Source organism: Vanellus vanellus, assembly GCF_965231255.1.
Source record: "Vanellus vanellus genome assembly, chromosome: 5".
Taxonomy (NCBI): domain Eukaryota; kingdom Metazoa; phylum Chordata; class Aves; order Charadriiformes; family Charadriidae; genus Vanellus; species Vanellus vanellus.
The window spans coordinates 74,842,564-74,959,664 of record NC_138910.1 but is presented as its reverse complement, the minus strand read 5'-3'; the positions used below and the strand labels follow the sequence as shown (position 1 = coordinate 74,959,664).

General features: G+C 41.3%; 2 protein-coding genes and 1 long non-coding RNA gene across 3 annotated transcripts; 2 read left to right on the top strand and 1 right to left on the bottom strand.

The window, feature by feature from the left end:
- Window positions 1-16,818: 16,818 nt before the first annotated feature.
- Window positions 16,819-58,934, top strand: TTC39A (tetratricopeptide repeat domain 39A; the record flags this gene model as incomplete). The annotated part of the gene is made up of 17 exons (XM_082484413.1): window positions 16,819-16,898; window positions 24,402-24,533; window positions 25,212-25,288; window positions 25,848-25,915; window positions 28,722-28,786; window positions 31,270-31,369; window positions 33,011-33,076; window positions 45,854-45,962; window positions 46,620-46,687; window positions 46,809-46,868; window positions 47,639-47,800; window positions 49,461-49,552; window positions 50,743-50,863; window positions 53,117-53,228; window positions 54,796-54,910; window positions 55,652-55,768; window positions 58,814-58,934. Exons 1-17 carry the CDS (start codon window positions 16,834-16,836, stop codon window positions 58,932-58,934), a joined length of 1,650 nt encoding a protein of 549 aa, XP_082340539.1. The 5' UTR covers window positions 16,819-16,833.
- Window positions 58,935-63,658: 4,724 nt separating this feature from the next.
- On the top strand, window positions 63,659-67,648 carry LOC309672948. Its single transcript, XR_014269273.1, has 3 exons — window positions 63,659-63,758; window positions 65,853-65,960; window positions 67,525-67,648. It is a non-coding gene; the product is annotated as an uncharacterized lncRNA (long non-coding RNA).
- RNF11 (ring finger protein 11) lies at window positions 67,496-101,786 on the bottom strand. Its single transcript, XM_082484618.1, has 3 exons — window positions 101,109-101,786; window positions 70,289-70,458; window positions 67,496-69,676 (listed from the first exon to the last, which is right to left on the bottom strand). Exons 1-3 carry the CDS (start codon window positions 101,229-101,231, stop codon window positions 69,505-69,507), a joined length of 465 nt encoding a protein of 154 aa, XP_082340744.1. The 5' UTR covers window positions 101,232-101,786; the 3' UTR covers window positions 67,496-69,504.
- Window positions 101,787-117,101: the final 15,315 nt, after the last annotated feature.

The following is a 117,101-nucleotide window of genomic DNA, read 5'->3' as shown; positions in this document are numbered from 1 at the left end:
ATATGTCTGTCAGCGTAATGTCTCCTTTATGTCAAGGCGTAGAGCACTTGGTCAGGGGTTTAGAAGTCCCAGCAACCATTTATATGTGTCTCTGATCTTTTTGTTACAGTAGTGCTAGGTTTTAATGCGTTCATCTAAGTGGAGCCAAATCTCTTTCCCTGTTTTCTTTTCATGAGACATCAGTTGGATTAGGCAGTGTAATGTCTTCATTAATTTTATCAGGTTCACACACATTCTTGAGACTATTTGAAACCTTCTGTGGGCTGTCTGGTTTTTTGTTTTTGTTTTTTTTTTTCCTTTTAAGTCCCCTGTCAAGTTTCTATCTTATGTGCACTTTGCCTCTGATTGTGCTGCTTTCAACCCCCTCCAAATTGTGCGCAGTCCACTTAACTTTTTATCATGAAACTGAAGATGGCTGCTAATCATCTTGAATAATTTGATACCATCTTTTCACTGGCTTTCTCTAATTTCTTATACTTTGAAGTTCTAACTGTCAAGTAAAGGTTTCTATTGCATTCACAGAATACCATTGCACTCAAAAGATTGACGAGATTATCTAATGTCTGGCAGATGAATTTGCCACTGGATGGTTACATTTCCAATGCAAGTTATCTGAACCAACTTAACCAGAAACTGTATTGGAAGAATGTACTGGGGATTAATGTTAAGTCTGTTACATCGCTGTGGAGTATTGACAAGGAACAAAATGGCAATAAAGGTGTTTAACAAAGGAACTGACGTACCGGGTTGACTTTAAGTGGACTTCTCTAGAAAGCTGTCTTCTTCACTAACACTAACCCTTCTGCTTAATACTTAAAAGCTGTTGTGTCAGACCTCAGTATTGGACTTATCAGTTTATTTGGTTTACGTGGACTTCTGTGCCATCCTCTGCCATCTGATCTACTGGCTGCGTGTCACCTCATCACAGAAATAGCATCCAGGTGTCAGAACCACATTGCCTCCTGTTGTTTCCCCACTAACTTCTCAGCAGTTTCATTTAGCTAGTTTAGATTTAAATTGACTGTTCCAGAATTAAAATATTTAGCAGAATTATAACTTCAGTATTGGGATGTTTTAGTCATGCTTTAGCCTGGATCTTCAAATTGATTGTGTGCATGGATGTGCAACCTCATGTTTTTGCAATACTGATAGAGTGGTATTTTTAGATGGTAATGTTTTTAGCTAATATAGAGCATACAGGTTTAATTTATAAAACCTGGAAAAGGAATGTATCTGTTCAAAACATGGGTAACTAAAGTCATATTGTTTCTCTTTATGGAATTCCATATCATGTCAGTGAGTACTTTTGAATTCAATTCATTGTTAATTAGAGTGAACATCAAGGTTGGCTTTCAGATGCATCCATTCTTTATCATAAGAGGGAAGAGGATTTCTTTGCCTTGTGCAATTATAAAACAGAAGACAATATCAAATTAAAAGCAGATAGTCAACAATTCGTACTGGGAGTAGACAGTAACTTTCCCAAAATGAAGATCTTTCTTGCTGCAACTTTGAAACTTACCCTTTTGGTAGGTAGAGTGAAGCTTTAGTTACCTATATACGTGTTATTGAACTCTTGAACTCTCTGCAGAATAACTTGTGTGTTTTCTTCCTTGTTGGCAGCAAGGTGTAGGTATTAAAATTTAAAGGCGGGAGAGGAGGGGGAAGTAAAACAAATCTCTGAAGTGGTGGCTAAGGGTGCAACTACCAGCTGGGGAGAGACAGGCTTTCCAAGCGTGTAGCACCTTAGCCTTAGTGCAACAACCAGAGAGTCTTCACATCTTTCCACCCTAACGATACCGCTGCTATTTGTAGTACTGGTAAAACTCATGCTACCAAAACAGCTAGAAAGCTTGTGTTTCCAGGGAGCTCTGAGGCTAAAATGAAGAAGGCTGCTGTCTGCACTCATTGCAGAACTGTAACTCGGTACCTGTACAGGGAGGGAATGTGGAGAAAAGTCGGGGAGGTGAGTGAGGGGTGGTGCATAAAAATATTTCCTTCTTGTGCTTATAGACTGAAGGATGAGTATCAGAATTCCCTTTTGTGGGAGGCTTCACAGTAAATTTTGGCCTGTCTGCTATCCCAGAAAAGATGGGAAGGAACTTTTTAATTTGTCAGGTGACAAGCTGACATGAATAACAGAAGATACATAAATAATACCAGCTGCGTTGGCATTCCTTGCTCAGAATACTTAATAATTTCTGTTGTGCTAAAATTGAGAGATCTAGAGCTGCTAGGACCTTAAATTTTAAACTGAAAACAAAAAGCATTAGTTTTTAAAGCATGTGATCAGGTAGCTAGCTGATAGAGGGGAAACATGCTGTGTTTTTTGGATGTATATTCAAGAGGTCAGGATGTTGTTTCTAGTTATCTCTTGCTGATTTATTACATGATTTTGGACAAACTGCTTCTTAATGCTAATCTGTTTCCTGTTTTGTAAATGACAATGGGTCTGATAGGGTATTACATAACTCTTGCAATTTAGAAGTACAATCTTGTGCAGAGTAAAAGGAATTTTATCCCATTTTACTTGTGTGTATCCTATAGGTCGGAGAGATATTATAGGGTGTTTTCTCTTCCCTGTTAGTATGAGCAGCCAGTTGCACTCCAGGACTGTATAAATAACTGGAAATAGATTAAGAATTTGACAGAAGTGCTGCTTTGAACAAGGTATTTTCTTGAGGATTTAGTTTGCTAAATAATATAGGGTGAAATTCTTACCTTTTGACCTCAAAGGTCTGTCCCAGCTGGCATTGGCCACCAAGAGATCCTAGTAACACTGCAGACTCTCAGCTGTCCCGGGTTTGTATCTGACAGTGCCCAAGTCAATAAAAGGATTCATCTTGATCCACTCACTCAGACTGATTTTCCTGTGTGAACAGATTCAGTATTTATTCTGTTGAGACTATGTAGCATTGACTTTCTATGAAAAGCCAAAAGGTCTTTAGGATTGTTTTCTGCGGAATGCAGTCCCTCTTGAGATGTTACATGAACGGGTGTGGTTACTCGTACAGAAAAAACTAATTTTGAAAGGCTCAATGGATTTTTAGGTAAAATCCTTCTTGTAGTTGTTTGTATGTTTGTGTTTTAAATACACATCTGAAGCTGTATTAATACGTCCTTATTCTTAAATGCTCCTCTGTAATGTAGACTAGGGTCTTTGAGTTGTAAACAGTTCTGAGGAGTTTGCAGTATGAATGCCATTTTGGGCCCAGATCCAGTATTAACTCTTACTGAGTAAATAACTCTGAGGTTCAAACCAGTGACCCAGAATCCTGAAAACTGTATGTAAAAGTACTAGTTGAATGTTAGTCGTAGATTTCAATTCTCTAATTTTCCTTTACATGTGATCAATTTACCTTAAAATATGTAATTTATTTTAATGTCAGATATTAAAAGCACAACTGTTCTGTTCATGAATATACAATAATACGCTCAGGAGAATAACTAACTTGAACTGCAGTTAAGCTAATGATGCAAATTAGTTCTTCTGTTTTAGCTTTTTCAGCTTTGTCCCTACAACGTAGAATTCCTGAAAGTTGTAAAAAGCAATTTAGAGTATATTCTGGGGTGGTTAGTAATAAAGATGTTCTTTGGGTTAAACGTGACCAGCTATTGAAAATGGGCTGTATCTAAAGTGCAGAACTACATGGGAAGTCTCTCTTCATTATGAAAGCTGTGAGCTGGAATGTACGAGCTGCACAATTCAAAAAATTAAATGTATGTAACAGGTCTTTTGTGCTGAAAATTGTGGTTTTGCATCTGCAGGTTGTGTGAAGGTGCTTGTCACCACTCCTTATGGTATCCCTCATTGATCTAAAATAATTTAGCTAAGACTATTATGAATTTTTGCCTGTTGTCAGACTAAAGAATCATGCTCAAATTGGCGAGGTGTGTTGTCTTAGCTTCTCTCTCGAAACAGCTGCACCCCGTGCACGCGAGCGTGAGGCAGGCCGGCCGCCTACCTCTCCTTCCACACATCACGAACCATATTGTCGGTGTTCAGCTAATAAATTCTTTCTTTTTTTAACCTTATACGCCCACTGTTCTCCTTAATGTGTCCATTGTTTCTTTGTGTCAACCAAGTCCTTCTGTTTGTCCTGCCACTCCCTCGGCCGGGTATACCTTTGCCTTCTTTCCCCCTGTTCCTTTCCTTCCACAAACACCTTTCTTTTGTTAATCTCTTCTCGGCTGTTAGCCCTGTAACCCTGCAGCTGCGTGATTGATCTAATATAGGTAATGGCCAAATTACAACATTTTTTTTCAGTATTGCATATGTATTTGTAATTTCAATGGATTTAGCTTTTTTTTTTTTTACTAATTTAAATAATTTGTTCACAAAGGGACAGAGGTGAAGTGTCAGCACTGTTGGGTGTCACTCCTCATGTGACAAAACTGACCGTTGCATTTTGGGGTGGAGGGCTCTCATCAGGCAAACGCTTTCTCCGGGAGCAGGCTCGCGGAGAGGGGGCAGCCTCATTTTTAAAACTCCGCTAAACGTGAATTAGATTTTCCTCCTGTCCCTGTGGGGGTCTTCTGTTTTGTTTTGGTTTGTTTGTTTGTTTTCTTTTTCCTCAAGAGGAATTAGCGCCCCTGACCGCGGCAGACACGAATACCACACGCTTTCCCGCCGGCTGCTGTGGGGGCCGGCGGCGGCCCTCCCCTCCCTTCTCTTCCCTTCCCTTCCCTGGCTGCCGCGAGCTCTTCGCCCCCCGCGGCAAAGGCCCCGAGCCCCGCACCAGCCCAGTGCCCGACCTTATCCTCGCAGCCCAATGGAGGGGACCGGGGCCCGGGGGCCGGGCCGGGCGCCGCGGCAGCCGCTCACCTGCGTGGGCGGCCCCTCCGCCCGGGCCCGGCCCTGCCCGAACATGCGCTGAGGCTCCTCTCCGCTTCACACCATGCGAGGTGGCTGCGGCTGCCGCCCGCGCCGGGGAACAGCAACAGCAGGAGCAGCAGCGCCGCCGCCAGCCCTCGGCTCCGGCCTCCCTTCACGCAGCTGCTGGAGGAGCCGGGGACGCCCCTCGCGACGCCTCCATGGAGTCGCGCCCGGCCAACAGCGGGAGCGGCGGTGCCCGGTACGGGGCGGGGGTGGGGGGGCCGCGGACGTTACCTCAGGCCGCGGAGTGGGGCGGTGGGGTCTCTCCCGCCACAGCCAGCGCCCGCAGCCTCCGGCGGGGCGGCTGGGGGTGTCCCCTGGGAGCAGCGCTGCCTCCCCCGAGGCTGTGGCAACGCTCCGTCCCGAATGGGATCGAGGGGGCGGCGGCGGGAACACCCGTCGCAGTGCCGGCCGAAACCGAGGGTCTGGTGGCCGGAGGCGCCGGTGCCGCGGTGGGGGCGGCTCGTTTCCCGGCTGAGCAGCCCGCCTCGGTGTGAAGCCTGTACACGGAGTTCGGTGTCTCCCCGAATTACTCCCCGCTGGCTGCGGGGAGTCGGTGCCCGCTCCGTCCCCAGGCTGAGGGCTTGGGGCCGGCCCTGCCCCGGCGCAGGCCGGGACCCGCGGGCAGCGGCTGACCGGGCCGGGACCCCGCCGGGACCCGGCCGCCCTTCGCTCCGCTTTTGCCGCCGGACCGCACACCAACGGCTCTGTGCGTCCCTCCACGGGCTGAAACTGGTTTTTGCACTTCCAGGGATATTTGGCGGTTGGTTTGTTTGGGTTTTTGGCTTCGACAACAGCATTAGCTTAAGCTAATGACATACCTGCGCTGCAGTCCTTCAGTAGGTATATATTGACTTCGCTCTTCAAAGGGTTGTTCAAGAGCAGTGTCGTGTCTCTGAAGTCTGGAAGACCAAGTCCTCTTCCTTGAGCTCCTGTTCTGCCTGGCTTGCAACACCCCTTGACACTGAAACATTGACGTTAATTAGTCTGTAACTTAATGCCTTTTTGCTCACCCTTAGGAACAAGCTGCAGGTGTGGATAACTTGCCTTTCTCCTTTCCACGTGTGCACTCCCACTGCCCCTAAAATACATAAGTTTCCATTGTGTGCATGTGAGGGAGTTGTTTCTTCAAAGGCTGAATCAGTGTGCAAATAACATTCTTTCCCGGTGATGACGGCATCTTAAATTTTAGACATGGCTGCAATAAAGGCCTGTTTGTAGATTCCCTATTTGACATAAGACTTTTGAAATAATCTGCTTTATAACCTGTGCAGAAGTAGAAACTTTTAAGAGTGTGGTTGTTTGAGAGGTCAGCAAACCATTTTTCTGCTTATAAGAGTGGTAAAGGGTCTGTTCACGGCTCTGTATAAAGTGCTGGAAGTGGAGGTTTGCTCTGTCTTTGCCTGCATGCTTTCCTTATATCCCTATATCTTAAAGTTGAAAACACCAAACATCAACCCAGGACTTAAATTCTTCTGCAGAAATCGTAATGGAAAACATTTCCTGAACTTCAGATTATATAAACTACATGATAGTGCTCATTTTTTGGTGGCATGTTTTTAACGTTAGAGTTATTACAGAGAGTGGAAGTAGGGGATCTAGTGGCACTTGAAGCAGTAAAGTCCTGTAGAGTTAAAAAATACAAAGTGTTAGACCTGCTGATGATCCAAATGACATGTGTATTAGTATTTCTAATAGCTTTACACAGTTTTGCTGCCATGTTCTGTCTTGGTAATTCTTTAATGGACCAACAATTTTTTTTTATTATTTTAAACTCTCTAAGGTGGGAAGGTGAGCCATATGTTTGCATTAACGATTTTAAATGACACCATTAAATGGCTTCCAGGTCTTGTGTTTGTACTGACAACAGTATCAGCGCAGGCTGAGAGATTGTGGTTGCATTGCACTACAGAAAGTTTTGAATGTGTGCAAAAACGTTCAGAAGGAGGAAGGAGTGCAGGAAGGAGTTTGCTAAGTATTGCTAGATGAGGCAGGTTGTCCCAAAAGTCAGACTGTGCTACTGAAGCTGCTGGAGAACTTGGTGCTGGGTCCTTGTCGCCTTTCTGCAGCTCCATCTACTGGAACCAGCTGTCACATTCCAGTGTGACATTGCACCCGGATGTACAGTGCTTCAGATGGTTTGGTTACTGTACTACAAAATTTTGAAAGCATATATATTAGGATTTGTGCTAATTTTGAAAAAATATTTCTATTTCCCTATTGTAGTTCACATTTTACTTAAAATGCTCTTTTAAAACCCTGACGAAGCCCTTAGGCAATGTTTTTGCAGGGCTGAGCTTGTGGTTTCTTAGGTTTCAGATATATTTTAGGAATAGATTGACATTATCTCATAGTTGGAAGACACGATGGTCTAGTAGACAGGTTGGAACTAAAAACTAAATGCCAGATTTTTTGAGTAGGGGTGATGGAAAATGACCTCCTATTTTGCAGATTTTCAGCTTTTGTCTTCACTTTGATAATAAAACTTTCAGTCACCTTTTGTGGAAAAAAACAACTATTAGAAGAGAGTCTAAATGGTCATTCAGGTGTACTTGACTTAATGGCTTGAATCTCAAATGCAAGTCAAATAGAATGCAATACTGAACTTGCATATAATTTTACTTTTCTTTCTCTTTGACTCCACCTAAAATTGTCATCCTGAGCTGATGAAATCTTCTCACTACGTTTGCATCAAAGTTTTGAATTTTGACCAATCCGTGTTTCCTATCAGAAAGGGAAAAAAATGCCAGAAAGATCCCAGACTGCTCTGATTCTGAGTTCTAAATCAGTGTTGCTTTTTTGTCTTTTTTTTTTTTATCCTTGGGTAGCTTACTTAGTTGTTTTTGCACTCTGAAATGGGGAGAATAATAACTGCTTCTTGAAGCTGTTGTGCTGAAGAATAACTCTTCAAAATGGCTTTAAACATTCTGAGTGCCAAGAAAACTTGCTACTAGTACTTTTTTTTCTAGTCTTGGGTATTGATTCAATAGGCAGGTTCAGGAGAGTTATAAAGGCTTATTGAAGTGCTATGCTTGAATTTTTATTTAATTGGAGAGAAAGTGGCATTGTTATTGGTCAAGGTACCATGAAGTGTGCTTTGCAGATGACTTCTGAAATATAACGTCAGTTTGTTGGAAGTGCTCAGGGAAACATATCCTGAAATTTCATGTAAAGCAAAGATTAAAGGCAAAGCAACGATCCCCTATTTGTTATAGTATTTTGTGTCACTCCTATATACTTTTTTATGAGACCCTAAAGTACTGTTCAGCAATGGAATTGAATCAAAAGCATGATTATTTTTTTTTAACTCGCAGTAAAACATATTACAAAGTAATTTCTTTTGAAAATGCCTTGCATAGATTTAATGAAAAAAGAACGAAACAAAATAAAACAAAACCAAACTAAGCAAATCCAATAACAAAATCAAGAAAAAATTCAGCTTAAATTAAAGTGCTCCAGGAAAATCCCTTCCATGTTTGGCACCACACTGAAGTCTCAAAGAAGTGAAGTGTAAGTCAGTGTAAAAAAGTATAAACCAGACTTTACAAAACACCGAAGAAAGATGCATAGGTAACTATTTTGTGGCCTACCAGTCGGTCTTTATTATTGCTAGATAATGCAGAATCCAACCAAAAGGCAAAACTGCATAACATCCCTCCCTAAATTCTCACAGAATTGTGTTTCGGAAATAATACAGACCTCTGCCCTGACCTTCCAGTCCTTACAAAAACAGATCTCACACATTTGTCTGGCTTCTTACCATGAGAATGTGGCAGACATGAGCTTGCGTTTTGCTTCATGCTTTTTTTGTTTGTTTGCTGGCTACATAAATGTGCTCCACACCGTTGCAAGGCAGTAGTCTGGTGCAGCTCATGTTGATTTCTGATTAGCTTTAATATGGACAGGATTAGACCTTTAAAAATCGAGAATAACTAGGTCAGAAGGGTAGGCTGACCAGAGGTGGTAAAACTGTGAGAAGTTAGAGGACTTGGAGAAAAGAGCAAATGAGTATTGTAAGGTTGTCTAAAGACCTTAAGACTCTTGAAAAACAAAGAGTCGTGATATGAATCACATCTGTCCTTCAAAGTGACAAAAACTGTAGAGCATTTGAATTGAAAAATAAGAGCTGTTTAAACTTGCTAAGTATCAATACAGACTGATTTATGATGAAAATTTACTCTTAATTGCAGTGATCCTGTAAATTTCTGTAATGATGGATATATTTGTTTTCTTTTAATTTTGACCCTGCGTGAGCTACTTCTTTGTACGTTCCAATAGGTTAGTGCAGTTCCAGGATACTTGCATTGATAATTTGTAATTTGCTAGACTATATTGTTTATATATTTTTTTTTTTCATTCTGTTTGATGCAGGCAGTGCTACTAACTGGGAAAAATCACCCACAATGGTGCATTTGGCCCTCTGTGAGCAGTCATGGCAATACAACACGGAAAGGGAACTGCAAAAATGACGCTAATACTTTTTATTTGTCCGAACAAACCTATCTTAATGAATTTATTGCGTTGTTTGCCCATTCAAATACAGGATGAGAACTGTGAATGTAATGCAACCTAGATCCTGCTTGGTGCAAACAGCGGTGAAACCAAGGGCAGAACACAAGTCTACTGACTCCCTGGACTTTGTTCTGCTCACTTGACTGCTTCGCCACATCCTTTTGTTTTGTCAGCCTTCACTGAAACAGACAGTCTGAAAGCCTGAGTATCTTTTTAACAAATGCCTTTGACATTGCTGAGCCATCAACAACTTGGTGGTTTGAGAGCTGAGTTAACCTCCAAAATAAACCGTGTCATACTCCATGGCCAACTTGAAATACTGACTAAGATCTGAATTCCAGAATTGCATCACTGTTGTGACTCTATGCATAATATTTGGAGAACATGAATACTGAAACCTTTCCAATTGCTTTGTTGTTATTTCTGCAGCACCGAGAAGTCTTAGTCACAGGCCAGAAACGTGTTCAAGAACACAAAAAGATAAACGCTGAGGTATTACTAGCTTGGCATATAGAACAGGAAAGGATACGGTAGAATTAATTTTCTTGCATTAACTTATTTGCTTTCGAATTATGAAGAAATTTCTGTATTGTCTGAAAACTGAATAGTACCAAATCGTTGTGGGAACTGCTTACTGGTATTCTCCTTTTCATGGTAATGAGAGCTGTTCACCCGAGATTATTTCTGATCTCATGTGGGTTTGGAAGTGTTTGCAAAAGAGGAAAAGGATTCTTCCCAAGTGATGTACTTTTTGTTTTCTTTGAATGCAGAGATTTTTTCAGGCTCAGACATTTGTAACAGTGTTGCTCAAAGCAGTCATCTATTTACAAAAGTAGTAGTCATTGATTTAGGAATGACCTGGCAAACTTGAAAAGGCTGAAGAAAGTAACCCCATGTGTATCCTGGTATCTCCTAATGTCTCTGATTATCCAGCGTTATGAGAACAGAAAGTGGTGTCATGGTGTGGTTTAACCCCAGCTAGCAACTAGGACCGGGCAGCCACTCGCTCACTCCCCCCAGTTGGGATGTGGGAGAGAAATGCAAGAGTAAAAGTGAGAAAACTTGTGGGTTGAGATAAAGATAGTTTAGATAAAGCAAAAGCCCCATGCACGAGCAAAGCAAAACAAGGAGTTCATTCACTGCTTCCCATGGGCAGGCAGGTGTTCAGCCATCTCCAAGAAAGCAGGGCTCCACCACGTGTAGTGGTTACTCAGCAAGGCAAATGGCGTCACTCCAAATGGCCTCCTTCTCCTTCTCCTTCTCCTTCTCCTTCTCCTTCTCCTTCTCCTTCTCCTTCTCCTTCTCCTTCTCCTTCTCCTTCTCCTTCTCCTTCTCCTTCTCCTTCTCCTTCTCCTTCTCCTTCTCCTTCTCCTTCTCCCAGTTTATACGCTGAGCGTGACGTCCTATGGTATGGAATATCCCTTTAGTCAGTTGGGGTCATCTGTCCCAGCTGTGTCTCCTCCCAGCTTCTTGTGCACCCTCGGTCTACTCATTGGTGGGGCGGTGTGAGGAGCAGAAAAGCCCTCGACTGCTTAGCAACAACTAAAAACACTGGTGTGCTATCAACACCATTCTCATCCAAAATCCAAAACGCAGCACTATAGCAGGTGCCAGCAAGAAACTCAACTGCATCCCAGCTGAAACAGTGACACATGGCAAGAATTTCTATATTCGGTGGTGATATTTTTGAAAACATGCAATCGCAAGGACACCCTGGTGTCAGTGACAGTGCTTACCACACGTGGTGGCCTGCATATCAGCAAGCCAGGTTGTGTTCATGTGTTGGAGGTGTCTTAGATGTTTTTTTTGTTAAGAACTGAAATGCAGACCTTTGAAATGTGCTTTGGGATGCTCCTCATATCTGTGAATGGTTGAAGTGTTAGCACTGACGAAGCTCGGGTAGCCGGAGTGGCACAGTGTTTGTAGGGAGTAGTATGGTTTTACTACTCCTTCATTTTTGGAAAAAATTAAGCTGCTTTGGGCATTCGAGACTAATCTCTTTTCGGTTCCATTTCATACTCTATAAATGAGTTGTTTAAGAATGTATAACTTTTTTTCTGACCATGTGGCTAGAAGTAACCCTCTCTAAATCTCTTTGTAAAGACAGAGAATATAATACTAATTGTTGTTTCTCTGTACTTACTGAGCTCTCCACCATTGTAGCAGTAAGGTGTGCTGCCAGTATATTCATTATTCATGCAGGTAGCTTGAAAGAACTGCAAACCCCAGTCCTTTCTACCAGTGATATGAGTGTTTGTACTGCCTTTTAATAGCATGATTAGCATTATCATGTAAAAATTGAAACCGTATGTCACACACAGAGCCCCTGGTAGAAAGGGAGTAAAGAGGGCCAAAACACTATATTGTCCAAATTGTTAAATAAAAAATCAAGAGCAAATACTTCAAAATTACTTAAGGGGAAACTTTTGAGCCGAAATTGTAACCCTTCAGATGAACAGCTATGTTCTCCTTGCCTTCCATGTAGTAAGGCTGGGTGCCGAACAGTTTCTGTTGTGTTGCAGGAGAAATGTTTCGGTGGGACAGCCGGAGCAGAAGTCATCTGTGTGGTATAGGTAGAATTATTGCAGCAATCAAGCCAGAACCCAGGTTGGTATTCACTAGAGTAGCTTTGTTGATATTCCTGAATAAGATGAAAGCAGTCACCATTAAGCCCAGTTGCACTAGTGCTATGCAAGCCCCTGAGACAGGAGGTCCCTAGTATGGTTACAGAGATTTTGCTGTGAAATTTCTTTGGGATAGGAATATAATCAGGTTTAGCTCAGTTTGCATTTTATTCTCTTCCTTCAAATGAATTTACCTGTGCACATTACCTCAGCTGATTTATGCAGATAATGTAGATTTGGCAGAGAAATGCATCCATATTTTAGGATATGAATGATTTAGCTTACTTTCAGTGTTTCACAATACTGAAGGAGCTTTTGCATTACTATTAAAAGTGTTATAAAGGCACAAACTTCAGACTTACTGTTTTTTTGCAAAGTTCTGATAAGTACTGAGATAAAATGAATCAGTAGTTCAGCATTTTGCAGAATACAAGGTTCGAGATCCTGTTTATTAATGAAATCCATAAAACCAATGACAAATAGTAAAGCATGTGTGCTGCAAACTTATAGTAAGAAACCACTCTGTATCATGCACACAGTGAAATAAAATTTATCCAGAAATATGGTAATTCCCATGCTCAAAAAAGCCGCCTTTGACCATGGAAAACATCATGATTCTTTATTTTTGAAAGTGCTTTACTTTTCAGTAATATTGAGATATTTCATTTTGCTTAGTTCTACTTATTTATTTTGTTTGATATTGCTGTTGGCATAAAAAGGATTTGAAGTTTAAGTAAAAAGGGCATTGCCTAGGATGTCCTTAGTAATTGCACTTCCGACTTGAGACAATGGGGATGCAGTGGAGAAAGGAGATCAGGTCTTACCTTAAGTCAGAGGACACACTGTAATTATGATTTGTGAAGCACCCGCCATCATGGTTCCCAGGACAGAGAACGATGATTTCATAAATAATAAAACCACAATGAGAACCATATGACTATCCTTGCAAGACCTGCTGCTAAAAAGCAAAAAAGGAAGGAAGCTTCTAAAACCACGGGGGAAATGGCCTAAATCTGGAAGTGTTTCAGATCTTGATTTTTTTATATATATATTTGGGGGTTTCTAGTTAAAAGAAAACATTGATGTATGTCAGGGAAGAGAGGTTGCATGCTGAAGGTTGTCTGAGCCTGTAACTGTTACCAGAGAAGTGATACCCAAATAAAAACCTGCCAACTCAAGTCTTGAAGAACTTGGCAGAAACAGACAGAGCCTTCACCATACGGTACTTTAAAGACCATTTGGAGAAATACAGTATCAGTTAGAAATTGTATAAACAACTAGTGAAAACGATGAATAATCTTTCAGAGTAGTTCATGATCCTGCCATGGAAGCACTCCAGTTAATTTTAAGTTGTAAGCAGTAGTTATTCCCAACTGGGGGGGGGGGGGGGCGGACGGGACGGGGACGGGACGGGACTGGGGACACCCCAGTAATGTCTTTTATCTCCTGCTGTGGTGCAGGTTCATAGTGCTGTTACAAACATGTAATGGAGTCATTAATGACAGCCTGTGGATCTATTACAATCATTTTTATACCAAATGCAGCACAAGCTTTTCCTGTACAGGATGTCATAAAACCAGCAAGAGATTTAATCAGGTATGCTAATGCCTTCGGAGTACCTTCCTGAAATTATCCTTCATTTGTCTATGGGTTTTGGGTCTTCCTTCAGCAGCTGATGTCTTCGGTATTAGTACTGCTTTGTGTAATCAAACAAATAAGACCATATATAGGAGAAAAGAAATGTATCATTTTTAACATTAGATGCTCTTGGAGAAACTAAGATAATTAAATGATAGCTGACCAACTTCTACAGTCCAGCTGTGACAATGAGAGAGATGACTGTTCTTGCTCTGGTAGCTGCCCTTCTTACGTACAGGACCAGTGCTGCTGATGTGCCAGCAAAGCAATTTGGGAGCATACACCATTTTATTTTGGGCAAAATCAGCCAAATGAGCTAACTCCACTGATTAATTTATTTATGCCAAACCATGTCATTTTGCATGGCATTAAAGAGAGATTTTTACAAAGAACGTGTAAAGTCTTGCTACCTCCCAAATTTATAGGAGCCAGCAATAAGCAGCAGTTTGGCTGGTGGATCGAAGCTTGTTTTGCGGAGAATCCTTGCTGGGGAGATGTCCTTTCTCGTCTCTTTTGCCTGTCTGCTTCTCACATTTGCAGCAATTAATGCCTCAGTTCTCCGGCGTATCAGCTGGCCTCATTTGGCTCTCCATTCTGGTTCACAGGTTTCCAATGTGGTCCACTGCCGCACACAGTAACTTTTGTTGTTTCAGAGCTCTAATTACAGGGGTATTTGACTTCTGCCTAGTTTGTACTGAGTGAATTGATGCTGCCACTGATGTCAGGCAGGTCTGTAGATCAAAGACGTGCTGGCAGCTGCCAGCACCTTCTACATTAGTAGTAAGTATCCAGTGATACATGAACTTCATGTGTCATGGACTGGCTTCCAAATTGCTCATTTGTAGTATGTTGTGAGTGAACTAGCGATGCTCGTAATTCTCATCGTATCATCCATAATGACCAATGGGAGAGTCGGGTATCGCAGGCAGGCAGGCGCTGCCCTGCCCTGCGCTCGCAGCGTGACTGTCACTCAGAGCTGGTTAAGTAGCACCGAGTGCTGCTGCCGCTGGATGTTCGTGCCTCGATGCTGAGTGGGCATACAAATGACTATGTCAGAAAACACAAGAGATTTAGCAGAAAGGTAAGTAGCAGTGCCCAGCATTTTCCATTTGGCTTAGAGGCAGTTCTGATTATGCTGTTGAAAACAGGAGAGAATCTGCAGCCCACTGAAGCATGACTAATCAGTTTGCTAAAATGCTTAGCACTCTCTGGTTTAAAGTATTTCTTCCCTCTTGTTAACAGCAACAAATTATGGTTTGTGGTATTTATGTAAGGTGTTCAAGTCTTAAGCCCTTTACTTGGGAACTACATCAAATGTCAGGTTTCCTTGGAGCATGAAGGAAGTGTGCAACTTGTATTTCTGCTGGGGGTGGCACTGTGTTACTAGTTCTTATTCCAGAAAAGATGCCAGGTAATTAATATATCTTATTTGTGCTTTGAGCTTCAACAGTGTTTTTTTCTTTGTCATCGTTCTGTTTCAAAGGAATATTTTGAAAAGGTTTATTTGTATTGAATGGGGTAATTCTCCTGCATGACAAGAAACAGGCAAACAAAAAACCCAGGTAAAATGTTGCTAGTCTAAATATTCTAAACCAGATGAGAATATGTGTTATGTATTGTTAAATACGCTGTTTGGTTCAGGGACACAGGTTTAAAAAAGGTGGGTAAGAACTGTAATACATGTAAACAATAATTGGCAAAGTTTTAATTATAAAAGTAAGTAAGGCTCAGAATAGTTAGGCAGACTTGATACTGCATATTGTATGAGATGGATGGCAAGACTTGGTTAATAAATGCTTGCAAAGCACTTGGAGATTCTCTTCGGAGCAGGATTTGCAGTGTATCTGAAGTGTGATGACAACAGCCACTATGAACAGTGTCATATAATGTTTCTCTCAAATTTATAATCCTGTTTTTCATATGTATAATTATGCTCTTTTTTGCTTTGCAGTCATTATTCTAAAACCAAAAACAAGCCACTGCTGCAGTCAGTGGTTATTACTGATTCTGTCTGTTTGTTCTGTGCTACCCTGTCTTTTCCTTGCGATGATACCAGGACTTTGCTTTCTGTTTTTCCTTTCAGCAGGCTGATTTGTGCCATTTTTTAAGGAAATAAACACTTAAAACATAGTTTCTAAGTCACAAGACAAATCACATCAGTTCGAGCTGTTCGGAGTCAGGAACATGTTGAGGATTTGTTTGTATTTTGTTGGGGGAGCTTTTTTTGTACAGACTTGCATACAACGTATTAGTGCAGTATAGTTCTTTGATCATTAGATGCAGATGTTTCAACTGTCCTAACATTGGCCAGGTGACCTTAATTTTGTTAGTGCAAGGCCTTACTGTTTCTTCTGTGTATTTTTTTTGTCCAGCAGTTCTGATGGTGATGAACTTGGGCCAAACTTATTCAGCTGGTCTGTATTATTCTGTTGCCAGTAACCCAAAGACCAGCTGAGAACCCTTGTGACAGGTCAGGCTGACATCCGAATGTTGTAAAGGAGAAAAGTACAGCCAGACTAAGCCACTGAGATAAATTTCTGACTTCAAGGTGCCGCAGCAGTTTTTTCGTTTGAGTGCAGTGGCACTTCTTAGGGACAGTGATGTTCCCAGAAGCAAGCATGAAATTTCAACCCACCTGCAAGTCTATAGTGATCTACTGAACATGAGCTGAAGTAAAGCAGATGTTCCAGCAGCAGTCGATATAATAATCTGATGCGGTTTGACAATGTCTCATCCTTAAAGTGGCAACATGATTGTAACGTCACTAGCCTGTAGTCTCTGTCAGCCTTATACACAGTCGGATATGCGTTGTCACCCAGTGCTTCTGTGTTGCTGATACCGGACCTGATCAAATTGCTGCAGTCCCACGTGGTAACTTCTGCATGTCCAGGTTCTTATTTACAGTACATGCAGTTTATCTTATTTTTCAGAAAGTGCAAAATTTGCTTTCCCCATGTCACGTAGTAAGGGCATAGTTTAAAAAAACAAAACAACCCCAAACATAATGGAAGACACTTTCATTTTTTGCAGTCACTAGAAATGGAATAGCAGATTGTACATGGGAGTAAGGCTGGAACTGTAGCAGTAATGCACCGGTAGAAAGAGAACAGATGTGCTGAGTTTATTGTCTCTTCTTCTGGCAGGTTACCTACATCAGACCTCAACGTGGCATTGCATGAGTGTATGGCAGCTCTGGATTTATTTCTTAACAACAAGTTCTCGGATGCTTTGGCATCTTTACAAGCAAAGTAAGTTGATTACTTTTACTAGTTTTCCTCTAATTATTTTTCTTTGCTTCACCATCTCTCAGGAGAATTGACTAGACAGCTAGTTCTCTGTTGATAGTTCATAAGACTGTATGGTGTTGGTTCAGAATGGGGTAGTAAGTTAATGTGTTACGTTTGGGGGAAGACAGACTAAATGCTTTACACTTGGGTGAGTAAATAACAAGACTGACAAGGTAACTACAAAAAGTACAGAATTGTTGTCCAAAGAAGTAACCCCTAGCTGTAGTACAGTATGTGAGATTCTTGCTCCTGAAAGAATAAAAATCATCTTCTGTCACTCCCCCCCCGCCCTTCCTGTATTTTTCTGCATACTGTTGAGAATTTATAGTTTTGGGTCTAAATGAGCAACTGACCATGAATTTCCAGGTTTGGGACACATTACTTTAGGTATGAATTCTTTTTTTGTTTGGTTGGTTTTTAATAACCACTCGCAGAAACTTTCTCACAGCTTATTTTGCGATTCAGCGTTGTGGTCATGCACTCTGTTTCCTAATTACATTGCAGCCCTGCATGTAATGAGTGGCCCAGCTGCAAGCAGTGAGGTCATAAAATAGCTCCTAAAAATTGTTGCGTTTTTACATGTCTGTGATTTTTCATACCCTGTCCTGAAGTTACCTGAGCTCTTGACTTGTTGAAGTCTGTGGTAAATTTGCATTTTTTCCCCCAGTACGCTCCATTTATTTTTGAGCCATCAGCAAGTTACATCATGCCTTCTTTCCGGCCACTGGAATATGAAACAAATAAAATTCGTAGGTAATGCTGTACTGTGTGTTTGATATGCATCAGGGGTAACTACAGTGAATACTACATATCTGCTTTGCTGAGGTATCAGCCTCAGTCTTTGATGCCAGAATCTGTAGCTTAACCATGTAAGTACACTCTGTGAAAGACATTCATGATAAATTGTAGGCTCAGATGTATTAATAATACTGGTTTTATTCACAGCAGTGTTGTTTTGTGGTTATATATCATCAGAAGACATCATAAAAATGATAAGAAGAATAACTGTGTCTTCATTAAATTCTGACAGTAAAGCCCCTGTGCCCATCTGGAAATGCTTACTCAGTGCTTAGCATAAAATAAGGAGATATTTTATTGAGGGGGGTTTCCAAAACACTGCAAAAGCTAGTGAGACTGTGGAGTGTTTTTTTCTGTACAGCCATTTTTCTTCTGTTGCATATGGTTTTAATTCAGCTTTTGTTGGGCCCTGCAGAATATATTTAATGAGGTGATACTCTGTTTTTGTACCTGACTATATTCCACACTGCAAAACCATTTTGAAACTGATTTTTCATGTTAGCCTGTTGTTATGACGAGGACCTTATTCCTGTTGCCTTTGGCAGTGAGGGAAATACAGACTTATGATCTTTGTGAGAGTATAATGCAGCAACAGGATGCTAAATTTCCCCACAGATGATATCCATTATGGACACACTCCATCTCTTTAGGGAATGACAAGAGCTGTAGAGTGGGCACATATGGTAATACTGAGTATTTTCTTTAGGAGTCACCAGTTCCTCACTGTTCCCTTTTAGCGTGCCGAGACTTGGTTTTCACAGTCCATAAACATACTATCTTTGTTTAAAGAAATACTTTTCAGTTTTTACATGTTTGTGAAGAATTTCATATCATAGATTTTGCAGCTTTACCACTTATGTTGCAGGACATACTCTGCTCTGTATTACATTATTGCAGATTCACTAAATAACTCACATTTGGCTTCCACAATAAGTGTATTTTCAACTGATTTGTACCATGTGTGACTGAGAGCAGATTTGGCAATGTATGAGAGTTAAAATCTGAAGAGCTTTCCTAGCAGCTTAAAAATAAATATCTGAGGATGGTGTCTAGACTCGTGTTGAGGCAAAGCTCTTTTTTTCCTGTTAGAAAAGCAAATCCATCATAAAGGAGACAACTAATTTCATAAAAAAATGCATTTGGCGTTTTTGCTTCATGCCACATAACTTTTCTTTTTTCCTCATCTACCTTTTTGGTTTTAGAGTCAGTTTTCTTTATTTTCATTAACAATCATTGTACAGTAGTAGGTTCCAATTATCTTGTGGTTTCTGCATTAAGTTTAATTAAATTAATCTTTTATATGGAGTATTCACATTAAGTCTAAGAACTCTTAAGAAATTCCTTAAATTCAGTCACCAACCACAGCAGTGATTTTCAATATGTAACCTGTTAACTGTGACAATGAGTAACGCTGAAACTGTGTAGTCACTGGAGCAGGGAAAAAAAAAATCTCATCTTCCTCCTCTACCCCAAGATACAGACAGTAAATCGATTAAAAGCTGAGTAGATTTTAGCCCTCATGTAATTGCAGACAGATAATCATAAATTAAAGAGTTGATTCTGGTGAGATGTCCCCTTCCCTTCCCCAAGACAAATGTTTGATTTTTTAATAATTATTCTGAAGGAAAGCATGACATAATCACCTGATAATTTGCTGATGTCAAATTGGGAGAATGGTAAATAATAAATTCATGATCATTGGATGAGCTGCAACACATCTGTGTTGCTGCTCGCAGTATTGTAAGAATGATTCGTTCTGGGCAGCTGACTTTATGCTGCAAATAGTCTCCAAAAAGCATTTGGTGTTGTTTGCTGTAATGTTAATTCCAGAATGGCTGTGTTTAAAGGTAAGTGCAATCCTTTGATGTGGGAGTATCTCAGGTAGGTGTGAGAAATTGTGTTGCTGCTCTGCTAGTTACTTGTAAAACTCTTATTGGAATAGTGTACTTCTGTGGTACCTATTTACTATCCCTGGAATTTTTACTATAAGCCCAACTTACAATATTAAATGTTATCTTGTGTATTCTGTTGTATAAAAAGTTTAAAGAGGTTACTAAGGAATGGAAGCCTTTTGTAATGGCTGTCTTCATGGTGTGGTGAAATGTTCTTGCCCTCGTAGAGCAAAAGTGAATGTGAGGCTCTTCATTGGGGTGGGGGAGATTTCTCTGGAACTGATCTGACAAAGAAGGTATGTGACTGTTAAACTGAGTGAGGTGGAAAAGTAAGGGCAAGCACATGGAGGTAGAGTGAAGCTCTAGACAGTGGGTAAAGATGGTGTACAGGTCTGCAGAAAGCTCGAGTTAGCTATTTATTGTAAAGAGTGTCAAGAACATGAAGATGGTCATTATTTCTAGGGGGGTTTTATCTTTTTATGTCTGGAGTCCAAAAAACAACAACTTTTATAGTCTTTGTAAATAAATAAATTGCTGCCAAAACCTCAATTAATTGTTGGTTTCACCTCCTAGCTGAAAGAACTTACTGGATTCCGAATTCTGGAGAATGGCTTAGATCAAAAAGGGTCAGGACTACTCATGTTGAATTGCAGATTTTTGGCTTAGACCAGACTTAGACCATTCCAGTGGCTTATGGTAACTAGGGAAGCGGGCTGGTGGTTGATTAGAATGGTCCTTTCTAGTTGTAAACTTAATGCTAGTGGGGAGTTTTCATAGGAAGCGGGTTCTTATTGGAAAATGTCCATTCATCAAAACAGAGACTTTCTATGGAAGCCCATGCAGTAGGTCTAGTGGGTTGTTTGGACATTGGGTGGAACTTCTGATCAAAGATGAGGAAAGCCTTCAGGCCTCGTGTGACCACATTCTCCTCATGCAGTTTCAGTTTGGGGCTTGATCTCTTACTCTTGGGTACACCTGGATGAACGGACTGTTGGCTGGTCTGTGGAGGGTTTTTTTCACTCTGTCCTGTTGGATTTGTTTCACTTTTTACAAGCATCTTGATACTAAATCAAGGCATGAACTTGAACCTGGTGTTTCTGTAACCTGGTGATGCATGTCCTGCCTGCTGGATTACTGTAAAAGGATCCACAAAATTATTTTGGGCACTGTGTTTTTCCCAAAAAATGCTAGCCCCTGGGTTAATTCTGAGGTCAAGCCAAGCTTTTTGATTTTCATACTTAAGCTGGAGGGGAGAGCTGTCACTGTCCTCATTTAGGTACTTGTTGTCAAGCAGGAATAAAAGTGTTCTCCAACAGCTCTCAAGAAAGAGCAGTGCTACAAGATGATAATGATTGCACCGTAGTTGGAGAACAGGCATGTGGCATAACTCCATAAGTGCCTAAAGATATTACTTATAATCCTCTTATTCAGCCATGTGATACCAACTACTGGGATAAGTCATTAATCAGAATATTAGTTGTATTTATGTCATAAAGTCTTGTTAACTCCAACAATGTCCTGGGGTAAGTGCTGCTGAGGAATCAAAAGAAGAAAAAAAAAAAAAAGCTATCAAGTTTCATTCTGTATCCATCCATATAAAATGCAGGCCTTAAAACTTCTGACAATACGCCAGCGTGTAACTGGCAACTTTAATTATACAGTTAGTATAAATAGTATAGATAACTGTTACATTTGGTTGCATTTCTACTTGCCTCCCAGACCCTGGAAAAAAAAAAGTCAATTTGAGTGTTGATAAATACCAGTTGACTAATGATAAACATTAATTATTATCTCCTTTAAAATACTAAAAGCAAAATTGATGAAACCATTGATTAGGGAAGGAGTGATTTTGCATCAGAAGCAAATTGCTGGAGAGGGAAATCCTGTGTATATGTGAAAAGTATCAATTTTCCTTTTAGTGCAGTGAATTTAATATTTATCTGCTTTGATTTTGAGAGCAAACTTCTAAAATTTTGGAAGAGTACTATTTTAGTACCTTCCTTGTGGTTTGAATTTGAACCTATGTTAAGGTTTTATTTTAATAAATATGAGATGAAGTGTGTTCCTCTGTGCCCGCTGAGGCTGATGAGTAATCAAATGAACAGGAACACTTCATCAGGCTGGCATTTTGTAGTATGTTTGGTTTTTTTCTACTTCACATTATCAGTCTACTGAAAGAATCATGATGCAAGAGGCCAAGACAGAGCTGTCCTGACTCCACTGGATTTTAAACTAATTTCTTCATTTTCTCTCTGTTCTCCTTACTCATGGTGGAGATGAGATGAATGTTAGCCTAGTATGGGCTCCTAGTGCTTATGGCAGTAGGTGATTTCCCCAAATGGCTTTTCTACTAGATTGGTTTAGGTGTTGGTTAACAGCTTGTTAGGTAACCTGTGGACATGGTGAAGGCAACTAGGAAGTAAGTACAGCCACAAAACACAAACCGCAGTGGGGTACACTGCAAATTTCTTCAATACAGCCACCCTGCTCTGTATGTGTGCCATATTAGAAAAAGTAGCCCTTCATTATCATTATGAAGATTGGCAAGGGAAGCACTATGTATCTGTGTAATGCTGTCTCTGCCAGCACTAGGTATTGCTTTAACCCCTGGATCTCAAAAAATATATGTGCAAAGAAAGTCAGGATTGTATAATCATTTGGATTTTTCTTTGGTGATTTTATGGCATGATGTCATTGAGAGGGGGTTACTTTAGGTGAAGACAAGGTTATATTTTGGCTCTGGAAAACACTAACCAAACATCAGGGACTCCTGAGGATACTTAGGGTGTTTTACTCCACCAAGCAAAAGAATGAACACATAATAATGTATGAATTCTTAGAAACCTTAAAGGGGTCCAGATCACCACAGAGAGTCGTTAGATAACTGATTAATGTGGGATTGTCTTAAGTTATCCTTAAATTTATCTTTCAATTCAATCCAGATATCAAAACCTGGGGAGGCAAGTGTATTCTGAAGGGTGAAATTAAATGGATTGAGGTGTCTTTAAAGTTTGGCTTTTGCTGTTAGACAAAACTAATGAATCTGCATGCTTGAGGTTGGAAGGGACTACTGGAGGCCACCTGCTCAAGCAGGGCCATCTAGATCCAGTTGACCAGGCCTGTGTCCAGATGGCTTTTGAATATCCCCAAGGATGGAGACTACAAGCTCTCTGGGCAACCTGTGCCAGTGCTTGGTCACTCTCACGGTTGAAAAGTGTTTTCTGATGTTCAGACAAAGCCTCCAGTGTTTTAATCTGCATCCCGTTGCCTCTGCTCCTGTCATGATGCACCATGGAAAAGAGCCTGGCTCCATCCTCTTGGCACCCTCCCTTCAGGTATATCTGTATGTTATAAGATCCCACTGAGCCGTCTCTTCTCCAGGCAGAACAGTCTCAGCTGTTTCAGCCTTTCCTCATAGGAGAGATGCTCCAGCCCCTTCATCATCATCATGGCCCTTCACTGGACTTTCTTGAGTATGTCCACATCTCTCTTGTACTGAGGAGCCCAGAACTGGACAGTACTTCAGGTGTGGCCTCAACAGCGCTGAGCAGATGGGCAGGATCACCTTGCTCGACCTACTGGCAGCAACACTCCTCTTAATGCAGCCCATTGGCCCTCTTTGCAGCAAGGGCACATTGCTGGCACACCGCTTTCTCCTTGAAAAGGAAAATGAAGTGGTTCGTTTTGAGAAACAAACACCTGAAGTACACGTATGTAGGTGTAGGTGTGCTGAGGGTGGAGATTTTGTCGGAAGGATATCCTTGTTTGACAAGTATTTTTTAATATTCCCTGCCATATAGAACTATCTGATTCATTCTAAAAGTGTAAACAATTGAAATAGCAATTGTTGCTCTTCAGCAGTATTTGTCTAAGTCGTGCTATTTGTCAGGAGTGGATTAGCAAGGTCTACAGAGAGTTTCTGTGGCAGGAATTCATCTGAGCTTTCCCTTCAATGTATTTCCCAAGTTGTCTTTATTGGACTTCTAGGCCTGAAGATATTTTGATTCATTTGCAAAGGGTTAGAACACATATGGGTACAGGCTGAATGCCGTAAACATGTGCAATATATAAACTTTTCTTCCGCCAGAGGAAAGGTGCTGGCAATGGCTGCAGGTAGGAGTTAATTCTTTTCCTTGCACTAATGCCAGAGTTTTTGGCTTTCTGAAAAAGAGGCACCATCTGAAATCCCACAGGAGAATATTTAAGTTGAACAAATTGGGGTGGAAGGTTGGCAGAAAGGAGGGGAGGAAAAAGCTGTAATGTTTGGCGTAGACTGGAATGCTTCTGGTGGGAAGATCTGTTTGAAGTAGATTCTACTTTGGCCATGGTTATAGTATTGTATTACTTATCTCCTTGAGTCTCTTCTGAGTAACTGTCCCAAAATAGAAGAATAGTATCTGGATTTCTGTCATGTGTTACAGTATTCATTAGATACTCCATTAAAAAACCCCATGATTCTATCATCCCTGAATGGTTAGCCACATGGTTAATTCCTGTGCTTTATGTGTGTTAAATACTTATCATTGGCTCAGAATTGCAACATTTTAGCACAGTTATTGAAACTGGAGCTGTCGACATAATTTCCTGTACAAATCTCAATCTAATAGTGTTTCTCAATTATTTTGCATGTCCTTGTGTCCATGTGTTTGATTTCTAGTTCATTTAGACCTTGTTCCCATCACACTGGTATGTTTCTGGAATTGGATTTGTATTTGTTTTTTAAAAGTAATAATATAATCAAGTCAGCTGTGCTTTACATCTTGTATTCTTTCAGAACTAAAGATAGTATGTATCATGCACTGACTTACGCCACCATATTGGAAATGCAAGCTATGATGACATTTGATCCTCAGGACATACTGAATGCAGGAAACACAATGAAGGAAGCTCAAGCCATCTGTCAAAAGTAAGTGTGGATCGATTCAGTCAATAAATAGTCCCATCATAGGAAAGTTTTGAAAGACATACAGGTTAAAAAAGGAATGTCACTTCGTAGAAATCATAGGAAAACTGAAATTGGAAAGGACATCAGGAGGTCATCTAGTCCAGCGTCCTGCTCAAAGGAGGGTCAGTTGTGAGGTGACACCACGTAACTTAGGGTTTTCAGCAGCCTAGTCTTAAAAACTTCAGTTTACTTCAATATCTGATTTTTCTTGTCAATTAGATTTTTATCCTGTCTGTACCCCCAGTTCTGCAGTGTCTGGAAGTTAGTTACCATTTATGGACATGGCAGAATCTTCCCATTTGTTGATAGTTGTACTGTAGCTAGCTGTCTTTGAGTCAACTGTGCTCCCAGTTCTGTACACACACACAAAATAAATCAAAAAGCCCCCTTATCCCCTTCCTTCATCAAGACAAATTTCCGCACATGAAAGGCAATAGATGGATCCCAGGAGGACCATGTTGACTAACTTCTTTATGGTATATGCTGAAGTTTGTATATGTGGTAGGATGACAGAGGGTTGTTGAGCACTAGAGGTATGCTAGTGACTGGGTATATGGACTGTACGGTGGCCAGCTGAAAGATATTGTTCTCTATTGTTAATGCTTTATGTTCAGAATAACCAAACTGACTTTTCTACAGATTTAGAAAGAAATCTACAGTAGCTGATTCTATCAACAACCTTGTGCATAGACAAAGCCTTGAACACTTTACTGAAGGTAACATTATCTCTAAATGCATAATGTTTCTGTCTTTTTTTTTTGCTACAATTTGAATTGTATAGAATTGTTCACCCAGTGTGTTTTTGTAGATTGTGAGTTCTCTGATAAAATTGCTGATTTGGCACTTCCAAAATTGCTGGATCAGTGTTTTGGCAATTGCTGGATCAGTGTTTTGGCAATTGCTGTGCCACCGCATTCAAAATAACTAATACTTTTTGTTGATTGCTGACTAAGCATTTCCAAAAATTGCTGGGTAAAGGAGTACCTAGAAAGAAGTATTGAAATGCCTAAAAAGGCTCTAGATCCAGGAATTCCTGGAAGGCATCAGAGAAATTCCTGCAAAGTTTCTGTAACTGTGTCATAGAATCATAGAATCAGTGAGTGTCATTCTGTTTGGAGTTACTTCAGTACTTTAGAACTGAAACACTACAGCAAATTTGGATAACATTTTTTCTGTTTGAGCTTTGTGATCTTATTCCTACATTAATAGGCTAAGTGTTTTTAATTACTTTTTGTCTGATTGATTTATTTTCTTCCCACCTCCATGTGACACTAGAGGAAATCCATGCAGAAATTTGCTATGCTGAATGTTTACTTCAGAGAGCAGCACTTACATTCCTCCAGGTATGGATTCCTGTGTGGCTCTTTGGGGGAAAAAAAAAAAGTACACACCATACAGGTTTATTTTCTTCAAATTAATTAAATGGTAGAAGACCCTTGTTTGACCTAATGATGCTCATGATTATCTGAAAATGCTTATCTCAATAGACATGGCACTGAGTCCCCTATGACGCCCTTCTCCAATCCCTTTTCGCTGTGTGAGATGTAACAGCAGTAAGCACCGATTTTCAAATGCTGTTTGTTGGGATATCAGATTAAAAGAAAGAAGAAAAAAAAAACAAAAACGAGATGGTCATTGAAGCAGTGCTATGATGGAATGAAAGCAAGATTTTTGTTTCAGTCAGGCTACTGGTTACTTTCCCATGACTGGTTTCTCACTTGTTTGTTCTTGAACGGCTATTACCGTCTGCATAGCTATTAGGCTCCACACATGCTTTGTGCTAAACAGCGCTGCCTGTCTTTAAAAGACGAGTTCTCCCTCTTCTTCAAATTTTGTCTGTCTGTACTAATGAAGCTTGATTTGTTTGATGGATGAGCATTAGCAATACTTACCAGCTTGCAATTTTAATAGTTAATCATAGTTGGAATAAGTGATTTTTCTTCTTGATTTGGCAGTATGACAGTTGGCCTCTTCATCTATGCAGAGGTGATAATAAAAGTCACATTCACAAAGGGCTTCTGCCTATTGGCTCGAAGATGCTGATAGAGAATGAAATGCAGGTGGTGATTTTATAGTGCTTGAGAGTTGCCAGGTGGGCTCTGATTTATGTTTCTTATAATCGTTTATCAACCGTGTAACCTTTTTCAGCTATCTGCCATGCCCCTCTGCTAGAAACTATTGCTTCATAGCAAAACCCGTAGTCAGAGTAGCTGCTTCTGAAGTTTTTTGGAGTGCTGATGATGGTGACTTTATGGTAAGGTGCTGGATTTTGAAATGCCCAAGATGCAGCTACCTACTTCCATATTCCTGCTGTTCTGGAATGACTAGTCTGTAGCACTGGGGACAGTTTGGGTGATATTTGAAGCTATGGAAGCGAGGCTTTTCAGAATGTCTCCATTATGCCCGTAAGAAAGGAGTGTTTAACGCATTGGTCTCTTGGTTTTAAGCACTATTTTTGCAGGTGTCTGTTTTTAAAAATGTTTATAGATACATGAGAAGTTTAAGAGTAAGAAAATAATTTCTTGTCCTCTTTTGCATCAAGAGTGCTTGTTCATTTGCTTCCTCTTCTATTCTGTGTTTAATTTTTCATGAATGCATTAACTGGTCTTAAAAATTAAACAAAGGCACTTGGTTCCAACAGCTATTGGGGTGGGTTAGTTTTGATGCTTAATGCAGGTGACCAAATCTACTTGAAAACACATAAAAATTAGTCTCAGGATTTTTCAGGGGCTGAACTATTCTCATATTAGTTATCTCTGTTGTTGGTATCATGAATATTCTGATTTTAAACACTTTTAAACCATCTTATTTCCTCTTTCCCTTTTCCATTCAAAGGAAAATATAACTGAACCTTTACATATGGTTAGGTATACTGTACCTGAATTTCCCCTCCCCCCCCAGTTACTAGTTAAAAACTGACTTTTTCTACAGAACAAAGAAAAACAGGATCACATTTTTCTGTGATTGTTTTGTTGCATGTGATTGACATTCGAGTCTCTGGGGATATATCATCAGGAATTACACAATCATTTATGGTGCATCCTCAATTATCACTCTTGATAATGTTGCTTAAGGACGACTGTAAAGGACGCAGGCTAGTGGTGGCATTGCAGGCTGCAGGAGTAAGCCCCTGCCCTTCAGTTCAGGCCATTGGGCTTCCTATACTAGTTCATAGAAAGCAAAATCTGGAAGAAGTTGAACTATAACTTTGATTGGATTATCTGCCTGATTTACAGGAGGATGGAAATCTTTTTGAGGCAGGTTCTGTCTCTTTGTTTACATATTGATGAGCACAGTTGGGCCCTTTTCCTTAACAATGGCAGCAAGACAACAAGTTCATTTAATCTATGCTATTTGGTCCGCAATGCTTCGTACAGCCTCTTAAAATACCATCACAGAAAAATTATCTGCTAAAACACGTGTAGTCTTCCTATCTCAAAGTAATAGCAGATATCAAACCAAACCAGAATGACAGATTACGTATGATGAGTGAGGCAGGAAACTGCCACCAGAAAGTTATGAGACTAAAGAGTTCTCTCTTTGGGATACAACTGTAAACTAATGGTCCTCCAGATACACTTTGCTGTAAGATCTTAGTTCATTATAGCTTGTAAAGTAACATGTTACCATACTAGTATGGATCTCATAGATACTTGAATATTCAGACCAGAAAGAACATATCTTGCATAACTTTACTTACCCTGCATCCTTTTTAGGATGTGAAACTATATTCTGTATACTCCTGAGGACCCACAGTTATTTGTATCAGGTGCTGAGCCAGGAAATGTTCAGATCTTAACTGTGATGAAGGACAAATGAGAGAAATCTGTTTTTTGAAACAGCCACAAATGCATGTTCCTTAGGAGCTATTCATTAGCTTAGTCCTGTGTTTATTAATGCAAATTCAGATGGTCCAAAGGTCACAAGGGCTAAACTAATCACAGAAAGCATCAAAATAAAGTGTCCGTGTCTGAACAGTAAAAATATTTTAATACAGAAAGGAAATCCTAGATCCACGTATTGTTTCTCAGAGACTTACATTGTCTGTGTCACGATAGTTGTGTTCAAAGCATGTGTTCATCTCAAAAAGAAAGAAGCTCTTTATAATGCTTATAAGGTCATATTGCTAATGTGTTTCCTTTCTAACAGGATGAGAATATGGTTAGCTTCATAAAAGGAGGCATCAAAGTCCGAAACAGTTACCAAACATACAGGTAAGTCAGAGTGATGATATGGTTAAGCATACTGTTACAGTAAAAAGTGCTGCTGCTTGAATCATCCAATTCACAAATTAATTACTGTTGTATTTATTGCAGCCTTTATTACAAGCCTCATGTCTGTAGCCTTTCTCAGCCCACACAAATTCTTTTGCATAAAAAAGGACATTGATATTATGATTTGGAATGTAAATATAGTGGACCCTAACCCTGTTAACTGCCAAGGTTTGCCTACTTCAAATACTATATCCTTGAAATTATGTCAAAAAATAACTGTTCTAAATGATGTAGTGTTCATTGTGTCTGCATAGCACAATTTGGAGGTCTTGAGATCATTAGGCGTATGAAATGGCATTTCTTTATAGTTCTAGCTGCAGCTTTTTGGAACATTCAAAACCAGTAGCTGAAGCACAAGTAATCCCATAATAAATGCATTAAACTAAAAATTAAGAGATAATAAACTGAAGAGCTTGCAATGGAGAGTGTAAGTGGCTTCAAACAAAGATTAAACTTACAGGAAATAGGTTTATAGGGGCTAGTTAGCATAATAGACCAGATGCACTCTCTCCACGTCATGAAGTCCCTGAACAGTCAAGCATGTGCCACTGTCTTAGTGAAATATTTGGTTAGCTGGACTTTTAATCTGGTTAACTATGGCAGTTGTTCTATTATAAAGAACGTGCTTGCTATTGAAAATGATAAACAGGGTTGCTTATCTGAGCTCACAATATGCCCATTACTTAGTGTCTATAAGCCAAAAACATCTGCTTAAGCAGATTTCTTTTCATCCAGGAAGTTATGGAGAACTATTTTCAACATGTGCAAAAGGTTGTGAAGTACAGTAGTAAATTCTAAAAATTACATTAAAATGTACACCATGGGAAGCATACTCAGTTGTGCCTCAATAAATTCAGATCAGCTGTAGTATATGTAAAAACAAAGTGTTACAAATCTAGTAGCTTTTAGGTGGTAGTCTTCAAAAGAATGCTAATAGTAACTTGCATATTACTAAAACATGTATTTTAACAGAAAGTAAGTTTGTGCGTGACATTGGCAGTTGTGATTTTTGTACTGTGCCTTTGACATGGGAAGAAATAATTGTTTGCAGTTTTGATGAGAGTGTGGTGCAACAGGTTACAGAGAAAACAATGAAATATGGAAATGAGACTTTATTTGCTTTGCTTGATCAGTATTTTTTACAACATAGCTTCTGATATAAAAAGCCATCTTTCCTTTCGCCGCTGTCAGCAGTACTGCTTGATAATCTGCAACAACAGCAACCCTGAAAAGACAGGAAGAGTAAATGTTGCAAAGCTCCAATTTTTAAAACTCTTTCAGGGAGGAAGGGTTACCATACACTAAAAAAAAAAAAAAAAAAAAAAAAATTTAGAAAAAAAAGACATGAAATAAAACAATAATTCAGAATGAAATATTTGCTTATTGTCAGTGAATAAAAAGTGTCAGAAAACTTTCACGGTAGTACAGACTTATATGAATAATTTTAAAAAGTGAAAACTAAATATGCATCGTATTTTGTTTTATTTTAGGACTTTAAATTTCGACTCAGAATAGTCACAAAAGTCATGTGTCTAGCAGACACAAAACAGCATCCAGTCCAGGTTCTCCAGAAGTACACTGAAAGGGAGAGAGATGACAGTGTCCATATTTGTGTGGGTTGAAGGCGACTCTAAATGCAAGGTCCATTGTAAAAACTGCAATTACAATGAATAGTCCTATACATGTTGGCAACAACCAGCAGATAAAAACATGACAGCCTGAACACAAGTATGTGACTGCCATTAAAACAGTGTTTTTCTTCTCCTAGTAATTAACAAAATAAACTAAAACAATAGTGTGAAAAACACGTAACTGTAGAAAGCTTGGAGACAAAACAGGTTCAAATCCATCTGGATCACACAGGGGAAATAAAGGGACACTACAAAGTTGAGATTTATGAAAGTTAGAAAAATAAGTGAAAAGTAATTTCCGATATACTTGTCCATTTAAAAATATTTATTACAGTTGTCTTTTCCTATATATAACAAAATGTTCTTTTGAGTGAATGTGCACAAAAAGGGAATATCTAATCCAGAAATTAAGGAAACTCAAATCCAATTTGCTAATTTAAATTTAACTCTCCTGCACTGCCCTGTCATCTCTTTTTGCAGTAGTAAAGGTTGGTGTTACTCCCAAAAGCCATTCTTGAAATATTTTCAGGCAGAAATGTGGTTGCAAATTGACTATGTCTGTTTGACAAGAATTAATCTCCAGGACTCCATATTTTTTAGTTGACAGTAATGTGACAGAAATGGTTTGTTGATAAATCCAATCAAATGTTGTGGGTGTTGTTCACCTGGGTGAGGTGACAAATTGACCTTTTTTGAACTATTATGTAGTTCAAGGTAATTGGGTTTCTTTCTTACTGAATTGTAATTAATCATTGTATTTACTGACAATGTAAAAGAATCGTGTGTTTTCAGGGAGCTGGACAGTCTCATACAGTCTCCACATTATGTCAAAGGAGAGAACCATCTTCATTTTGAGGGAGGTGTAAAACTTGGAGTTGGAGCATTTAATCTGGTATGTACCAACAGTTATTCTCTTGAGATGAGGTCCTGCAACCTCCTGAAATGAAAGTGATCTTAAATTAAATACCTGAGAAGTTCCACTGACATCAGTGTTACTAATCATACGGTTAAAATTAGGTATGTGCGCTGACACTTGCAGGATCCCAGTCTCTGGTCTAAGAATATCAGATAGTAATAAAAGCAGATCTCAACTATTGGATGGAAACATAGGCTGTTTAGTCAATGATGCTGGTTTAGCTATGGCCACAATGGAGGTAATTAAACTTCACAGTGGAACTCCAGCAAACTTCCTTGATATTTGTGGTGGTGCCACAGTGCATCAAGTGACAGAAGCCTTTAAGCTTATTACCTCTGATAAAAAGGTACTGGCTATTCTGGTAAATATTTTTGGTGGCATTATGCAATGTGATGTGATAGCCCAAGGCATTGTTATGGCAGTAAAGGTTTTGGACATAAAAATACCTGTTGTGGTACGGTTGCAAGGTACACGAGTTGATGATGCCACAGCTTTAATAACAGCTAGTAGCCTCAAAATCCTCACATGTGATGACTTGAATGAAGCTGCAAAAATGGTGGTGAAACTTTCTGAAATAGTAAGCTTAGCTAAACAAGCTCAGGTGGATGTTAAATTTCAATTGCCAATTCAATCTGAGAAAGGTCATGCTGGTGTCTAATACGCTTTAGAAAGAAAGAGACTGTTGCCCTCAATGTGAGCAACACTGCTTTTGTGTGTGCAGACCCACTTGTGCATCCTCATGGGGCGATTATCAATTGAGAAATGATCTCATCTGCCATGGGTTAAGGGCATGTTCTTTGAGAATGCAGCTGAGTGCCTTTGCCCAGCTTCCAGTAAGGCTGTTCGTTAGCCAAGCGACCAGTGCTTGGGAGGTGCTTGGAGGGGAAAGTGTTATAGTCTCGTGAGAAGTGACCCACTGGGATGGGGGCCAGGAGAGGCCATGCACAGAAACAGGAATTGCCTGTGCTTGCTGACTTCCATTTAATGTTTAACTGGCACTTGGGAAGGAACCAGGGACTTGGCTGTCAGCAGGGCAGTTGGTGGGGCAGGGTACCTGAATGGGGCCTGGGGTGATGCTCAGGCTGTTGTTGCTTGTGTTCTGGCCAGAAAGCGGGTGGTCAAATGCTACAGGACAGTTCCTGGTATGTCACAGGGGCATTGACCCAGAGATGGTGAGGCGTGACATGGTTGTTCAGGTGATGGGCTGCAGAAAGTGCCTGGTGCTTCCCCTTGGTTGTATTACTTTGCGTGAGTCTGGCACATGCCCAAACGTTAGATTTACTGCACAAAGAACAAATGCGTACTGTGCAGTATGCATCCAGTATTTCTGAAACATCCAAGAAGTACTAGAGTTGCTAAACATGTGCTGTGTAAACATATTTCTATCAAGGGAATCCTGGAGACCTCCCTGTCCCCTCTATTAAACAGATATTTCTGTTTAAATTGTATGTAAAATATAGCAGATGTATACACTTACCTAGAAAATCATCAGACATATAAAGATGTTTTTAGTAATTTTAGTGATTATTTCCTGTGTTTGGAAAAGTTGTAGGAGGCAGCTGGTAGCTGAGAGGCAGAAAGTCATTTACTGCATAACTGTTGCATTTCTTTCTGTAGACATTGTCCATGTTTCCCGCACGGATTCTGAGATTACTGGAGTTTGTTGGATTTTCTGGAAACAAGGTAAATGTGAACTGACTATTGTTGGTACATTCCTCTCACTCTTAAATTGAACAATGGAGAGAGGAGTTTCTCTCTTCTTCCTTACATTAGCTGTAACCCTCTGAAACACTTGATTGGTATCACACATGCACACTATTGGTACTGATGCTTTCATGAAGCTCAGTTTTCCTTTATATTTTTGTCTGAACTATTACACTTCAAAGATTGTGATACCATTGTTCAATGATGATACAGTTGTGAAACATGATAAAGATAATGGCTAATACAATGATGTTGACATGTTTGGTTTTTTTAGTTACTGGTGGTTTGATGTATGCTTGCGCTTAGAAATCCATAGTCAAAAGGGTATTCTTAGCCTTTAATATATTTGCTTGCTTGATCGTTACTGTCATTGTGGTATCTGAATGTCCCTGACAGGTTCCTGCATGACATCCAGTTGGGAAAAAAAAAATTCAATTTCATATCTGATTTTTTTTTTCTCTGTGTCTTTAATAGCAACTGGTAACTTGAGTGTGGCACCTAAATTCTCTTTACCTAAAAGAGTAAGTGCTTTTTTGCCTAGAGAATTACCAGTCTGACCTGTGTTTGTGCTAAAGGACAGAAGTTTAGTAATGAAGCACCAGTAAACTCACATGAACCTGAATTACTCTGCAGGGCAGATGCATAGAAAGTGCTGTGTTAGTTTTTTGTGGATTTGTTGTTTCAAGGTGGGATACTAAATTGATGGGAATATCTTGGCCTTGATACCTTGTACCTGCCCTTGTCTCTCATTCTACCAGCAGAACATGAGACTCCCTCAAAGTTAGGTTCCTAAATTAAGAAAACATGGTCCGTTTAACCTAAACCACTAGTCAGATTTATTTCATAAATAATGGGTAAGGTAAATGTTTGATGTCCCGCAAACACAACAAAAGGTCTATGAACAAGTTAAAACTTAACTCTTCTGTAATGCTTTCTATTTACAAAACAAGTTTCAAGGAGAAAAATGTTTCCTTAGTCAGAGATGCAACCTTACCTGACAGGTGAATGAGTGTCATCACCATTTTGTTAGTTTACAAAGAAGGAAAATAAAATGTCTTGTTTAAAAGCAAGGAGCTTTTGGCAGAGCATGGATTAGAACTTGGAACTTTCCAGGAGCTGACCAGGAGCTGTTTCACAAGCAGTAGAGGCAAAAATCAAATAGTTCTACCTGTCAGTTACAAAAATAAAGAGCATTTAAAGCAAAATATTATCCTAGAAATGTAAGGGCAATTCAAGTATCAGCAGCGTTCTGAGAATACTTTGCTGAACACTCATTACTGCGGATGAAAATGGTCCCTCTAATTGAATTTCTGATGTTTTCTTTTGGCCCTGGGATTTCTTGTGTGGCTGTGAGTGGGCTGATATTTGTGTTGATGAGTCAGCTCCTGTTCCAGTTTTTTAATAATTCACTGAAGCGTGACCTAGATTACCATAAATTTAAGAAAAACCTGCTGTCTGCACACCATAAAAAAGGAGTATTTTAAACATGTTGATCAGAGTTCATTGAAGGTCATTTGTTTTAACATCCTAAAAAAGTCTTTCTGCATTTACTATTTGTGAGTCAGAGGCCTAAAGCCAAAAGCAAAATTGCAATTGGGTTTGCAGTCCTTTCCAGTGGTGGTTTCCGAAGAAGAAGCTTGCAAGAGGAAACTGTCCCCTGCAGTACAGACAAGAGTCTAGAAGGTGAAACAAACAGGGACAGAGGAGGAGAGGGAAAGTTTGTGTCATGTGCAGCACCCCATCCAGAAGAAAGGAGTTTTGGATTCACCTGTGTTTGATCTTGCAGTCTTTTCCATTAAACGCTCATGGTGAGCATCAGACTGTGCAAAGACAAAAGCCATGGTTAGTGCCTTGAGCTGTTTACAGTTTACCTGAGAGAGCTGCAGTGCGCTGCAGGACAGCTTGCTTTTGGTGTGGGTTGTGTGTTTATTAAAAATGGATATAAAATTGCATTGCGTTATCTTCTGCAATACTAATCTGCCTTGAAGCCAGCAGATTTGCCCCTGGGCACTCTGCTTGTCTCTCAGACATGTTGTGTCTGATAGTAAATGAGGATATGCCCAAAGCTTGATTACTTCCTAAGCCATTTGTCGGTACTGTGGACAACATGATCAATTTCACAGCAGTCTGGACTCTCAAAATAGTAGGTTAGATAAGATCAAGAAAGTGTAAAAGTAGCCTGAGGCCACGTTTGTTCCCTTCCACTCCAAGATGTGCCAGTTGTGCCACTGTCACTCTTCAAGCTCCTTTCCCCTGTATCATTAGTCAAAATATGGGCTTATTTGTGTTTAATGGCATAGGCCCTGCATTTGGGCATTGAAGTTCAATGCAATTTTGTGTGACATTTTTGTGGGCAGAGATATATATTACACACCGTGAGGTACGCTGTGCTGGGGAGGCATGCCTTCCTCACCCACTGAGCAGTAGGTGGAGTATGTGTCCCATCTGGACTTCTTGTGTTTAATGGTAACTAACTTCGGGTGTGAGATGAGAAGAATCCTTGCACTGTCTCCTATATAAGCACTGAACCCTTCTTACTGACTCCTCTGCCAGGTCTCAGGCTAATATTTACTCCCGTTCTTATTTTATAGATTATTACAAATACTGTGCTGCCAGTTTAGAAGAGTTTGACATGAGCCCACCACATGTTAAGTGCAATTTGTCAGGGGGTCAGATGACAGCATGATTTCAGGGGAAGGCGGGAAAACTTTAAGATAGAACCTGTTTCTTTCAAATTATACTTTTTTATGTGGAAGGACATTTTTCCCAAAGCAGCTGAGCTGAAGAATATTTTTGATGTCTCAATTTGTAATAAATTGAATTCCAGTTTCCCACTAGGCGTCTTTTTGATTCGCATTTTGATCCTCTTCTGCAAATTTTAAATGAAGGTTAAATCTAAAATTATTTCATAGGATACATCCAGATGCCCCATCTAACAGTTTAATTAGTCAGTTCTTTATAAAAGCTGTTAGTAGTATCTATCCTTCTTGCTAAGCCTGCAGTAATATGAACAGGTCATGGGACATGAACGATGACCTTGCTTTGCTTTCATTGTCAAGATCCCTAATTAAAAGAGATGATTGACTTAAAAATATAATTCAAGAGCTTTTGCTTCAGGAAAGTAGATGGATTTTAGTCAGTGACGGCTGAAATAACGTTGTCTGATAATGGTTTTGAGCACTGTCCTTGTTCATCCTGCATTCACTGTGGGAACCCCCACTGCTCACATGTCTGAATGACAGAGCATTGGATATCTTGGAACAAGGATCAAATCACTGAGATACTGACGTAATGTAATGTCGTGACAGTCATGGGAGTTAAGAGATTGTAGGATGTTATGAGCAACTTGCCCAGAAAGATGAGGGTTATCATATTGGATCACACTTGTTTCTGAGAAGGGTCATTGCTCCCTGCTCTGTGTTGTACCTTACGCCCATCAGAGTAACTTACATTCTTGTGAAAACAAAAACTAAGCGCGCTAATGTCCTTTAAGTATTTTGAAGAAATTACAAGCATTTAATGCCTTGACCTCTGTTTTATATTGTAACAATACGCCCTGTAATAGACTTTGTTTGGAAGCTCATTTCTGGTGTTCTGGGATTGCTCATATCACCTGTGGCATAGGCGCGGGAGACATTTATGGGTTATTTATGGTCAGAAGGTGTGTCCTAACAATTAAGCAAAATATACTCATTTAGTGACTAGCAGCAGCGAGTGTAGTTTGTTTACGGACTTACTTCTTAAGCTCAAGTAGTAGCTGCTTGTGATTTGATTCCAAGATCCTCAGTTTGATCCCCAGTGAGGTTTATGTGGCTGTAATAGTATTGCCCAACTCATGACACCTCACTTAGCTGATTAGGTTTGCTGGCTAATCTCCGTAGGCTCCCTGTGGAGAAGGACTAGGTGCTTGAAAAGGTGATTCACCATGTCTGACCTAGGCTTCTGGGCTGGATTGTTCCTGGGAGGGGTACCTCTGCCGCTGCCAGCCCCAGAGCGAGCCTAGGGAGGCTGGCTGACTGAATGGGGTGTCTAAAACGTGTTTCCCAGTGACACCCTTCATCATCCCATTTTCCTGGGGATCTCATCATAACAGAAGCAGCATGCAAGAGGTTTTTTTTGAGGAGAAGCAGCTTTGTTGCAGCCTTTTCTACAAGCAAGTGTTGTAATACTAACAACTACTTCTAGTTTTCTATTTTTCAGACTGTGTCTACTGATCATATTGTTACGTTAATGTAGAAAGTTTGGGGTATTCAAGTGACAGAGTGAAAAGTAAGCATTCCTTAATACCTGTACCGAACAAAATAGGATTATGGCCATAACCACAGAGTGAGCTAACTTGCCCGGTGAGCTTCCCATACCTGTGTAACTACTCAGTTTAAGAACTTAGGCTCACGTATGCCAGATTTGCAGCCCTATTCCGATCAATGGGCAGCGTTCTTAACCCAGTAACTTCACAGTTACTGCTTTCCAGGTTGCAGTCCCACATAGGGTGCATGTGGATTGCATTCCCTGTCCGCACAGATGATAACTTTGTATTTGGCTGTATTAAAATACATTTTTGGGACCGAAATACGTAAGTGAGATCAACTTAACGAATGTTTAAATTATTCTATATGACTAATATAATTTGTTTCTGTATTGTTCTTAGTGCTATTCACAAATGTGATCAGCAGCCATTTTATATGTATTTTTATATTACATGGAAGATATCAAACACTGTAAGGCCTAGTACTGATGTCAGTAAAGGCTCAATGAAATATCCAGCCTGAAGATTTTTCAATTCAAAAAAATGTACTTTGGAAATCTACTTTGGAAATTTTTCTGCCAAAAATCATTCCACAGAATGTTTTGTCTTACTTCTACCACACAGTACTACAGGGCTACTTTTTTTGTCAATCCAAATATTTGTGGTCTTCATCTGGGCGGTTTAAAGAAGCTGAATAGATCATAGTTTGTTACTTATCTGTATCAATCAAACTTTTGCTCTCAGCAGAAAATGAAGTTAGCTTTATTTTGCAAAGTGCTTGATTTCCATTGTCATTGATTTTCAGTAATGATTTTGCTATCTTTTAATTTCTTTTAATTAATGTGACATGCAAGTCAGTATTTTCATTATTTTTTCCAGGCTAGATGTTATACTAATTGACCTGCAAATATGTGTGTTAATGGTACCTTTCCCTAAAACAGTAATTAATGTAATAATTTAAGTTTCTTTTGAAAAACATAAAATAACTGCATTTATATGAAAACAATTAACCACACTAGTTAAGTGAAAAATTGCTTGTATGATGAAAATTAGAATATGATTACAGGCTTCAGGGTTTACACAGTAAGTGGTAAAGGTGAGGTAGAGTAACAACTGTCTGTCGGCAAGGACGCACAAAAGATGAAAATCTGTGTTGAGATCATGCTCTGAGTGTTCTCTGATACCTTCCTCAGTGGCTCTGATAGACATCCCTCGGGGTCCCTATTTATAGTATAGCTGGTTTGAAAGGATGTCCTTCTAGTCACATGCATCACGTTCCAGTAACTTTCCATTGCAGTCACAGTGTAACTTTTAAACAGAATTTTCCCCAGCACACTGTGGATGTCTTACTGTGCATATTTACTAGTAGGCAGATCTCATGTTTAATGTTTGCATATTTATATTCTTGCTGTTGGTATCATGGAAGCAGTCCTAGAATGGGCTGCTAAACGCTGTTGCCTCAGGAGCTTGAATCCTTAAAGTTGGTTATCCGTCATGCTCTCACTGAACATGAACGCAGCACTATACTTGATTGCTTTAGTTCTTCCCAAAGGGAACAGAAATACTCTTCTTTTCATCATATTTTTCCACTCATGGTAGTGGGCCAACACCATTGCAAAGCTGGTTTTGTTCTTAACACACTTTAAAAAGCTATTTTGCCCTATTATCCTTTGCCCTGCTAGTTGCAAATTTTATTTTTTTTCTTGATATCTTTAACTCACTTATGCAGTGAGTAACAACAAACATGGTGTCGTGGTTTGGCCTCAGCCAGCAACAGAGAACCACGCAGCCGCTCGCACGACTCCCACAGCCGTGGGAAAAATCAGCAAAAAAAGGGCAAAACTCGTGGGTTGAAATATTATAATTTAGCAGAACAGACAAAGGGAAAAAGAAAGAAAGAAAAACAATAACACCGGTAAAGGAATACAAGAACGCGATTACAGTACCGCCGCGAAGCGCACCGACCGGACCCGCACCGCCGTGACCCGCCCCCGAGTGGCGACTGACTCCCCCGACCCGGCTAGCTCCTTTTATAGCGGGCATGGGTCACGTGGTATGGAATACGTGCCTCCCCTGCCGGCTCCTTGGAAATTAACCCCATCCTTGCCGGAACCAGGACATTATCCACCCCTTATTCCATACCATCTATGTCATGCCCAGATCTTTCAGTTCCCATAGTCTATGAGCCATCCCTTAAAAATGTCCATTAAGCTCACGTAGTCCATGACGGTAGGCTCCAGCAGTGAGAACAGTCTCTCAGGGCACATAAGATGATGTGTAGTGCTGAACTGGTGGGTGCTGTATTTGAAGCTCGTTACTGGGGAATGCAATACAGTCCATGCCCACGGTCCACAGGTTGAAGATGTCGATCTCAAGGAAAATTGCTGGGCGCCAGATACTAAGATCAGTTCTTATTACATCATAAAATTATTCACTGGCTATTCTCACCCAAAATCAAATCCCCATAAGGTACACATCGGACCTCCCCATCCTCTCGCATCACCCACCAAGTGCACCCGGGTCCTTGTGCAAAAGCAATCCCACGGATGGGTTTGCCTTTGCCTGAGGCAGGGCTAACCCAGACTGTCTTTCCTAACATATTCTTCATATGCACTACAGGGACTTTATCCCCTTCTACTGTACGTGGAAGTTTTGATTGGGCAGGGCCAGCTCGATTGGCAGATCCCCTAGTGTTAACTAACCAGGTGGCTTTTGCTAAATGAGTATCCCAATGTTTGAAGGTCCCACCCCCCATGGCTCTCAGGGTAGTCTTTAGCAGTCCATTATATCGTTCTATCTTACCCGAGGCTGGTGCGTGATAAGGAATATGATATACCCACTCAATGCCATGCTCTTTGGCCCAGGTGTCTATGAGGCTGTTTCGGAAGTGAGTCCCGTTGTCCGACTCAATTCTTTCTGGGGTGCCATGTCGCCATAGGATTTGCTTTTCAAGGCCCAGGATAGTGTTACGGGCGGTGGCATGGGGCACAGGGTATGTTTCCAGCCATCCAGTGGTTGCTTCCACCATTGTGAGCACGTGGCGCTTGCCTTGGCGAGTTTGTGGGAGTGTGATATAATCAATCTGCCAGGCCTCCCCATATTTATATTTTAGCCATCGTCCTCCGTACCAAAGAGGCTTTAACCGCTTGGCTTGCTTAATGGCAGCACACGTTTCACATTCGTGGATAACCTGTGCAATGGTGTCCATGGTCAAGTCCACCCCTCGGTCACGAGCCCATCTATATGTTGCATCTCTTCCTTGATGGCCTGAGGCATCGTGGGCCCACCGAGCTATGAATAGTTCACCCTTACGTTGCCAGTCCAGATCCACCTCAGCCACTTCAATTTTAGCAGCCTGATCTACCTGCTGGTTGTTTTGATGTTCCTCAGTGGCCCGATTCTTGGGGATGTGGGCATCTACATGACGTACTTTCACAACCAGATTCTCAATCCGGGCAGCTATATCTTGCCACAGTTCAGCAGCCCAGATGGGCTTACCTCTGCGCTGCCAGTTGTTCTGCTTCCACTGCTGTAACCACCCCCACAGAGCATTTGCCACCATCCATGAATCAGTATAGAGGTAAAGTACCGGCCATTTCTCTCGCTCAGCAATGTCCAAAGCCAGCTGGATGGCTTTTACCTCTGCAAACTGACTCGACTCACCTTGTCCTTCGGTGGCTTCTGCAACTCGTCGTGTCGGACTCCACACAGCAGCCTTCCACTTTCGATGCTTTCCCACAATTCGGCAGGACCCATCAGTGAACAGGGCATGTTTCTTCTCATTTTCTGGCAGTTCATTATACGGTGGGGCCTCTTCTGCACGCGTCACCTCTTCCTCTGGTGATATTCCGAAATCTTTGCCTTCTGGCCAGTCCATGATCACTTCCAGTATGCCTGGACGACTGGGGTTTCCCATTCGAGTTCGCTGGGTGATCAGTGCAATCCACTTACTCCACGTAGCATCAGTTGCATGATGTGTGGCAGGGACCCTTTCTTTGAACATCCAGCCCAGCACTGGCAGTCGAGGTGCTAAGAGGAGCTGTGCTTCAGTGCCAACCACCTCCGAAGCAGCTCGAACCCCCTCGTATGCTGCCAATATCTCCTTTTCTGTTGGGGTATAGCGGGCTTCGGATCCTCTGTATCCCCGACTCCAGAACCCCAGGGGTCGACCTCGAGTCTCCCCTGGTGCTTTTTGCCAGAGGCTCCAGGTAGGGCCATTCTCCCCGGCTGCAGTGTAGAGCACATTTTTAACGTCTTGTCCTGCCCTGACTGGCCCCAGCGCTACTGCATGAACTATTTCCTGCTTAATTTGTTCGAAAGCTTGTCGTTGCTCAGGACCCCACTTAAAATCATTCTTTTTCCGCGTCACTTGATATAGAGGGCTCACAATCAGACTGTAATTTGGAATATGCATCCTCCAAAAACCCACAACACCTAAGAAAGCTTGTGTTTCCTTTTTACTAGTCGGTGGGGACATAGCTGCTATTTTGTTGATCACATCCATTGGGATCTGACGGCGTCCATCTTGCCACTTTATTCCTAAAAATTGGATCTCCTGTGCAGGTCCCTTAACCTTACTTCGTTTTATGGCAAAGCCAGCTTTCAGAAGGATTTGAACTATTTTATTCCCTTTCTCAAAAACTTCTTCTGCTGTGTCGCCCCATACAATGATGTCATCAATGTACTGCAAATGTTCTGGAGCTTCACCCTGTTCCAGTGTGGTCTGGATCAGTCCATGACAAATGGTGGGGCTGTGTTTCCACCCCTGGGGCAGTCGATTCCAGGTGTACTGGATGCCCTTCCAAGTGAAAGCAAACTGTGGCCTGCACTCTGCCGCCAAAGGGATTGAGAAGAATGCATTGGCGATATCAATCGTTGCATACCACTTGGCTGCCTTCGACTCCAGTTCGTATTGAAGCTCTAGCATGTCTGGCACAGCAGCGCTCAGCGGTGGTGTGACTTCATTCAGGCCACGATAATCCACTGTTAGCCTCCACTCTCCATTAGATTTTCGCACTGGCCATATGGGACTATTAAAGGGTGAGCGAGTCTTGCTAATCACTCCTTGAGTCTCTAGTTGACGAATCAACTTATGGATGGGAATCACAGAGTCTCGGTTAGTACGATATTGCCGTCGATGCACCGTTGTGGTAGCAATCGGCACCTGTTGTTCTTTGACCCTCAACAACCCTACCACAGAGGGGTCCTCTGAGAGACCAGGCAAGGTGGATAACTGTTCAATTTCTTCCGTCTCCAAGGCAGCTATGCCAAAAGCCCACCGGTATCCTTTTGGGTCCTTAAAGTATCCTCTCCTGAGATAGTCTATGCCAAGGATGCATGGAGCCTCTGGGCCAGTCACAATGGGATGCTTTTGCCACTCATTTCCAGTTAGGCTTACTTCAGCTTCCAGTACAGTCAACTCTTGTGATCCCCCTGTTACTCCAGAAATACAAATGGGTTCTGCTCCTCTGTAATTTGATGGTATTAAGGTGCATTGTGCACCAGTGTCCACCAGAGCCTTATACTCCTGTGGCTCAGATGTGCCAGGCCATCGAATCCACACAGTCCAATAAACCCGGTTGTCCCTTTCCCCCACCTGGCTGGAGGCAGGGCCCCTCTAATCCTGATCATAGTATACATTACTCACCTGTTGCAAAAATGATTTGGAAGTCCCTTCAAGAGGATCGGAGGTTAGATCAGGCCTTCCATTCTGTCTGGGGAACTGTCTGCTGGAAACAGGAGCTGCACTTTTTCTGGAGGGATCCCCTTTTGTGTTTGTTCTTCCTTGCAGCTCACGTACCCGTGTCCGTAGTGCTGAGGTAGGTTGTCCATCCCACCTCCTCATGTCCTCTCCGTGGTCACGCAGGTAAAACCACAGGGTGCCTCGTTGTGTGTACCCCCTGTACTCTTCCTCTTGAGTAGGGAAACGCCTGCTCCTAATAGCTGAGATGCTGGCCTGTACAGGTGGGGTGTAGGACATACTCTCTTCAAGTTGCTGGACCTTCTGGGACAGTTTCTCCACAGCTGAAACGAGGGGGGAAGATAGGCTTTCTTCATATTGACGGAGTCGTCCAGCCACCTCATCCACCGTTGGTCCCTCTTCACCTCTCCATTCCATCACTGCCAAGGAGTTGGCATATGATGATGGTGCGCTCCGTACAAACTTCCGCCATATGGGCCTTGTGCACTGGACTTCATCAGGATCTGTGGGTAACTGCGCATTATCTGGGTCAAAGTAAATCATCTCTCGTACGGCTAATTCCCTTAGGTACTGGATACCTTTTTCCATGGTGGTCCACTTGCTTGGACGACATACAACATCTTCACTGAAAGGATACCTTTCCCTTACACCTGACAGGAGTCGTCTCCAGAGGCTGAGGGCTTGTGTCTTTTTCCCAATTGCCTTGTCAATGCCTGCCTCCCTAGACAGGGATCCCAGCTGCTTAGCTTCCCTGCCCTCTAATTCCAAGCTACTGGCCCCGTTATCCCAGCATCGGAGCAGCCAGGTGACAATGTGCTCACCAGGAAGTCGACTGAAATCTTTTCGCATATCTCGCAGCTCACTCAGGGATAGGGATCGGGTTATTACCTCTGGTTCTGTCTCTTCCTCCTGTTCCTTTGATGGCCCTGGTTCATCATCATCCTTTACTATGCGAACTGATTTCTTGGTGTATTTCTTCTTCTGTATAGGAGCAACTGATACTGGCACAGGTTGGTTGTCCAATTCAGCTGCAGTGCCTGCCACTGGGGTTTGAGTGGCTGCATTGCCTGTCACCAGGGTTTGAGTAGCCACAGTGCCTGCCACTGGAGTTAGAGTAGCCTCATTGTCTGCCACCGGAGTTGGAGTAGGCATAGTGCCTATCACTGGAGTTGGAGTAGGCTCCTTGTCTGCCACCGGGGTTGGAGTAGCCTCCTTGTCTGCTGGTCTGGCTTTCCCCTCTTTCCCCTGAAGGTCCTGCGTAGTACTGAGCAGTGTTTGGTAGATACTGGCCAGGGCCCAACACAGTGCCATAAGTTGTGCCTCTCTGGAATAGCCACAGCATTTTCCTTTGAAATATTCTATTACTTTATCAGGGTCCTGTAGTTGTTCAAGGGTGAAGTCCCAAACCATTGGAGGTGAGAAGTTCTCTAGATATCTGCCCATGTTCTCCCACATCCCATGCCACCCCTGACTATCTGGCCTTGGGACAGATTTCTGAGTGGTAGTCTTAAACAGCTTTTTTACCCTAAAAAAGACTTGAAAAACATTCAGGAGACATAGCAATAGGAACACGCTGGTTTGAGCATCCCAAGGATATTCAAAATTCTCAAGAGGTGTTACACCTGGCCCAAAGGAGAAAAAGGAGGCAAAAGAGCTGGGGAAAGTATCTCCCCCTGTTTCTCCCATAGATTGGGTGTGATTATTGATAACTTCTGAGAGACGGTAACCAAGGTATGGACAGGACAGCAATACTACATAGAAACCCCAACAAAGCCACTTGAATAGTGATGTTACCATATCATAAGCTGATATTGCACAGGACAGCAAAATTATAGTCCTGATCCCTCTCCCTGAGATAACAAACAGCATCACAGGGAGTACATACAGCATATAAGAATTTACATAACACAGCCATGTAAACAAACGAAGCAACATTGTAACCGGCAACTATTTAACTAATAGGAGAAATACATATAAGAAATCCGTTTTAACAAGCTCTGGTCAGATCTGTTGTTATTACAACCCTTCGAGCCCCACGTTGGGCGCCAAAAAGGACTGTCGTGGTTTGGCCTCAGCCAGCAACAGAGAACCACGCAGCCGCTCGCACGACTCCCACAGCCGTGGGAAAAATCAGCAAAAAAAGGGCAAAACTCGTGGGTTGAAATATTATAATTTAGCAGAACAGACAAAGGGAAAAAGAAAGAAAGAAAAACAATAACACCGGTAAAGGAATACAAGAACGCGATTACAGTACCGCCGCGAAGCGCACCGACCGGACCCGCACCGCCGTGACCCGCCCCCGAGTGGCGACTGACTCCCCCGACCCGGCTAGCTCCTTTTATAGCGGGCATGGGTCACGTGGTATGGAATACGTGCCTCCCCTGCCGGCTCCTTGGAAATTAACCCCATCCTTGCCGGAACCAGGACACATGGATACACTGCAATAGCGATACGTGTTATTTGCCTTGCATTTAAAAACTCTGGGGTTTTTTTTCTGGAATGCTTTTTAGCAGCACTTGGACGACGGTGATAAGTTGTCTCACATTCTCTTATGTTAACCGTGTAATAAATCCCAAATTGCTGCTCTGTCATCAGATGTTTTCCAGGCAAAGCAGTAACTCCATGAAAAACTGTTAGTTAACTTCATATGTGTGGTTTTTATTTTTGATTGCTATGTAAGCAATGTATGTCGGTGCATCTTGGGAATTTGGTGAGTGCGCAGCCTGTAGATGACACTGCAGGAGTTAACCTAGCAAAAACACAGCTTTGGTTCTTTTCCAATACTTTGTCCTCACCTCTTTTTGCACAGGAGCATGGTCTGCTGCAGCTTCAAGAAGGAGCATCGTCATACAGCTTTAGGTCGGTGCTGTGTACCATGCTGTTGCTTTGCTATCATACTTTCATGACCTTTGTGTTAGGTAAGATTGTTTATAATAACTCTTGGATTTGATTAGTTCTTGTGGGACACAGGGGGAAAAAGGTGATTGCATCACCTGTGTGTTGGTGAACTGTTTGTTCATCATCAGATTAAATATAACTCATTTGTGGGTGATTTTACAATAGTGATCATAACTGAAGAGAGTGTCTTAATCTTCAAGATGGAGGTCTGTTTAACACATAAGAAGGGAGGCGATGGGGATAGCAGAGGAAACTGTGAGAACTAAATCTGTCTTCAGTAGTCAGGTGCATTATTTGGGAGGTTAAAATAATGGCTGTAAGTGATGACTTCCTGAATACTTTGTTCACGCTTAATATGTCATCCCTGACTTTTCTGGGAGGTGATAGCTTCCCGCTGAGATATACTTCCCTGTTATCTCCTGCTAAAGCATTCTACAAAATGTGTTGGGCTGCACATAAGTGAGTTTTCAGGTCGGTAGGCACAATGTTGTTGAGGTCTTCCTGCTTGCTGACTTAGTGCAACACCAACCTTTATTTATGCCTTACTTATCAGAGAGAGGAACTTGGGTATTGGCCAGATGAGGATGGCTAATCAGTACTTTGCATTCCTGTTCTTTTTTTCTTTTTTTTTTTTCTTTTCTTACTATTTTTATCAATTGCATTTTTATGCATTCTAGGGACAGGAAAAGGAAATGTTGAGGAGGCAGAAAGACTACTTAAGCCTTACTTGGCTCGCTATCCAAAGGTAAAATGAATCATAATTTAGTTTGGTCTGATTATTTAATGTTTTCTTGCCAAATCTAGACTGTATAGTCAGCTTGAAAACTGTTATAGAATACTTGTATTTTTATTATTATTTATTACAGGGAGCCATATTCCTGTTTTTTGCAGGCAGGATAGAAACACTAAAGGGTAATATTGATGCGGTAAGTAATCCTTTTGCTCTTGGGAAAGCAAGTCTCGAAAGCTTTAGGAAGACTCCTCCAGGAACAATGTTTCCTTTTTGGCTAACGTTTTCTGTGGCTTTGGCCTGTATGTAATTAATAGTTTATGGATTACAAGTAGGAATATTGAAAACTATTTTGACTAGCTTGTTTGACCAGCCTGTTTTGCTACCCTGCTCAATTTCTGGTGATAATCTAGTCCGCCAGTATTAGTGACACAGTTTTCTCATTGTCTTTCCTATCCTGAAGCCACCTGTGCCTTTAATAACATCCAGTGGTAATCCTTTGCCTTCAGTCTGAGTGGAGAGTCATGTAAGACTTGAAAGAATTAGGGAGGTGAAGAATGCGTGTCCAAAATACTCTTAGAGTATCAGCTGGTGTGCAGTGCGGTAGCTGCCTTGAAATCTTTGGAGCTGCAACAGTGAATGTCAGCTGAGCATCTGTCCTTTGACTTTAGTTTCCTGATTTCCCTAGGCACAAACATTCATTTTGCCTATGCTTGGGAGTTAATATAACTGCCAAGAATGGGGAGCTCTGTGGCAGGGGTAAACTTGCTAACACCAGGATGACTGTGGAGCCAAGGATCTCTTGTGTGAAGCCAGCAGATGTGATTTGGGGAGTGCTGGGCTGTTAATAATTTGGAAGTTGCAGGAGCCATCCTGGCAGATCGTGGAGCCCCAGTGTCTATTACAGCACTGGTATATATGTATTTACACATGATTAAGGCAGTGTTTGGAAATCTCTGTGTTCAGGCAGTTAATAGGTATGAAGAATGTTGCGAGGCTCAGCAATACTGGAAGCAGTTTCATCACATGTGTTACTGGGAGCTCATGTGGTGCTTCACCTACAAGCGCCAGTGGAAGATGGCTTTCTTCTATGCCGACCTGCTAAGCAAAGAAAACACTTGGTCAAAGGTGAGTTAATCGGAACAGGAGGGCGGAAGGCCCGGTAGTATCTGTTAACTTTCAGCCAGATTGAGTTGATTTTTTTGTAGCTTTAAAGATGAAGATTGTAAAACAAAACCTGATCTGCAGTGGCTTTTATAGACCAATGTGAATCGCAGACATTCAAATCTGAACAGATTGTGGGCAAACACAAATCTTTTGGGCCTGACGTGTAGATGAAAAACAGCTTGTTAAAGATGTTCTGCTGTGTATTGACTGGTTGTGTCATCAACACATTGCAATTAATGGCACAAGTTGCCATTTCTTTCATTACATTATGGATATAAGCTCCTTTGGTGACGAGTGAGGCTAGCCATGATGGTGCCTCCAGGATAATAAATATAATTAGAAGAGGCACTCGCCCTGTGTGTCTGAAAGGGAGAAGCTCTTCCATCCAGAACCCTGGTAGCTTTCCTCCCTTCGTCTTCCCCTGAGCCCCAGGGAAATCTGTCAGAAGGGATTAAGTCTGGCCTGGGGTGGGGGGAGTGGTTGATCCAAGGTTTGATTTTTCTTAATGTGATCACACGGTGTATGTGGGAAGGGTATCTCTGTTTTTTCTACTGCACGTTTTATGTATTGGCCAAGTGGAACCAAAACCGACATAAGGTCCAAGCACTCAGGTGAGAGCAACTCTCTCAGTGCTCCCACTCGGGTGAAAACTGCAGTGTGGACCCCCTGTGCCCCTGAGGATTCCAGCAACGCATTCAGCCAGGGGCATTTGTCTGAATAGCTCCCACAGATCTCCCATGGCCAGGGGCGCACCACCTGGTGAAAATCTTTAATATCCTGAAATGCTGTAGGATTAATATTAATGTGTGTCCTTTTAAACTGTGTGTAGTTTCATAGTATGTTGCAGGGGCCTTAGAGAAGCAGAGAAGATGCTTTCTATTAATATTTCATCTACAGTGTGATGTGATTGGAGCAAATTAGTAACTACATGAGCTAAATGATAGATGGTCATGTATATGCACTGTTAGATTCTGGTGAAAATAAATAATCACAGCGTAAAATATTCTAGAAAACTCCTGAAGCTTATGGTTATTATAGACTGCTTAAAGCAGTACTCAAGAATTCACCAACTGTTATTCTTTATTCTTGCAAGAGTTATAACATTTGCTGCTGCTTTGCTTTCCTTGGTTGCTGAACGTATGATTACTCAGGAATCCCTATGAAATCAGTACTTTTCATAATCTGAAATCATGAAACCCTTCAAAAACTGTTTCATGTTCTCTAGAACCTAATATTTGAGATATGCTACCAAGTTGTGATTGGACATATAGACTGTATAGTAGTGGGTTTTTTTCTCTGAGCATGACCTTTTCATGAGTTTCCTAGTATGTATTCTGAGAGCAATAAAAATTGACTTTACACAAACTTGACATTTGTTCTTGGAATGTGGACATAAACTATAAGCTGATACAAAGTAAACAAAGACATACATGATTAAAAAAAAATTCTGTACTCCACCTTCTAAAATAACTACCTCCTGCGTAAAATTTTGTAAGATTACATCTATTTGTGTGCAAAAGCAGCAACTTCTTCCTCTTTGTTGCTGTTTTGTGCTTTATGTCAATAATGGTGATGCTGTAAATTCATTTTTCTGTACAGATATTCTTGATTGCATTTGCAGGCTACTTATATTTACATGAAAGCTGCTTATCTCAGTATGTTTGGACCAGATGACTGCAGTCCTTTTGGAGACAGCGAAGTTGAATTATTTAGGTAAAATTTGCTAACACCCAGTTACAAAAGTTTCCTGTCTTTTCACGGCACAATGTCGAGGGAAGAGAGGCAAAACTATTCATTGTGCAGTTTGGAGGATCTGCGCAAGTAGCATTGGATTGGTAAGAAATTGCAGAATGAAACATTCCCTTAGACTAAAGTGGACCCTGAGTTTAGACAGCAGATTTCTGCTGGCCTGGAAATACTTTAGAGGCAGGATGATAGGTCTGTCAGCCATACAGTGGCTGCTGCTGTTGCATGTAATACTCACATTCTTTTTCAGTTTTTTCCTTTAATCAAAATGGCATGAAAGATCTGAAAGCCTTCAGTGGATTATGCTATAAGAGTTGTATCTCCTTAGTGGAGACAACATCAGTTCAACTTGATTCTTGGGTTTTGAGTCCGAGAGGAATATGAAATGTTTAAATGTGCAAGTGAATATATGCGTTATTAATACAGTGAGTTAACCTGATTGTAATGTTTAAGTTCAAAAATGCTTAAATCTTGCTGGGCCAAAGAAAATTGATTACTTTTTTTTTTTACAATTTTTCTATAAAATCTAAATATCACATTTTTATGTACTTACAATATATTGATACTTTTCGGGTTTTTCATATCTTATGCAATCATTACAAGCAGATTCCACTGGATTTGAGATCCATTACGAAGTGAGGCAGTTTGGTGTTTGGGAGAATGGGAGGAATGCTGACAACAGCTAGTTTTCTATAAAATCTAAATATCACATTTTTATGTACTTACAATATATTGATACTTTTCGGGTTTTTCATATCTTATGCAATCATTACAAGCAGATTCCACTGGATTTGGGATCCATTACGAAGTGAGGCAGTTTGGTGTTTGGGAGAATGGGAGGAATGCTGACAAAAGCTAGCTTGCCTCTTTCTTAGTCTGTGAAGAGAGATGGGCCCTTTATAAATTAGGTGCATCACCTAATTTATTCCTTGGGTGGGGAAGAGTCCCAGTTCCTCTTGCTTGATTAAAGAGGAAGCCTAGAGATATACGTGCCCTGCATAAAGACAGCTTTTGTGAATATGTATTGCTCAGCTTCCTCAGAGGTAGCAATAGGTGTGTAACAGCTTTTTAAAGTTCTGTTTGGCTTGATTTTCTTTTTTTTTTAAGTTTGAAGGTTCACAAAGGAGAAATTCCTTACATTTTCTTTAAACTTTCAGGATTGTTCCCAGTTTGAAACTGAAAATTGCAGGGAAATCACTGCCTACAGAAAAGTTTGCAATTCGGAAAGCTCGACGATATCTTTCTTCAAAACCCATTCCTTTGCCTGTTCCACCTTTGGTAAGTTAGAAATACACACACACTCACACACACACACCCTTCTTACCATTTTTTTAATTTCTGGAAGTAAACCCAGGATAATTAGAATAGTATCTTTCCATGTTTCTAAGGTAAAACCTCTGCAGGAGACTGGAATGTTCCCAAAGCAAAGCCAAATGAATGCAAGGAATGCTGTAAAACTGGGGCATGCACCAGCCACAGGGAACTAAGCCAGTTGTTTGTGACACGTAAATGTATTGCATGTGTAACTCATTATTCCAGCTATAGACTAGCATGCTCCTAACAGCTTTCTTTTGATTCCCTTTTGAGGAACTTTGCCCTAGGTCTCTTCTGTCTTGTGTCATTTACTGAGTCTACTAAAAGAAGACTTTAAGGTACAAGTTAGGGGCGGGGGGGGGGGGGGGAATCAAGGAAACAATGCAAGAATTGAGGACTGCTTGTAAGCATCTGTTTAATGTGACCCTGAATGTTTGCAGTTTGGTGCTCTCCAGAGCAACTCACGGGATGAAACGGCCAAATCCTTTAGCCAATCCAGAAAGCCATTGCATAGTGTTGAATTTTTTTATTTTTATTTTTTTTCCTGTAATGCTGGCCAGTTCCTTGTGGCCAGATGAGAACAGCTGTGTAAGGCACCCATTGCCTCATTCATGGTGCGCTTACAAAACTCTGTCTGCAAAGAACACATAAAAGAACGTAAAAGGATTTTGACTCCACAGGTTTGTCAAGTGCAGTGGTGTTAACATTTGCAGCACTTTGAGCTGTTCTGTTTGAGAAACAGATGGATAATTAGTAAATACTCTTTAAGAAAATGCCTGAACAAGGAGAGCCTCTTGGAGACACCAGTGAGTAGTCATTTCTCAGCCCACCAGTTGGTTATGTGATACAATGCTTCCTGAAGAAATACAGTTGTTACAGCATAGCGTGAGTATTCACTAGGGGTCACTTTCCACTAAGTCATAAGACTGAAATGAGAGAAATAATTAGGTTACTTTGATTTGCCTTTCAGATTTCAGAGATTGTAAGGAGTAAGAAACGCAAACACCTGGGATTTGGCTGGGCTGTTCTAAGGGGATTTTAGCAGAATAGGTTTCTGTACCAAGAGCTCTCCTTGGAGTGGCCGGGCACCACGTCCTTTTTTTCTGCTGCAGTTGCGTTTCTGAGGCAGCAGATGCCGCAGCTGACCAGTTAAAAGCACTGAGGACGTGGAATTGGGTGCAGAACCTCATCTCTAGGATTTTTCTTTTCACTGTGAAGGGACTTGCTGAGAGTAGCAAGTCCTCAAGCAAGTCTTAGGTCAGAGATTTAGCCTAGTGTAAATGTAGTTTTGAGTACTTCTGTGTCAAAACCATGTTAACAAATCTGCACTAGATACAGTAAGTTCATCATGGGTTTTCCAATCAATAGAGACCAGATGGTGAAAGCAACAGTGACTGGAGTTAACATACTATTTCATCTATTCTAGCCTGACAGCTTTTTGTACTATAGTTCCAGAACTCAGTTATTCTACACATAAATTTTATCAAAAAGCTTTAAATTATCAAATAGAGATCTCTAGGTTGTATAAATAAATAAATACCTTGTCATGAGGACAAGTCATAAGTCTATCTAATATTTCCGTCTTTAACTTTGTGATTGCTGGTGATACAGTCTAAGAGAGAACCCCAATAACAAATAGTTTTTAATAACATTTACTCCAAGAACAGTTGAATAAGAAAGGTACTTTCTGTGGGAACATCAAACAAACCTGAGGAAGTTAAGGGGTTTACAGTTCAGCTCTAAAATTCTGTTGGTTTGTTTGAAGCTTGGCTTAAAGGTTAGGGTTTTTGGTTTTCTTTTTGTTTTGCTGTCCTGACATTTCGTGTTTTTCTATGGAAGCAATACATTGTAGTTATTTATAGTTACTACTGCCCTGGCTAGGAGAGACCTTAATGAAGGGACAGTTAGCTGTGAGCCATGAATGTTTTAGTCTGTCTGTTTTGTTGTTACTTGCCTTCATCTGTAAGTGGGGTTGTGTTTGCATTCTGTTCAAGCATTGTGTGTAGTAAATGGCTCCTTAGTTGTCTTCCAGGGCTAATTTGTTCTGCAAACCGATGTAACAAGTTTTCAGTTGCAATGAAAATATGTTTTGACAAACTGACTTTATATTTAAGGAATCTGTAACTTTTTCATCATACAGAGATAAACTAAAGTACTTGATAACTGCATTTATCCAGTACTGTAATTAATGATGCTGTCATTTCTCCCTGACCCTAGGAAATGATGTATATCTGGAATGGCTATGCTGTAATTGGAAAATGTCCCAACTTAACAGAAGGCATGTTAGAGACTTTAATTGAAGCAGAAGAAGCATTGCCAAGAAGTTCAGGTAATCAGTGATATGGTTTAAGCAGGTATTTTACAGTGCAATAGCTAAAGATATTATCTGTGAATGAAGAGAGACACTCATTAGTAAAGTTAATCTGATCATAGGAGGAACATAGATAATGAAACCATAAACTCTTTATGCAGATAGGAATAATTTTCCTTTTTAATATAGCAATAACTTACAATAGTAGCAAGTGATTTTACATCCACAGATGTGTATTTGGAGTAGTTTATGATGTGCTAATGGACTGTTTATTTTGCTTAGATCAAAATCAGCATATGCATTGACTTGATTACTTGCTTCATGAAGCTTTGTTATCCTCAGATACTGTATTTCAGTTTTGAAGGATAAATAGAAGGAGACAAGTCAGTCTTCTGTTTTAAAAGTGCTGCCAATTTATGATGTGTCCTTGGGCTGAATGGTATTGGTGTGTCAACAGTATGCTATAGAAAGCTGGGACACCAGGGATGGGCTTCCTTTGCGCTATGAGTGAGCCTGAGATAGGGGACAGTATCGAACTGGAACAGGCTCCAATACCACACTTTCTGTCAGTCTGATAATTAGCCATCCATGAGAAAGTTCAATTGATGTTTATTTCTTGCCAGTCTTTCCTAGCTCCTATGGGAGCGCAAACAGACTGCACAGCTTTTCTCGCAAAGTTTTCCCTTACTAAATCTTTTATCTTGTTATTATGTATTACCTTCCCGCAAAAGGATCAAGCCCCTGTTTACAAAGGAATATGGGCTAAATCACTGCATTGCAGTCTTTTCTAGGACCTTGGTCTACCTGCGCCCATTGTGTTACACAAGATTTGAAAGAGTTGCCTGAAAGACTGGCTAAAGCTATCTCCTTTTTAATTAATTGTGAAAGAGAACAGAAAAGTATTTCCAGTGAAGCTGATATCTTAGAAGGTGGCTTTTGACCCTTCCACTTGTGTCATGCAAAAATTTTCTGGTGGAGAAAGGTTGTTGTTAGTAATGACTTTGAACTAGGCACTGGTGAGGCTGGTAAGACTCTGGGCACACATAGTTAGAAGGATAAACTCAAAAGAGGTGAAAAGAAGGTATGGTACGAAGATGAGGGGATGTGAGGTGCGGGTAGCAAAGTTTGGCATGTTTTTGTTTAGACAAACAAAGGTGTGGAGAATTGATAAAACACTTGCCTATGAATAGAACGTGTGACTAGAAGTCAAGGAACAAGAAGAGCTATACATACTAAAGGACAATAAAGGCATCAAGTTAAGAAATTATAAATTCGACCTCAATATTTCCAAAGTGGACACTTTAAATTAATTTTTAGGTTTCAGAACAATAAGATTGTGGAATGCCCTTTCAGTGGGAGTAGGGAGGGAAAGAACAGCCCAACAATTTTTAGACAAAGTTTGAACAATTTATGAAAAGGTTTATTTCTGCATTACGTGAACTAAACTGACCAGTTTGTTCCTTCTGTCTTGTGTTCCAGTAAATGGATTGTGCTCACATCTACCTGTGTAAAAGTTTTCCTACAGGTAGGAAAGTCTCTGCTGCTCTAGAGTTTTCTAAAATGTGCCATTTGCTTCATCTTACAGCTACAGAATTACTAGCAGATGACCAATGTGTGATAAAACTGTTAAAGGGTTTATGCCTCAAGCATTTGGGCAAGATCGCAGAAGCAGAAGACCATTTCAATTACATCTATTTAAAGTAAGTTTTCATACCTGGCATATAGGAGAGCTCTTGAATTTCTCAGTAACTGTTCATTTCAAGTAAGAGGAATGCAACCATGATATGAATCAAAGGGAGGGGACTGCAGTATCTTTAGTATTTATTTCAGTTGCTTTGATATAAAGGAATTGCATTTTTAATTGCCAGTGTTGTTAGGCATGTATGGAAGAACATGCCTAACATGTTCTTAGGCATGTATGGAAGAACAATTGGAAATCTGCACTTTTTATTGAGATGTTTTCTCCTTCTTGGGGGACTATACACGCGTACAATTTTTGAGTTACCACTTCCCTTTTTTTTCCCTTCTTTGTCTTAACCAGTCATGAAGAAGCTGTACGCAAAAAGCCAAATGCAGTCTGCAGAGACAGATAGTAGTACAATTACATTTGGAACTTCTATACATCATGCAGTGAATGGCATCTTTTTGTCAATTCACATGGATAGAGCTCATAATATTGTCATCTTTTCTAATAATTCCCTGATAAGAAAGGCAATGTTTTGTAATCCTGAGAAATAACATACTATGTAGGATGGTTACGCAAAATACACATTTAATAACCTGGAATGTAGCTTTGGATAGAGAACATGACAAATGCCGTAATAGAGATTGATTGCTCCTTCTGATCTTAGTTAATCTCCTATTTATTTGTGTTTGGAGCTGTTAATGAAGGAAACAGTATATCATTTCAAGATCTTGAGGCTATTTCTCTTCCAATGCAGTGAGAAGAAGATAAAATATGACCATTATCTAATTCCAAATGCCTTGCTGGAGCTGGCAATACTGTATCTAGACCAGGATAGAAGAGAAGAAGCAATAAAACTACTGGAAAGAGCAAAGTAAGCCTGTGCTGATGTCTGATGGGTCAGTAGGGTATTTTACTGGTTAGCAGGAAGCAGAAATATTTCATTAATACTGTGGAAACTCATTGTTACATTTATTCAATGGAAGCACGTATGCACTAGTTTTGGTTTGGACCTTTCTAATGGTAGACACTATCTGATTGTTCAGTGTGTCACATGTCTGTCCGCTCTCATAAGAGCAAAAAAAGATTTTGAAGATGTTAATATGGATGTCAAAGGCTTCCATAAGAAATAATCCATGTGTAACAAAATGTAATAATCTTCGTAGTCTATTTACTTATTCATAAAAGATGTATTAAATTAAATCAAAGCTCTGTGTTGTGACTAAAACAGCGTTAGTCAAATTGATGGCTAGCAGTGCTGTTTTCTTTCCTTGATTAAATACACTGAAGATAATGCTCCAGGTTGGATTTAATATCTTTGTATTTTTTCATCTCCATCTGAAAAGCAACTGAAACACCTGCTTTTACTATTTGGTGTGATTGATATTTCTAGCAAAATAGGTTTATCAGGAATAGTTGGACTTGATCATGTATGTTCTTTATTATAAAATTAACCAAATGTGGGTTTTGCCTCGGTCCGAGCCTTTACTTCTCTGCTGAGCCAAAGTTTCTTGCGGGGCGGGGGGGGGAGGGAGGAGGAGAAGGAATCCAAACCAAACAACCCGTGCCCTCTTCAAGCATTCTGCAGTAGGCTTCACCTCTCTGCCTGGATCCTGAATGAGTCCAGATGTCTGCATCTTTCCAAGTGCAGAGAGTCAGGCCAGTCACTGGTGCAGGTGTGAGCAGCTACAAAACTGATGTCTGGCCACAAGTTTCAAAGAGGTCAGAGAGAGTTTTTGTGTTGAGCTTTTGTCCAAGTCAGTCCACAATACAAGACAGAGTGGTGAATCAGCCTACCAAAGATTATGCCAAAAGTCTGTCAACACAAAAATTAAAATATTGCAATTCTTAATCTCCCGTGCTTGTGAGCCTGGTTCTCTGTAGACTCATGGAAGATGTTAAGAAAAGCAAAAATTGCCTTAGCAAAATGCAACGGAAAGTGTTTCAGTCAGTTTCACATTCCTCAAAGCACGCCTCTCCTCCTGTCATCATTTCCTTTGTCAAATCTCTCTTAAGAAGCCATCTAGAAATTAATGATTCGGAGCTTCTCATTCCATCTGGTACTTCTGTCGCTTGCTGCTCAGCCGTTGCACCTTTCCCCTGATGGCTGCGTGCGGCTCAGGTCACAGGCTCCTTCCAGGGGACGGCAGCTCTTAAAAATTGTTGTCACCCAGTGTATGGAAAGCTAATACTCAGACTTGCTATGCTGAAAGAACTAATGGAAACCGCAATGATATGAAAACAAACAAACAAACAAACAAACAAACAAACAAACAAACAACCCCCCCCTGCTTGTTTCAGTCAGTCATAAGAAGTGCAGTCCTTACATTTCCACCTACAGCTCTTACACTGCCTGAAAATGCTCAGGGTTTATAAGCTTTCAACTAAAAATGCTGAATGTCTTTGCAGCCACTAGAGGGAGAAGGTCTGTGGGTCTGTGGTGGGTTTCAGGACTGCAGAATTCTGTTTGCAATTGGCAAGAGCGCAGGCGAGCACTTGGCTTGTGCACGGAGCTTGATTTGCTTGACCTAAATCCACATACTGCTGCTGGCTTGAATGTTTCAGCTCTGGGAGAAAGAGTGGAATGAGATGATAAACAGTTTTGGCTTGGTCATGCATGGAAATATTTCTATTCCTATTTGTATTACCCTAAGCTACGAGCAAGAATGTCAGCCTGCTGATGAGAAATACAATAATACAATCTTTGCATGACAAAATGTACTTAATTTAAAGAAAAAGAGCTTCAGATCAGCATACAGCAGAACCCAGTCACCTCCTTTTCTCAGTCAGCTTCTTGGGTGTTGCATGCATAAAATTATAAGCTGGTGTAGGACGGGTGTGGAGTCCCTTGTTTTCACAAAGAGACTGCCACTGCCATAATGACAGATACCATGCTTCCATGCTTGATTTGAACTATGAGTTTTGGACTGAAATGCTTTTAAGGTATAAAACCTTAATGTTATGTTTCTGTAAAGATGACAAATATCTTCTAAAAGAAAATTAGCATGGTCTCATTGTCTTTGGTACCTGGATTCTGTATCCATCCTGCAAAAGCTGACACGTTAATTCCTATTAAGTAGGCTCTGCACTTTCTATGTGGTCCTAGGGGCAATTTTTCTTTTTTTATATAAGCTTTTCCATGAAAATACAGATTCGTGTGATGTTTCTGTAACTCTTTAGAGCATGACATAGCTACTGGAGACTATAGGCAGATGACACTGCCCAGTCAGCCACTAGATGTTTGTGGGGAAGCTCCTGCCAGTCTTACCCTGGGCTGGTGAATCGCTCCTCGAAAGCTGATACAGTCTCCTGTGTGTGCCCACTTTCTCCTTCCAAACTTCTAGGGCAGCAAACTGTCTGGCCTTATTTCTTACACACAGTACACATTGTTGACAACCATAGGATGGAGATGGGGTGTTTCCCTCTTCTAGTTCAGGACAGCTTCTCTCTCTCTCTTTCTTTTTATTTTCCCCTCTACTTCCTTGAAATGCATCTGCTGAATTAAGATGAGTCTATCTTATTAAAATGATTTTAAAAAATCCTGAAAATGTTTGTATTCAAATTTGTCAGTTATACTTTGAGAGGGGGGAAAAAAATCTAATTTCTGAATGTAAACGAAGTGGATGTTATAGATATTTAATACGGACTGAATATTTTGATTGTGTGGATTAGATTAAATTTCTTATTAAGCTATATTTTTCTGGTAATTGCCAGACAGTGGAACTACAAATAAAGAACAAAGAGCTACATTGTTTGGCTAGAAACACATGCCTTGTATTTTAGAGTAGGCAACAAAGGAGCTTGTGAAGAAAGGCTTTTTTGCTGTCTACAGTTGTTTTGCTTAGAACAATAATATAAAGATAACTTGAAAATGTTTAAAAAATATATATTCATCAGAGCGGATCTGCTTTTGTTTTAGACAAAACTACAAGAATTACTCCATGGAAACAAGAACACATTTCAGAATTCAAGCTGCCCTGCACCAAGCCAAGTCCACCCCAGAAAATGGAATGCACTCTGGAGCCTCAGCAGTGTCGTAACTTTTTCTTCTTTGATGTCCTGTTTGTTGCAAACTTTGGTGCAGAAGATTACTGACACTTCTGAATTATTTTTCCTTCTCTTTCAAGTCAGTGAGAAACCAAATCATTTAAAATTTTAAAGGTGATGCATAAAACATTAATCTAGTGTAATAATACAGCAAAAAAACTTCTCAAACCAACCATTACCCTGAAAAATACTGTTTTTCCAACAGTGGCTTTTTGAATACTTACATCTGTGTAATTCATTTTTCAATCATGTGTGCCTTTTTTACTTGCGTTCACAACATTTACTAAGCAAGCTACGGCCTAAAGGGGAACAATTGAAAAAGCAAACAACAAAACTTTAAAAATTTGTGGATTTAATCTCAGTTAGCTATAAATGTTTGTTTGAATTCATACTGCAAGCAGTTGAGAAGGAAGCATCACTTTTTCCAAGTACCTACTCAGCTGAAATGGCGTGAGAAAATCTCGGTGCACGAGAAACACGGCAGGGAAGAGCTCTGAATCCTGGGCATTTCTAGTTGTGCATAGAAAGTGTCTCTTTACCAGCTTCTACTAGTCACGTTTTTGCTTCTATCAGAAACTTGCTGGTGAAAAAAATGTGCAAGCGTCTGGACTTTTTCTTTAATTTGGTTTTCACGTCAAGTCTGCTGCTTGATTTACGAAGGATTTGGTTGGGGGCAGAGTGATGACAGTGTAAAACTGCATCACTTCTTTGACAGCTTTAAAAATGGGAGGTCCTTGGAAAACATTTTTTTCATCAGAACAAACATGATTTGAAGTTTATGTCATACTTAAAGCACAAATCCTTGAAGGTCACTTAAGACACAGCAGTATTGCTCTGGCTGCACAGCAATACAGAGTTACCGTGACAGTCAATTCCTCCTTAAAACAATTGTTCTTAGGTTTGCCTAACTTGAGATGTCCATGTGTAAAGACATCATATGCCATGTTTCCTGTGTGAAGAAGCGGGGGTTGGAGCAGGCTCTCTTGGCACAGTGCTCTGCTTTCCACAAAGGAGAGCCCTTTATCTTTTTGCTCTTTATTGATCTCTTGGGGGAATTTCTGTGTAAGGGGCTTTGAGAATAGAGCCAAGAGCTAGCTCTGCTTTCTAGTGCTGTCTGCCATAGAATTGCTGCTTTTCTGCAAAATTGGTGAAGTCAGATGTAACGCATATTTGGCTCATATTTACTGTTCTCCACGCTGGCTCCATGTTTGTATGCCTGTGGTTTTTTGGGGCACACTTCTACCTCCCTTTTGAAACAGCTCCTTCCCCGTGACCCATTCTGATATGTGGAGATGGGAGGTCTTCTGACAGCCCTTTTTCTCCAATGGAGATGTTTGTAAGGAAGATTCTTATCTATGTACCTCACGGTGAATATTCTTTCTAAAGTGATTGTTCCCAGCAGAAGAGAAAATTGACAGTTTATAGCTCTGCTTTTACCTCCTCTAAGGAAATTACATTGCTTTATAATTGCAAATTAATATGCGGGGAGACAGAACCACCTGTTCCTCAACACGGAGAACTTGCATTGTCTTAAAAATAGACACCCTTTATAAAAGTCTTCCCAAACTAAAATCAAAGATGAAGAATGCATTTTTTTAAAGTGACTTTCTCAGATAAATTCAGTTCAGATAAATTTCTCAATTCAGATAAAATTCAGTATAAACAGTTATGCTATTTACATATTGCACATCAAAACTTAAGTGTAAAAATTCAGTCATTCTTTGTATAGAATAAAAAAGATTCTTGTTCTATTTCGTGCATATAACGCCTCTTCTTCCAGTTGTCTCCTTTTCAAATATTTTGGCAGTCTTAGCATCTTTCAAGCAAGCAATGCCATGAAGATTAGCATAAATTGTACTTAGCAGAAAGTGAACAATCCTTCCAACTGTAAATTCATCTCTCAGGGCCACTGAAACGCTCTTTGAGATTTCACCCACAACTGAGTTTCGCCTGATCTTCAATACATTGCACAAAGGACATACTGTGCAGTATGCACATGCAGTCGACTTCCCTGATTCTTTGCAGTGATGAAAATCCTGAGATTTTCATAGTCATCTTTGGTCGAGCACAAACACCAGTCATATCACGGGCCTGATACCCAGTTTCAGCTGAGGACTCTTTAGTTAGTCACGATCAAGTAGTCTGTGCTCTCACGCTGACTTTTTAGCTCCCAATCAACAGGAAATATTCACCTTTCTGATGCAACAACAAAGATTTACGGACTGTAATATTCTGGACTCACTGAAGGAAAGTAACACCTTGCTTGCTCTGCTAAAGGATGAATGGCAGGTCTGTCACTGTATACGTTTTTAAACATGTTACATTTTGAATTGCCCACCATTACTCTTTGTTCATCAATGTACTTAATTTTGATTCTCTTCTATGACTAGGGATCAAAACCTCAGGGGTGTCAGTGTGGGCTGGAAAGTTTATGCTGGGATTGTTTTTCCAGTGCTGCTTCTGAAGCTGCGGCGTTCTGCCTGAAGCAGCTCTCCAGAATGGTAAAATGCTTCATCAGTCTGGAGTCCCATGTACAGTGAATTAGGGAAAGCACAATTGGTGCAAGTTCTCAAACAGCTTCAGCGTTCAGTATATTCACCTACCAGAAAACAGCAGACACTCTAATGGAATCACAAATCAAGGATTTTCAGCATGGCCTAAGATTCAGGAAATGTGAGTACTACTTCAGATGGATATAGTCAATACCTCATTTGCAGAAGGAGCACTTCCTTCTGCTTTCAAACATTGCATTGCCTGACTAATGCTAGAGAAGCCCACTCTGGGTGCAGGGCTTTAGCCAACGACTGCTGGTATCAACTCTTCTCAGTCCTCAGCAAAGCCAGAGAAGTTAACCAAAGGCGAACTGTGAACTCATAGCAGAAAGTAGTTTTCTGCACTTGGTAGGACCTTTATCATAAAACTTAAAAACTATTTCTTTTTCTATGGTTTTTTTTTTTTTTTTTTTTCAGTAAGACTGATAAGTGGTTTCCTGCCAGTAGCTGAGGAGGGGTAGAAATTCATACTCGGTTTCCTGAATGTCTGCAGCAATCGCCATGGTGCCCCACGTGATACCGCTGTACCATCTGAAAGTGGTAGTGGGCAGGAAGGGAAAAGCGGTAAAACAAGCATCGTGTTTATTGTTAGATTGGATACATTGAATCCACGTATGTACTGTCTCTCATTAAACTGAAGGGAGGATATGGGGTGACAGGCCAGCAGCTTATCCTGAGGTCTGACGAGGTGTAACTACATCAACACCTAATTCCTATAAATAACACTAGATGAGATAACCTGTTGGATGGAGAACAGTGGGCTGAAGCTGAACCTGGTCACAGGTCTTCTCGATGATCAGAAGAGAGTCTGATGAAGTCACAAACGTGATACCAACTACTACTGTTGAGAAACACTCACTTATGATTGCTCAACTAAACCAGTAGCATAGGAACAGGCTTTGATTTATGACTGATACGCAGTTCTATTACGATCTACAATTAACGTGTTCTGGCATGGATGGTTAGTTTAAAGACTGTCCCATCCTGACAATGCCTAGTCTCAGGTTGTTTACACTGCAGTGATACAGCATTCAAAACTTTCCTTAGGAAACTTTGCCTTTTATAAAATATAGCAGCATAGAACAGGATCACATCAAACGTTTCCTCCCGTTTCATGCTGGTTTTGGCATTAAATTCAATATTGAGTGCCTTGGTATTTTTAGTTGATATATGGCCTGGGTCCAAGACAGCTAAAAGATCATGGAATGAGAGCTTGGACAGCTTGCGTGCCTCTGGCCCAACAGAAGCATCAAGTAATGCTCCTCTGTGTGAAACAAGGCTTTCCTAGAGGTCAGTCCCAGAATGCAAAAGGCGTTCCCAAAAGTATAAACACAACACACTCCGCCTCTAGTTCCACCTGCGAGATGCATTTCTTTGCCTTCTCAAGCATAAAAACACAGCAGCAAAGCAAATGTGTATGAAATGACCAAAACAATGCGTTCCACACATTTCCCCCTCTGGGAGGAAGAGGAGAAGATAAAGAGGTGAGTCATGTTGTTTACTGCTGTACAGGAAAATGGTTAATGGCTGGAAAGTCACTGACGAGCGAGACCGGCAAACCTGAATAGACTAGAAATGAACTTGCTTCTTTTCTCATTATGTTCTGCAAATACATTTTTGTGATAGATTATAAGCAAAGCGTGTATTGGCAAGTGTTTTAATTGAATGATTTGTCATCATAAAATATTTTTTAAAGATGCTATCTACGTCTGATTCAGATGTTTAAAAAAAAAGGATAATTACAAATACTTTCTTTTACAAACATGCCTAGTCAATCCCTGTCTCCAAGATTTATGAACAGCAACAGAGCTAATAAATATCTGCATTGCACTGTGGTAAAATTCTGTATGGTGTTTGCTCTAAATTCAACAATGTTTTTGTAGGGGCAGGCTGTGTTCCGTTATTTTCCGTGTATTTTAAATCTCTGGACCTACTTACTCATTTCTAGCTAAACATAGGCAAAATTTTTGTTTAGAATTATATGTATTGTGTTCAATTCTACTTGCTTTGTCTCTCCTTGACTATTTTTCAGAAAGAATACAAAATGGAGCACGTGCTCTTTATGAGCTGCTTCAATTAAAAAAAAAGAAAAAAAAAGTATGTTTATCTCGTCTTAGTCAAGCACTGTAACAACAGTTTCAGGTCTGTGGCTGAAAAGCAACGTAGCACTGGGGTGAGAAAGAGAAGATAAGTAGAAGCTGCAACATTCTGGACGGTTTTCATCTCTCACTGTTCCTTTTATCCTGCAGCACACAAGGTGTGGAGGTAAGGAACAATTCCCTTAGTGCTGGAGTCGCATAGGATATTTGTCTGCAGTGCTGGAGCCGCAGGGGCCATGCTTGGTGTTGACAGTGTGTCATAGGTGCCATTCTAGGATGAGCTGGTGTTTCGTCTGTGAATGTGGATGCTTCCCCTGACATTTGGTAAAGGTGGTGGCAAGATGCCTGAAGATTGCCTCGGCTGATACTATCTGAAGATGCAAAAGAGGAACTTGATCTCCAAAGGTTAGCAGAGCTCAGTAAATCATTCTAGGGAAGAAATGAAACGATGTTGTTTAACTCTAGAAGATACAATAGATGGATCATGTTCAATGTCATCTTCGTTTGGGTACAGCACCCAGTACTACTGTCATCACTACCAAGGCTATACAGCCTCTCTTGGGCAGCTGCAAAGGGTTTTTTTAGAAGCAACCAGCGGGGCCAGTTGCAGTTTTGGTGTTTGCTTTAGCCTTCATCCTTGCAGCTCGAGGATACCTGGGTCAGGTTTCCGTTCCGTGATGCTGGGCTTGTCACTGAGGCAAATAATTCTTGGTATTCCTAAAGAACAGCACAAAGCTCACATGTACTGCCTTTGCTATGTCTATTGAAAGCGTATGATCTGTCACACACACACGTACTAAAAAGTGTGTATATACACAAGTATGCGTATGTGTACTCACACACACCAGTAGCAGGCTCTGTAGCCAAAGCTTCTTGAGAAGTTACCAGAACTGTTTGAACTATTAAATTCAGCACTTAAAAAAAAAAAGCGAGATATATGAAGTAAAAGCTTTGACACCTTTTCAGATGCCGGCTGAGGAAAACGCAGGGAGGTTAAGGGCCTTTACTACCAGGTTGCTGTGGGATCATAAATGAAGCTGAGTGCAGTATATAGCCGTCTACAAGGAGAAATCCCCAAACAACCGGGGATTCTTGGCAAGAGCCCATCAGTGAGGTAACCTCACCAAAAAGCAGGTTTAGGCTGGAGAGCTCAAGGGCGTCATACAGTGTTCACTCTAGAAGGGCTGAGCCCTGCCTCAGTGGGACAGAACTCAGGACTGGCTCTGTCCTGCTCAGAGCGATTCCTATTTTTTCCCCCTGAATTTCTGCCTTGTCTCTCTCAGTCTGCTCACTCAGGGGGAATTCTTGATTAGACAGGCAGCAGCCACTAATGTGGCAGAAAGGTAGGAAAAAGATGCTAAAAAGGTGGAAGTCTTTCTGCAGTGAGAAACCTGGCCAAAGTGCCTCTAGAGAGCGAGAAGGGCCTGTGGTGTCCAGGAGAAAAGATGGTGAGGACAGGCAGGGTGTATGTAACACGTGCAGTGGATTGAGTATTTACTGTTGTGTGCAGAGTTGTTGTTGAAATGCCTTATTGAAACAAAAGAAAAGGATTTTCTAGGAGCTGGTGCTGCAAAGAATAGGTTTATGAAGTTATTGCTGCTTGTTTTCCAACTGAGAGGAGAGTAGGTTTGGGAGCTTTGTTTTTGTTTGTAGTATGGTTGGGCCCCTCTTGCTGAGTAAGTACATACCTTTGGGCTGCTACAAACACGTACAGCCATTTTCACCATTTTTTTTGTCATTATAGATTCCTCTCTGCAATTTTTACTTAGCTAAGTGTCAGTGCAGAGTGGATATTGTAATAAATCAGTTGCTTGCATGCAAATATAGTTATTTCTTCTGCTTAAATCAAAAAGATGCTTTTGCAAAATATGTTTAGACTGTTCTTTTCATCAAAAGGCATTAACTTTGCATTTCATACCAAGACTTCCAAAGCCCCTAACTCTTATTCCAGAACAGGTTTGAATGCAAGACAATCCATAAAGGATGGTTAGCATAAATTATATTCTTCAAAGTTAAATGCTATATAAAAGAAAAGGTTAATCCTTGAAGCTAATTTTTATTCTGGGTATTAAGTCAAGAAGGGTTCTTCTGAACAGATTTGATTCATGGTTTTTTATAGGTTAGCAACTACTATGTACGTTTATTAATAAAAATGTGTCTGTAATAAAGTCTATTTGTAATCAACTAGCATCCACTTTGTTTCTAAGTCCATTTTAATCCAGGATTTAACTGATGAGAGGCCTTGTATGTTTGGTTTCAGCCATTTTGTTATTTATTTAACCGACAGTCTGGCTCAGAAGAATTTTCATCTTTACCACGATTGCACAAGGACAGGAAATGTCGAAGTTTTGAAACTGTGGCAACTTAAGTAAGTTCAGGTATTTCATAATCCCTTACCCTTGAAACGTACACTTCCACCACCGCGAGGAGGGGACTGTCAGCCTTCCAAACACATAGTTGCTTTCAGCCCTGGGATGCTGCAAGACAGTAGGAACTTTTAAAACCTTATGTGGTTAAAGCCCTTATACAACACTAGCTCCTCACAAAGAAATTCTCTGGGCTTTTTTTTTTTTTTTTTAATGTATAAATTTTATGATTCTCTCCCAGGTTTACATAATGAATTGGCAACAAGTAATAAGGATTATCATCCTTAGATGCAAAATGATTACAGTGGTAATTCCAGTAGCATGCAAGAATTTTTAAGCATAAAGGGCTTTACAAAATTGAGATTTCATTACTTGTCATTGTACCTCTTGCCTCAGATTTGTGGGAATTTATTTTCTTCTGTTGTATGAGACAAAATCCATTTCCTACTATAATCTGCAAATGTAGCCTAACACTTTGCAGGGATCCTGGGTGCTGGCGACACCCTCCGTCCCTATCTGCTCTGTGTCAGTGGCAGCTCTCAGTCTCTAAATGGGATTGCAGGTTGCTACGAGAGGCTGCGGGGTCTGGCAAAAACCAGCGTGTGTGGACTTTCAAACTCGATGTCTCTTGTGTTGTTGCCTGAAATTGCAGAGGATTGAGCCCGATGATCCACTCAGCTATTTCTGGGTCTGTGCCAGGGTTGTGTTGCCAGTTATGGTTCTCAAGTACAGTGTTGTTGCACTGACCGTTCATCATACTGCACAGTCCCTATGAAAAGCTTTAAAGCAACATTTTTTAATGACTGTTACTGCACCTACAAGCTTGGTTACTTACACACAGTAGCTGTAAGAGCGGCCTTTTTTCTTCAAGTAGCTTTGCAGACATTTTACTGTGGGCCTCTACACCCCGAAACATCCAGCCCTGGCATAAGAAAGGCTCTGGTTGAACATGTCCAGGTGAGTAAGAGCCAGCCCTGTCCACTCACTGAGCTGCAGTAGACTCTGGTTAGGAAACAGCTTTGCTGAAAATGGACTGTCTGAAGTGTAAGTAATTTGTTAGACACCTCTGAGACAGGAGGCAAACATTATCTTCATCTTACAGATGGCAGAATTAAGACAGATCTGGTTTCACAACTGTAGCTGAAATTCAGGTTACACGTTATTTTGCGTTAAATTCAGATAAATTACTTTTTTGAATTAGAAATCATCCAGAACAGCATTGAACCTAAAAACTTGAAAAATCATTTGATTTATTTGTTATATTTACACATTTGTCTTTAAGCTAAAATTTGAATGTTTTGGAATGTTTGTGTGTACTCAACTCTAGTTTTAGCCCTTCACAACTTTTTGCTATTTAACAAGTATTTTAAAAAGTAATTTCTTCCCTTAGCCCAGTAAGTATATTAGTGTTAAAAGTTCAACTATACAAAGTGCCTAGAAAAGCATTCAGCTCAGTAATTAGTCACTTCATATTTCTTTCCAATCTTTCTTAACCAAGTCCTGTAATAAATAAAGACTAATACCAACATGACAACGCTGTTTTTTTTCAAATTGTTCATTTACCAGTTTTAACAAGATAAAGAAATGAATACTTAATGTGGACATTGGTTTTAAAAAAAAAAAAAAAAAAAAGGAGAAACCAAACCCCCAAAACAGACAAAAAGGAGGACACAAAGGAACACACATGGAATGATGAAAAGGAACAATGATATTGCACAACTTCAGGTCTCTCTTCCCAGATTTTGATCCATGTAATTAGGTATGTATGAATTCAGCAAAAAATTGCATCCAGATAAATGAGTAGCAATTTGAGTGAATCTCTAGAACTGTAGACTGCTTTCAATTCCTTCTGACTGCTACTTGAAAGTCTTCTCTAAGAGAGCAGGTTGCTGTCAGCTACAGGGATAATAAATAAATCAACATATTGGTTCTATATTTTGCTGACCAACCCTTCAAAAAATTATCCATAATATGCACAATTCTTCTATATTGTAAGTACACTAAAGTCGTCCAAGTACTTGGGTCTTTAAACACAACTTGTTGCATCAAGTACTCAAACTATATATGAAAAACAATCAAGAATATTCCCTGATTTGTTGTGGTTAACTTCAGATTGCATCTCATTTTGCATCACCAGGACTTCTCAACGTATCAGCGTTGCGCTGAATGTATAAAAGTCACAGTAGGGTACATTAAAGAGGGGGGCAAAAAAACCCACGAACCAAAACACGCAAAGTGGATAAAAGGTCTTTACAGCTACAATCTTTGCTAGACCATCTCTTAACAAGCACATACTGTTTGCTACAGCAATTAGCTAATTGTGTCATTCTGGCTATAGCAGTACTGTTTTCCCCCTCAACTGCTAGTATGACAGTCTGTGTTTATATAAATTTTGCATTTATGTGCAGAACAAAATATATTTTTCTCGTATCTGCTCGGTGGACTGATGTGTCAGCCAGCAGGGCTTAACAGATAGATTTAATACAGGAGACTGAGATACAGTATGTTTATTCTTAACTTCTGATAACCTAAGAACTACAAGAACGAGAGATGCAGTATCCATTTACTATGATCAGAGACAACCATTTTTAGGGAGAAAAAAGTAGAATAAGTGATCAATGCTAACGCTACATTAGTTCCAAATATATTTTTTTTTCAGCATGGTAGCTTAACTATTCATTGTCCATCTGGCCCACTTTTAACCTCATCGAGTTAAAGGTGACAAAGTTTAAGGACTGTTGTTTCATCAAAACCGAAGTTAGTTATAAAAACCATGAAACCATAATTTCACTGTAGGACTTGTTTCATGTCTTCATATTCCACATCACTTGTAGAAAAGGGATAATGCATCTCAGTTTGCTTACAAGCTAGGAGATCACTTCGAAGTCTGCATATTCCTAACTGCAAACAAAATATAGCACTTTTAACAGGTTATAAATAAACTGGTTTTCAAGCATAGAGCCAGCCCAACAATAACAATACACTATTAAAAAGACCTAAGGCAATGAATTCCATCTCCAATGGAAAAAAAAAAAAAAAAAGAAAAAGAACTGTGCAAACAAGCTTAAAACTATTTCTTTGTGCCAGTGTTATAAAATGTAGATTTCAATAAAGCCTTGACCCAAATGCCAGGACTTGTGAAAAGAATCAGAACAAAATTGGTTACTTTATTTAGGAAAAAAATACTCTTATCTTGCTGCTAATAAAATTGGATACACGCAGTTTAAACATTTACAGTTGCTGTAACACTTTACACAATTCCTATATATGGGTGTAAGAACAAACATTAAAAGACAATGGTGGGTCAAGGCTTTACATTAAAAATAACAACCTACTTTTTCTATAGTCTCTAAAATACTATGTTTTTTCCAATATTTGCAGCCATTCAGGAATATTTTTTATTTATTTATTTATTTATTTATTAGGAAATGTATATTTTGTGCACGATCTTAATTCCTAATTCCTGGCTCTTTGGGCTGAATGACAAAAGGATCAAACCCATTAAAGTGGATGGTCTCCTCGAAGGTTCAGTGGAGAAACCCTGGCTCAGTTAGTCTCATACGATGAAAGCAGTGCTGCATCCACTGGCTCCATGCAGGATGGACAGGTAAAGGATCTCATCAACCAGTCATCTATACAGTCCAGGTGGTAAATGTGCATGCACGGCAGAAATCGGATAGGGTCCCCATAAACAAAGTCCATCATACAAATGACACATCTGGGGAAGGAAAAAAAAAAAAATCATAAAAATATTTAAGCTCCTGTTACCATACTGGAAATGAAAATTAGTGTAATATCTACTCCTGGACATGTTTGAGTCAAACAAACTTTTAGTACTTGTAGATACTGTGAGGAGTTCTTAGCTCTGTCAGTGCTGACTCCACCAAGCACTAGACTTTTTTGGCGTTTCCTTTGTGGTACGTGTGCCCACGGTTACATTAGTAAGGCAGGAAGCCTTCTGTAGGCATGGAGGGGGGGGAAATGGGGGGGTCCAGCTCAGCAGAGTGCAGAAAATTAGAAATGGTAAAAGGGAGCCATGAAGGTGAGGAAGTAACATGAAATTATTTCCCCATGAAGAGAGGATAAAAAGCAAAAAACCTGTAAGGGCATGAATTAGCTGGGTTGGGAAAGTAAGTTTCACCTGTAACAGGAAAACAAGCGAGGATAAAGGAAAAAGCCTTCTGCATGGTAATTTTTTTTTCAGAAAGCCACATTAAATTACAGTCCCTGAAAATAAGGCAAGAACAGGAGGACGAGATCAGGTTTCCCAGGGCAATATGATAAACCAATGCAGCAGCCGCATTAGTTCCGTTAGGTTTCTGTAACTTACTCTCTGATCTTCTTCTCGGAGCCATCTCTTCCTGGATCATAGACTCCTTTAGGTAGATGCTGAATAAGGCCTATCCTCTGCGCTATTCTGATTTGTTCCTCTTCTGTCAGCTGTGTTGCTAGCCGAGTCTGGCTAGGAGTCGGGTGATAAACAGGAACAGGGACCTGCTCCTAAAATTAAAATATTTCAGTTAAAAACAAACAAACAAACAAACAAAACCACAGAGGCTTTCCTAGCATCTCATAGCACACTACAGGCAATGTATTTAACTTTTCCTCTCTCAGTCCTACAAATGTTTGCTTGATCTGCCACTCCTACTTTGCAATTTTGGGGCTATAATTGTATGGAGAACGGGATAAAGAACTAAGACCAGTATCTTGAGCAAGGAGCTGCTCATGGTTCTCTGAAAAAGCTTTTTATCTCCAGGAATCGTTCACGCATTAAATACATGCACAACAAACTCCACGTGACAGCAGGCAAATAAACCTGCCGGGTGAACTGCTTAGATACCGACCAACAGAATGGCTGAGGAAGAGCCTCCAACAAAAAGTAGATTATTTATTTTTTTTTTACATTTAGGAAGAATTATTTGCAAAGATGAGGATAGTGCTTATCCTTAAGAGTTATAGAGAGGAAGGTTTTATTGCTTCTATAATAACTAAAATTTATGTGAACTGTTCTGTGCCACACAAGCTCCAATCGAGAACTGTAGATTTAATTCTTGTGTGTTTAAAAAAATGTCACCTGAACAATAAAAAGAATAGTTTAAGTAAGTAATCCAAGTTTTATTAATGCAGGAGAACAAATGCATGATTTTACAAATTCTCCCAAGCTGGACTTCAACTGCTGTATGTTTAAAGTACATCTTTCCCAAACAAAAAATAGGCAACATGTAGGTTGCAATCCTTCCTCTGCCACATTCTCAGAAGGTTCTCTTGGATATTAATGAGCTTTAGATTAGATATTTTCACTAACATTTATATTAACATAGTACTTATTCTACTTGCTTTTAAAGCACTTTTTTGGACATAAATACCAATTTTGAACAGGAGATACTATAAGGACAATATTGGCCAGTAGCTGTAAATCAAGTGTTAACGGAGAGGCAATTTCTTGCAATAGGCCTATTTTAACAGTACTTAAACAGCAGAAAAAAAAAATCAGCTTATAGATGCATTCTGAAAATAAACCTGGTACATCAGGGACACAATAGCATCGGTTCCTCTGAAAAATGCAAGAGTTGATGTTTCAGAGGACATTGCTGCAGAACAAGCAGGCTGCAGGAGCGCACGCCGCCGCACCGCAGGAAGCACTGATGCAGCTCCCATCACCTCCGACAAAGGTCCCACTGCCAAACTGCTGCCTGCTCGTCACCGATATGGGGAAGACCTGAGCTTTCACTGCCTGTGACAGAGCAACGTGCATGTCCTTGGACCGCTGTGGACACCTCCAGGTATTTCTAGCAGCAGGAACGCAGCTACGTTCCCCTCTCCTGTTCCCTCTTTGCCTTTTGGCCTGCTTCAGCAACGGTCTAGTGCAGCATTCAACTGACACCAACACCCGGCAAAGTCCAGATATGGGGTTTAACGCATGTAATACTGTGCTTGTAAAACCTGATAAAGCGATTCTTCTTTCACTGCTAGGAAGCACGGCAAACAGAAAGACAGACAGGGCTCCTGGAAGGCCGGGGGAAAGCAGCCCAAGGAGCACGCAGCCTCTCGCCAGCCAGCGCCCAGCAGCAGAAGTCCTTGCTTATGAGAAATGCTCATCAAAAATACAAGTCTGCCTGGCAATTCTTCTTTTAACACAATGCCTACCACTTGCAATTCAGCTGTGGGCTAAAATTCACAGTTTTCTCTTAGTTTAGCTACACCAGGATTTCCCCCTCCAGTTTCCTAGCAGAACTCAGGGGAATTATGAGAAGGTTCAAAAGACAAAATGCCAGTGGTTCTGTAAGTTTGATTAATTTCCTGACTACTCTAAATTGTATTTCACAGAATCACAGATGTCTTCTAGATCAGCTGCCTTTTAAATAGTTTAAATGATCTAAAGTATTCTCTAATCATTGTTTGGATAGAGAAAAGCACCAGCTGAAGCTAGGGCTGACCTCTCAGATATAACAGCATTCATGACGTGGCTCTGCAACCTTTGGTGCCAGCAAAATAAAGCATATTTTCCCCTCCCAAACGCTGCAGACCCTCTGCACTGAACACATCAGCTTGAGGCAGAGCCCAGTCCTGATTTTATGAATTTAACACCACAAACTATTGTTAACTCCTCCCGCCCCCAAGGCTTTGCTATACTTCTTTGGACAGATTATTAAATCAATAGCAGAAGCCATTGCTGCTAGCTCCTTTATTTGTCACGAAGACAAACAGAAGACTTTGCATTTGGAAAGATATGCAACCTCCTTCCCATCTCAAAAAAGAAGAGGAGCAGGATAACTAACCACATGCACGGTGCAGGTTGGTGCTAATAAGGGCAGAAGGAGGGTGGCTCCGGTATTTCATACAGCTCCCCTTGGCAAAAGCATGACTGCAAGGGAGAATGCAGAAATAGAAGGAAAGGCAGAAACAGGAGGAAGAAAAAAGGTCCAAAAAACTCTCAAAATGTCCAAAAGTAGCAATGGCAAGTGATAGTGCATGCCTACAGCAGAAGAACAGCAAACTGACCATCTCAGCAGAAACTATACAGCAAAAGGAAACTACAATTAAGTAAGAATCTGTTGTGAGTTAAACCTATCACATTTGGACAACTCTGAAATGAGAAATCAGTCATGCTATCCAACTGATGACTGCTTCAGTTAAGTTTTGGACAGTACATTAGCACAACTTCAAAGCCTGTAATAGGCCAAACAAAACCAAAACCCACATTCCCTTGTTCTAGTCTTTTACAGGCGCTTGCTGCCAGCGGCCACCGAGGCACTACTGGGGAACCCATTTCTGCATTACTGCAGTGCCCCTCTCCCGCAGGTGTCATCTTCCCTGTGGAGACCTGAAGAACCAGGGCCTGATGGACCCCCGGGCTCCCTTCCCCGTGCCAAGTTCACAAATGCTTTCCTGACTGCCAGCACTGTATGGAAACACTCCTTTTGGCATCCTGTCTCAGGTTCCCTCACAGCAGAGCCACCACCCTGCGCCGCATGTCTGACATAACCAATTAAGGCGGGAATTTATAGTCGCCAGCTGTGGGCTTCTACAATTTCACATACTAGACAAGAATCTCTTGTCAGATGAGTAAATCTGGGTGAAAATGGTGCTGTCTTTCACCATGACATCTTCATGCTTGTGAATATGAAAAATTGAGGTTGGTCTGGCTGCCGAGCTCTTGTGAAAAATGCATAAATTGCACTACTGGAAATAAAAACGTGTGACCCCTCAATACCCATGATCCAGTGCACTTCCTTAGCACGGGCTCTGGTGGCACTTTAATCTCGCCTCCCGATTACTATTAAAAGCCTGCCCAAACTAAGCTAGCAGTCCCCTGGATACAAACATACCAGTAAAATGGAAGAACACAGCTGCGCACATTGTGGAGAGTCAGATTATAGGGTATACCGACAATCGCCTTTTCAAACCAGTCCTCCCTCCTCCAACAGATAAAAAGAAAAGGTGTGCTTATACCTGTACGATTACACAAATATTTTAAACTATTTATTCATGAGAATATGAGAGCACAGATTTCTCCGTCTCAGTTTGCTGAAGTGACACGCGGTCAAGGTAAGAGATGGAGCAGACTGCACGAAGTGCTCCCTCAAGGGGACCCTGACCACCACCCACCAGTCGAGCCGGGCTCCTCCAGCCCCGGCAGCCCCGCCGGCAGGCACCCCAGCTGGCCCTGCACGCAGCCGCATCGCTGCACCCGCAGCTGCATCCTCCGGTTTCTCCCCTACCAAATCTCTAAAACATTTTTGGAAGTTAAGCTCATCTGACAATAATTTCAAGCCGCCTGTAAGGACAGAGTGCAGCCCTGCCTGCGCGGGTTTATCACCGCTTTGCAAATCTTTCTCAGTTTACAATGGCTCCTTTTATCGCCCCAGGTCCCAGGCAAGGTCCCGCTCACTCCAGCGTGGATATTCAAGGGTAACGGCGTGAGGATTCAAGACTTCAGTCAACTTACATTTGTAGCTAGAGGCCCCCTGACATGTATATATATTAAAAAGATTGTATTTCCCAAGTAATTATTATTTTACTCCAAAGACAAGCATGAATTTATTGCTCTGGTGTCTCACTTTTCCCTTTTCTACCACAGAAAATGCTTTTGCAGACAAAATTACGCAATATTGAATTTCTAGCCAAAGTCCCTGTTATATATCATTTGATAAAGATGTCAGGCATTTCGAACTAAGATGAAATTTCATGTTAACTCTAGTGCTCCATGCAAAAAAAAAAAAACTAGAAAAGGCCAAAACAAATAATCAAAACCACATATTAGTGTCAGGCAATGCAATAAAAATCACTTTGGGGCACTTAATTTGCTTTATTCAATTATTTTTTTCCCATATGAATTTAGTAATGATGAAATATCTCAGACGGCTGCAGTCCTGGAGATACACAACTTTTTTTTCTTGATCCCAAAGTGGTGTCAGCACAAGTTTCCCTGGCTTTCTGAGCACAGAAATCTCTCCTTCCTAATGGTTATTCAGCCCTTAAATAACACCACTAATTTAGAGTTGAGGACTACAGCAGGGTTTGTGGCTCCATCTCACCCCGGCTCCTCCTCCTTGGGGGGGCATCATAGAAGGCATCTGGAGGTCTGCATTTTTCACTTCTAATGAAAATAAACATTTTTCACACATGGCTTAAAAGGCCCAGACACTGTGTTTCTGCATGCAGATTTCCAAGCACGCTTTGGGTTCTTGCCTAGAAAAAGGAGGTTTCATCAAGCACGATTTTTAGTTTGAAGTTTTCTCATCAATGCAACTTACCTTGGTTACTTATGCTGCTGTAAATCTGCTTTTCTCTTGTTTTACAGCATTTTCATCTTGTTTTTGCAAGTGCAATGAATTTGTAATACTCTGAAAACAGGTCAGTGGTAGATCAGAAACTCTTAATCCCTGGATAAAGATTATTTTAAGATCCCTCTACGCCACGTATCAGCAGTATGTTATCAGGGCTTTTGTTTGTTTGTTGTTTTTAATAATTGCACCAACATGCACAAATTATCCTTTCAGGAAGGTCAAAGGTGAAATGAATAATTCATAACATCTAATAGTTCCAGAGGTTAAAGCTTCACTGCTCTCCCCAAGCTCCTGTCTACAGCCACCTGCTTTCCACTGTTGACCACTTCCCTCGGTTTCCATCCCTAAATTTTATTCCTCATCTAATCCAATGCTCTCAGTGTGTCTCACCCGGGGATATTTATTTGCATTTTAACACCAGATCAACAGCATATCTGTTAATTCAGTCCCACAAAGACAACAAACGCCTTCCTAGCCATGTTTATCCAAAGTCTTTTTTACATTTTTTAAATACCAGTAGGTACAGCGTTTACGCTCCTTGCGGTTGCTGCCTAATTAATTAATGCAAATATAACAGTTCAATTTGAATTTCCCCAGCAGTTCCCACAGCTTTTTTTTTTTTTTTTTTTTTTAAATCCCTTCGATATACAAATGTCATTCCTGCAACGTGCTGTCTGGAAGCAGCTGTGCTGCTTCCCATACAGCTGCATCTGGGCCACATACGCTTTGCTGCTCACCAGCCCTCAAACACCGGTGGGAGAAGCCGCCTGGTCTTTCTGCAGCTCTACCAGCCCTGCTGCATCGCTGCCTATTACAGTGCTGCTCATCACCGTGCACATCTTTCAGCCTTGCTGCTTCCCAGTTTTCTCACCTCTAAGGTGAGGTGCTTAGCAGGAAGCCTAAATAACTTATCTAGACAAGAACAACTTCAGCTTATAGATGTAAAGTCAGGAGGTGAGGAAAAAAATTGTGCTTTTTGGTTTGGGTTTTTTTTTGTTTGTTTGTTTTTTGGGTTTTTTTGGTTGCTTGTTTTTTTGTTTTTTTGTTTTTTTTTTTTTTTTTTTTCCAAAATCCCTGCTGAATTTTATGAAATTTTCTCTTCTTGCTACTTTATTACTCATAAGGAACTTGCTGGGATGACAGTGCAGGGGCCTTTTCTCTGAATGCCATTCTGATCTGAGTGAAAAGACTCAAACTCCATCCGTATGTGAATACACATTCTGAAATAATATCCTCCCCCAAGACATATTACTGTAAAACCACTCACCATTATAATGTGCATTATACAACAACTACATCTTACTTTAATAATCCTTAGAATATTACAAGCAGCCTGCCAACTATAAAAACGTTTTTCTGCCATACAGAAGAAAACAGTTCATTTATAAAGCTGAATACCAGTTGCTATAAAATACCATGTAATGGTATATACTGTTACCCAATCTTTTATATTCCTGCTTCCCAGTAGCCAGTCAGTATAAATAACTGCAACAGCTGAACACTTGCGCTAAAATGTTCTTTTGAAAGAAAAATCCCCTCCTCTCACCACTCCCACTTGGTGGAGACACCTGGGACAAACAACCAGATCAGACACACACGCAGGCACAAGAGGAGCCGTTCTGGCAAAAGCTGGAATCTAAAGCATGGGTTTGTCCAGCAGACCCCATTCACTTAACAGTAATATAGTCAGAAAAGATATTAAAACATTAAATTAACACTGTATTAAGCAAAACTGTAAACTGATCCTTTACCAAATTTTCAAGCATGCCAAAGACTGATTCCCTTTGTTTCTGTGAGAAGTGTGAAGATCCAAGTAGTCCTTTCCCAACAAGTAACAGATTCATCACACCACTCTACTAAACACACGCTCACCTTTCAGATACGGTTCCAAGTACTTGAATTTCTCAGGATTCCCACATTCCTCCCTAAGGGACTAATCACACAATTTAGATTTTGAATGTATACTTGGTTCATCTGGAACTTTAACGCCAATGTATGTTTACCTCATTTTTAAGATTTAGGATTGTTCTGCTACCACTGCTTGCTGAGGAGAGCTTACTTTAATTGTTCATGATCATTTTAAACAAAACCACTTCACTTTTACTTTCCTTTGTTTGATATATTCTTTGATAAGTTTGACAGCTCTGAAGGACAAAAAAAACCTACCCCACAACATAAAAAAATTCACATCTCAGATTTTCCTTTGAAATTTTATTATCATTTAAATAAACATGCGGACTAGCATCTTACTGGCCCGTATCCAGAGCAACGCTCCAAACCCCAGCAAGGGCTCCCCTGCACCTGGGATGCGTTCAGGTTCGTACACGCTTCCCACCAGGGCGCTCATAAGGGAAGATTAATAAGAATTCTGGCACGGTAGGAACTAGGCATTGCAGATATGGTCAGTAATTAATCTAACAACAGACTAAGGAAACAGTCTGTAACAGAAGAGAGGAACCTGCAGAATCTGCACAGTGTTTCTCCAGCTGCTGATGCCAATTAAGAAGCAAGACCCGGTTTGAGCTATGTATCATTTCAGATAAAGGTGTTTTTGGTGAAAGCCATGGTGCTTCTGCAGCAATGGCATAGCCTTATTTATGCTATTACTAAAATTGTAAAATTGTCCTTTCAATTTTTCACAATTATTCCATTGAAATTACTGAGAAATAAGTGTATCTAAAGAGTTGGAAAAGATAAGCAGCCAGGAAAGAGACTGAGTCCTGGCTATCGACTTTTGAAATATCACCTGTCCCCTAAGCTCAGCTTTGCCACTGAAAATAGGGCTGGGGCAGAGACAAAGCAGGTACAAGCTAGATGCATTCTGCCTGACGCTTTCCTAGACAGTGACACGGGCTATTTGGAAAAAGGGACTTCGTTTTCAAGCTCTTACCTGTGCTGTCACACAAAACCAAAAAAGCTACCTGCTGCCAAGATAAATAGCTGATGGTGCCTTTTTCAGCTTGGGCAATGCAAACCCAGCCTTACCTGGCAGATGGAAGTCACCTGCTGCTCTGTAGAGTCACCTGCTCTGAAATTTGATTAACCATCAATGCAAACCTAAATACAAAAGATTAGCAAGAAGAAGTTGGAGGGGAAAAGCAGTAATTAAAAAGCAGTAATTAATCCCTACAAGCACAATCTCCTGACACAACCAGACAGTTTTTATATTTCCAGGCTGCACAGCCGGTTTCTCTGACTCGAGGGCCAAGTCCTTGGGTACAGCTCCACTAACGGAATCCTTGTTTGCCAGCTTCGTGTTGGTTTTAGCTCTCCTTGTTCCTTTCTCCAGTGATTCCATTGAACATCAGGGTGTGAATTTCTTCACGAAAGTGGGTAACATATACACTGACACATCCCAGACCATCAAACTGCTCACCAGAGAACTGACTCCATCTCTCCAGACAGCCCCACTTACAGCATCAGGCCACAACTTCTGAGAGATAACAAAGTCCTCTTATTAGAGCTCCTAGCTTGTTTATTTTAATAGTTTGTTGGGGCTTTGTTGGGTTTCTTTGGGGTTTTTTGTTAGTTTGTGGGGTTTTTTAATACAGGGAGGGAAAAGATCCATAAACAATTTCCAAAAATGCATGCTTTTCTGTCAAGTTCCTGCAGTGAGCAAAGCCAGAAAAGAATAGTTGCCCCTAAGCATTAAATTAAGGACACACAGGCACAAAATGCAGCCTCCTGAGACGCGTACACCCCAAGGACTACAAAGCAAAGCAGCTGGGTAATGAGAAAATCTAGCAGAAGGGGACAGCATGCATTTCTGCAGCTGGTGGTAAAACAGCACATGTATGCGGATCATCCTACCCCATAAGCAAACCACAACATCTGCATTATTGCTACACAGTCTCTCCTACTTACGCCAAGTGGTTATCGTCGCAGAAACCCCTTCTTTGGCCTGGCAAGCGCAGACAGTTATTATAGTGCTATGGCTATGTTAAACACAGCACTTATGGTTCAAGCAAGATGGCTGCTGGAGAAGTGAGGAGCAGATTTAACTACAGATAAAAACCTGAAGTTTGGGGAAGAAGAAAATGGTCCTGCAGTATAAATCTCAGACTGTATCCTCTGCTGAAAGGTACAGAGTGAACCTACTGCATCCCATTCACTTACTGCTGTGGAACTGCTGGCTAGCAGGAAGCAAAACTAAAAAAAGACAACCCCGAACAAACTAATCCAGTTAACATGTTTTTCAGAGGCTTCATCCAAGCAGGAAAGATGGGGGAAGCACTCTGGAACTAAGAATGGAGAAGCTGACAGAACGCTAACAGTCCACACAGAAATAGAATGGTTCACACTTCCTTCAGACGATTATTTACTTTCTGGAAAGGGTAAACATCAATCAGTGCAGCTTGTTTATAGTATAAATCAAAGGGATAACAGCTGAAAACGCAAGTATTGATCATCCTGGGCAAGAGGTCAAGTCTGCTGGCACCCTGGACTCTTGCTCTGCCAGGCCCCACACGCAGTGCAGCCCACAGACTGGCTCACAACCTGCTCTGCTCGTCCCGTGATCTCAGACACGTGTGATGTGTCCCAGACACTGTCCCCCATGCACACCCACCCAAACCACTCATGTGGAGACTTTGACTCACGCTCAGGGTACAGCAGACAAAAAAGTTTAAGCTCACAGGTGCTTCTGCCTCCTGGGACGTGAGCTTGGCCCAAATCTACCATCCTGTAACACCCAAAGCACTGCACCACTTGGACAAGTCTGTGCAATCCTGCAAGTGAAGGGCTTTATAGGGATTACTGGACAGGCAGACGCCCCATGAAGAGTATAGGCATATAGGTGACTTCAGGTGGACAATGTAATGCACTAAGAGTGATGGTGCACGTTATGCCCTGAACTGCCTCCTGAGCCCCCAGACTCAGCATAGTCAGCCAAGCACACGCAGCCCCTGCTTACCTCCTGGTGCTGTTTCAGGGAATTCAGGGATTAGGGTGCAGCTGAGTCCAGCTGGTCTAAGACAACGCTGCTGCTGAACCACAGGTCCTGCCACTTGCCTTGCACTGGCTCTCCTCCCTGGCTGGGAGGACGCTGATCCAACCAACTCCTCGCCTCATGAAAAGCAAACAAGCCATGACCATCGGCTGTGCCGTCGCTATCGCCACTGGAAAAGCTGGGAACAGGCAGCCAAGAGGAAAATGGAGGAGTGCCCCCGTCAGGGACTTGAGCCAATTGTGAAATCCTGACTCCAAACACAAAAAATAGCAAGAGTGCTAAAATGTATCTTTTGGCAAGAATTAGGTCAGCTTGAAGGCGATTCTAAGAACAAAACAACCCTTCTGAGTACTTCAGGAACAAGGTAGCAGAATTACAGAAATCGGCCCTAATTAACCAAGAGGACAGGCTGTGGACAAAAAGCCAAAACAGGGAGTAAACATGAAAAGCTGAAGACATGAGCAATCCATCGGGGGAGGGCTGCTGAAGTATAAATACAGGCTGTATGTACTTCCCTGTGTAAACAGAAGATGTGCATATGTATATTTACATGTGCTAGTTTGAACTATTAAGACCATAATAACATATAGCAGAGAAATATTATGTAGAACTAGGAACGTATTTTAGAAAAAATATAGAGTGAGGAGGGTATCAAAGGATCGGTGACATCAAGTGACAAACGATCTCATCTGTAGGCTCAGTGTATGGTGTTATCTCGGCATTATTGTTCAACAACATGGCAGGCATCCTCCTCGGGCAAAGAGGGCTATCCAGAAGGCAGCTCAGCAGCCTTGCCTAAAGCACGTTTCAACACACATCCAAACCCATCGTATCAAATACAAGTCCTTATATACCAGGTTCCTAAACGAGGACTTAAAATAGACGCAACAGCCCCAGTTGGAAGGAGAACATCACCTCCAAGTAGTGTCTTCTGGAAGGTGTCAATTTAGCCTCAGATAAGAGGTAACAGATAACAAATACAAACATGCAGATCAACAGCAGCTATCTCGAATCATCTACCCCTGATGTATGACCCTACACGATGACACAAAATACTTTCCTGTAACCACCCAGTTGTAATCGAGCACCAAAAAAGAGGTTTGAAAGAGAACATAGTAGTTCTTTTTATAGAGTTACCCAAGCAAAATACACAGAAAAGGCAACATCGGAGAAGGCTTCCGCAAACCTGACTGGGACCTTCCCCTTGAGCAGGGAGCAGGTAAAGAATGGCTGATGAGTCAAGCTGTGCTAGCCCAGGGAGGTGGGCTAGCAACAGACTCCCCCCGGCAAGGGAAGCCAAGCAGAAACCTGATGAAGAATTTTCCATCAGGCCTTGCAGCAAACAGGGACTCGGCAGAGCGGCACTCTCACACAGTGCAAACCTCTGCCAAACCTTAGGGAAAGCGGAGAAAACAGATTGCTCCAAGGATAAACAACTTGGGGAGAAAAGTCGTAACAGACCACGTCCTATTGCAGAAGAGCTTCAAAAAGCAGATGGGGCTGGTGATGAGCTGGGTCTGCGTAACCACAGAGCAAGAAAACCCAAAGCAGAGAGACTGCTGGGGGGGGGGGGGGCACCTGCTTTGAGACTGTGTCAGCAGAACAGCCCGTGACAGCAGGGTTTATTTCAAAACTCAGGAGTCTGTGTTATACTTCACTTGGTCATAACTTTGTACTCAATTTGAAATATTTTAATTGCCTTTTTAACAAAGCTATCGTCAATTACAAATGCGTGCTCAAGCAGGAAGCCGCCACACCTTGGCAGTTTGATGGTACGCTCAGATCCACAGGACTTTTCATTTTCTTAACGGCATCCAGATTTGTAACACAGAGCGGATGCCCCTAAGACCCAGGTATGTGATTTGAAGCCTCAACAGTGCAGCAGGGGACCAGACTGTGCAGAGGTGGCCAGGAGGCTTCCTGAGGCCAATTAAAGGATATAATCAATGCTGCATTTTGCAACAGCTTAACCAGAGCTTTTTTTAAGCATGTTTCTTCATTAGCCTGCTAGAAAGCCACAGATGGGTGAAGCCTCACATACACCTGCCATACATGAGGGCACCTCGAGCGCAGTACGAGTCTCTGTGTGCAGCCATCCCGGGTGTAAGATCCTGGGTAAACGATGGGGCAATTTCTGAGATTTCTTCCATGTCTTGAAGCTGGAAATGGTGTTTGAATCTGGGGGTACCGACAGCACCCTGAACGTCTGGGCTGTACACAAGAGATTTTGGCGCAGCCCACGGTGCTGCACCGTCACCTCTCCCAGGTGCACGCTTGCTGCCATCTCCCACTTCAGCAAGAATAAATGCACACAAAAATTGTGATTTGGCTATTTGTTTAGCGTCATTTGATAGCAACATTAATTATTTCAACTTTGACTTAATAAGCAGCAGCAGTAAACAGCCAGAGGCACCAATTCCAGCTATGGGCTCATCTCAACCAGTCATTTATTAATCTTAAAGGAATGTCTCAGGCACTAAACAATTATTACTAAATCTGTTGGTTTGTTGGTGTTTTTAAAGCAGCGCTCTATTTAAAAGCAAGGAATGACCATACGAATATTGAGGCACACTACAGCTTGATGAAGCTCTGCTTTTCGATGCAGTATTAGCAGTGAACACAAGGGCAACGTTTCTATTTTTTCCAGCGAAGTCTTGTCCTCGCAAGCAGTGACTCTGCGTTTTTAGCTCCCAGGGCACAAATCCAAGTGTGATCTCATGCAACTGTCAAACCTCTTCTAACAGAAAAAAGGCCTGTGCCAAGAACAGGTAGGAAAAAAAAAAAAAATCATAAATAGCTCTCTCAGGAGCTGGTTATACAAGCAAAGTATTTCCAGAACGTGTTTTTCGTACTTATTTTAAAGTTTTAAATGCATAGAGACAGTTCAATGAGCATCTGGTCATTTCTTTAATCTGTCACTGGAAAACACACGTTCATTTTACTACTGTGTATGAAACATATAGTCAGTTGCTGGTGCAACCAGGACAAGCTACAAGTGTTCAGCTTCACAGACGAATAAGATACAACGTCCACCACTAACTGTATAAACAACCACCTGTCTAATCATCATTCTCAGCCTATATTGTTTTGTTGCTGGGGTTTTTTTGGGGGGTTTTGGGGTTTTTTTTGTTTGTTTGTTTGGTTGGTTTGGTTTTTTTAATACTCTTCTTTGGATCTTGCCTGTGCTGGTTTTACACCAAAAGTACTTGCGTTCGTTTCTGCACAGGTGCTTTCAGAGTAGGTGGTTAGAAGGGGGAAATTAAGCAGGTCCAAGGCTCTGCGAGGGCGATGGGGTGGGGGACAGGGAGCGCAGAGCCTGGCCCAGCCTCTGCAGCCACCATGGATGGGAAGCCCCAACGGGATGAAGAAAAACCTCTGTTTGTCAGGCCATTCCCCTGCTTACATCTGCTCTCATGGAAGGTGGCAAGAGCTCTATTTACATTAAAATTGGCTTTCTGAAGGAAAACTTGAGGTTTCCACAATGGATTCATCCTGCTGACTGCAAGTATCAGCTAGTAAGATCTACAGATGTCTCCACTACCACCCCAGTAGTAGCACACTTAGTAAGGACTTCAGACACTACCAGGGACGCAGCACTTGAGCACCTACTTAAGTACTTGCCTGAATTAACGCTCAGGCTGTTACAAAATCTCAGAAGAACAGAAAACTGTTTGAGAGGAGGGACATGAAAACAGAGAGGTCATTATTCCCCAATATGGACTGACTGGTCAGAAGACAAAGGCCCATTTCACCCTGACACCCCCGTACGAGAGCAGCTGCGAAGCCTGGAGATCTCCAGCCTTAGCTCATCCATACGCAATGAGGGATCGTTCGTGTTGTGTGAACTACACCAGAAACCCTAAACACCTAATACAGCAATAGATAGGATACAGTTTTAGGGCTGGAGGTGAGAAGATCACACGGAAATACAAAGGTTATCTGCACAAATTTAAAAGAATTAATTTCCCAAGAACATTACCTGTGACTTCCAAATACTCCAATTTAGATGCATGGGTACAAGGCAACCACTCAGGCCCCACACCAAAGCGTAACTCTGCCGTAGGCGAGGTACGTGCTACTTCCCATACCCCTCAGAGTAAGAAATGAAAGCCTGATGTCATTAACATCATGCTACTCTTTCAGGCTTTATGAAGATATACATAAATAATTCTACTTATCGTATTCTCCTGCATTAATGTTTAGGGTGGAATAACCACGTCCTGCTACAACCCACACGAGCACTAAAGTAAGTTTTGCCAGTTTAAACACACACAGAGAAACTGCAGTCACAATAAAACACTGGAATGGAGTAACACTGAGCTTTGAGGCAGTAAATCTGGAGGTATTCCGTATGTTATTGTGTCAAAAAAATACACACACCCACAGCAGAACAGCTATCAGGAAAACCATGGGAGTTTTTTAGGTTTAACTTATGACATTTAGTCTAGAATATGCCTTGTTACCTTGGGAGTCATTAGGGTGTAACTGTAAGAGCTAGATAGGCTCAAAAAGAGAAAAAGCAGCTCCTTACTTGGATTTTAACTCCATAAGCAGAAACATCACCACTCAATTAGTACAGAAATATTTTAGTTACCTTTCTAGACTTTTTTTAGCTCACTGTACAGTCCCCAAAAGGACACCTCAAATGCACGTCAGAGGTGGTGGGTGCAGCAGGAATCTGGGAAGCAGATGGCCTTTAGTGCCACCCTCCAAGTCCGAGGACCTACAGGACTAAACATGCTTTGTCTCCTTACACACCGCTGCAGTTAAGTGAAGTCAGGGCCAGGGACAGTAAAAGATTTGCTAAGTAATCTCTAAACCAAATAGGCAAGGTAGCAAGATGACTCTGAATTCCTGTCTTTATTTGGGATACCTCCTTTCCTATAGACAGATCTCTGCTGCAGTAAAGACACGAATAGAAATCACCGCAGAAAACAAATTTTTGTTCTTTCATTTGTTGTTTTGAATCAGACAGCAGAAGCTGAAATAAACCCATCGTTTTGGGAGGTGGGCAGCTCTAGATACTTCCTTGGGAGCAGACAAGGGCTGAGCATGGCTTTCTCCATGAAGACTGGCAAAAATGAGTCCAATGTTCATCAAATAATCTGCTGAAAACCATACAGCAAGTACCCTAAGGAGCAATTTCCAACTGGCAGATCAGGTTAAAGAAAACTCCTTTGCTCTGCTGAAGCTTTGTACAGAAATTAGCCTTGAAATAACTTACAGGCCTGACCCTGATTTTTTTTTTTTTTTTTTTTTTAATCACTTCATGTAACACTGCATTCCTGGTGAGGTCTTCAGCACGTTATGGAATGGTTTACCCCAATGAGAGGATAATGGCTAGCAGAGCATGAAGAGGTGCTTGCCCCTTGGACTTCTGAGCTGCATGTTCTGCAGATTTAAAGTAAATATTGTCTATGACTTGCATTCTCAGTCATCATGACAAAATTCACCTGCAAGACGCTGAGAAGTCAGTCAATGATCCCTCAATCACTTAAAATATGCCCCACTTTAATTTTTTTTCTTTTTGGGGGAGTTTTGTTGTGGTGTTTTGGTTTTTTTTTGTTTTAGTTTCACTGACTATGGATGAGACAGATTTTGTTTTTCAGGAAAACCAAGTTGCTTGAATACCATACCCACTAACAAAATAAAAACAGAAGCATTAGCCTAGAAAAACTAAGGCTGAAAGGGATATAGGACTCATCTCTAAATAAATCAGGAGAGTAAACATCAGAAAAACAGCTAAAGATCTGTTCCCTACAAGAATAACAGTTTGCCATAAACAATCTATAATTGTAAAATAGCTTCTTGGGTCTTAGTTCTTGGTTGATCAAAAGATGCTCCTTGTAGGAGTAATAAGGGCAAAGCTTAACCAGTATCTTGCAAAAATCATACATTATCTGCAGAAAGTAACTTCACTGAGCATATACATAACTATCCATATAACCCCTTATTCAGACACCAGAAAACAGTCCAATTCACACACTTGTTAATATGTAATTTCCAACACTGTACCAAACAGGGCTGTTACCAAACGAATATAACCTATGATTCAGTGTAACAACTAGCAATGATACTTGTCATATTTAACCCAAAGCTAATTTAGATAAAATACAGAAGATAACGCTCATTAAACCTAAGCCTCGTTTTATTGAAGCTATTATAAATGTCTGCAGACACTGTCACGTCTACCTGGAAGTTTAAGATGCTAACAAAACAAAACCTTTAAAAGTAAGAAAAGAAATTTTTGGATGACATTTTGCATTAGCAATTCTGATTTGATCTCTGCTGGTGGAAAACACCTATGGCAGAAGCACAAAGGTTCTTGGCCAAACCCCATTTCCTTCAGTACAATCTACAAGTAGAAGCAGAAGTGAAGGCAGGCCTGGGGGAAAAAAAAAAAAAAAAAAAAAAAAAAGACCTTTATAAAGCTTGTTCTGCTGACCGTATGCTAGCTGGAAGTTTTAGCACATTCTGAATCTCCAGCTTTACAAACCCACTTGTGTTGCTTGAGAAGCACTAGGCAGCTGCTCCACTGGCGAGGATTTAGGCTGCAGCAAGCAAAACATAAGGTGAACAAGTATACATGGGATTATTGCACTCTATGTTGATATACAGGCAGTGGAACACGGTAACCATTCTGCACCTAGGATTTTAAAAAATATGTATCTTACTTCAGTTTGATGCGTTACTTAAGTATTTTTAAAGAAGAAAGGGCAATAGGTATTGGTCTAATTTAGATAGCTATATTCTCTCCAGCTGAAATGTGTTACTTTACTCAAACTGAAACCTGGCCAGCATATTTTGTGAAATAAACCAAGGAAACGTTAGTGGCTGCAACTGGTCTCATTCAGAGAACAGTTTCTACAGCTTTGCAGTGCCCCACAGCCCCGACAAAGTGCTGGGCTGTTTGCTTACCAGTGACCAACAAGGAAGGGTGTCCCTCACTGCCCCAGCAGCCGCATCTCCTTGTGGCTTTTGGGCTTTTTTTGTAGGTCTCCAAGCCAAAAATCGAGCCTGACCTGACTCAGTTCATGAGATCCAAAAAAAACTGTAAAGATGGTATTTACTGCTCGTGTTCAGTGCCACTGGTTCCGAATTCAGAAAACTAAACAGAAAGGTACTAAGGAAGAGGGTTGGAGTTATGGAAGAGCATGGCATGGCATTGCCACAGAAATGACAAGAGTTGGTAACACTGCATAAGCAGACGTGTAAAGAAGCGGCAAGATTTGCTTCTCAAGTTTATTTCTTGAAATGGGTTTTTGTCCCTCAATTTGCTTTAAATTAAGACTGGCTTCAATAGGAGACTAGTGGCCTCTCCTGAGGGACACCAAACTAGAATAAGGAGTCAAAACATACAAACAGCACAGCCAAATTGAGGTGGCCAGCTTAGTTTCTGCTCTTGAATACTTAATTTCTTAACTCTAAACATTTTAGACAACAGGGAGTTTGTTTTAATAAAACCCGCACACACTGGCAGTCCTCACATACATATGCACAAAGGTAATCAAGCTCCTAACAGCAGTGACAAAGCTTGCCAAGTTATGTTCAGACTTTGGAAACCATCCATGGCGTCATAACTGCAAGGCTTGTGTGAGGAAAGAGGCAGAGCAGCACCCCACAATGCAGATGAATGATGCTACTGTGGTCAGTTGTGTCCCAAGGGACATCACAGTCTGCTGCGCAACATCAACAGGCTGTGAAAGTCTTCACCCATTCCTGTACTTACCAAATATACTCAACAGCTACTGTTTAGCTAACGTTAACGAAGCTTCTTTTAAAAAGAAAATAGTGAGGAAAAGCATCCAAGTGTCTTTAGCGGTGGTTGCAGTTGACAGATTTGTACTCTTACTATGTTTTGTTGGTGGTGGCTTTCTTTAAATCAGAATGATCACATTTAAGAAAAATGGAATTGAGGCTTTGTCTACATCAGAGATTTGTCCTGAAGCAGCAAATTCTCTCCAACTGAAATCACCACCCCACTGAAGTTAGAAATGGCACCCTTTTAGACTGCATTTCATTCCCAAATGCACCCACTGCCCAAACCAGTATCAGATATTCCTTCTGTGCATGCTCTGCTATGCAATTAAGTTTGAGTATATCCTTAATTGCAACATGGAGAAGCCAAAACTTCTGTGGTAATAACACACATCTAATATCTGACACCTCCAGACCTTTCCAGAGATGTCACAAAGTAAAACACAAGATACAGATGGCAAAGAGTGCAGATAAATCTAATCTCCACCAAGAAGTCAGTTTGGTTCGCTAATCTGACAGGAGGGAAATAAGAGCAACAGAACCCATTTCAGACACTTGAAGGGTATGAGCTGACTCACTGAGGGATCAGATAAGCACCAAAGCTACCATGAAGAGACTGCAGAGCACATGGCTGCAAGTGGAAAACAGGAGGGAAAAGCGCAGCAATCCCTTTTGGCAGCAGCAGATGGTTAGATCAGACCTCCTTGCACCAGAAACATGGATGCACACAACACCGACCACGAGGCACACCACATTTTCACCTGCTTTCAGCTTGTGGCCGCTGAACACAGAAGTAGGCCCTAAGCCTCTCCTTTGGCCTCAGCCGCGTTCACTGTTGAGCAATGTCTGTCAAAGGCATTATTCGTAAGTGCTGGAGCAGAATCCTGCCTCAAATAAAACTAAACGAATGCAGATGCTAGTCTCCCCATGTGTCGGAGGTGTACGCACCCCAACACAGGAGCACTGATGGGTTCCATTGGCACCCATCCTCAGTGTGGTGAAGGACCCAGGAGAGGAGCATATGGTGTCACGAGACAGCAGCACTTTCTTTAGAGACACGGAAAGTACCCTTCCCTCCCCAGAAAGGCTGCAGAAGCCCAAACAGCTGAAGTTGCTGACGGGCTGACTCAGATAAACTCCCCTATATTTAAAAAAATGCCTTAAGCTTACAAAGGAATGGACAAGTTTCCCTCAGCCTACAGTACTCTTCACCATTTGACTTGTTCCCCTGTGGTGGAAACATTTGTCTGATCCTTCAACACCAAAAGCCTGTTTGGTAGCATCTGTGATGTAGTTGTTACTACCATTTTCCCAGTTTTTGCTTTCCAACAAAAATACCACTGCACCAACAGCACTGCTTGGAGGAATCTCCATCTGTGTGATCCGACTGGAGCAAAGAACACATTGACCCCAGGACATCACGTTCAGAGTCCACTGCAGAAACTCCTGCCAGCACAAAGGCATGATCCAATTCGCTCGTTAACCAAGAGGTAATTGGTCATTATTCAGCCACAGCACATTGAGGAGACACAGAAACATGAAGTTCTGTATGTTGCAGCTGGGAGTCTGGAAGCCCAGCCTTCACCACACTGGAATCCAGATAGTGGCATGTGCATAAGATGTATTTACTAGACCCAAAAAAAAAAGAAGAAGGATAAAACACCCTCCTTTCCTACCTCAGGCTAAAACTATAGCTCTTTTCTCAGTTTCTCAGCTCGGAGTAGGTAACAGCTACATAAAGGCACTTCAGGAGAAGCTATATATAGGGTGAAGTGAACTTTTCCCCAGGAAGCTCTAGATCTAGGTCATCTTGCTGCTTCTGGGAGGTACGAAAAAAAAAACAGGTTACTCAATGAACAAGAATACAGTTTATAGAGGAAAACAAAGATTACTTGGAGCATGAAATTTTGTGTGGATAGTATTTTTTCTTTCCTAAAGGATTTTTAAAAATAAAACTAATTAGTCATAAAACACTGTGCCTCTGAATACCTGACTCTATCTACTGTAAATCAAGAACCCCACTATATTTACAAAAGGAATAGGCATTCTTTGGTAAACTCACTTTCAGTAGTTTAGCCACACAGTAAAATAAATACAACTTAAATTCTTAGAAATTCCAGAGTTTGTCTAAATTCAGACATAATGTAAAATCCCTCCTTGCATCTCGTTTTTGGTTCTTACAGATGACTGGCTGAAAGGATTATATAAAACCCAGCAGAGCTCCAGGTGAGTTATCATATGACTCCATCCTGATGGATTAAGTACCACACTACCACTTCCATTTGAGGGTGGGGTGGGAGAGCAACTGAGCATCCCACTCAGGTGTGGGCCAAAGGCCCCCATCTAACCCAGCCCAGCTGCTGGAGCGTACCTGGCCATCACAGCCACTGCAGCACCACCTGGATGCCATTAGCCAGAGGTGTTCTTCTGTCAGGGCAAGCAGAGTTTTCTTGGCTCAGGACAGACCTTAGAGTAACACTGCCTATGCAGTGCTTCTTACTAGTTTCTGATCTGCAGATCCCTAAAAACTCACAAGTAGAGGTGTAACCTGTTTAGTGACTACAGATGGGATTTCATTAGCTCTTGTGAGCACTGTAAGAACAGCCCCATAGAGCCTCAGAGACCCAGGAACTACGAGGTGAAAAAGCACTAACCTAGAAAAGAATTAACAGTTAATTTAGATTAAGTATTTTTGCTTGAATTTTAGACGTGATATTGTTTCCTTTCAAGAAGGGCAATATACTTTCAGATGCCACTCTCTGTGGGACAATCTGCAACTGTCTCAAGGTCTCTAAATATACAGATATAATGTTACAGAACTCTGTGAAGCAGACACTAAAGCAATGACTTAGTCGTATCTTCAATTTAGCTTATGAAATACATGGATGCAACAGCTATACAAATCATAATACCTAAACAGAAAACAAACAAAACATCAGAAACTGGCAATTAAGCAAGTAGTATTATAGACCATAAAATAAAGTCTACAGGTGTCAAAATACTGATTGCAGTGTCTTAACTAAACCTGAATTTAGAGCACTAGTTTGCTGATCTATGCCTTTTATGTAGTTTCCACTGAATACAGCAGTTCACTGCTTTCTGTTAAGCAACAGTACAGACCAAACCAGTTTAGCAGTTTGGTAAGTCTGCAGTCGAGCAATGCTTACTACACCTGTTTGCTCAAAACCTGACAGCAACCACTTCTCTATCTGAACTTCAAATAAAATAAATTTATTCAGGCAAGATAAATACTGGTCTTAATCTATACTGTCTGAATTACAGATTTCGACAACCGTGTTAATAAAATGCTGTGATTAATGTTCAGTGCACAGAACAAACTCTGTATCTGGGTTTAATTACAATGATGAATAAAAGTCAGACACAGGCATCATCCCAGAGTAGTCATGCATTATACTGTCCCATAGATACTAAAATAATAGAATCCGATGCACTTTGATCTCTTAGGTGAGCCTCCCGCAGCTCTGAAACAGAAAGAGCAAGAGCACCCAGCCTCATCCAATTCTGCAACACGTGCACACTGAGTCATAAGAGATTTGTATCCCTCACTACCAAGATGCATCTTATGGGAATAAATAAAGTCAGGTAAATATTGCTCCATTTCCCTCTGGCTAGAGCTTGTATACAAATCATCAGGACAGCCATAGAGCGATAGGGGTCATGACTATAGGGAAACCTTACAGCCTCTACAGAACTACTGCCCAAGTACATATAGCTATATTTCTGGGTTATAGCCTAGTCTTGACCTTTTTTTTTTTTTTTTTTTTTTTTTAAAAAGCAGTTATGCTATGAGAAAGATTAGAAATCTGCAGTATCTGGTAAATTTAATAGTTTTAACCACAGCTGCAGGATAGCAGATTTCTCTCTTTTGTCCAAACCAGCACTGAACGACTTTTTACTCACCACTGGATATTCACGCAGCTTCACTAAATTTTATTAGTCATAAACCTGGCGTTTCCTTGATGCTTCTGGGACCTCTCTTAGCAGCCCAAACTCTAATGTCATGCAGGCTAGCTGCAATTCCAAGCTCTAGAAAAGCTGGCATTGTTAGCCAGCCGAGATTTCTCTTTGACTGAGGATGAGGTTGTCCCTGCAGGGGCATTTGGCCTTGCTGTTCAGCGAAGTACATACAAGGACTGCTTCTGAACTATGCCTCTAGAAATACAAATTGATTCAAGTGGGGAGAGAGCAGACGAGAGGATACAGAGGCCTCTCCAGTGCCCAAAAAATATGATCAAAGGAAACAGGTTTCAGTATTGCAGGGATAATAGTCTGCACATTCATCGCTGCATGCTGGGGCTAAGCGAGAAACTGAATTTCCTGAGTCACAGTTTCTCTCATTCCTCCCACAGTTTCAGTCCTCCCCCAGGCACCACAGGTCTACATCATCCCTAAACTAAACCAGTGGCTAAAAACAAGAGGCAGGATGAAAATGCTCAAGAATCAGCCCAGCCTTTGATAGGATGGTATGCGTGCGTGCACGTGTGCGAAGCAGAGAGCATGCATAAGCATTCTGGTGGATCAGCAGAAATGCTCGATGCAATAAACCAGCTGGTTGTGATTTGGCTGACGCAACTGCGGTTGAAAGGACGGTTCTTTTATCTCCTCCTCCAGTTGCTGCACGCATCTGCTGTTTGTCCGTGTCACTGCGTGTGGATCATGGCCCAGAAGCTTTTATGCCACCGGCATTCTGACTTTCTTCTTCACTGATGAGAAACAGAACGGCCGGCAGACTCCTATGGAGGAGTGGTAAATAAAACAACCACTCTGTAACTGTTTGGTCTCTTGGAAATTGTTTCATTAGTTCATAGGAAAGTCACGGTTGATTTGTGTTAGTCCATTCCACAGATCATTATCTCTTCAAAACATGAAACTAGTTTATTTTCCCTGGTTCTGAAACTGAAGTCCAGATGTACGGCCAGCAACAGCTGCTGATCACAGAAATGAACCAGTGGAACATACGGGAAACATAAGAGCTTCCCAAACACACGGTGGTCCTAGATTTTGAGGAGGGCAGTTGCGCTTGTTTGGGTTGGCTTGCCTGAAAGAACGCACGATCTCCCAGCATGACTAAGATTCATCATCCTGATTAGGCCAGATTTCTTATTGCCACTTCCATGGCCTCTTCATTCCTACTAATCGAGCATCTGGACCACAGGCTGCCAAATAAATGCTGACCTGTCAGATTCCAAAGCAGATTTTAGGAGACTTCTCTACTGCCTTCAACAGATCTTCTGATAAAGCTCCCTCTCTACAGCAGCAGGTTTGTCATAAATTCCTGCAGAGGTTCTTTTTATAATGGAGCAATATTATTTTATTAAAATCAAATTATCATGGAACTCTTTACAAAGAGGAATTAAATTACTACAAATGCTTGTGCTAAAGAAAAACTTTATTACTCCTTTACTCCTCATTTTACAGTAAAGAAACTAAAGCACAGACTAGTTAAGTGACTTGCCAAAAGTTACAAACTAAAGAGAAGACTGAACTAAGAATGATGAATGCTTATGCTAGGGCTGCTAGTAATTTTCTTGGTAGATTTTGGGGGCTTTGTTTAGTTTTGGGGATGGAGTTTTTCTTTTGGGTGTAATCCACAGTGCAGTTGTACCCAGCAAGAAGCTACACATCGACTCTAGCTCTGCTGGGACAGGTCACTGCTGCAGCTGCCCCCCAAGAGGCTGGCAGAATGACAAGAAAGATCCCATCTTCTACAAAAACACATCCTACATTCAGGAAGCAAGACACATCTTCACCTGAGACCTTCACAATGTCAGGGCAAATTTTTCTTGTGGTCTAAATCAAGACTGAAGCTTGCTTTGCCTTTTAGAGTCAAAGAATGGTGACTCCAGCTTTTTCCCCTGGAGAGGTTTTATTCTAACTCAGCCATGACATCCCTAAAAACCTGCTCATTTTGTAATTCTTTGGTCTCTTAGGAACTGTTTCATTAGCTCATAGAAAAGTCGCGGCTGATTTGCTTTAGTCTATTCCACAGACCATTACCTCTTCAAAATATAAATACATTTCTCTTTGCGTGGCTATGGGGAGGCAATAACAAGGACAAGCACAAAGACTGGAAGACACAAGCCTGTCACAAGCAAGCAGTGTTATTTTTAGTTTCTTGACATTACATTTGGCAACCAGTTTGACTACAACCATTACCAAGGTCTGCAAAAAGTGTTCATTAAGCTGAGCTTCTTTCCTTTGTTTAATTGATGAACAGGGACATGGGCAGACAGGGAGGACCTTGTGTAGCATCTTGATACAACTCAAGACATTTCTTGCAGAAATCCATGTAAAACAGCAAGCAATGCTCCATCAAATATAATTGTAAACACATCCTATTCTTTTCAAAGTTTCTCTTGGAAAACTGTATGGCTAAAGTGGCAAGGAATGGATCTTTACCAATTGCCGACTCAACAACACCAAGTCCAGAAACTGGCTCTGATTTTCATAATAGAAAGATGATTAACATAGAGAACTCGAACATCAGCATACACTTCCCATTTCCTCTAGCCATGTCTAATGCATATTTATAACCAACTGGAGTTAAAAAAAATCTATTTTAAGCAGGTGAAGAATTACAATATTCAGCCAATATTCATTAAAATATTCATTAAAACCAGTTTATGAATGGTTATTGTCAAGATTAAAGTTATCTAACTCTGTGATACCATCTGGTAACCTTTATTTTCCTTCCTCTCCTCCCCCACCCCCCACAGCTTTTTTCACTAGCAAAATGGATGATGGCACCAGCCAGCCAGCCAGCCCAGCAGGCTGCGCTGAAACCAGTATGCATTGAGACAGGAAACACAGGTGCATAATTCTTTCTAACTGCTATCTAGAAGGGAAGTTAGACTTAGTACCCTTCAGGAAACTTTCCATCTAGCACTGATTACCAGCAACAAAATTCTCTAGACAACTTGCTAAGTTCTTCAGACATGGAAGAAGGAAGAAGTGTCATGGCACATTGTTCACTAACCAAACAACCTTGGATGTTTACTACAATGAAGTTCGTAATACATATAATTCATTGCTATCTGGATAAATTAACTGTATATTCCTATACAGACATTTTTTAAAGAGGTTTATTATTGCTTGCACGTACAAATAATTTACCAGAACAGCACCATAAGACATGGAGAGCTTACAGATTTTCTGAATGGAGCTGTGTAAATTGTATTGCAACAATTTATCAGAAGTGACTGCTTAGCCTTTCGCAGTCTGAGATATCATTCCAGAATACTATTATAGCACTTGTTCATTTCTGATAACCAGTTATATAAGGTAGCTTAAGCAATCATATTCTTGAAAAGAAGTAAACATAAAGCATCACTGGCTTACTTCACCATTTCTCATCCATGCAGCAAACTCAACTTTAGCTCCTCTATCCCCTTCTCTCCCCACTGAAGCTGATCTCTAGGTGGGACACTGCTGCCAGAAGGTTCTGGCCAGCAATATGCCAACAGAGACACACTCTTGTTTGAAGCCCTTTGAAGTTTCCACTGGAATGAGGAATTGTGGACTGAAGCGATATTTCAGTCCACATCCACAAATGCAACTGTAATTCATACACGTCAACAAGCGAGATGTGGAGGACAAGCAGAAAAAGAGCAAAACCTGCATACACAATTTTTAAATATACTCCTTTCTCTTACATCAAAGTAAATTTACTAGTTGGTTTACTTTTTACATGGCTAGCTTTCTGTGTGTAATGTTTTCTTTCTTCCTCTTATGCTGTTCCAACATAGACCAGAAGTTCTAGCTTTGCACACCACTCAATGTCAAATTATAACATTACACTACCATAGTCTTCCTTCTTGTACAATACACACCATCACAGATGATAAATCATCTCATTTGCAGCCCAAGAGGATTTTGTATAGATGTTTCTATAAATGGGTGCAACTCCTATACCAGAATTAATTTGGTCTGTAACTTTTAATGATATTAATTACCATGCCTTTGAGAAGACAGCATCGGAACACCAATGTATTATATTACTCAAGTCACGACGAGGGCATAATAAAAGCTTTGCTTCTCTGGTGAGCAAAATACATCCAACACATGCATCCATGGGGGCAAGTTGCACATAGAAACACAGTAGACTATTTCAAGAAGGTTTTCTGACTGTTCACAGTGGGGATTTCTTCAGCGCCTTGGACAAAGCCACACTCCAGGGCCGCATCCACTGCACTCAGGCTGAGGGGATGCTGGAGAGTGGCTGACAACCCAGGACACCGCCACCCCAGGCTGCTGGGTCACCTCCCTGAACTGGGGACGGCTGGCACAAAGCACGACAAGACAGATGGATGGGGACAAGAGTACAGTGTGCACAGGTGACACTCAGTTAACAGAGGAGGGCAAAGGAAGCCACTGCAGCAACCTCAGTTTAAGAGAAGCCATGAGACATCCCAAATTGCGCTTTCAAAACCCACTGTCCCCAACAGCTTTTGGAGGATTATGGGAGCACAACATTGGCTTAAGCTCATGTTTGTGATGTCTCATTTTGTGCCTACAGCCTAATCAAAAGAGTATCCAGGCCAAGAGCTTTTATATTAATCCCTCCAAATAAAATAAATAAAAAAATCCACTAGATCCACTGAAACATTTTATCTGGGCCTGTAAGACAACACAAGGTGGTACCAAGTACCAGAGCGCACTTTGGATCTCTTCAGGTAAAGGGGTAAAATACTTCATTAGTCTACCTGCCACATCAACATTTCAAATGTGCTTTTATTAATTCAGCACCAATACTAAGAACCTGCACTTATTTCTTATGCTTTTAGCTTACTAATTTATTAAGTGGTATATGTCTTTTTTTCAGAGTATAGCATATTTAGTCCACAGCAGTACTTTTTAGAAACTTGAGAGATAAAAGATATAAAGTGTTCTTTACTTTACTGTATAAAATTCCAAATTTTAATAAACTGGCAAATTATTTCCTGCAACTATTAAGGAACTACTTAAGAACAGAAATAGGAGACAAGGATTAAAAACAGTGGCACATCTGTTCTGCAAAATAAAGTCTTTGAGAAGAACTACTAGAAGTAAGAGAAACTGGAAAAAACAGTGAACTTGTATGGAAAAACAGCAGACGGCATATTGCCAACAGATGGCGAAGAAGTCATACACAGAAAAGGAAAACAAACTTGAAAGCATACTCAATTTTGAGGACTTGAGAAAAAACAAAACCAAAGCTAACCCTTTCCTAATCACACTTTCTCTGGTTAAAAATGGAGTTGCATGCGCTTAGCACGTAGAAAAACAGTTGTAATTTCTGGGTTCTAAAATGGAGGCATCCAAAATTAGCATCTGTCTATGAAAATGTTGGTCCACTCTTGAAATCACTTCTTTTCCCTCCCCCCTACACACACACACACACACTCTCCTTTTTTGGTGTGTTTTAATTATTTCCCATGTTAGCTGTTAAGATTGATGCACTGGAAAATGGCTGATGTTTTAATGGATCATGTTCTCATTAATTCAGATACCTGTTTAAAAAGATGCTTCCTCTCTGAAACCTTTCTGCCATAGCTTCTAACACGTACTGCCACAGAAACTGAGAGCAGAGATAGGTATATGCAGAACCTCTGAATGGAATTTATATTCCCCATTATTCCATGTGTCCATACTGCCAATCCAATTTTCAATCTCACTTTTGGAAGCAGGAATTTTTACACAGCCTGTTCAATAGCACCCACTGATAAAAGAAATTTGACATGCAATACTGAAATGATTATTGGGGGCTCATTTTGCAGTTAGAAATAAATAGCTAAATAAAAATTATGGCTTAACGGGATTGCCATACGGATGCCCATAGCACAATCCTATCAGGATACAGAAAAGTACTTTAAATGTCAAAGTAACTAACAAAAGTACTTTAAATGTCAAAGTAACTAACAAAAGTACTTTAAATGTCAAAGTAACTAACTTCTGTATTATAAGAGACACAGAAGTAATTTTCTACAACTCTGTACCTTCATGCACCAAGCTTCCTTCTCCTAGTTTGCATACCTTGCAAGATCTCTTCAGGAAGTTGACACATCATTGCTGCAAACCCAAGAGAAGCAAACATACCAGATTTTAGTCTCTCCTAAAATATATATCCATTTTACAGCTGAAATTTCAGTAGTTAGATTTTAAATTGTTCACCTCCTGGTTTCTTGCACACACTGTTAGTTGCCAAAAGCTAGTTTTCAAACTCATTTTATCCTCTCCCTCTGTTTCCTTCCTCGGGTCTATATATTCTCATATACACTCTAATTCTGGTTACTGTGAAAGATGTAATTATCACACACAAGGACAAAACTCCTAAATTCCCATTTGTAACACTGAATCCAAGCAGCCACTTGAAAGTTAAAGTACGAGAGTGACCTATTGCTAGCACAGTAGCAATAATGGAGCATAAGAATTGTTCACATTTGGAGTCTGGCTTGCACATCTTGTAAACTCCAAACTATTTAAAATTACAAATCTCCTTGATCTCAAAGTGCATGAAATGCTGCACAATATTGCAGGTAAGGCCTTTTTAAAAAAAAAAAAAAAAAAAAAAAAAAATCACAACCCATTGTTAAATCTGTAGAAAGACTAGCTTTGAATTGTGACTATGAGACACAAAATGCTACTTTAAGGTGAAGCTTTAGGAATCACTAGGATCAGCGCAGGGGCTTTCAGGACAAGCTGTTGGATGTTCAAGACAGCCAAGCGCCTAAGGGCACATCACCTGATGCTACACAGCTCTAGTCAAGTGAGGAAAGTTTTGCTATGAATACACTCACTTGGTAACAGACACCTGTAGGTTCATTTATTTTACTGTCTACTGTGTTCTCAGTCAACCATCCACACTAACAAGAAATTCTCCATCAAGAAAAAATAACCCTCCCACCAGTGACAAAGGAAGAGCACTTATCTACACCAAAATCCACACAAGGCGGCCTACATAAGGCATCTACTCGAATTGTGACTCTTAAAAGAGCTGAGAGGTTGTATTCAAAGGCGGGGGGGGGGAACCTCCACAACTCTTTCTAGAATCACAGATGTAAACGCAACAAATAGTACGAGCAGTCAGACTTTGTATTTTTGTCAGATCAACGTATAATGCATTCCTAAACCGCATGGACAATTCAGGCTTAATTTAGAACGCCACCTTTAAAAAACTTAATCTGCCACCAAGCACTTTCTATTTATTGGCCTTCAGCAGACATAGTTTAGAAGTCAGAAAAAGAGATTCCCCGCATCAGGAAATTTATTCTAACATTAAGCTTTTGCACCCAAACAAAACAAACGGGCACCAGGGCTGCTTCACTGCGCCAGTGCAGGCTGCTATGCGTGGGGCTCCTCTTCAGCACTCGAGGGGCTTCCAATCAGGGCTGTAATTGTTGAACTTGTTAAAGCGTCTGCAGATTACATGTCTGCCCAGTTAAATACTTCCTGCAATTTTTGTTAATTATACACCAAGGTCTGCGCAAGCACTGAACGTCTCCCATCCCAGAAAACAGAGAGCTCCCGAGTCACCCTCCAGAATTTGCATCCCAACTGTCATTCCTACAGACTTCTCTGGAAGACATCGAGTTATCTCAGGTAGGAAAATACTTTTAGAACTTGAACAAAAGGTGCAGTTATACCACTGGGAAATTCCCTCCACCCCCCGATCATTTTTTACTGCTGTACAGCCGTTCGCTGCAGGTGGCTCGTTTGGGCTAATGTACATTGGGAGGGAGACCACAAAGAGGGGACAAATGCGACCCCAAGTTCCGCTTCCCCTTCCCACGGCCACGCCATCACCTCTCTACACCAACGTTACCCTCCAACGTGAGGAAAACCGATAAAAGAAAATACCCGGCCTTTTGGTTTGTTTTTTTTTATTCCCCCCCGATTCGCCATCAAGACGTAAATTAATAGATTCTCTCCGAGACAGAAAACAAAAAAAGCCCCCAGCGGTGGGAAACCCCTCCCCGCTGGTGCCCCACAGGGCCGAGGGAAACAGGATCCGCTGCGCCGGCGGTCACTTACAGGGGATCAGATGCTAAAAATACGGGCGCAGAGCCCAGGCGACGGCCAAAGGCGCCCGGACAAAGCCGTCCCCGTCCCGGAGCGTCACCCCGGCAGCGCAACGCCAGACGGTGATGTCACCGCAGGCACGCAACAAAGGACGCGGCACCGGCTGGACGGCCACCGCCTGCCCGCCCCGGCCTCCTCCTCCGGGACCCACCACCCCCCGCCGGGCCCGGCCCTCATCTCCCGCCTGCCGAGAGGCCCGAGCTGGGAGACTGAAGGAGACAAAGCGGCTTCTCGCGCCCACCCCACCCCACCCCCCCCCCCCCCCGCTCCCCGGTACGCGTGAGCGGAAAGGGAGAGGTTCAGGCGGCCGCGGCGGGAGGGGGGAGTCAGCGGCGGCCGCCGGCCCGGCCCTCAGGGCGAGCGGCCCAGCGGCCGCCCCGCGCCCCTCAGCCCCTTCCCCAGGGCCCCGCCGCCCTCTCCGCGCCCCTCTCCTCAGCCCCTTCCCCAGGGCCCCGCCGCCCGCTCCGCGCCCCTCAGCCCCTTCCCCAGGGCCCCGCCGCCCGCCCCGCGCCCCTCTCCTCAGCCCCTTCCCCAGGGCCCCGCCGCCCGCTCCGCGCCCCCTCTCCTCAGCCCCTTCCCCAGGGCCCAGCCGCCCGCTCCGCGCCCCTCTCCTCAGCCCCTTCCCCAGGGCCCAGCCGCCCGCTCCGCGCCCCCTCTCCTCAGCCCCTTCCCCAGGGCCCAGCCGCCCGCTCCGCGCCCCTCTCCTCAGCCCCTTCCCCAGGGCCCAGCCGCCCGCTCCGCGCCCCTCTCCTCAGCCCCTTCCCCAGGGCCCAGCCGCCCGCTCCGCGCCCCTCTCCTCAGCCCCTTCCCCAGGGCCCAGCCGCCCGCTCCGCGCCCCTCTCCTCAGCCCCTTCCCCAGGGCCCAGCACACCGCCGCCCGCCCCTCTCCTCAGCCCCTTCCCCAGCACACCGCCGCCCGCCCCTCTCCTCAGCCCCTTCCCCAGCACACCGCCGCCCGCCCCTCTCCTCAGCCCCTTCCCCAGCACACCGCCGCCCGCCCCTCTCCTCAGCCCGCTTCCCCCGGGCCCCCTCCAGCCTCCGCTCTCCGCCGCGGCGCTCCCCGCCCCCTCCCCTACCTGATATGGCGGCGGCGGCTCCTGATCGGGCTCAGCCCCGTCCCCATAGCTGGCTCTGTCCGACTGGGACTCGTGGAGCAGCGAGATGTCATCCGAGGTGGGGGACTTGAGGCAGTTCCCCATCTTCCCCCTCACGGGGAGGGGGGCTCCCCCTCCTCCTCCTCCTCCTCCTTTTTCTCTGCCGCCGCCTCCTCCTCCTCCTCCTCAGGGACGGACCGCCAGCCCCCGCCGGCGGCGGCTCCGCGCCCTCAGCCTCCCCGCCGCAGCGCGCAGCCCGCAGCCGCCCCGCCGGGGAGGCTCATGCCAGCCCCGGCCCTAAGCGGCTTAACAGCAGCCCGGCCGCCTGGCGCTTCGTTCCGCGCCCGCCCCGACCCCCGAGCCGGGAAGAAGGGAGGGGGGTGGGGGGGGGAGGGGGGCGGCAGGACCGACCTCCCACCCCCCGTGGGGGGAGGGGGCGGCGTGGGGCAGCGGGCTCCGGTGGGGTCCGCCCGCCCCGCGGCAGCCCGGCGCTGTTCTGCTTCCTGGTCACCAGCTCCCTGCGCACTGGGCTTTGTCGCACAGGCCGCCCTGGCTCCTCCTCTCACTCCTCCCCGCCGGGCCAGGTTAGCAACCGCAAGGCCCCGCTTGCCCCGGCCCCGCGGCGGGGGGAGCCCTGCCCGCCCCCGGCGGGACGAGGCGGGAAGGTGGGGTGAGGGGTGTCGTGTCCGTCCGAGTGCCGCCGCCTGGGGGGCGGTGGGCTCTTCCCGGCCCCCAAAATGGTGGGTGCCGCTTATGCTCCACCCCCAAGAGCGCTTTGTTTTTGTTTGTTTTCCGGGCATGGCGGCGCGGCCGGGGCGGAAAGGCCGCCCCGAACCGGCGGTGGAGCCCGTCTCGGTGGTGCCGGGGCTCCGGGCCCTCCGCCGCGGCTGAGGGGAAGCCCCCGCACCCCACCGCACCCGCCGGGCTGGAGGTGGCTTGTGTGAGGCGGGGGGGTTGTGGGGTTCACCCCCGGGTTGGTCCTCGGGGAGGAAAGGGGGTTCCTCTGGTGCCTGTCGCTGGCGGTCCGTGGGAGGTTTGTAGCGGTGGGGGCACCGAACCCCGAATGCGGGGCAAAAAAAAATGCAATGGGCACTTCTTGTGGCACTTCGGTGTTTCTGAAGGTTCAAGGCTTTTTATGTCACAACCAGACGCTAAGATAAACGGTGTATTTAGCGCCTTTTTCTCTTTTTTTCTTCATAAAATTATTCACAGTTGGATATGAGTATAGGTAAGTGTAGATAAATGCAGATTTCAAGAGAGTGCGTGCCCCGCTTTCACTGCGTTGGCATGCTAGCACTGACCCACACAGAGCGGAACGACACTTTATTTCCTCTACAGGATGATTCTTTAAATGTTCTTCCCATCATCTTGCCATCTGGGGCTTTTCCTCAAAATCCCTTCCTGGCTTTCCTATTCAGACCATGGAAAATATTTAAAAATCCTTTTTTGTGACAATATTTTTTAAAGTGAAGCGCATTTGGTGCAGATGTGGGCAGATGGAAAGTATGGTTTGTAACGCAGTACAGCATGGGCCGTGTTTATCACAGGCTTCTCTGGTGATCCGTGACAGTCCTGGTTTGTGCTAGAGCTTCCTTCTTGGGTCAAGGTACCTACAAACCAGTTGTCCACAGTGGCGTGTTTGGCTCTACAACCTTTACTTAAGCATTTGAGAGGTCCTGTAGTGGACCTCCCAGCCTGGGAACAGACTTTTTGCTGATTATCCATGCGAGTTCTTTCTTGAAGATTTCACTTTATTACTGTTTAGGAGTTTTGTTTTGCTGCTTATCAATGGATAACCTAAACAGCCCCAGTGTAACAACAGAGAAGTTATTACTGCCATTTATGGGGTTCAAACCCAGCTTCTCTAAGAAACTGAGAATAAAAATGGTGCACGAATAGTGAGTATTGCTCGTGATGGAGAGGCTTCGCAATGGGCTGCTGTAAATAGTAATGACTGCTGTACCTGACTTGGTCATTTGGGTGTGTATACTATGAGTATGTTGACTTTTAATAGGAGAATTAGGCAAGCAATCACTGGAGAGGATCCAGCGAACCACCACCTCACCCAGTCATGATTTCAAGGTTAAGGCAATGCCAGAGCTGTCTGCTGTGAGAACCTGGTGGTGAGACTCCAGCTCTGTTACTGGTATTTTCAGTTGTGCAGTGGCAACATCGGGAACAAGATTACTGGCAACTAGAAAGACTTCCTTATTCAGCTGTTATTTCATGGTTTATTCTGTCTGTGGAGCTTCAGCCTGGGTCATCGGTGTAGCTTGGTGCGGACCACAGCTACGTGCCACCAGTGTGCCTTGCAGTCCTGATCCTGTATGCTGTGGAGGTCCTGGGGGAGCATGTGGTGCCTCCCCGCTGGCTGGCATGCCAAGATTTCCTTTCTTTGGAAACCAGCATGCAAATGTGGGTCTCTGGTCTCATCTTGATACACAGTCAGGACACAGCTGGGACATACTCCAGGGTCCCACAGTATAGGTATTGCCTTTGTTTGCCTTGAGTCAGATCTCCAAAAGCAATAACTGCTAAGCCCTGTTGAAGCTTTCCCATCAGTAGGTACAGGGTGCTCCAAATCTGGGCTACGTTTCAAAGATGGAGACTTGTCAAATGCCAGAAGAGGTCTGTTTTTCGTGGTGGACTCACAGAGACCAAAGAGGAAGCAGCAGTTCACATTTGGCTTTGCAACGTGACAGACTGCACCTGTGAGAGCTCTGAGCGAGGAAGAGCTATAAGCAGTGGTTACTGGGTTCTTCGAAGTAGGGATGGTTTAAGCCTCTTGTTTTCTAGGCAGTTCACTCCTGTTATGTCAGGTAGGTCGTTAATGGCTTTGCACCACCAGCTCAAAAAGTTGTACAGTGGTCCAGGAGATGGAGAATGGAAAAATTCTCGTGTTCACAAATGTTGTCTTTTAATATTGCTGCATATGATGTGGTGTGATTGTGAGGCTAATCCTTTTGCTACCATATTTCTCGGGGACAAGAAAGAGTCGGAGAGCTTTTCAAGTTGAGGTTGGTTGTCCTTATTGCTCAACAACTATCCGATGGGGGTCTTTTTCTAGAGAACACATGAACTGTTTTCACTGTTTCTCAGTACTAAGTTACAGAAAATCGAATGGACCTGGCAGGCTTCACTGTACCTGCTTTCTGTAGATAATATTTTTAAGTAGAGGCTGCTTAGAAGGATCTGCTTATGTAGAAACAGACACAGAGGTGGTCCTTGCAAGTGCAGAATGCTAGAGGTGACTATGGACCAAATAGACTACAGACCAAAACAAAACAGGCCCCTGTTTATGAGCTGTTCATGCTGTAGGAGGTCCTTGTTCCATATGGACTTGGAGGCTCACAAATAGGTTTTATGTGGTCTTTTTTTTCTGAGAGGATGTGATTTGCAAGTACAGTTTCCCTGTTCCAGCAGAACCATAGGACAATTTAACCAATGGCTTTAGTTCTCTCTGGTTTTTACTTCCCCCACTTAATTTGGGGAACAAATAATTATCAGACTGGATTTTCTAGAGCCTTAAAATGATCCTACAGATGGAAGAAAGAGCCACGTAGTGGTTTAGGGCTGCATAGATACTACTGGTAGAAAAGATCAATGCAAATACAAAAATTTGTATTGGACTAGTTTCAATACAGAACTGGCAGCTTGAGTCCATTAAACAACTTCTTACCTGTAAACATTTAAACAATTGTCTATAATCTGTTGTCAGAATGGAAATGAGGTAACTTGAAATTTTCCAGTGTACAGGATTAATATTCCGGTAAGTCTCAATATGACAGTGTCATATATAGGTCTGTTCTGACCATTTTTTGGCAGCTAGCATCTTCTAAGTGAAATGTATTTTTAAAAACAAAATGGAAGTTCATGAAAAATGTTTTCTAAAGGGTGCAAACAATTGACTGTTTATGTTTTATTTTGGAGGTTCTTGATATGACGGGAGACAAGTTATATAATGCTGTATTCTTAAGGCTCGTATGAGCTAACCAGAGATGATGAGCTATCTTACTGAAAAATCCCTCTCTTTTTGAGTTAAAAATCTAAAACCCACTGAGGATGTCAAAAGTCTTTCTTGTTAATAGTTTCTCTGCAAAATCGACATAATAAATTGCCTAATTTATAGATAAAAGACCCTTTGGTGACTTCCTTTTACATGATCCATGCTCATGTTGTTGTTGGACATTTTGGGTATGTTTAATGTATCATGCTCAACAAAAGTTTTTGAAAGACCTTGTCTGTCCTCGGCATGGAAAAGTTTTTTAATTTCTTTTTCTTCCATCAGGCTTATTTTCCCAGTACTTACCGTCTCTTATTATGTCTTATCTTTTTTTCTGGATAAGATTGTTTTCTCAATTTATATATAGAAGCCCAGTTAACTTCTGAGTGCAATCTTTCAATGCCATGGTACCCATAGGTTCAGAGATAGCACTGTTTGTTCAGGTAATGTTGGTGAATAAGATCCATTACAATTTTAAAACCTTTTTCTGGTAAAAAAAGCCTCGTATGCCTCTGGAGAATGAAAGTAAATTACATTCTTTTCTATTATGTATGCGAATCTGATTATGGGAATGACCGAGTTAATTTATCTGGTTATAAAGAACATAACATCTTCTAAAATGCATGTGATTATTTTTAGTTTTGTTGATTTTAGCTGAACCATAGACATTTCTCAGTATATATTACAGTTGTATATTGTTTTCTGAGTGAGGGTGAATGCAGCACTAGAAAGCAATTATGGAACCAACATATTTCCCTGAAATACACTTTGTGATGCAGCATTTTGCTCATGTTTCTAAAAGTTACTTAAGCTTCTGCTATTCTGGTATCACAAATACCACTTGTATCAATTTATCCCGAGGATGCCATCTTGGTAAGGGTATGTTTTCCATTATTGGCATAAGTAAGTTGCCTTCCATAACAACTGTTTTCCCCAGACACAAAATGTTTTATCATCAAGGAGTGTAGTGCCTACCTACTCCATGCACTGGGGCACCTACACTGTGCGTCACAAAGAAGAAAAAGGACATGTATTTTGGCATTAAAAAAATGAGACAACAAAGCAGACAGTCATCATACAGAAGTAACCTCTTCAAACAAACCCTCTGTCACCCAGCTTCATGGCGAATTTTGTGTAGGAGTCAATTTTCCTTTTTCTCAGTGTACCACATATTACCACAGTCTCAACTTCAAGAATGATCAGAGACCTAGAAAATACAAGATAAGAAGAGGCACTGAAAGAATTGGGGTTGTTTAGTCTAAAGAAAAGGAAAGTGTTGGGAAAAGTGGTAATGATATTCAAAAATCTTCTTAAAAGGTTTCTCTGCAGAGAGAAAGAATATGTTTTTCTTCTTGTTCAGTGGGTCTAGGGCAAGAGGTAATGGACTTGGAGTAGGCTGATTTAAGGTAGACATTAGGAAATTATTTCGAACTGCAAAAGTAGTTTAGCACTGGAAATAATTACCTGGGAATCTTGCTTACTGCAGGTTTTGAAAGGCTATTTAGGGCAAGTGTCTCAGGAATGGTTTTAGTCGTAGCAGTTTATGTACAGATAAGCCCAAAAGGTTCTAGACTGATTTATATTGTTTCTTTTCTCTTGGGTGATTTACAACAGATGCATTACTGCTGTGTTATTTTAATTCTCACTTTTCCTTTTATCCTTAGAAAATGCCGGTAAGAAAACATGGCAGTAGGTAAAAAATGGGGTAAGTAGAACAGGTGGTAAAATTCCCAATAGCAGAATATTAAGGAATCACAGTTACTGCACAGTAACTGTTGTGGTTGAGCGGGAGCGTGACTTGCTGACACCTCCCCCTGACAGGCTTTGGGACACTTGAGTACTGGGCTGGTGTTCGACAAGTAGTGGATATTCAATACACAGAAATCTATGTTTTAACTAAGCTTTTAAAATTTAATTTAATTTAATTTTCATAAAATTTAATTGAATTTTAAATTTTAATTGAAGTGTTGGTCTTTCTTGACTTCTTGCTGTGTGTAAATAGTTCCTGAATTTGCAAGCAGCGAGCTCTATCCAGAGTTTGCCAGTGGCCAGTGTGTTAGTCATCAGGTGCCGTCACTGCGGGTTCAGGAATATTCTGTCCAAGATGTGGGGAAAAGATAGGTATTTGGAGTAGCAGGTCCAGAAGCCAAAATTACCTCAATTAATTAGGGGTATGAAGTTGAACATGATATTGTTTCGTCTGGATTTGATTTCTACCTTGGAGACTTTTGGTTCCTCACAAAGCCAGCAAGGAACTGCAACAGTCAGGTAGTATCCAAAATGCTTGTTCCTTTTTGAAACAGAATTGGGGCACTTATTGTTTGTCCAAGTTGAATGTGCTTTCTGCTGCGCAACTTAAAACATGTCTTGGTCACCTTCTCCTAAGTCTTCCTGTTTCTCTGATTTTCACCATTTTTCCAGTAGCCTAAAATCTCTGTTTTCTTCCTGTAGGTAGCTATAGGTCTTCTGCAATAACAGAGTGATAAAATGATGCATGGAAAGATTCACGAGAACCTATGGAGTGTGACTGTCTGCATACAACTCTGTCCAAGTCCAAGATCACCTATGTCTTTATCATTCCTTGACAGAAAACTGTTGAAGCTGTTTCTGGATACTGAATGGCATCTGTAGGTACTGTGTTCTAATCCCCTGTAATTTCAAAAATTTTCCTAATATCTGAGATTGCTGCAAGTCAAACTCTTTATTATGTGTCCTGTCTGCATTGTTGCAGTGATTTTAGATACCTGAAGACTGTTACCATGCAATTTTGTTTCAGTCTTTCCTTATGGATCATGATTTGTAAATCTCCCATCCATTTCACTGTCTTGCAGACTCTTTCTTTGGTCTACTTTCTCAGTAAGCGCAGCATCCAAAGCTGGACAGAGTACTCCAGTTAAAACCTCAGTGTTGAGTAAAGACAATATAATTTAGTACGTGCAAAAATGCCGTTTATCAAACTTAGTGTGCTTCCTTGTTCATAATACAACATCATTGGCTTCGGTTCGTAGCGCGCTGTCACTCTCTATCCTTCTCTGGGTAATTCCTGCCTACTCAGATTTTCTTATTTTATGCTTCTCCAGATGATTATTCTGAAGGGTACTATTTTGCACTTCCTGTTGAAACTCTGGTCTGTGACAGCTTAGCTAGCTGAATTGCAGAAGACAAGTTTCTGGAGGCTGAACAGAAGGAATGCGAGGAGGAACCACTGAAGATTTTGTATTAGGTGATTGTGAATGACTGCCTCTGGCACTGGGGAGGAGTTAGTCTTTGGGAAATTAACTTTACCGTCTGGCCAGAAGTGTTTCCTCTTCTTAAGATTCAGCTTTACTTTTTGAATAGTCTGTGTGTGTGCACCCTTCTCTTGGAGAGAGAGCAGGCTGGAAATTGGTACCAGTGTTTGCTTTTGCATGCGCAAACACTTCTATTATCTGACAGAATACTATGCTTTCTGCAAAAATTTCTAGAAAGTAACTACATCATGCAGAAAACAGGAATGATCATAAATTAAGTCTTCCTGATTTCTCTAGTGCTACAAGAAGGGGTACGAGAAGGTAGTTGTACAGTCCCAGTTAGTCTGTCCTGGTTTTGGTTGTGTGGAGATTCCTATAAGATATGAAAATGTTGATTGTTTAAGCTGTTCAGGTTTGACAGAAGAGGAGGCAGGCCTTTTTTTTTAGCAGAACAAATCACATACTGTTTAAACAAACACTTCCCACATACTTAAACAGGACAACTAAAGGTACTGTAAGATTATTACTATTTTTTTGAAAAAATGTTTCAAAATTTTTGTGTCTGAGAATAAATTATTCTTCTTTTGATTTAGTTTGAAGTGCATGCCTAAAACTAGTTTTTGTAACAGCGAACTTTTCCCTCTTTCAGTTAAGTTTATAGAAATTACAGACTCTGTGGAGCTACTTTCTCTAACTTTTTTTTGGAGGTGTTATCATTACAGGAACATCGTAACAGTGGACTTGCAGACTGCTGTAGAAATTCATGTATTGGGCTACATATTGACTTAGGAAATACCTCAAAACAACATACACTTCACTTGGTGTTTTGGACTGCATAATTTTCCACAAAAGCTTGTATAGAAGTAGATGACCTAACAGAATCTCTGCAAGGTGCAGGATGATGGTAAAGGTGCGTATTGCCTCTGAGTCATAAGCTGCATACCAGCACAATGCAAGCGTTAAGGACAAGGTAAAATCACTTTCTGCTGTTTTGATTTCCTGAGAGATTATTGGTTTTATGCAAGAAATGGGGAGTGGGGTTCCTTTTATGAGGACTGTTTCTGTGCCAGAAATTGAAAGCATGGGCCAAAAGTGTTCCTGTCAACTGTGATGTCATTCATAGCTTTTGCATCAGAATCTTGCATTTGGATACAAAGATCTCCGTTGTAGAAGCCCCATCTTGTGGACAACCAATCAATGACTTCTGCAGCACTGAGATTTGAAATACTGAGAAAATCTGAACATATTTTGGTAGTCTTTGCAATAAACTGGAGAGTCATTATATTGCTGGACAATATGGAAACTTCATTCATATGTAGGAATCAGCATATGCTTTTTGAAGACTATTTCCACAAGTAAGAAATAGTGAATTACAGAGAGGTAATAAACAGGGGTGGAAACAAGAATGTCGTCCTCTTAAAACTCTGAATCATCTAAAACACAAGCCTGAATCCTGCCTTGAATTCCCAAAACAGTTTCCTGTAGCATTTGTATAGTATAAAAGAGTCTTTGAGTGGCAAAATCATATAAGGGCAGAAGGACATTCCTTGAAAAAATTAAGACAGAAAGAATAGCAAAGTATGCATGAAAAGGGAATCTGGAAACTTTGGGAGTATCTTAAAGGAGAGACTTGGTTTCAGCACAAGGTAATGGAAAAGGGCAAGCAGCTCCAGACTCAATGAGCCAAGGTACTTCGTAGGAAAAGTGTTAGGAGGGTAAAAAGAACATGGAAACAAGCCTGTGATAAAAACTATTTTCAAATTTCAGTATGACATTAGTAGAATATATTATATATATTCTATTATATAGAATATTATATACATATAATATCTTTTTGTCACTCTGAAGAAATTGGGTTTCTTATATATGATAGTTTTCTATTTCTTCTCTATGAAGAAATTAGGAAACTATGATAGTTTTCCATTTAATAATAAAAGCTATAATAAAGTAGCCAGAAAGTGTAGCGACATCTAGGGAAAGTTTGGCAGAAGTGCCTCCGTGCTAAAATATCTGTAGCTCCATTTTTTACTTCTTAGGTTGGTGCTTAACAGTTATACTCCATGCAAGAAAAATGTCTTGAGCAACATGACCTCTTGAGAAACAAACATAATTAATATGATAATATGATCTTTATTTTAAGGTTTTAGAATGATCCCAGTAGGAGTTTTGAGTAGCAATCGTAGGAAAGAGCTGCTCTGCACTGAATTTGCAAGTTAGATCTGTGTGAATTTTAAGCAGGAGATAGGTATATGCTTAAATCCAATGTACTCTTCAAAAAACATCCTACATCTCTAACTGAAAATGTAACCACTTTTTTTTCCGTGAAGGTCGTATATCCAGGGAAAGTTTGGTGAGAGTGGCTTGCTTGGAAGGGATGAGAAGGGTAAAGAGGAATATGGCATGCGAATCAGGTGCCATACCAGCCCCTTTGCTGGAAGGAGAACAGAGGTTGCTGTTCCTACAGATGGATGTCTGACTAAGCACAGTGATTAAAAAAAAGACAAAAGTTCATGATCTGGACATCACAAAGCTAGGAAGGAATTTCCTAGTTCGTATCAAGAGAGGTCTGGAAGAAGTCTTCACTTTCACTTCACTTCATGTTTAAAGATGTACCAGGTACAATATATTTTAATACTAAAAATTACCTGTAAAAGTGTAAAAGTGAGTGTACATCTGCCACTTTACAGTTTAGTTTAAAATAAGTGCTTACTGCATATTGAATCTAAAGACATAGGTTTTCATCCTTCAGTAGTCTGGGAATTTCATAAACACAGCTCATTCATAATATAAATAGATATAAAATTCACTGTTCTTAATAAATTAACAGGTAAAACTATAAATGCATATTACCAGAATATTACTAAAAAATTCACAGAAATGCATGTGCATGCTTACAGGTTCCTGACTGACACCTTTTGTTTCTCATAGCAATCCAAAGTCTCTTTTGAAATTGAATTCTATGTTTTTGGGGTAGGGCATCTAGAGGAATTGTCTGAGCTGGGGAAAAAACGTTGAGAAAAATGCATATTCTCAATTTTGACCTCAGTCTGTTCGTTAAATGAGAGAATGTTAAGACTTTAGCAATATACAGGACAAAAATTTTTAACCTGAAAGCAAATTCTGCTGGAAGCAGCATGCACAAATAAAAATCTTTCTTAGTGTGAAATGAAGCCATGAAAGGAGCTTCGTGGTTCCTTTTTGTGGAAGGTGTTTCTTCCTCAAGAGGCAGGGAACAGCAGATGCTAGTTCACCCCTAAAGGGAAAAGCATATGAAGTGGGAACAGCTACTTATAATTCCCTGCACTTAAGTAATGAAGCACAAACAATTTAACAGGAGGAGTACCGACAGATATTAGTATGGTGTGAAATTTAGAGAAGAAGCTGTAGCCTAGGAAAAGAAAATGAGTATGTAAAGCTTGTACTAAAAGGGTGTTGGAAAGCAAGAATGTATTCCAGAGGTATCCAAGAGGGAATAATGATGGCTCAGAATCACTGCTACACCAAGTGAATTCATTGTAGTACAGAGAAAGGACAGACTATTTCCTTATTCTGAGCAGAAGGCACAAGGAAAAGCCGGTGTCAGTTAAAGCAGAAGTCTCTGGAGGAGTATAAGACAAGGGCAAGCATTCAGTGATACTTTTTATATTAGATTATATTAGAAATTATAGTTGCTTGTCTAGGCCCATATGAGAAGGAAGGAAAAAGATTACATCAAGACACTGAAGAGTGATCTGTTGTACATTCCTCTGCTAATATGTATGATAAAATGCAGTTGCAGTGTATCATAAACAGAGGGTTAATTGCTAAAAGTTGCAGAGTAATACCAATCTCTTGTACTAGTAGATTTTATCAAGAAAATACTTCAGAACTGGAAACTCAAAGTTTAAGTGTGAACTTGCAGTAATCCACTGGCAGAAGAGTTATGTAGGTGTATAAAATTGGTTTGAAAGGGAATGAAGAGGTGTGACTTGTGAATTGCTGCTTTTTAAAGGTAAAAAATTAGTGCACATGTAGGTCATGTTAGAAAAGAAAGTAAGTCTTCATCCTTATCTCTTTATTATGCACATTTTTGTAAATGTTTTCTTCGGTTGGCTCTAGCCTTTCTACTATTTTAAATCTTTTTATGTTAATTCTTTATCAAAATGTTAAGAGATGTAATAATCTGATATATCAAGTGAATTAACATTAAAAAAGATAGAAAGCAAGGCTTGATGTGTTATGTTACTACAAAATTAAATATATGCAGTTGAACTCTGAGCACTTGGGTTTGTAACATATGAAAGTGTTCTCTTAAAGCTGTGTCTCCATTATGACATTTGAATTCCAACTTCAGTATGCAATTTTAGCCTAGTACTTTATATTTGATTTTCAGCAGTGTAATGTTTTGCAGCTAGATGGCTTATGCTTTGAGCGGATTCGTCTTTTTAATCAAAAGGAGGAAACTTTTGCTCTACCTCTTTATAAACCCAGCAGTGCCGGTCCTTCATACCGACGTTCATGTTTTATTGACTAGACAGTGTTTTGTCTTTGCAGTTAACTGCTGCAAGGATACAGTGCTGTAGAAACTATTAAAGAACAGTATTGATGTTACTGTAGTGTTTTACCAGAATAGTTATTTAAAGTATACAGTTAGTTACTTACATTTTCATGTAAGTATCAGCCTGTCCCAATACTCTGCACCTGTACTGTCTCTTGTGTCCCTTCATCTTCCATCCCTGTACCTTTCTCCAGAGCTGTGGTGGTGCCACATTGCCGTAACCCCACTACCACTTGCATTAGTCACCACCATAGGATCCACTTCCCCGGAGACGGATGCTGGTCCCTGTGCATAATAAATCAGCAAGGTAAGGAGAAGGAAAGGCCCCTGCTGTCACCAGAGACAACTTGAAACTCTTCTGAGCCCTGTCCAAAAGGCTCAATAATTCTACAGTTCCTTATGGTAAGACACTTTTTCTGGTATTGATGTCGTGAACATTTCTAAATGGCATCGGCCATTAATTAGGATCACAACTTTTAATTCTGGGTTTCTGTTTCAAATCTTCCCCGGTTCAATCAGAACCAAAAGTTAATGCCCGTTGGCTAATTTCCAGTGCATGCCTCCACAGAACAACTGTTGCCTTTAACTGGTGGAGAGATCAAGGCTTGAACTGACAAAAGACATCTGTATCTTGGAAAACAAATTAATGTTTATGTTTTAATTTATAAGTTCCTGGCTCTTTTATGGTTCCTGTTTTTCAAGTAATGTCTCTTTGGATCCCTAGCTGATGGAGAGTCAAAATGGAAAAGGCCCATGAGAGAATTATCACAATACAACATCTGGTCTGCGTTGGAAAAAGCTGAGAAAGATATTCAACATCTCTGAGACTGAGAGGCAGCTATGAGGCATTTTGAAAGTCAGTCTGTGAAAAATCGTGCAGGTTGTGGCCATCTGGGCCAATCTAATGTTGTTTTGGGAAGAGCTACTCTGCTTCCTCGCATCCAAAGTTTAATCTCACTTCAGCACAGATATGTGAGAGCTGGGAGTGGTATGAAAGGTGTTTGCTTTTCATAATGTTAATCTGAATCTCAGCATTGTCCTAATTATATTGTGGTGTTTTGCCAGTCTCCCAATTTTCTTTAGAGCATGTTAGCTGAAGAGTTGAAAGGCTTTCCCAGGGCTTTTGGCATAGCTTTATAGGAAAGAGGATGGAAAGGACTTTGTGTATTTTTGGAAGAATATTTTGCATCCTGCTTTAAACTATTCCAGAAGGTAAAAGGACATTAGTTAGACTGCATATTGGCTCGCGTACTGGTATGTCACTAACGGCAAGAAGTTTTGCTTTGCCTAATTGTTACTGTTTTCTGCAGTCACAGACTATAAGAAATGCAAAGAAATCGTGGACCAACCTGGGCCGTAAGGGTACCACTGGCTTCAGAGGGAATGGACTCCTTCCACCACATGAAACTTTGGCCCCTTAAGTCAGAACTCATGCAGAACAGAAACAATTTGACATGTATAACAAGAAACACTGCAAATTGTTTGCCAAACAAAGACATATACTGCAGATGGAAGAACTGATGAAAATTGTTTATAGTTGAGGAACTAAGTGTAGATTTTTCAAGAACAAGGTTGCTCTCTTCCTTGCCAAGACAAACAAATCTGGTAGAACATCTCATTGCTTTAGGCTGCCTGAGGACCCACTGGAAAGTCTATGGACCTTTCTCCACAGAAAATTTGTGTGTTGACAGTACATAAGTGTATTGTCTGCAGTTGCACTGTGGCAGCTGCAGAGGAAGTGGAAGGTTCTCAGGAATACATGAGGGAGAACTGGATTTTTGGCTCCTGCAACAGTATGGAGTGCTTTTGGAAACTGGAAACTTGTGAGCTGGCTATTACTGCTACAAAAGGTTATCTGTGAGTTAAACATAATGGTAATTAATCTGCTATCTTTAGATCTCAGGACTAACAACATGATGAAATTGAGAATTCGTATTCTTTAGAATCGCAGTTTTCCAAGATGCCTTCATTCATATGAAGATACCCAGATTTGCATTGTTAGAGGTTTTCAGTGTTAACCTTCAGAAATACACTGTGCACAGATGTTTTTACAAGGCAGCATATAGTCATCCCAAACAACTGTTTTTAATGGGGCACTTGTTTAGGAAAAGCATGTAACAAGAGCACAAATACAATCCCTGATTCTGACATAAAACATGTATTAGCAGAATAATACAGTTTGTACTATGCTGGTATATAGTAGGCCCTGGAAATACAAAACTAATCATGTCATTAAAATTCTGTTATATCTATAAACATATGTATTGTAAAAGAGTTCCGGCAGCATTCTGGGTTGCATTAGGAAGAACATTGCCAGCAGGTCACAGGAAGTGATTATTCCCTTTTACTCAGCACTGGTGAGACAACAGTGAGGGTATTGTGCCCAGTTCTGGGCTCCCCACAACAAAAAGGACATGGACATGCTGGAGCAAGTGCAGGGAAGGCCCATGAAGATGATTTAAGAGACTGGAGATCTGTCATATGGTTGTCCAAAGAAGTTGTGGAGTTGGTATCCTTGAAGATACTCGAAACCCAACCAGGCAGGGTCCTGGGCAGCCTGCTCTGGGTGATTCTGCTTTGAGCTGGGGGTTGGACTGGATGATGTCCAGAGGTGCTTCCAACATCAGTGATGCTGTGAATATTTGAAGCAGTTTGTTTATGTCTTCTTAGTGTTTTAGCTGAAACTTGACTGTGTAGGAATCCAAAAGAAAGCAAAGGCTGTGACCCTAGAAATACGTCCAGATGGCTGAGGCCCAGAGAAGGCATAATGGGAGCTGCTAAGTATCTTGGATATCTCATTAGAGTGATATTTGACTTAAAAATACAAATAATAGAAGTGACTAAGGTCTTACTATCAGTGACACTGGATACCCGTAATGATCTCTTACTTCAGCTGGACTGCAGATGGTAACAATCTCTCTTTATCTGAACACCTATTTTAGCTGCTTTGGAAAAATCTTACCATATACTTTACTCTAGAAATGAATATTTCGTGCTTTATGATGCAGAATTTGGTTGTTGGTTTGTTAAACACTTTGTTTCCTTACTAGTCCTGATCTTAATTCTCAATGTACTTTCACGTATTACTTCAGTAATAGGCACATACTATGTCTCAAAGAGCTGAGAATATCCTAATTTGGGCAAGGTAAAATCAAAATATATAATTGCATTGTATATTCTACAGAACTGTACAGTTAGCTTGTAACTATTCTTTTAGCACCTTCAGAATAAGAACAAAGCTGAAATTAAAAAATGATTTGCATTTCTTAATAGACACAAGATTTATATGGAAAGGTGGAAATAATGTATTTTTTTTAGATCAGCTGAATAGTGATAGGAAGATTTACCTGTGTTTTTTCATCATGAAAATGCTGAGGAACTAACTTGCAGCGTTGAGAATTCTTTCATCCTCCTTCTTTAGAAAACTCTTTGTCTTTCATATTGCCTCTAAGAAAGAGGGAAAGCACTCTGGAAAATAAGACATTGAGGAACTTTACACAAGGATTATAAAGCATTCCATTTGATTTTTTTTTTTTACGCTTCAGCGAATGAAACAGTAAGTAACAATAAGATAATGTTTATTATCAATATATAGAGTCACGTTGCATCTTATGGACTGACATAAATGTATGAATAACACCTGTGCTAGTTATCAGGAGACATCATATTTTGCTATGGATGAACCCATCCCGAAGGCACAAAACTAAGTCTTCAAACACAAATAACATATGAAGGTCAAATAAACTTAGTCATAAGTTCCCATGTCCTGCCACCACTTTCCCCTGGCTTACTGCTTTTACAGCGTATCTCCTCTGATTGTAATAGTCTTTGCCTGGGCTGGGGTTTTTGGTGGGTAGAGTATTATTTTAAATTGACACCTCTAGCAGCAGTTCCTACTTCTACTGTTTTCCTTTTATAAATGTATAGCCTATTATATCTGTCCAAGCCTGGCATAGCTCCAAGTCACCCATTTCTCAGTAATACAGGAAATTAAATCTAATGTCTAATGAGCCTAAAGGCTTATGCAACCTTCGTTCACTGAAAAGAAGTATTAAATAACTTAATAATGTTACCTTGTCTTTTGATAGCTGGAGAGCTGTGCGCTTTGTTTTTCTGCAGAGCAGATAGCTTCTGCATTTGGACTCGAGGAAGCTGGGTTTATCCATGCCTTTCTGCAAATTGTCTGAATGTCACCTCAATGTTCT

What these genes read in the sequence shown, in the direction of transcription:
- RNF11 (XM_082484618.1), bottom strand. Translation starts at nt 101,231, where the DNA reads ATGGGGAACTGCCTCAAGTCCCCCACCTCGGATGACATCTCGCTGCTC. An exon ending in AGCCGCCGCCGCCATATCAG is followed by an intron (nt 70,459 to 101,108) that starts GTAGGGGAGGGG and finishes TTTTAATTTTAG; the next exon opens with GAGCAGGTCCCTGTTCCTGT. An exon ending in TCCGAGAAGAAGATCAGAGA is followed by an intron (nt 69,677 to 70,288) that starts GTAAGTTACAGA and finishes TTCCTTCCCCAG; the next exon opens with ATGTGTCATTTGTATGATGG.